The sequence below is a fragment of the Sylvia atricapilla genome, chromosome 2 (genome assembly GCF_009819655.1).
Source record: "Sylvia atricapilla isolate bSylAtr1 chromosome 2, bSylAtr1.pri, whole genome shotgun sequence".
Lineage (NCBI taxonomy): Eukaryota > Metazoa > Chordata > Aves > Passeriformes > Sylviidae > Sylvia > Sylvia atricapilla.
Window position 1 is genome coordinate 81,021,731 of NC_089141.1, and position 143,543 is coordinate 81,165,273.

The 143,543-nt window shown below is 39.2% G+C and overlaps 6 protein-coding genes and 1 long non-coding RNA gene across 10 annotated transcripts in view; 5 read left to right on the forward strand and 2 right to left on the reverse strand.

Annotated features, from left to right (window-relative positions):
- The first annotated feature begins 1,224 nt into the window (after window positions 1-1,224).
- On the forward strand, window positions 1,225-25,695 carry ASMTL (acetylserotonin O-methyltransferase like). 2 transcript variants are annotated; one of them, XM_066313538.1, is made up of 13 exons: window positions 1,225-1,343; window positions 2,349-2,480; window positions 4,204-4,251; window positions 4,877-4,941; window positions 5,920-5,981; window positions 7,955-8,063; window positions 11,565-11,991; window positions 14,372-14,534; window positions 16,314-16,498; window positions 18,182-18,311; window positions 19,424-19,567; window positions 20,072-20,194; window positions 25,363-25,695. In XM_066313538.1, exons 1-13 carry the CDS (start codon window positions 1,251-1,253, stop codon window positions 25,575-25,577), a joined length of 1,896 nt encoding a protein of 631 aa, XP_066169635.1. In that variant the 5' UTR covers window positions 1,225-1,250; the 3' UTR covers window positions 25,578-25,695. The 2 variants fall into 2 exon arrangements, with proteins under 2 accessions (XP_066169635.1, XP_066169634.1); XM_066313537.1 differs by lacking the exon at window positions 25,363-25,695 and adding an exon at window positions 22,267-23,291.
- A 3,737-nt stretch (window positions 25,696-29,432) lies between these two features.
- SLC25A6 (solute carrier family 25 member 6) lies at window positions 29,433-33,157 on the forward strand. The gene is made up of 4 exons (XM_066313546.1): window positions 29,433-29,609; window positions 30,772-31,258; window positions 31,958-32,098; window positions 32,511-33,157. Exons 1-4 carry the CDS (start codon window positions 29,499-29,501, stop codon window positions 32,666-32,668), a joined length of 897 nt encoding a protein of 298 aa, XP_066169643.1. The 5' UTR covers window positions 29,433-29,498; the 3' UTR covers window positions 32,669-33,157.
- Window positions 33,158-35,511: 2,354 nt separating this feature from the next.
- On the reverse strand, window positions 35,512-52,117 carry LOC136357900 (granulocyte-macrophage colony-stimulating factor receptor subunit alpha-like). 3 transcript variants are annotated; one of them, XM_066313540.1, is made up of 12 exons: window positions 51,950-52,117; window positions 47,351-47,468; window positions 47,040-47,179; window positions 45,977-46,097; window positions 44,543-44,672; window positions 44,264-44,439; window positions 42,785-42,924; window positions 41,040-41,072; window positions 39,982-40,111; window positions 39,272-39,365; window positions 38,584-38,659; window positions 35,512-35,896 (listed from the first exon to the last, which is right to left on the reverse strand). In XM_066313540.1, the coding sequence occupies exons 2-12, from the start codon at window positions 47,436-47,438 to the stop codon at window positions 35,834-35,836; spliced, it is 1,191 nt and encodes a 396-aa protein (XP_066169637.1). In that variant the 5' UTR covers window positions 47,439-47,468; window positions 51,950-52,117; the 3' UTR covers window positions 35,512-35,833. The 3 variants fall into 3 exon arrangements, with proteins under 3 accessions (XP_066169637.1, XP_066169636.1, XP_066169638.1); XM_066313539.1 differs by lacking the exon at window positions 51,950-52,117 and having other exon boundaries at window positions 47,351-47,889; XM_066313541.1 differs by lacking the exons at window positions 39,272-39,365; window positions 39,982-40,111; window positions 51,950-52,117 and having other exon boundaries at window positions 47,351-47,892.
- Window positions 52,118-55,294: 3,177 nt separating this feature from the next.
- Window positions 55,295-81,998, reverse strand: LOC136357894 (granulocyte-macrophage colony-stimulating factor receptor subunit alpha-like). The gene is made up of 14 exons (XM_066313531.1): window positions 81,924-81,998; window positions 77,140-77,269; window positions 76,872-77,047; window positions 75,977-76,116; window positions 75,314-75,352; window positions 74,419-74,560; window positions 65,192-65,321; window positions 64,913-65,088; window positions 63,406-63,545; window positions 59,494-59,532; window positions 58,343-58,472; window positions 57,075-57,171; window positions 56,497-56,578; window positions 55,295-55,739 (listed from the first exon to the last, which is right to left on the reverse strand). Exons 2-14 carry the CDS (start codon window positions 77,265-77,267, stop codon window positions 55,665-55,667), a joined length of 1,494 nt encoding a protein of 497 aa, XP_066169628.1. The 5' UTR covers window positions 77,268-77,269; window positions 81,924-81,998; the 3' UTR covers window positions 55,295-55,664.
- On the forward strand, window positions 77,122-78,285 carry LOC136357895 (uncharacterized). Its single transcript, XR_010742974.1, has 2 exons — window positions 77,122-77,159; window positions 78,064-78,285. It is a non-coding gene; the product is annotated as an uncharacterized lncRNA (long non-coding RNA).
- A 16,920-nt stretch (window positions 81,999-98,918) lies between the features above and the next one.
- Window positions 98,919-112,462, forward strand: LOC136357896 (interleukin-5 receptor subunit alpha-like). The gene is made up of 10 exons (XM_066313533.1): window positions 98,919-99,166; window positions 99,500-99,654; window positions 99,789-99,936; window positions 100,502-100,610; window positions 100,696-100,883; window positions 102,883-103,019; window positions 104,349-104,493; window positions 108,302-108,389; window positions 109,589-109,676; window positions 111,906-112,462. Exons 1-10 carry the CDS (start codon window positions 99,064-99,066, stop codon window positions 111,972-111,974), a joined length of 1,230 nt encoding a protein of 409 aa, XP_066169630.1. The 5' UTR covers window positions 98,919-99,063; the 3' UTR covers window positions 111,975-112,462.
- A 29,648-nt stretch (window positions 112,463-142,110) lies between these two features.
- Window positions 142,111-143,543, forward strand: part of CRLF2 (cytokine receptor like factor 2) — a 15,609-nt gene continuing 14,176 nt past the window's right edge. The window contains exon 1 of the mRNA XM_066313535.1: window positions 142,111-142,319. The gene's annotated coding sequence lies outside the window, so the exon portion shown is untranslated. The remainder of the gene's footprint in view (window positions 142,320-143,543) is intronic.

Genomic DNA, 143,543 nt, shown 5'->3' on the forward strand with positions numbered 1-143,543 from the left:
TTCTACTTTTTCACTTAAAAGGCCAAATAGGAGATATTTAAATTTTGATGAAAATGCTACAGGTGATGATGACAACAGTCACAGAATCATAGAATCATATTGATTGGAAGGGACCTCAAAGATTCTTCTGAATATCTAACTTAATCTTTCAGTTTGTACCCCTTACTTCTCACCCTATCACTTACATGCCCTTGTGAAAAGTCCCTCTCTAACCTCCCTGTTTTCACCCTTCAAGTTCTAAAAGGCTGTTATGAGGTCTCCATGAAACCTTCTCTTCTCCAGGCAGAACAGCCTCAACTTTTCCAGCCCATCTTCATAGTGGAGGTGCTCCAGCCCTCTGATTAACTTAATGGCCTCCTCTGGACTTGCACCAACACTTTCATGTCCTTCTTATGTTGGAGTTCCTTCTGAGCTAAGAAAAAGTGATAACACATCTTTTCCAAATACTTCATGCCAGCATTAGTGGAGCAGAAGGCATGGGATGTTAAACATGATGTGTGTCCTGTACTCACACTGGTGAGGCCACATCTCAAGTCCTGTGTCCAGTCCTGTGCCCTTCCATTCAGGAAGGACACTGAGGTGTTGGAGTGGATCCAGGTAAGGGCAATGCAGGTGGTGAAAGATCTGGAGCACAATTCCCAAGAGGAGCAAATGAGGGAGTTTGTTAAGCCTGGAAAAAAGCGAGGCTTAGGGGTGACCTTATCACTCTCTAGAACCACCTGAAAGGGGGCTGTAGCCAGGTGGGGGTCAGCCTCTTCTCCCAGGCAACCAGAGACAGGACGAGAGGAAACAGCCGCAAGCTGTGCCAGGGAAGGTTTAGATTGGACGCGGAGAAGAATTTCTTTACAGACGGGGTGATTGGATATTGGCATGGGCTGCCCAGGGAGGCGGTGCGGTCACAGTCCCTGGTTCGAGGGAAGGCTGGACGTGGCACTCAATGCCAGGGTCTACTGACACGGTGGCGTTCGGTTACGGATTGGACTCCATCTCAGGTGTCTTTTCCAATGTGACTGATCCTGCGTTTCCAGCCTGCCGTCAGCTGATGCGCAGGTGATGACCGGGACAGCCGCAGCCCTTCCCTCAGCGCCGAGCCGCTGTCCCCACAGGGGCCGCGCCGTGCCGCCAGGGCTGTGCCCCGCGGCTCTCCGCTCCCGGCCCGGCTCCGCCCCGCTGCCCGCCGCCACTTAAGGCCGCCGCCGCGGGCTCCCCGCCCCCGAGCAGCGCGGAGCGGAGGCTGGGCGCCGGCCGCCATGGTGCTGCACCCGGTGCTGGGGAAGCTGGTCAGAAAGCGGGTGGTGCTGGCCAGCGCCTCTCCGCGCCGGCAGGAGATCCTCACCAACGTGGTGAGTGCGGCCGGCGGCCGCTCGCCTCGCACGGGCCGGGGCCGCGGCAGCGGCGGCCTCAAGCGCCGGCCCGGGCCTGCGGGGCCCGCCCGCTCCATGACACCCGTGGGAGGGGAGCGGGGGAATAATAACACGTCTCCTTTCGGAAATGCACCAGTGCACAGCAAAGGCGGTCGTAACCTGTCATTCAGCCCGTACGGCCCCCGTGGAGGAGCGTGTCGGCCTCGCTGGGCGGGCTGCGGGAGGCTTTCAAATAGCGCTTGGGTGTTACCTATCCGACTTAGGTTGCTTAGTATTACCGTTCTTAATAATTCAATCGATAATTGAACTTAAGTGGAAGAAGTAACTTCAAAATACACATGTGTGGAGAAGCAACTCGGCGAGGTTCAGTCAAGTACTAAGTTATTAGAAACATATCATGCCTGCTGGGTGTAGTAAATATACACTGTAGTAAATATACACTGTACAAGTGTAACCTAGAGGCAGAAAGTTGGAAGAATAGTTTGGCATTGTTTGCTGAAACTAATCAGAAACTGTCTGGTTTTGTTTTCTGATTGTCATGTGTATAAGGACACTAAACGTGCAGTAAAGCTCCTGCAAGAATGTGCACTGCTGTTGCATGAGTAAAGTGCTATGGGTGGGTTCAATAAAAAAAAATCAGTAGTATAATCCTCTGTTTATGACGTGATAAGCTTATACGGTTAGTTTTTATACTAAAAGAATAATGAAATTATGAATGAGATTAGGTTCTAATAAATAATGGTAAAATTAAATATATACACCAATTTCAGAGTTCTGATTGTTTTGCTTTAGATTGCTTGCAGAGGGTACGTATGCACGAAACACGGATAGAAGCACTGAGTTGTTCGGGGGTTTTTTTCTGTGTATGTTGCGGGGGAGATGTGTTAAAGTGTAAAAAAGCAGGTGTCAAATTTGCTACTTGCTTAATATGCCTTGGGGGCAATAACGAGATCAGACTGACTGTGTCATTTTCCTGTGTTACAGGGCCTGCGGTTTGAGGTGGTTCCATCCTGGTTTAAGGAGACACTAGAAAAGTCATCTTTTGCAGCCCCTTATGAGTATGCTGTGGAAACAGCAAAACAGAAAGCTCTTGAAGTAGCAAACAGAATGCATGTAGTAAGTTACTATTACAGCAATAAGCTTTTTGCCTTTAGGTGGTGCATATTACTGTGATTTAATTTGCTTGCACTGCTTAAGTGATCCCCGAGTCCTTTTTCTCCACTGAAGGCTAGTGGATGTTTTCCTGTCATTTGTGAAAGATGTCTTGAAACTGCCTAATCAAAAGTCTCATGCCTGCAGTTCAGACCTCCACAAACTGAAGCAGCCTGCATCTTTTGTCAGCGTCATACCTGCTCTTGTGCAGGATATATATTCCAGTTTCTTTGAACAGTCAGGTGTAGGGTTGACTTCATTCCATGTATTTGTTGATTGTGGAGACAGACTTCAAGGAAAAGCACTGATGTGATTCTAGTGCTTTGCTGTAGTTTTCACTGAAAGAGTGACAAGCATAGTTCAGAAATTGTGAATATAGAGGTACTGGAGGAAAGCAGGAAAAAAAATTACTCTTCCTTTGTCCAGAATGTTTTAAAACAGAATTTGTCCATCTAATTTTAAGAAGGGAGAAGCTGACATGATTTCAGGTTCTGTTAAACAAGGCATCCATTTTGTATCCTAAATTTTATCAAAACTAGTGATGCAACTTACACTATCAGTGGTGTTTGACTTATGCCCTTGCCTGTGATCACTGTGTGAACACATAAGGCTCTTTGCCACCAGAACCTGTGTAAAAGTTGAGCTGATTAAATCTCACAAAATGGACCATAATAATTTCTTAATAATATAGCTCTGAAAGAGAGAGGGGTTTGTTGATCTTATTCTAGTGAGAGAAAAGGAATATTGAACACTTTTAAATGAACAGTATTGCCAGATGTGTCACCACTTTTCAGAGCAAATATTGCATGAACTCTAATGTAAATCGTTACCCAGGATTCTGTCAACTACTTTCCAGACAATAGTACAAGATAGGAGAGTGGATTTTAAACCCAACCTCACTAAATAACTTACTTTGGGCTTTCATTCCAAAACCCTGTGCTGGTGATAATGCTAGTTCAGTAGATTTCAAAATGTTTATTCATACAGGAATTAGTGGAACTAATTCTAGATGTTAAACAATTTTGAGCACATCAAGTCTTTGTCTAGAAGAATTGCCTCCCTATAAATGTTTTATTATAATAGTCACACTTACAGACAGGTTTCCTGTCATGTTGTGATAAGTAACAACAGTATACCTTACAATATGCAGGTAAATCAAAACTTAGCTATAAGGACAGATATAGTTTAAAGTCAAGAAAGGTTTACAAGGAATTTTTAAAGATCACTGCCTCTCATATTTAGAAAAATAGACTGTGTTCCCGTTTGAGAGAAGAACACGAAGTGTAGCTAAAAAAGGGGTTTTATTTTTTAGTAAAATCTTGCTTGGAAAAATGATCCTAGAGGGCTGTATTCTCTGGCTTCCAAACACTAGGCACTTCCTTTAAAGGAATTGTTTGCCACCTTGAAGACCAGATTGACTTTTCAGAATACACTTTATTTCCTAGATGCATTTATTCATCAATAAAATATTTGGGCAAATGTTTGGCTTGAGAATGGTGTGGTGTGCTCAAGCCTCACTTTTATGGTGATATAAATGTTTACTATTTTGTGGACAGTGGCTTGTTTTCAGGTCAGTGTGGAGCCCTGATTCTAAACCAGTAAGCTGCTATTTTCTTACCTTAATTCTTAAAAGATTGTGTTGTCTTTGCATCTTCTGACAAATGTCTTCTTTCTTATGCTTTTGCAGAAGCATCTGAGGACACCTGATGTTGTCATAGGAGCAGACACTATTGTGGTAAAAAGTCTTTAGTGATTTACCATTATTTTAATTTATAATACATGTAGAAAATACTTGTGTCTTTAGATTTAAGTTTGAAAGCTGCCTTCACTGTGAAGGCATATCTGCATTATGATACATCTTTTTGGGGTTTGTTGATGTGGCTTTTAGATTTTTTTCCCCAACAAGGTGATTTTTGAAATCTTGAGAGTGAGAAGCCTTGCTACTGGTTTTGGAGATATTAATACTGCCATAAATATTGCCTTGGATCCTCTAATATGTAATGGAAATTTGTTCTCAGGTGACTTACCTGTCAAAAGTCCAGCTCATGTGAGCTATTCAGTGTTGTGCCTTGTAGGAGGAGGTCACTTTACACCTGACATCTCCACAGAGGCAGTGAACTGTTAAGGACAGAAAAAATTGAATTATCCTTTTGTTTGAGAGGTGCAGCCATTGGAGGGCAGAGTGTGGCATCCATGTGCTTGGCACTAAATTACTTGTTCTACCAAAGTATCTGTGTTTGTTCTACTCAATAGACTAAGGTCAGAAGCCCTGGCTGAAATCATGATTTGAAAATACATTCTGACCTCGATTTCTAAAATGTGAGAAAAAGCAGCACACTCACACTGTCTTTCTCTTTTAGTCTGTGGATGAGCAGATCCTGGAGAAACCAGTTGATAAGCAAGATGCCTACAGGATGCTATCAAGGTCTGTAGTTTTAAGTAAATATCAAATTTGAAGATGCAATTTCTCCATTACTTAGATTCTGAAAAGTTTTCCACAGAAGGGATACATGCAAATTTTTTGAGGTTTTGTTTTGTCTGTTGTAAGCTTACTAGGTCAGCCTCTTAATTAAGGATATAAAATGCACTAAATATTAAGCTTTTTAGAACTCCAGGAAAAAAGGAGACAAGATGATGTATCTTTGCATCTATCCAAGGTGTCATGAAAATTTTCACACACTTTCATCTTACAATTTGGTGTGGAATCTTGTGGGGGACAGAGCATGTGAGATGCTTTTGATCGCATCCAAAAATATCTTGGCTAATCTTTTTGGGGCTATTCCTTAAACAGTCTCTTCAAAGAGTCTCAATCACTTGCTATTATACATGTGTTGCTTATGCAGCAGATAGTTAAGTCCTCAGAACTAGTTGGCCACAGCGTGGCACTCTGGAGCCACTACTAGAGAGAGCCAGGGGTAAGGGAATCTGGGCTCTTCTCTGCACTCTGGCTTGCCATGGGATCTCTGGGGCCAGTCTGGATGAAATGATACCACATGCTCTAGTTCCTTATTACATGTTTAGTTTGAGTTGCATCACCTAGCTGTTTATTGCCAGCTTTCAGTGGCCATAAGAGTATTTATGCCAACTGGCCTTTTCTAGTGCATTTGGAATAGTCACTTTCCTGATGTACAATGAATGAGCTGATACCATGGACTACTCTTATACAAGTGGTATTTTGGAGACTTGAGATGGCTGCAGCTTTTGACAGTGTTTTTTATGTGGTTAGTTTTTTTTTTTTGTTTTACCAATGTATTTTCATCAATACTGAAACAAAATTTACTTGTTTAGGATGCATGTCCCATCCGTTGAGTGAAATATTAATACAATGGTCTGCTTCTCAGGCTGTAGCAATATAATCATAATCATGGAGAATATTTCATAATGGACAGTTTTTCCCTGACAGGTTGAATGGGAAAGAGCACAGTGTTTTCACAGGGGTGGCTATTGTACACTGCCGCAGTAAAGGTATGTGTCATTCTATTATGACTCAATATTTGTATTAAAAATTGCTCTCATGATAGCTTGTACAAGTAAGGAAACAGGATGAAAATGTTTCCTATACAGTCTGAATTTGTTTTCTACTCAAGAACTACCTTATCAAAATATAAATTAAAGACTGCCCACAAAAGCCAGCCTTCTTCCTGTATTCAGTTTTCACACAGAAAGCAAAGTGACAAGGCACAATGGAGTTTATAAATACTGTCTCTGAAAGCTGTGAGACTAATTGAAAGGCCAGTGTAAGTTGTGGAATATTCTAAATTAAATTCAAGTAAGGTACTACAGACTGTGAGACTGAGAGCTGAATGTAATCCTTATCAACTTCACTCTATGTTATTCTTATAACAGTTGAGGCTTAATGCCTCAGACTGTTAAGAAGCTGTAGGGGAGCAATACACCAATATTCTTTATCACATAATTTATAGAGAAAGCAAGTGGTTTTTATGGAAACTGTACCATTAATATAATTTGAGGGGTGTTTGAAGGGCATTATGATAATTGTGCCAATAGTCTTTAGTTAGAGCTTTTGCAGACATTTTGCTGGGCATAGTCTTTCTTTACACAAATGAACAGTTTTTAATCTTTTCTGGAATGGTTGCTCTTAACTCTTGTAAAATGGAATTAAAGTTAGTGATGCAGTACTGGTCATATGCTAGTACAGTAGAGGGACAGCTGCTGCAAAAGAAATAAAACATGTAACCAAGGGGTTCCTGTGAGCAGCCCAGCAATGTAAATAATGCCTTTAACTGTTTACTCAAGGAAGAAAGTTAAGTGCACCCAACTGTAGTAGTGATGCCATCACACCACATCTCATTTGAAGTTTACAAATTTGAACTGCATCACAGTGAGATGAATAAAAATATACCTTTAGTCTGCAGGTTCCCCAAGAGATGCAATTGACAGAACAGTTTTGTAGAATATATTTTTATTTACAGTCTAAAATTGCAATATGTTTTTTAACTTGTTAAAGACGAAATTTTTATTTTTAGCTGACTAGTGTTTTTTATCAATACTGAAAGACATTGGTAATCTGTCTTCAAATGCACCAATTTTCTTATTTCATCTAGGTCATTAAATGTTTGGGTGTTTTGTTTTCACACTACCACCATTAGAAGAAGTTGGTTAGCATTCTTCCCTTGGTCTGTCTGTACTGTAGATACTTTTTACTCCTCCTCAAGCGTTTCCACTGCTACCAAAACTGTGGTAACAGGAGATGCTGACCTTGGTGTGTGTGTAGAAAAGACTAGAGAGAGCTAATAATCTGTAATGTGCACTCATTTGTGCAGTGCTGTTGCCTTTTGGAAAAGCTTCTGTCTGCAGTGACAGCAGGCTCACAGTGTACCACATGCAGCAGGGTCGATACTCAGGTGTGCAGCACTTTACTCCACCGTCCCTCAGCCACTTCCAGCTACAGAAGTCCAAAGTAATCTTGTCATCTCTTGAGAGATGATAGGGAGATGACAGTGATGGTTCCAGATGGGGCTGCTGGATACCCAAGTCTGAAGTGCACTTAGAGCTGCACCTACACACTTTTATGACAGCTGCATGTTGAACTCTGGTATGTTGTTAAGAGTTCTTTAACAACAGTCATAAAGTTGGAAGGGTAGCTGTAGCCTTCTTTGTACTCAGTGCTGGGTGTGTGTGCCAGCATCCATAAATAGCTTTGTGTGAGCATTGTTCATTTAAGAATATATTCCACACAGGAAGAGCAGTCTGTTAGCCCTAAGACAAGACTGCAGAGGTTGAAAATGCAAATTCTTACTGTTTTGATAAAGTTGAGTTCACTGTCCCTAAAGAACATCATTAGTCATTTCATACATCTATGAAATATTTATAATTTTTCTCAAGAAAAATTGGCAAATGATTAAGAAATACAATCTAGATGTTGTGCTTTCTAAACTACAATTCCTGTTTCTAATAAAGCCTTTTTCTTTCTGTAGACAATCAGCTAGAGATGGAAATCACTGATTTCTATGAAGAGACTAAAGTAAAATTTTCTGAGCTGTCAGAAGAGCTCTTATGGGACTACATTCACAGTGGTGAGCCAATGTAAGTAAGACCCTCATGTCACCACACAACACTTGAGGATAGGCTTTAGGGTACATTATTAAGCCAGTGTAAAACATTGTCCTGTGTTCTGTGAAATTTTCCTCTGTGTGTATGATAAATGATAGTATGGGTGAGGCAAGGTCACTATTCTTTTGTTCTTGTGTAAAGCTGCCATTTCTCTGGTGAGAGTGATCTACCTTTTTAGAACCCTAATGAATTTGAAAAGTGAAGACTTGAAGTACTCTGGATTAGAGCAGGCACTTGTGCAATATACAATTATCTTTCTGTTAGCACGGGCGTACGGGGATCTTCAATGCCCAAGACAATGCATAGTTCATTACAAACAGGTGAAGAGTTAGTGTTGGATAATCAGGGCACCATGGCACTGTATTGGAAGAAGGCTAGAACTCGGTGTGTTTCGTTTATCAAAATCACTGCTCTGATGCAAGGAACACCACTCAATTTTCACTTATCCTTGTGAAAAGTGAATACACAGTTTGTGTGTGGTGCTGTGTCACAATTCTCCTTCAGCTTATGTGTTTCTGCTACACTGGAAATACAGTTACTGGCCTATATAGGCAACATTTACAAAGACGGTATACCAGACAACAGTGGAAGAAATAGGATGAGAACAGTTACTAATTACTACTCCTAAGATGAAGTTCAATAGATTGCTAAAAATAAAAGTACTTATTTGGAGACAACAAGGGAAAGGAATTTGTCTTCCCTTTCTGTTAGCTGAAGCCACCTGAAGGCATAGTTAGCACTATGGACTGCATATCAGGCGATCCCATGTGAACTTTTGTCCCTGTAGCTTCAATTCTGACCATGTAAGAATATGAATTGTGGTGGTTTTTAAACTCATTTGTGCTATAAAACAATAAAGCCATGTTTTACTGGGGAAAGAGAAATACCAGTGTAGACTTGGTATATACTTCAATGCTTATGTGTAAATGAGGCATATTTTCGAACATGTAAGGTTCACAGCTTATTGAATAGACTGATGTTAAGTTAGATAATGTGGAGAGAATGTTCTGGCAAGACTACAGCTTGTAATAAATTTCTGTGTAGGTTTTTGGAAGGTGATTTTAACTATGCTAATTAGTATGATGTTTAGAGTTAGTGAGCCATAAAGTTGCAGTTTGAAGGAGTAATTACCATGGATTTTAGGAAGAATGTGAGGTTGAAAATTATTTTTGAATATTCCAATTATTTCTTCTGGAAGCAAATATGCTTTTAAGCGGTGCTTTGCTGAGCAAAATGGCTTGTGAGCAGTACTGGGTTCTGTTCATTCTGCTCAGGAGGGTGTGTGACATCAAGGTTTCTCAGGGACCAAAGGTTCAGAGAATGTATTTCATTGCTGTCTGAAGCAGAAGCCGATTGATCTTTTTTTATATAATCCCAAAGATAGGAAGCATTTGTTCTGACTTTGCAAAGGAACTACTAAACACAGTGTCCTGTAAATTTTGCAAAACAGTAAGGAGAAGTATCTCACAGTACTTAGTTTTGGTTTTTTTTTTGGTTCCCCCCTCCACATCCACTCATACAGGTTACATGTTTCTATGCATACAGGTTTTTCTAAACACTTTTGCAGTCAAGTGACCATTTCTTTTTTTGTTTTTTTGTTTTTGTTTTTTTTAAATCTCATATGGCAAAATAGTTTTCTGAAATAATACAAGAATTAATGATCACATGAAAAAATAAAAGAAAAATTACTGGTGCTTATTTGCTTTTTCTCCAAGAAGAAAATTGGCAAATAGTATTTAGGTCAATCATTGATGACAGAGACTAATACTAGAGATACACAGCTGACCTAAAGTATGGGTACAGAAGGAGGGGAAATTGCTGTCTCAAGGTACCACAGTAATCCCAACTTGTATAATTGAGTAGACTTAGTTTCCTCCAGCCTCTTGTACCCAACTTTTTATTCTTACAACTCCTAGCCTGAAAATCCTCTGTGGTTTTAGTAGCTCTCCTGTGATGGCAATGAGACCAAAGGACTACTCCAGTCTGGGAAGGAGCTGATGGCAGAGCCTAGAGCTCCATAGTTTCAGACTTTCCTGTGAAGTAATAAAATGTAGAATGTAAATGTTCTTTTCATTATCCAATCCCAGAACAAAGTGTTGTAGAAAAAGAAACGTGTGGCCAGTTCTGTAAATGTTCTTGCTGGGGGTATGATACCGCTGCTTTTGATGGTCGTAATGGTTTTTTTGCTTTCCTGTTAGCATTCATCAAAATGGCTGCAATTTCATTTAAAAATGAGAAGACAGATTAGTCAATATAATATTCCTAATTTAGTTGATGTAAGTTATAAAAGGAGAAATAATTTAACCAATGACAAAGTTACAAGTTAGTGATTACAATGCAAGATGAAAATAAAAGTCCTGCTCCACAGTTTATAGCAATTCAGAAAATCCTACTTGCTGGTATACTTATTCCTCTGTTTTAGAAGTGCTATTAGAAAGGGAATCCAGAAGTAAGTACTAAGAATGAAGAGCTGTTTCCAGTCAAATCTAAGGTTAAAAAACTTGCTAATTTTTGTGTAGTAACCTTTCTCAAGCAGTTTGCATAATTCCATGCTACCTTCAGTTAAAAGATCCAACACTGACTGACCTTTGGTTTCTAAGCTTGCTGACTTAGGTTTTCAGATTCTGCTGTTATTTAGGAAACATACTTTTAATTGCCTTGTTCCTTGTATGAAAACAGTAAAATTGTTGGGTCTACTGCAGCTTATCTGACTTGTGTTTATTTCCATTCCACTCTGTGGAATTTGCATAATTATGCCTAAAGACAAATCAGATTTCCATGGTTAGTTTCTGCGCAGGTTCATTCCTGTGCCAAATTACCAGTATTACCATGATATCTAGGAGCACAGTGTTGTGAACCACAACTCTATTCTATCTCAGATGGTAGCACAATACATGGATGGATAGAGTTAAATAGACTAGTGTTTGAATAGGTTGTTCTTTCCCAAAAAAGTCCTGTCTTCCCTATCCTCATTTTAGGTATTGCTATGACTGAGATCTGCAAGATGCGTTCTATAATCATTTGAGTTCTAAAAGGTCATCTTTGTTGAGCTCCTTTGGGACATAACATTCCTAAAGGCTTTTAAGCCTCTTACGGAATTGGGTGAGGATCAGTGTGCGTCTGGTGACCCAGTGGCAGCGTTGGTCTTGGTGACACTGTTAGCTTTTTGATAGCCACAACTTGGTTACAACACACTCTGATTGCAGTCACCTGCTGCTTAGGTGATTGTTGCACTTGCACTGTCTGAAGCATCAAGACCTTTGGCTACTCACCCTTAGTAGAAATACTGATCTTTTATATTTATCTTGTGATTTACAAATTGGAGTGTTGAGCCTACCTAGTAGATTTCATCTGCCTCTAACTTAAGTAGTCTTTATTCCAGCCTCTGAAGTACTGGTGGATTATTAGTGTTCTGTGATAACTCTACTCTTAACCTTAATTAGATCTATGTTGTTTTTGCTTTTTCTTCCCCAGGGACAAGGCTGGTGGATATGGTATCCAAGCCCTTGGTGGAATGTTAGTTGAGTATGTCCATGGAGACTTCTTGAATGTGGTGGGATTTCCTCTGAATCACTTCTGCAAGAAGCTAGCAGAACTGTACTATCCACCTTCTAAACATAATGTACAACATAAAAAGTATGACTCTATCCCTTCTGTGGACACTTTTGAGAACCTAAGTGATGGAGAAAGTGAATCTTCAAATTTCAAAGAGCACAAAGTTGCTAGTAAGTTGGACAGCAGTGAGATGGATTCCTCAGGAGCTGTTTACCCTTCTGGAAAGAGTTCTGCTATCAGAACAGGTTTTACAGTACCTTTGGAAGATCAGAATGGAGTGTCACAGAGTGCATCAAAACCTCCATCTAAAATTCTAGAGCTGATGGATGGTTTTAGAGCTTCAAAGGTAAGGGAAAGAAATAAAACTATTCATTACATTGTTGTCTGATACATTTGTTTCACTGGACTCCAGTATGTACCAGGTATTATGAAATACTTCAGCTGGCAAGGAATGTATTAATAATTAGTAAAAAAGGACCATGCATAGCTGGACATTTTAAGTACTCTCAGATTTTCTGCATAGTTCCAGTGTAGCAAAGACATCAGTGAAGAAGGGGAAGAAGAAATTACTAGTAATCACTCTAATAGATCACTGGTCTCCATCAAGTTACTTGTGTTTTAGGAAGAGGTGGGAAAAAAAGTGCTGAAGTGGCAGTGAAATGCAAACTTGTAACTAAAGATCCAGCAACTCTTAGGTGAATGGAGGGAGGCACGCCAGACAGTGTACAATAGTTTTGCTGAAACAGTGGAGAGTTGTTTTCAGCTGAGAAGGAAGACTGTAGCATGATCACATGGTATGGTTCTGTGGGCGTGCTGCTTGCAGGCATGCAAAGCTGTCCTGAGAGGTTTGGAATAAAGTGGCTTTGAGGCTGCTTTATTTGTGAACTTACAGTCTAGCCATAGGCAGTGAGGTTTTGAATGGGTAAGATGATGCTTAGCATTTCTTCAATTTAAGTGAAAATAAATATGGAGAATCATCAGCATGTGGTTGTACATTACTTATAGTGTTTACAGGGATGTGATGTTGAATAGTTTTGTGCAGTGAAAGACAGTGGAGGCTGGAAATTAAAAGAAAAGCTTTACTTTCCCACTATTCCAGTGTAAAGTCGTAGTATGAAGTACTGAATCACATGTTGAACTAGTGAGATTTTTTTTTCCCACTTCATGGATGTTTGTAAAATTAATTACCAGTAACACTGAACTGTGATGTGACAAAACTCATCATGTTTCCATTTCCACAAAAGCTCTCAAGTTTTTTTTTTTTTTTTTTTTTTTTTTTTCATTTTGATTCTTGAGTGTTGCTTCAAGAACTTTTTATAAAGCAGAGCAAAAGCTCCTGCAGGTGAAGATATTGCTGCCTATTTTCCTCTGAACTGCTCTATTGCAGAACAGGAGGTGATCAGGGTTAAATACTTGCAAGTTTAAAAACTTTCAAGTTTACTATGTTCCATATTTACATAGTCTGATCTGCACTCAGATTTTTGACATTTTTTTCTTCTTTAATTCCTTTTTTTATTTTTCTGAACTGAAAATTAATGAATGGGTAGGTCAGCCAAGTTTTCTGCCTTATCTTCTCACCTTCTTTTTCCTGTTCTAATATTTTCCAGTTGGTATCAGTCCAAAGACTGGGCAGGTCTCAGAAGCCATCTGGTTGGTAAACTAGATGTAATTGGCTCAGTATTGTGAAAGCCTGAATTATAATAAATCCTATTTCTTACTAGAATAACAAAGGAAACTGTATAAAGAGGTGAAGATGATAGAATATAGAGACACACAGTAGCAAGACCTACCTCTCAAAGTTAATCTCTTTTTCTCCCTTTGATTTTTATTAAGCAGAATGTCAAGGCTCTTCTTTCCTTGATAACTTTTAAATTCAAATTTCATTATAGTTGCTTGCAATTGTAAAGAAATGGATTCTGTGATAGCTGCATTTGCCTCCACTGTTGTGCTCTCCGTAAGTTCCTTGGTTTTAGGTGTTTTACCTGCTTCAGAACACAAACTGGAGAACTGCAAATTAATTTTGAATGGAGAGGTATATATTACCACCTCTCATTAACTTCACTCTGTGGTTTGGTTAGCATATCTTTGAAAAAGTTCAGCTAAGATTTTCAATTTAAGGCAGCCATTGCCTGTGGGCTTTTCTTCACCATCAGGCACTAGCTCTTCTCTTGTCCCCATTCCATGTGTACACATCCTGTTAAGGTGTGCCTGTAGTACTGTTATCCTATGAAGTTTTATTCTTTTTGTTCTTAATCTCTTTGGGGTTTTTCCTTAATTTAATAAAATAAAGACTTGTATTTTAGCAATTGAAGCTGTTATAACATCTTAGTGGAGGCTTTTAAGTTCCTTATGCTTTAGTTATATCAAATTTAATTTGATCTTTTGGTATGGGTTCATATTTTTAAGAATGTTCTGTAAGGTCAAAGAGTCATATAGATGGGGAAGTGCTAAATATCTCAATAAAGAAGTTTCATACAAAATTTGTAAGCTGCATTCCAGAGTACTCCCTTGTCTCCCAAACACTGTTAGTAAAAGTTCTGTCACTCAGCCAGGATACTGAAACCCTCTGAGAAGGAAGGGAGCAATTTTTAGGAGGTTTGTTAAATTGTGTTGAATAGTTTAACAGTAGTTGTGTGGGATAGTTCTAGGCAAACAATATCATTCTTTTGTTTTTTGATTGCAGTCTTTTAAACACAGCATGCTAACAGTTTCTTACCTACACACAGGCTCTGTTTGTAGCCTCTAAGCTGAAGATATTTGATCATCTGAAAGGTAAAGGTCCAATGAAGGCTGTGGATATTGCAAGTGATATTGGAACCTCTGTGTGTGGAACTGAAAGACTCCTTGATGCATGTGCTTCTCTTGGATTACTGGAGAAAACACCACAAGGTGATTAATTTATCCTCCCTGCAATGGCCTATGTTACTGAAAGACAGGCAGGACTAGAAGAGATGCTTTTAAGGTTGCAGGTCCTGACTTGATACTGTGGGTAACTTGGATTTGGGGCAGAGGGGAATGGATTGTTACTCCCTTGCTTTCATTATTAATAGCTGAAATTGTTTCATGTGGGGGAAGACTTTATGTAATGAACGCATTCAAGTCTCCTTTATGGAAACTTTAGATTGTTTTTGCTCTCTGGACACAATACTGACCAAATTTCTAAGAAAAGGTTGCATGAACAGTCCCAGGGAGCAGTGTAATAGCTCACATGTACTTGAGTCTTGAGTCACAACAACCCCATGCAGCACTACAAGCTAGGGGAAAAGTGGCTGGAAAGCTGCCCAGTGGAGAAGGACCTGGTGGTGTTCAAGAGCAGCTGAGCATGAGCCAGTGTGTGCCCAGGTAGCCAAGAAAGCAAATGGCATCCTGGCCTGTATCAGCAGTAGTGTGGCCAGCAAGACCAGTGACTGTGTCCCTGTGCTCAGCACTGGTGAGGTCACAGCTTGAATCCTGTGGTCAGTTCTGAGCCCCTCATGACAATAAAGACCCTGAGGGGCTGGAGCATGTCCAGAGAAGGGTAATGTAGCTGCTGAAGGGTCTGAAGTGCAGATACGATGGGGAGTGGCTGAGGGAGCTGGGGTTGTTAAACATGAAGGAAAGAAGGATCAGGAGAGACCTTACTGTTCTCTACAGCTACATGTAAGGATCTGGTAGCTGGGCAGCAGATGTTACTTTTTACAAGTAACAAACAGCAGGATAAGGGGAAACAGGCTCAAGGTATGCCAGGGGAGATTTAGATTGAATATCAGGAAAAAATCTTCCCTGAAAGGATTGCCAAGCATTGGAACAGGCTGCCCAGGGAGGTGGCTGAGTCACCATCCCTGGAGGTATTTAAAAGGTGTGTAGATGTGGTACTTGGGAACCTGGTTAAGTGGTGGACTTATCAGTGCTGGGCTAAAGGTTGTACTTGATAACCTTAGAAGGCTTTTCCATTGAAGTGATTCTATGTTTCTATGTAAAATGACTGTCAATTTCCATTTTCTGCTGCAGCAGTGCTGTCAAGTCTTCAGCAGAGGATCAGGTTTTTAATAGGGAGTGTTCTGCAATGTATCCTTCCTTGTGGACAACTTAAATTTTAGTGCTCATAACTGGAACAGTCCTTAAAGGTGTATGTAAATGAGGGAGTCAGTATTAGGATTAACATTTTTCAGTCCACACTGTGCTGTTCTAAGTTTCCATGTGCATCATTTACATAGTAAGACTTGAAATGGTTAGATAGGAAGAAAAGAAAATAAAGAAAGGGGTTCTTTTTAACTCTGTTAGAGGACATGACAAATGAAAAAGACCTAAAGAGAAAGCCTATTAGAGAAAGCTTGAATTCAGGGAAGAAGCAGCTATAATCTAAACAAAAATACAGTCAAGAATGAGGAACACGTAATACTGTCTCTTGAATATTAGGTATCTAACTAAGGTACCATGGTTAAAAAAAAAATAAATCAGTGTGTATCTATATTTCCCAGCATCTAAATTCTTTTTTGAAACTGAGTATTTTCTCCTTTAAGAATGACAATACTTTTGGAATTAATTACTTTTTGTGCAAATTTTTAGTAATAGATTGTAAGATCAGGATTTACTAGTTACTTGTGCAGGGAAACATGCCTTCAGATTTTAAACAACAGTTGCAAAGTACTGAAACAAAGCTGGTTACAACTGTGTTCTTCCCATAAGGTTACAGTAATACAGACTCAGCAAACACCTTCCTGACCTCAGATGGTAAATACTCACTTCACGGCTACATTATCCATTCTAATGATCACCTCTGGCCTCTCTTCACAAACTTGGAGTCTGCTGTCAAAGAAGGGAGCAGGCAAAATCATCGAGCCTTTGGAAAGAAAGCAGATGATCTATTTAAGGTATTTTAAACTCCTATTAATATCAAAACCAGCTGTGAGGAGCCCAGAACTGATCTAGGGGCAAATGGAGTCCGAGCTGTTTGAAGAAAATTTGTCAGTCTCAGAAAAGGTAGAAACTCGCCAGTCCCAGGCTTCTGTTCCCTTCAACTTGAGGTTGTGAAGTAGTGGTGCAATCATAGAATATACTGGAAATTTAGGTGCTGATAAAAACTCTTCAAAATTAAGTGTTGCCCATCCCACTGACACACTCTCAGAACAACTTCTGGATCTGCTTAATTTTTGTTTGTGTCCTTTTTATAACACCAGATAGTACCTTACCACATGTGTATTCTGTCCATATTGGATGCCAGTCAATTGATACTGATGTGCATCCAGTTTAGGCTGCGCTGTGTAGTTCAAGCTGGTTTGTGTTGATGCAGTGGAGAAGGGATCTAATCTCCTGTGAAGTTTTGTATAAGCTTCAAGCTGAAACCTATTAGTTGATAAAATTGTAATCCTTCTGCCACCTGTTTCCATCTGTGGCATTCCATTCCCAGTGCTAGCTAGACCAGATGGATGTAATCAGATGGAGACTGACTTAGGGTTGTTACTAGTCTAACTTGTCAATTACCTATTTGGTGAAGCAGGTTGAGAGCCATAAATATTTGTGCCTGTGTAAGCAGAGAGCTGGTAGTGTGAGTAGGAGAATGTCTTTGATAGCACTGCTGGCTTGAATTGTACTTCAGACTACATCCTGAGGTCCTTAATTTGTATTAAACTTCAAGATGGTGATGAAGGCAGTCTCCTGAAAGAGATCTACATCCCTCATGTATAGTCAATGGATTGAAATGAGGACTTCTGAAGACTTAAATGCTCTGCTAGCCTCATGTTAGTACTTAAATAACTGGAGGACAAAAAGGCCATTGGAAATCATTTGAAGGGTCTTTAAAGGAAGTTAAGATACTTTGCTTTAGGATAGCTGTTGCAGTAGATGCCTAAATTTATATACAAATTGAATGGTTTAATGTTTGTGAACTGGAGCTCATCCTTTGTTAAACATCTGGGTTATCAACTTTGCTTGTGTCCAGTTTGGACCTGGGCTCTGTATGTGTACAGGATGACATGTCTGAGCAGAACTTGTGGGGCTGCCTGTGGCACTGTGGACACCACAGCATAGTAGTCCAATACATGGTAGTTGCAAAGCCAGCCATAACTGGTGAAATCTGTATAAAAGTGAAATGTAAAGGAATTTGTGTGTCCTTGGAAAAGTAAGGGCATGAGGTTCTGCTCCAGAATGCTTGCTTCTTCCCTAATCAAAAAAAACCCAGAATGATCTTTAATGTTTCTGATTTATGGTATGATCCAATTATCTGGTTATTTTCCCTTCATGGCAGAATAAATGTTGGAGTGAAATGAAAGCAATTTGTGAGGATATCAAGAAGGAGCACAAGAATTTTTCTTTCAGTCTCTTGAATCTGTCCTTTCAAGATGTCTGTGTGATCAGAATTTTTGAGAGGATGCAAAAATCTGTTTTAATTACTACAGCAAAGGATTTGGATAAACAAATAGTCAGTGGCACTTTTAATGGACCTTTTCATTTGGGGACTTCTGATGTTTACTGCATTCACCTACTGCCTTGGTTGTATGTAGCTTTAATTAACTGATGATAATGTTTTAATTATGCTGCTTTTTCCCCCTTTTTAGGACTATTATCACAGCCAGGAGGTAAAGCAACGTTTTATGGCTGCCATGCACAGCATTGCTCACCTGACAGCGAGAGATGTGGCTACAGCGTTTGATCTTTCACAGTTTAAATCTGCTTGTGACTTAGGAGGTATTGCTTGTAATTGAACTCGTATACAAATTAAAGGAAAAAAGCTTGATTTCAGTTCTGCATTTTATTACCTAAAGGACATTTTAAATGTATACTTATTAAAAAATATAAAATGTCTTTTTTACTAGAACTGCAGCAATATTATCCATCATTTTTCTGATACTGTAATACTAAGATGAAAGAACAGTGCAGCTAATTGAAAACAGAGTTACCTAAATGTTATATTAATAGTTTAAGATAAGTGAATGTTTGTCTCAATCAGTTACACAATTCAAGGCAGAAAAGAAGATAAAAGTGGTTCAGATTATACAGCATTGGGCTGGGAGTGCCATTTTCAGCAGTGTTGTTGCTCTTCTTGGACACATCCAAGATTTTCAAAAGTAATGAAAGTTGTGAACTGCTACTGGGGTATCAAACTTGAAACACTGCACTGCTAAAACAAAAGCTTTGATTATTTTCTGGTGGGTTTGTATTGTGTATTGTTGTAGTTATATCTGAGATTTCCACCGAAATGTTAAAGACCAATGATATACCTGAAGAAACTCTGCTTTTTAGCATTCCTTTTTTTTACCCTGTTCTTGGAGATGCACAGAGCAAGTGTTATTACATAGGGAAAGATCCACCAAAGGAGGAATACTTTATTTAGTGCCTGGGGAGGTGGACAGCATCTCAGAGGAATTAACCCAATACTGGTACAACTGTTGCTACTTGTGCAGAGACTCCAAAACTTCACAGTCTTTATTATGCCGGAGAGTGTTTGTCAAATTTCATGTATCAGTGCTTTGTAAATGCTTAACAATTAGAGGTGTTCTTCAACAAGTAGAAGTCTTGGTCTTTTTACTTACATTTTGATACTCCCCAAAAAAACCCTGAGGTACTTATATCAAAGGTCACATTTGCAATTCTGTGTCAGTAAGGAGTTGTGCCTGCATTCCACAAGCTTTAAAACCTTGCTCTATCAACCAGGAAGTCCTGTTGCCCATGTTAGTTGTTGAGCTGTCTACCTCTGGTTCTGATTGGTTGTCTCTATTTTAATATTTTATACAGCCTTGTCTTTAAAAATGTTTGCAAATTCTGGAAGAAAATATTTGATTTCTTTAAACTTTTAACAGGTTGCACTGGAGCTCTGGCTCATGAATTAGTACAAGTATACCCAAATCTCAAGGTCACAGTGTTTGACCTTCCAGAAGTCATTGAAAACATCTCTTACTTTCAGCCTTCAGGACGGCACACTGCTGCAGTGACATTTGTGTCAGGTAAATGTAACACATGATCTTCTATCTGATTTCTGTTATCCTTGGGCACAGAACGAGCTGTTTTGCTGCTGCTCCAACCCCAGACACATCTTAGTACAGGGCAATGTAGGTTCACCCCTGCTAAATGGGGACATGGTATTTTTCAAGATTGTGGGGACAAAAAATGTTTGGAGAATGTGGCTCAAAAGGTATGAATTAGTAAGTTTTTGAATACCACTGGAAGCAGAGGCTGCATGTGCTTGTCTGAAGTATTTAATTTCTAGACAAGATCAGCATGGTGACTAAAAGGAACTTTGTCTCCTTTCTTGCTTTCAGTTTGCGCTCCATTTTTTTTGTTAGAGAATTCTTGTCTATGATCTGCTCTTTAACTACACTTTCCTTATCTGCAAATCAGGGCATGCCTGTACCTGTTCATTCTTGTTACTTCTGTACTCTCCTGAAGTGTACCTTGTTTTTGTATTATGTACTCTGTGGTTTCTGTAGGAATGTACTGTTTTCCAACAGGTGACTTCTTCAAGGATAATCTTCCAGAGGCAGATCTTTACGTCCTTTCACGTGTTCTTCATGACTGGCCTGATGAAAAGATACATGTGCTGTTAAGCAAGATATCAGCTGTTTGCAGACCAGGTATGTTTTTTTCATCTTGTGAGCTTAAAGGTGCATGTTAATGTACCTTTAATGAGCACTGACTAATGCTTTTCCAGTAAGAGCTTACAAATTTTTTGTTCAATCATAATAGCCTTTGCCTGAAGGTCTAGACTTGCATTATGACAACACTAAGAAAAGAAGGAAACAAAGCTGCAAACAGAAGTATATAATAAGCTTTTACTATAGTTGCAGGCTTCACATACAACTGTATCATATCCCCCTTCTCTGTCATGGCCAGTCTTTCTTACTAAGCCCTGTATCATCAATTAAGCATGTGCTTATTTCTATACATAAAATTAGCCCAACTAAAGTTTCTTTGGGGTAATCAAGAAGCAGCGGTTTGTTTTGCTGTTGTTTTACTGTCTCAGTAGTGTCCAGAGTATAGTAAACTGGCTGAAGTTCAGTTCTACTTAATGCACATATGCCATGAGAAATACACAACCTCTTTGACTTTCTACTGTATTTTAATCATTGAATTATCAGAGTATCCCAAGGTGGAAGTGACCCCTAAGGATCATCAAGTTTAACTCCTTGTTTCTTGAAGAACTAACTAAAACTAGTTCATATGACTTAAGAATGTCATCCTGATGGTCCTTGAACTCTGGCAGGTTTGGTGCTGTGACCATGTCTCTGGGGAGCCTGTTCCAGTGCCTGCCACCCTCTGGGTGAAGGACCTTTTCCAAATGTCTAATCTGAGCTTCCCCTGATGCTTCATTCCATTTCCTTGTGTCCTGTCACTGGTTCACCAGAGAGAAGAAATCAGCACCTTCCCCTCTACTGCTCCCTTTGAGGAAGTTGTGTACGGTGATGAAGTCACACCTCAGCTTTCTGTTCAGTCTGAACAGATCAGGGGACCTCAGCTGCACCTCATGGATCTTGCCCTCTTGGCCCTTCATCATTTTGGTCACATGCACTGAGGCACCCAAAACTGCACACAGAATCAAAGAATATGCTGGGTTGAAAGGGACCCATCAGGATCCTCAAGTCCAACCTCTAGCCCTATGCAGGACACCCCAAGGGTCACCCCATGTGCCTGAGAACTTTGTCCAAACACCCCTTGAACTCAGACAGTCCTGGTGCTGTGATCACTTCCCTGGAGAGCCTGTTCCAGTGCCCAGCCAAGTACCTGATACCCAAACTAAACCTCCCCTGACCCAGCTTCATGCTGTTTCCTTGAGTCCTGTCAATAGTGAAGAGATCAATACTTGAACCTCCATTACCCCTCCTGAGAATGTTGAAGACCACAATGATGTCTTCCCTCAGTCTCCTCCAGGCTAAACAAACCAAGTGACTTCAGCTGCTCCTTATAAGGCTTTTTCTTGAGACCCTTCACCTTCTTTGTGGCCCTCCTTTGGATGGTCTCTCTACTAGTCTAATATATATATTTATATTGTAATGCTCAAAATTGCACACGGTACTTCAAGGCAAGGCTGTACCAGCACAGAGCAGAGTGAGACAATCACCTGGGTAGTGATTTACTATCCTGTGCTTGGTGCACCCCAGAACATGGTTGTCCCTGTGGAGTGCCAGGGCATGCTGCTGACTCATATACAGGCAGTATTAAAGATCAAAGAAGAGAAAAAGTAGAAAAGCCTGACCACTGAGATCATCTGATTTCTTAATGCAACTCTATGTGTGAAGTTTGTTTCAGAGGAGAGGATGCAAAATAAGACCTAGCCCACAAACACTAACACTGATTATAAATTATAAAAAAATTTGGGGTGAATGTCTTAATCTTATGCGAGGTTTGGATTATGACAGATGCTTACAGGAGTTGTTTGGTTCAAATGAAAGCAAGGCTGAGTTTAAGAGCGTAGGCAGGAAGTGGTCTGAACTTCTGGAGACAATGCTCTAAACTCTCCCTTTTTTTTAACAATTAAATGGTAGTTTCCAGGAAGAGATCACTGAAAGTAAACGTCTTTCGCTGATTTCCACTGAAGACCATTAAAAAATCAGTCTGAGGGGTTCTCTAACTGTCTCTGAAAAAAAACTTTTAAATTGGAGCTAAAAATACTGACACGGAACCACTTCTGGTTGTTTTGGAAATGCAGGAAGTGCCTTGCTAGTGGCAGAAACTGTGCTCGATGAACAGAAGATGCACCCTCCTGTAGCTGTGCTGCAATCCCTCAGCATGACTGAAGGCAAGCAGAGAAGCGGCTCAGAATATAAACAGCTACTGGAGAAATATGGATTCACAGATGTACAAATTAAGATCACAGGGAACTTATTAGATGCCGTTCTGTGCTTCAAGAAGAGTCTGTCACTGTAGTGTGCCCGGAAGCAATCTGGGATGCTGAATTTTCACCCCCTTACGCAATATACCCATCATCAACCAGCTCATATTGGCAGTTGAGAACCATTTGGGCCCTTTATCTGAAGTACAGTTGTTACAGGCCTTGCATACAAGTTTGAGTGCAGCTTCTGCCAGAGTGAATTCTGGGCACTTTCAAAAGTGTCTGGGGCAGGCTGAAACTCCTGCATATGAAGTACCTTAATGCCCAGTTCTTCTACAGACTGTATTGAGCTTAGACATGCCATAGCTGTGTATAACATGTAAAGTTAAAACTGCAAGCTTGTACTGAGCTACATTAATGGCTTAGGTTTTTTTGGACCTTAAAATTAAAGAGAATTCTCCCTCTGCAGTGTATTCAGTGGTTACTACTAATTTTTATCAGAAATTAAAAATTAATATTGTACCATCTGCCTGAATTTGGGGATGTTAGTCCACTTTTTCACTGCTGTGTGGGACTTCACTCAAAAACATCTCATATATAGTCTTTTTAAGCACTTTTTCTACAAGCAAAAGTGAAACCAGAACAAACCTCATACATGTTCCTACAACAGCTGTAATGTCATGAGGAACTTCAGTCTCTGGCCTCCAGCCACAATATGTACCTGCACAGGGGGCAGCTGCGAACTGTTCATATTGCTTACTGTCACTTCAGGGGCTTTCTGAATATGGTTGAATGGCCATATATGCTTTCTGTCTCATTAATTGAGATGAGTTTTAGGATTTATGTATAAAACCTTGTATGAAAATTAAAAAATTAAAGTTTCTTCATGCATCAGTTTTTAATTGGAGAAGTGCATGCTCTATCCAGTCTCTTCATATAATTTGTCACTAATGTTTCCTCTCCTAATGTTTATTTCTTTCCTGATACTTCATTGATATTTATTTTTTTTTTCTTTTTAAAGTGTAGTGGAAGCCTCTCTGGAGATTAAAGTTACACTTTCAAACTAGTTTTCTTCTCTGTCATTTGTGAGCTTCTTGCCTGTCCCTTATACAGAGTAGTCCCCATAAACCAGTGTTCAAGAGGCTGTACCAATACTGAATCACCAACCTTAGCAAATTGGAGAGGGTTAATGAGGAGGATTAAGGATTGCATCCGCCTGGTTATTACTTAATCAGGAGTTACTTTGCTCCTTGACCAATGGGCAAAGAAAAAGTGCCATAGTGGCTACTCTCATCAGAAGAAACAGGCTTCCTACAGAGCATTTCAGGTGCACAAAATCAGGGAAATACAGACTTTATTACATTGGGGTTTTTTAATTCTTCAGAAGGTTTCTATGAATGGAATTTTGACTGATCTCATCTGTATAGACTTTTAAAATAGTTAAGGTCAAATATTCAACAAATGAATAAATCTAAAATGTTTCTTTTCCACAGTGACATGAAACTGGCTCTTAGCTTAACAGGTTTGTATGCTGAGAGAGACTTGTTCTGGCACTCAGATGTGCTTCATCTCATAGTTAGTAATGAAGTTCTTAATGCTGTTCCTTAAGCTGCTCTAAGCTGTTTGAGTCAGAAACAATCAAATCCTAAAGTGGGCACACCTGTAACTGTCACAGACTTCAAAACTGTGCCCCTAAGTCCTATGTCTCTGACTGTAGAATTTGAATAGAATGTGTTTGGCTACCACCCAGCCTTCATCTACTCTGGGATTAAGGCACAACACTAAGCATTAGTCCCTTGGGCATGGTGTCTGTGGTCATGCACCACATCTTTGCTCTCCAAGGGTAATTAAGTGTTGGAGCAGGTGGCCCAGGGTGGTTGTGAAATCTTTGTCCTTGGAGGCTTCCATGTGTGAAGCCAGCCCTGAAGAAGCTGAGCTAATTGCAAAGCTGCCCCGATCTGAGTTGGATGCTGGACTAGAGATCTCCTGTGGTCTGTTTCAGACTCAGCTGTTCTACAATCATTTAATACAGCTCAGTCACCTGAGGAATTATAAGCTCATCTTACTAATATACAAAATTAGTTTTTCAGTTGCTCTGAGTATCTTTTGCTGACTGGTAGAAGGAGTGGATTTAATAGTCAAACACTGAAAAGATTTTCTAAGCAATATGCATTACTGAGGAAATTGTTTCCTGACATGAAGAATGAGGAGGGTTAAGTTTTAAAACTTCTTGATGATTGTTGAACGACTGAGGTGTACAAGTTGGAATGGCTCTGATGAGATTGTCTTAAAGGTCAGAAAGATATGAATGTTAGGCTGCACTTAATAATCACTGTGGACTGCTATTTTGATCTGACTTGGTGTGAAGCCAAAAGGCAAGTATGTATAGCAGTGCTTTTGTCATTAGCCCTCTCTTGGCTTCCCTTTCCCCTCACAGGTCTGAATATGGAGAAGACTCTGTAAATAAGATAATTTAAGTTCAATTTCATCCTTAAGTCAGTCCCATCACAAAGAATTCAGGTCCTACAGTAATAATGTACAGGATGTATTGAACAGAAAAGAAATGCTGACTTTTCCTCTGCTTCTGTAATGCTTGCCATCCACTCTTCTCTCTGCTTGGCATCAGTTCAATATGAATGTGAAGCAGCAGAATATCCCAAAGAGATGCAACTCTATTCCTGTATTACTGTGTTCTATAGTCCTCATGCCAAGTCTACAGAAGTCATCCCCTTTTCCCCTGAAAACAGAGATGTGACTTGACTTATGAGTGTTTGATCACTCCATACTGTGAAAGGGAATTCTCTGGGATTTGTGAGAGGAGTGGATTATTCATTTAATAGTGGATTAGTCATTTAATAGCAAAGCAAATCCATAAATGATAAAGGAAATCACCCAGATCTTTTAGTTTGCACCCCTCTATATGGTAGCAGAATTTTTCTTGCCAGATAATGCATGCATTTGTTTGTAAATTAGGCTGTGCAATTTTGCTGGCTGAAATGGTGTTGGATGATGAAAAGAAGAACAGGAGCACAGCTCTGCTGCAATCTTTGAACATGCTTGTGCAGACAGAGGGAAAGGAGAGAAGTGGCTCTGAATATCAAGCCTTACTGGAACAACATGGATTCACAAATGTCAGAATCAGAATAACAGGAAATTTGTTAGACATCATTCTCTGTGTTAAAACCTAGAAAAATATATATTAATTAGTAGTCTGGATGTCTTGTGTTTGATGTTTTATGTAATGATGTAATTATGCAAATACATTCTCAACTTGCCATCAATACTATAAACAAGAAATGTAACAAATGTCACCTTTGTGGTGTTACTTTTAAAAGGAAGGAAGGATTGATTGCATTTATTTTAGTCTTCAGTAGAATGATGCCAAGAGATTCTGTGGCTGCACAACACGTGTAGGACACAAATGGTGTCATCAGCCCAATGGCAGTATTCACACTGCTGAGAAATCACTGTTTCTTCATGCTTAGTGCAATTAGAATAGGAGAGTTTTCAGACCAGCACTTTGCTTTGCCCCTATTCGAGGAGGTTAATGTTGGTATAATTTAAATCCTCCATTGCCATCCATTTTAATATCATTTTATTTTACACCCTCTACTGTAACTAAACACTCTCCAATCAAGTCTGGAAACTGCTGCTGCAATGGTGTAAGATTGGAAACAAGAACTGGAGCAGCAGCTTCCTGAGAGAGTCAAGACAGACTGCTCTGCTTTGAGAGGCTTCTGAAAAAAGGCAGTTATATAAAAACACATATAAACATAAAAACACAGTTATATAAAAAGTTTCCTCTGTGATTGTAATTTGAGATTAAATGTGAGGGCACTGAGTTTGTTTTAAGAACATCATCCTACACCTTTTTAGCCCTACTTAATTTGTGAGCTCTTATAAAAGTGGATAGCAGAATATGAGATAAGGAGGGGGAAAAAAGTTGCAGAAAAAGAAAAAAAAAAGCATGCTGATAGAGAGAAAACAATTTCCCCCAGTGATATGCAGGTGAGCTCCCAAGGTGAACAGAACATGACAACTACAAACTGAACAGTTTCCCATTACAAGTTATGTGCCTGTTACCTTCATTGTTCACATGGAGGATACTTGGGAGTCTTAGAATATAAAGTTCTTTTTAAATCAATAGAAAAGTTTATGGTGAAGAAAACCCTCAGTCTTGCAGACAATGTATTGTGCTAAGAGAGCATTAACATTGTTACAAGCTTTTACAAAAGGAAAAAATACCACGTGGTGTGTGCCTCCCTGAATGAATGTACCACAGGATTTCATAAATTATGTTCAAAATGTGGCCTTGTAACACCCTATGTGCATAACCCTCTGTGAGTACAGGAGTAACTTCAGACTATCTGTATTGTGATTTAGAAGAGCATACAATTTACTTTTAATCTTTTAGTGTGCAAAAGAAAAGTATAGTGACATATCTTAAACTAGAGCAGAGACAAAGGCTATGCCTGGCACATTTTCTTCTGACAACATGCCCTCTTGAGAGACATGCTCTCATTTTGAAATCCTACAGAGAACATACATGTGTAAGCAGTGGTTTCTGGCACCTCAGCAACTGCAACTTTGTGGTTCACCAGTCATCTGTTAAAAAAAAAAAAAAAAAGGTTTGGCCTTATTTACTTTGGTTGGAAACATCCACTAAAAGTGCATGTTGTGTACTAATGCCCTCCAGCTAGAAAAAATTCAATACTTTTAGAAAGAATAGGTATAATTTCAGACAGAAGTTTGACAGGTTCAAAATCTCAATTTCAGCATACAGTAAAATTAGCAAATGGAAACCAGGCCTATCTTGGTAGGGCCTGAGTCCCTGCCATGAGCGCTTGCTCTGACAGCCTGCAGAGGAGGTTTTCACAGTGTCTGACTTGGAGTGCTGGAAGAAGAAGCTGGAACCACCCTGTCCTATTGTCCCACATGAAACTGCAGCTAAGTCCTTTGGTGTTCCATTGTCTTGGATCAGTTCAGTGACATACAGAAAAGCCCAATTATTGTGACCTTTGGCACTGGCACTGCTAAGGAGGGGGTGGGAACAGAACTTGGGAACAAGGATATGCCATGGATCAGCATTACCCAGAGAGTGGTGAGAATGGAGCTAAACTGACGGGTGCCAGGACAGTGCCTGAAATGAGCTCCCTTCCACCTGATAGCTGCTGCTGCCCTGCGGGGACCCCATGCAGAAAGCTGTGTCTCCCTCCTAGACTGGCTTCCTGCAGTTGCCACAGAAGGAGCCTCCCAGTTCACTTGTGTTATAAATGATAAGAAGCCAATTCAAAATAACAGAATTTATTTAGTAAATTTCAAAAAAAAAAACAAAAGCCACAATAAAATTGGACAACATCGATCGAATGCTGGGTGTGCAGAGTGACAGTAACAACAGTACCATCCAACCTCGACCACACACACTGGGTCCCGGTGTAAGGTTTTTATACAGTTTATTTTCCCTAAGTCCATTGAAAGTCCAAATATTCATGTATCTCTTTATTTCCAAGCGAGGTCTTGAAAGGGGTTCCCATAAGTATGAAAAGACGATTCAGGAGTCTTCCCGGATCTCGTCTTTGGGGTGCTGATTTGATCATCCTCCGGATCCCCTATCAAGATTGATATCAGATGTTTAGCAGCTGTGAAGTGGAAGCCCATCATTGATGAATGGGCCATCTCCAGTCCGGCTATGTCATTTCTGTTGCAAATGTGGTTTCACAGCTTGCACCACAGGTCCTGGAATCTCGGAGATGCCTTGGAGTAGCTTTTTAATAGACCAAATCTTTGACACATGAATTTATCCACTACATTTACTACACTTGCTTTTGCTGCTCACGGACTCCTGGGCCCACAAACCCACACCCCAAAGCCAGTGCTCCACCAGCTCACACTCGGCTTCACAGAATCAGAACCACAGAATCAGTTATGTAGGAAAAGAAATCTCAGATCATCAGGTACAACCTCTGACCCAAAACCACATCAGCAGATCATGGCACTAAGTGCCTCTTCCACTTAGACACACCAAGGGACGTTTGTTCCACCACTTCCCTGGACAGTCCATTCCAGTGTCTCACCACCTGGTCTGTGAAAAAAATTCTCATAATGTTCAACCTAATCCTCGCATGGCACAGCTTAAGACTGTGTCCTCTTGTCCTGTCGCTGGTTGCCTGGGAGAAAAGGCCAACCCTCACCCGGCTACAGCCTCCTCTTGTGGTTGTGGAAAGTGGTAAGGTCACCCCTGAGCCCACTTTTCTCCAGGCTAAACAACCGCAGTTCACTCAGCCGCTCCCCACAGGATTGTGCTTCAGACCCTTCACCAGCTTCATTCCCTTTATTTGGATCCACTCCAACACCTCAATGTCCTGCCGGGATTAAAGGCCCAGAACTGGGCACAGAACTCGAGGAGTGGCCTCAGCAGTGCTTAGTGCAGCAGCAGGATTACTGCCCTGGTCCTCTTAGCCGGGATGCCATTGACTTTCCTGTCCACCTGGGCACACTCTGGCTCATTTTCCGATGCTGTCACCAGCACCAGCACCCCCTGTCCCTTTACGCGGGGCAGTTTTGCCGCCAGCTGCCTGCAGCGCTGCATGGGGTTGTTGTGACCCAAGTGCATTTGGCATTTGGTCTTGCTGAACCTCATACCACTAGAGCCCATGGATCCAGCCCGTCCAGATCGGTGTGCAGAGCCTGTGTGCCGGGAGCTGCGGGGACCCGCTGGGCTGTGCAGGCTGGTGCGGGCGCTACTGGCACCGGCAGAAAGCGATCGCGGAGAGCGCTTGGGAAGGCGAGTGTAGTGCGGACAATTGTGCGAGCAGCGGGCGGACCCGCAGGCTGCCCCGCGGGGGCCGGGCCGGGGCGGTGGCGGGGCCGGGCTGCTCCGGGTGACGCGGCGCTGCGACACTGGCGCCGCAGCGGGGCGGAGTGGGAGGGGAGGGAAGGGGGCGGGGCGTTTTGCCACAAGCCCCGCCTTTGGAGCAGGCTGGCCAATGAGGAGGCGGAGGGCGTGGCCGGCTCGGCCCGGCATTAAGCCCATGCGCGGGGGCTCTCCCGCCCTTTCGGCTTGAGCGGCAGCAGCGTTTCCCTCCCGGCAGCTCCGGCGCGGCGCGAACATGGCGGACCAGGCCATCTCCTTCCTCAAGGACTTTCTGGCGGGCGGCGTCGCCGCTGCCATCAGCAAGACCGCTGTGGCGCCCATCGAGCGGGTCAAGCTCTTGCTCCAGGTCAGCGGCACGGGCGAGAACGGGTAGCGCGGGCGGTGCCGGTCTCTGCCCCCGCGGGTGCCGGGCCGGGCGAGGACAGAGGGACGGACGGGGGTGGGGCGGGGGCCGTAGCCAGCGCGGGACAAAGGGCGCGAGCGAGGCGGCGGCCGGCGGGAAGGTCACGTGGGCGGCGGCGGGGAAGCCGAAGCCGGTTCCGCCATGCGGGGCGGGGAGGGGAGGGAGGGCCGGGCCGGGCCGAGGGGGGCGGCCGCCGCTGCTGTCACTTCCTGCCGCCCCCGCTCCCAGCGCCGAGGGCACGGCGGGGAGGGGAGGGCGGTCGCTCTCCGCCGCCATCTTGGCGACCTTCACGTGACTCGCGCCCTGGCCGCGATTGGGCCGCGGGCGGGGCGGGGTCGGGGCGCGGCCGGCGCGCGGGGCCCGGCGTGACCTGGTGGCGCCCCAAGGTGACTCGAGTGACCTTCGCGCCGGCCCCGGCCCCGCCGCGGGGCTGGCGCCTCATCGTCGCCCCCAGCTGCTGCTCCTCGGGCCGGCAGCTCTGTCGGCCCAACGCGGCTCTTCCAGGCGTCTCCCGCCCGCAGGCCCGTCTCTGTCAGTAAAGGCTCTCGCCTCTGTAGGCCCGATGTATTTGTCGTGATTTATTAGGCTTATACTTGCCCTTGTACCTCACAAAATCAGTTAGGTTCGAAAAGACCTCAGATCATGAACCCCACCCTAAGGCCGCCATTTAAACACAAGTGCCACGTCCAGTCTTGAACACCTCCAGGGACGCTCTCTTCACCACCTCCCTGGGCAGTCCATTCCAACGTCTAATGACTTTTTGTCCTAAGAAATTCCTCCTCTAATTCCCCCTAAACCTTCCTTGGCACAGCTTGAGGCTGTGTTCTCATTTCCTGTCACTAATTGTCTGGGAGGAGAGGCTGGCCCTCACCTTGCTAACAGTCTCCAGGTAGTTGCAGACGATTTTCTTACAGCTGTCGGTTCTTGTTTTGGCAAGTCCTGACTTTTAAGAAAGCTTGGAAGCAGTGTTTAGCTATTTTCTTGAAAATACCAACAATGGCCATTCATAATTAACAATTTTGTTTTATAGTAGAAGCAGGTTCAAGTCCCACTGCAGCACAGACCTGTCAAGGCAAGTGATCATTATTTATATTTTTATTTGCAGGTGCAACATGCAAGTAAACAGATTGCTGCTGATAAGCAGTACAAGGGGATCATCGATTGTGTAGTGCGTATTCCAAAGGAACAAGGAGTGCTGTCTTTCTGGCGAGGAAACTTGGCAAATGTCATCAGATACTTCCCAACTCAAGCTCTTAATTTTGCCTTCAAGGATAAGTATAAGCAGGTGTTTTTGGGAGGTGTAGACAAGCACACTCAGTTCTGGAGGTATTTTGCTGGTAACCTGGCATCTGGTGGCGCAGCTGGAGCCACTTCCCTCTGCTTTGTCTACCCCTTGGATTTTGCAAGAACCCGTTTGGCTGCTGATGTTGGAAAAGCTGGAGCAGACAGAGAATTCTCTGGTCTTGGGGACTGTCTAGTCAAAATCACCAAGTCTGATGGTGTGCGTGGCTTGTACCAAGGGTTCAATGTCTCTGTCCAAGGCATCATCATCTATAGAGCTGCCTACTTTGGGATCTATGATACAGCAAAAGGTAATATTTCAGAGGGGATCTGAAAAACCTGCTTTTAGACTTGTGTTGTCTGGGTTTGGATATGTGAAGGTGAAGGAGGATATCAGTGCCACATCCATGACACTGCTGTATAAAGTGAAAACTTGCGCATGTGTTGGTGGCAGTGGCCTCCTTGCAAATACTGGTTTTGTACTTTAACCAAGTTGCTCCTAAGGCCAGGAGAGTATGTTGGTGACCAGACACGGAGTAATTTCTTTTTTTTGTTCAGTGCATAGTGGAGTTGCACTGGAACAGTCCAAGTGTGTTTAGCAGAACAGGATTGTTCTTGTTCATTGCAAGTGCTTTTGCAAGGTAAATTTTAAGCTTGACATTTGGACAAATAAGCCATTGATACTAGTTTGTAGTGTGATAATATCCACAGGGACAGTGATTTAATTCAGTGACGTTTCTTTACTAAAAGCACAGTGAATAGTTAAGTCTTCTCATGCGAGTCTAAAAAGAATGCTTGTGCTTTAATGGTAACCTCTTTTGATTCCTGAGAGGAAAGTTTTCTAAATATGACTTCAGTATGTTTAAATGTGGTTTGCTGCAATTTTATTGCAAGTATAGATCGACAGTGTTTCATACTAGTTCATATAGTAAAATAGCTGTCATGCAGTGAGTGAACCAGAGGAGGATGTGGAAGGTAAAAAGCTCATTGCCTTTTTTGTTTTACTGCAGGCATGCTCCCGGATCCCAGAAATACTCACATTGTTATCAGCTGGATGATTGCCCAGACAGTGACTGCCGTGGCCGGCGTGGTCTCCTATCCCTTTGATACAGTGCGACGTAGAATGATGATGCAGTCAGGACGTAAAGGAGGTAGGCTGTAAATCCACGGAGCTGTTCATGCTGTTAAAACAGCTTCAACAAGATGGAGTTCTTGTTTGCTAATAGCCATTCTCAGAGTTACAGTTCATTGTTCCATAAATCTGGTTTATTAAATTGTACTCTAATGAGAAAACGCAGTAAGGCTCAAATTGAGATTGTCAGGATTTTATGCTGAGGACTTTTCATTTTGGAGCAGGATATTAAAAGAAATGGACTGCCTGTTTGTATTGTTAGATTAAACAGAGGTATTTTTAAAAAGGCATAATATTTTTAGTAAGTGTTGTGTTACAGTCATAAGTTGTGGTTTGGGACATCAGAAAGGAGTGAAGTGAAACAGGGCAGTTGTTAAAATTATCGGAGATAAAATAGGAATTAAAAATAACCCTTTGCTCTTTTCCTGCAGCTGATATCATGTACTCTGGAACAATTGACTGCTGGCGGAAGATTGCAAGGGATGAAGGAGGAAAGGCTTTCTTCAAGGGTGCATGGTCTAACGTTCTCAGAGGCATGGGGGGTGCTTTCGTGCTTGTGCTGTACGATGAATTCAAGAAAGTAATTTAAACAGCCTAAATAGAATTGGAAATCAAGTTGAGCAGATCATGTAGAATAACTACCATTATGGACCATTGACCTTCAAGAAATTCCTGTAAGTCTTATTTATCGGAGCCAGATGATACTTTTAGATGGGGCTAGAAACTGACATAGTTAACTGATCCACTTCTCTGTAACATGCATGAAGACACTGAATCTGGCAATTCAGTGTGGCAATTTTTCTTTACAGCAGTAAGGAGTGAGTGGTGTTGGTTCTGGGTCCAAAGTTGTTCAGTCCAGCTTAGGCAGAAAAAAATCATTTGCCTGTGGATCAGTCTTCAGTTTCAAGTCTTATCTTCTAGGACCATAAAATTGTATTTGAAAGCATTTGCTAACAAATCATGTTCTTTTCCACTTGTACTGAAGCACTATGTACCATTTTGCACAGCTGAACATCTAGCAACTTTGTTCTTAAATTGGGGCATTCTGCTGTAAAACAATAAACATACTTACTCGGTCTGTGTTGGAATCATTACATAAAAGCATTGGGAAAGCCTCTTGTATTTGAAAACTTGTTTCAGATAATGGGTCCTCTGATACTGTTACACTGCATTCTGTAACAAAATAAGCTTTTTTAAAAAAATTAAATGTGAGATCTTTAGAGAGATGGGGTGGGGAAGCATGGGTTATACTAACAGAAACCACTCCCATTCTATGTGCCCGATAGTGTATGATGGGCTGCTGCAAGAGGCTTTTTGCATGATTCTTAAAATTGATTTACAACTTCTGTAATTTAAAATTAAAGAGGGTGGGGGGGTGGGTTCAGTTGTAGTGCTAGGAAAACTCAAAAGTACCAAGGACTGTCAAAAAGTAATGCTCTTGCCCTTGGTAAAACAGCCTAAAATATTTTTTTTGTTAAATCAGTATGGAAAGCATCATGGCATTCATGCAAACACCCAGGAACCCAGTAAATGCCTTCAACTTCTGAGTGACTTGTGTATTGTATTGCTGCTGGTTGGAAATGCTGATCGTGCCATCCAAGATACTGTATGGCCTCGTCTGCAGCAGTGGTCAGTAGCTGTATGGATGGTTGAATTTTATCTGAAAAAAAGTTGCAGTCTAATAGGTGAAGTTGAAGGGGTGTGGGGGAGGGAATAATGTGTGTGCTTCTATGTAGCTGTAAAATAATAGATCAAAGTAGGTCAGCCTTCAGTATTAACTGATTTGATGTTTAGGGATGGTCAGAAGACCAGATTGAGTAATTTCTCATAACTGCTCTTTGAGATAATGTAATACCTATGTGCTGTTCTTCATAATGTATATAATCTTTTGTACTTTGTAATCTGCAAAGATGGTAGAGGGAGCAGTAGAGGAAAACAAGGTGTTAAACTTCATGTTTTAAGAACATTCCCTATATCTTGAAAAAGCAAAAGTGTGGTGTTGTATGACTCACTGAAGGCTGACTGAGCTGTCTTGAGTTCTTCTGTGTGCCTTCTGAGATTGCAGTTCAAGATTAAGTATTTAAATTACCTGCTTGGCTTTGGCTGGTTATTACCTTCCTCTCAAGCACACTTCACCTTTTTCCTTTCACTGTTGCACAAGCACTGCTTTCAACACAACATCTGTGCGTGAATGTAAGGACATTACTCAGCTACTTTGTACCCAGGCTAATGGCAAACTTCATGTACCTACTGCAAGTGGTTCTTACATCCTGTGTGGCAGTGGCAGCTCCCTGTGGTGCAGCCAGATCATTTGGCGTTAACCCTGCTAATCAATTTGCTGGGGAGCAGGGGTAGACATTTTGTCTATATAAATACATTAAATCAGGTTTCTTTCTGTATCAGTGCCTTGCAAGGGTAGAGATAATGATGGGATACCTCCCTGTGAGTGTATGGTGGCCTGAGCTTTGTGAGAGAAAACAGGCGTCATTACTTCAGCAGCCCCTGACAGGGACAGGACTTTGACACCCAGTCTCCCCTTCAGAACAAGGTTTAACCAAAAGAAATAGGAAAAGAAACAAATGCAAGTGTAGGCAATTAAGTGGAATTTCAATTTCCCTATGCTTTACATTCAATATGAACTAACTTGTGGTCAGGTTTGTTGGTTGTTTTTTTTGTTTGTTTGTTTTTTGTTTTTTTTTTTAGTATACGGCTTTCCTTAGTCATGCAGCAGCAATTTGCAATGTGTGGTGCAGTTTAGGGATGTAAGAGGCAAACAATAAATGAGACTTAAAAAAAAAAATGTTTTCTGTCTTATTGAAATTCTGAAGTTCATTCATTTTGAAAAGTATGGACAGGAAAACAATCCAGCATTTGTAAAAGAAAATACTGGCATCTAAAGCCTGTATTATTTTTAAAAGGCATTGGAAAGAGCATTTGCACCCTTTGAAGGAAGAAACTAAAATATATTTGTGAGGAAATTTTATAATTAAGATCTAGCTATTAAATGCTAGATTTTGTTTCATTTCTCCAATCCAATTTGTTGGATTTTTTGGAAGGCTTTAGATGCTATTTGTGTGAATTAAGTACCTACTAAACCTTCACAGGATCAGGTGTTGTAGAGGTCTATTTACAGTGGCAGTACTGAGCTCATGAAATGGCTGGCTGACAGACCAGTATTAATGGTTATAATTGACAAGTATGATTTTATTTTCGTTTTTGTCTTGCATAAGGTTGATTGCATATGTTGAGATAATTTAGTGTTACTGTTTGGAAGATCAAAGAGCAAATTAAAACACATTCTAAATAGCAGGTTTGTGCTTTACAAAATAACTGGGCATATAAAAATTACAGTTAAATTACTGTGGCACTATACAGCACACCTGTCAGCCCGCAGGAAATCATACTGAGATGAAAGAGGCTTCATAGCAATGATAACAAGAAGTAACAGCTTTATTCTGGATGAGAGGGCTTGTGTCACATTGTGAAGAACCTCTTAGTGGCATTTAAGCACTTCTTCAAAGTAGGTGCTTGCGGAAAAGCTTAGCTGCCAGGCGTTGCAGGGGTGAACAAGGAGAAAAGAACAAATTTCACTCATTTTTCTTCCGATTTTAATCTCCATTTTAAGTGGATTTTAAGGGGGCAAACAGTTTTATAGGTGATTATATTCTTTTATAGGCTGGTTTGAAGTACTTGTCAGCAGGATCCATAATTTTCTTTCATGTTGGGGAATCAGGTGTGGTTTTGGACAGTTGGATCATTCTTCAGTTCTAGTTATTTCCTCAGTATGACTTTTTGTTGGTAGATCTACATATTCTATCTAAAGAGAAAACCGAGTAAGCTACAAGTTGCTGTTGGTGTCATTCTGAACATTAGTTTCAGCAGTACTAAAGGTATCTCATCTTCGTCCTTTAATACTTAACAAATGATTGCAAAACAAGAGAAGGCAGTTTTAAGGACAGTTAAGGAATGTTTCGATATGTCTGATCAGTACTAGCTGTCAGCAGGAGGAAGAACAGAAGCTGATTTAGACACTGGACAACCTTAGCTGAGACAACAGAAGGAATTTATTCAGTCAGTATTGCCTGAATTTTCCATATGTAGGCATTGGCTAGGTGTGTATGCAGATAAAATATTTTGGTTGCTATCACAGATATTTACATTGGCTGACCTGGAGTTCTGGGAGAGTAGATGCTGCCAGGTAAGATTATAGTACTCAAAGAGTGCTTGGAGTTTAAAGTTTTGAGGGAAAATAAAAAAAAAAAACGAGGGATAGTACTGGTGGGGGCAAAAGACGAAAAAGCAAGCTTGCTGTCAAACTGAGGGTATGTTGCGAGCATCAAACCAGGGTATCCTGGGGACTTGTTTTCTAGGAGAGCTGAAGAATGAGTAAAGCACTGCAGGCCTTTGTGGTCACGGTGTTTTGGGCTACTTTACTGTTCTCCAAGGAAAAAGCACCAAAAGTGTGTCTTGCAAGTTCCTGGAATATATTTAACTCTGGGCAAGAGGCAATAAAACTCAGTAATGGTGAGGAAAGCATATAAGGAGATAATGACTAGAAAACCAATGGTCTGTAGTAAGAGGAGTAAAATAAAATGGATTAGAGGAGTGCAAACTGATGCACTGAATTATTTGGTAGGATCTTAAAGCAAATAAAATTGGCAATTCTTTAACAGGAGTGTTTTAAAGGTTGCAGTGCAGAAAATTAGGTTTTTTAAAATACTTTCCTGTGATTTGGGAAAAGTATTGTGTAGGCGAAAAGAATGAGAAAATATGAAAGGTCATTAAGTTAATACAGGAAAAACGAGGAAATGCAAGCTTGGAAAAGGGGTGATTAGCAAAGAATATTGCAGGTTTCAAAACAGTTCAAAAATCCATTAGCACTAAATGTCAGGGAGAGTGTTTGGTATTGAGTGGAGGAGAGCTTTCGAAAATGTACTTTTTGTACTTTGTTATTATTTGAATTTTGAAGAATTGCAACATTCAATCAGTGCTAAAGGTACTGAGTTTGGAGAGAAGAGTAAAGTAAAATTAGGTTTTAAGAGTAGTTGAAACTGTTTAAACGTGTCAGAATGGTATGAATTATTTTCACAGCACCAGTTGGCAAGTGTGAGGTAACATGAGGACTACACTTAACTCTGGCAACTGTTGCTGTTATCTTGCTCCCTGCATGGAAGTGCCTGTGCCGCAGTATACAGACCTCATCCACAGTTGCCTCTGGATTGTAGTGGAGTGTTTTGAGTGTGTTTGGTACAGGAATTTGGAAGACACTCAAGTTTGGGAAAAGCAGGCAATCGGTATGCAATTTTCCAAAAACTGCTTGTTATTTTCCTAGCTATTCTTATTTAATGGGATGGACTGTGGATTGCTGCTGCTCTGTAGCCTTAGCTGTGGCAGCCTGGTAGGAAGTGAGATACCATGACTTGAGGTGAATGAGGAAACCTGTCTAAGCCACATTCCTACCTACTTTCTATGAAAGCCAAAGGTGGTAGGACCAAAGACCAATTATTCAGAACAAGCTGGTATATAGATACCAAAACTAGAGAGTTTTAGTAGTCAGAGATTTGGGGATTCTTTGTAAACGATTGAAGGAAAATTTATGTGTCACTTTTGGAATCCTCATTGGAATGCATGGTGTTGCCCACTGAATTTTAGGCAATTAGTGATTAACCTGATTTACTGACTTCAAGTATGTCTTTGCTTTAGCCAGCTGAGAGAAAGCACCCCCTCACTATGCAATCACCATACAAATCACTGCTGAAATGGATGGATTTGAGAAGTGTGAATGGTTTGAAGCCTGGTTGTCATGATGTGTGCAGAAAGACAGAGGAGTTACTTGCTGTTGACAGTGTGCATGTGTGTAAGATACTGTAAACAGGAAAGCAATAAGAGTAAAAGGTAATAATTTTTAAAAGCATAAAACCAAGTTATTAAAAAGGCTTTTTAAAAGTAAGACTAAATAAACATGCAGAATAGGCTGCACAGGGATGCTGCAGTGTATTGGTCAAATACAATTTGCACAAAGCGCTGAAATTGTAAATCCTGTGCTGAAGCAAGAGGAAGGGTATTTTAACTGTTAAGTCTTTCCAGCCCTCTTGATTTGCACTAAGTGTGACAGGATTTTTACATGGGTACAGGTCAGGGTTATGGAATATATATTCACAATATATTATGACCACTGATGTTTGAAAATGCTAATGGAAAATTAATCTTCACTTAGGTTATTTTTAAAGTATGGACAGCAACCTTGCAAAGCTGGTACACACAGAAATTACGGGTCTCAGTAAAACTGAAAGCTGGTCTTAAAATACATCTGCATATACCTCAAGGACAATGTTTTGTTTTAGTGTTGGCATAGACCATTTCAGGTTTTAAAGCAGCATAGCTGGCATGACAGAAATTAGTTTTGGACCAAATGTTAACGCTTATTTTTAAAAGTCAGTTGAAGTCTTTGGCCTGTTGGGGTTTAAAGTTAACAAATTTGACTGAATTGAGAAGAAATCATACCTGGATATCTTCTTCAGACTTGAATTTGTCTCTTGGTTGTGGTATGGGAGGAAATATTTTCTCCAAACTGCAGTACCTTTGGGTAGAAAATAGGATGGTGGAGAAACTGAAAATACTGATAATATTACTTTCACGAACATTTTGTGTTGTAACTTAAGGATATTTTTTACTTTCAAGATTGAATATCTATTGCCCTGCAAATAAAATATTTTCAGTGAGGTAACTGGTGGGTAACTACTATTACATTTAGTATTTGGGTTATTAAGATTTATTTTGTAATTAGAATCACAGTAAAAATGCTAACAATAAATTTGAATAAATCACGTAACATAACTTTCACCACTGAATGTGAAGTTTTATCAAAATAACAATATGTTAATTTGGATTCCTTTTTGTGTGGTACTCTATATGGCCAGTGGCTTCAAAGCAACCTGGGTGTTTTAAAAGTAAGAACAAAAAGGCTTTTGTAGGATCTGGTAGAATCAATAACTTTAACATCCTTTCCGCCTTTTCCACTTAGTGATTTTCCATGCCAAAGGGCCATCCACAGCAATCCTGGTGGTAATAGTTCATGACAGTGATAATCAGATTATTTAAATTTGCAAGTAGGAAAGTGGGAGGTTGGAGGAATGTGCTTCATGTAGATAATGCTCTGCCAGTAGTGTCTACAGAAAAAAGGTTGATTTACCTTTTGAAAAGACAATACAGGAGAAGTGTAATTAAGGTTGTTCCAAGTGCAATCAGAAATAAAATCACGAAAATAAAGTAATCTTCTCCTTGACCTGTAACAGCCATGAGAGACAAATATTTTAGCATGGCAAAAGACTACCTTTGTGACTGTATGATGTAATGAATGTGAATTTCACTACATTTTTTTGAATGTCCTGAAGGACTTCAACCTGACTTCATCATAGAATTTTGTCCAAAAAATGCAGATAGATTTGATACATCTTAAACCTTTTCAAATATTTAAGATTTAGAAAATTAAAATTTTGATTTTTAATTCTGGAAAAAGAGAAGAATAAACAGTTACAGAACAACTAATAGAGCAAACTCAGTGGAAAGGGTGAGAAGAAAGATGCAGAAGGGAGGGGATGATATTCATGGTAAAAGCTTGACGAGAATTGAGAGGCAGCCTCATCACAGCAGACTGAAGAGTGGATCTGTCTCAGTCTGTTTCTATAGCCCTGGTACCTGAGTAACTGCTGCCTGCACAATGCCAGCTAATCAAGGGCTCTGCTGCCAGAGTATTGGAGCTACTCCTTCACCTTAATAAAATCCACCCAGTTCCTTCCATATAACTGGATAAAAATTGAGACTTTATTCATTTCTGTGACTGTGAGGAACAAAGGGAAGCAAACAAAGTAATATTGCAAGAAAAAAAAATCATAGTCTTACCAAACTCAATGGGTTTACTCCATTCCCCCCAGTTTGAGCTAACAAGACAGTTTTCTCCACGTGCTCTGATTTTCACAGTGTATCTTTTTTTCTCATTGTAATTTTGGAATTCATATCTGTCATTCCGTACCTAAAAGGAGAGTGATCTGCATTTCCCCTCATAGCTAAATACTAACAACATTTGTGGGTAAATTTCATGATACAGTTTCTATAAAAAAATAATATATATGATTTTTTTTTAGGTATGTACTGTCTTGCCAGCAAAACTCTCTGATTTTTGGAGGTTAAAATTCCTTGGAAGTTTCTTTTGTCTTTGATTTCTTTTATTGTGCTTTATGGACAATTTTTTTTTTTCTTTTTTCTTTTTCTTTTTTTCTTTTTTTTTTTTTTTTTGTGTGTGTGTGTGTGTGTATCCATGTTTGTGGACCCTAAAGAAATATGAAAGAAACAAAGCAGAATTTTGAGAAGTACTGTGTAAACTCCCCTTGTAACCTTCATGGGGATTAAACAGGCTTGGATAGTGCCTATCATTGCTAAAAAAGATTTAATATTCTGGAGACAATACAATAACAGATAGGTAACATTTGGCCTCATGATACTTTGTACAAAGTCTGGAATCTGTCAAGCACTTCCAAGGCTTAGAAAACCACTAATTTGGTCGAGAGAAGACTGACAATATTTATTAAATTCCCCAGGTTTTGAAGATTGTTGTACTCCCTTTGCCTAGTTGTCCTGAGCTATCAGTGGTATTATTCCAATGAGAAAGAGTGTTTCAGATTTTTAGTAAGCAAAATGTCACATCCATCAGGAATAAAATCATTTTGTGCAATAGATGCAATGTATGAAGTTTTGTGAAATGCATGGAAAATTTTGCCTACTCCATCCAAAAGGATGTATTATGTTTACACTTAAAGATCTCACAGGAACATATTTTTCTGAATTCTCATAGCTACATTGATACAAGAGCTGTTGTTCTACAAGTAAGTGTATTTTCTGTAATGGTATTTATGGGCTTAAGCAGGTAAAAGTGCAAATTTGTATGTGACAAGAGTACTTACCTTAGGAAGCTTTTTCTCTTCTTTGGGCTCATCCTGCAAAACAAAGAGAAATCTTCATTTTTATTGTTTTCTTTTCAATCAAATATTTCTCTATTTTGTTCTCATTTTCTTGCTTTTGAATATCATAAGTTATTTTAAACTGAAAAATCAATAGGATATTATTCTCCAGTAATGTCCCAGAATAACAGCATTTTATTCAAAGTTCTGTCTTCCTACATTTCCTTTTAGAAAAGGAAGGAAACATTAATTATTTATCAGTAGATGTGAGAAGCTGTATTTCCACTAAGGGTATTTTTATATACACTATGCATTCTCATCCATGTTCAAATCACACAAGCAATCCCATCATCCTACAAACATGGCAGATCTGGAAGCTGTGATTTCACAACAGATTTATAACTTGTGCATAAAATTGATGTGAATAGCAAATTTACCCTCCTTCCAATCAAAATCTCTGTTAGACTTATCTATGTTCAGGGGCTTTCTGTGAAGAGCTACTTACACGTCCTATGCAATCAATATTTAATTATCTGGAATCAAATATTGACCTGGATCATAGAACATAAAAAATTTGAAGAGAAGGATAGGTTCCAAAATGAGTGAACAAATCCATCAGCAGTCACTTTTAGCAATGATCTCTAAAATCATTGAAAAGCTGAGTTCCTGGAAACAACTGTCACATGTAATATCAGGATAGCCAGCATTATGGAAAAGTTAGAAAGGTATAACTGGAAGGAATGTCTCATTATAGAAAACACACCCAGAGTGTGTCTTGCACTATAAAGCAGACTAGGATTTTCCCATCACTCACTGTCAGCTGAGTGCTTTCAGTTTAGGGCATGATGGAAGTCATCAGCCTGTGCTGGGAATGAGCAGGGCGTAAATGAATTGCTTAAACTTTAGATGTGTAGTGCTGCTTTAGCTATCTTACCTCTGCTGGCCCCTCCTGAAAGGTGTGAGTTCTGTCTGACCTCTCTGAAGGTACTTCTGGTGCTTTCAGCACCTCAAGGGCTGTGAGGCACCTACTGCTCCACAGCAGGGAGCCCTGATGTGCACTGACCCCCAGGAGATATTCGTGCTCCTGTGCAAACACCTATATTATGGTGTCTCAGTCTAGGAGATGAATTTCCTACCCAAATGTAGAAATCTACACTGAACTTCACCCATTGTGACTGTGGCACAGGAAACAAGAGTTAAGATGTATTTCTTTCAAATAAACATTTTGACAATACTGCTATGTTGTGATCTGTATTGTTATGTAAAACTTTGTAAGTATTTCACACAAGATCTTACTGTCAAATTACACCAACCAGCTGGAAAGCTACATGTAACTGTAATCACTCCTTGTACCAACAGGTACCAAGGTAGATACTATTACTGCATGAAACATGAAAAAAATCCAGATAATCCAAACAGCCTGCAAGCCATTGTTCCTCTTTTTAATAAACAAATGAGATTTAATGATTTGTTGCTTTGTTGCAGCTGTATATGTTGAATCCTTAGCTGCCCTTTCCTGTAATGGTCTTGTGGCTGAGCAATTGCTGCCATGGTAAGCTTCTGAGCTGCAGAATTTCATGAGAGGTGAGATGTGAGACCAGCAAAACTGTAGCAGGAGGACGCCACAGCTTATGTGAGAAAAATTAGCAAATAAAGAAGTCAGAAATGTGTCAGAAATCTATAATGTGTATTATAGATATGCATGAGCATAGGTACAATACCAGAGGCAAGCCAAGAAATTTTTATACCTTATTTTGTATGTTAATTTCATACTGAAAACACTTTGCTTTTTTTTCTTGACTTCTAAGGGGTGGATGCCATGTAATAATGCAACTTGCTGAATCTCTGGTACAATTGGCAGTGACATTTAATGGAGCAGTGAGTATTTCTGGGGAAAAAAAATGGAATAATTAATATAGGCATGGTCAGTAAACAGATACAACTCAAGCGAAATGCATGTGAAGGTGAGGCAGCTGATGCACAGCTGTGTGCTGCTGGTGCTAACTAAAGTTATCTGGTAAACAGCAAGTAAAATACCTTAACAAAACCTGAGAATATATCACTGCAGTTTTTGGACATCTGAAGTAAATTAAGTTTGTGTAAAGAAAAGGTACGAAGGGTTTTATGTAATTCAGTAGTGCAATCAGCAGTGCTATTTTCTTCTACATCTGTTTTCCAGCCGCACATTGGCAATACAGGTTCAGTAGGGAAAACGAAGAAAATTTTTGTATGTGTGATATTATTCAGCATTCAAGGCATCTGAATTGGAGTGCCTATAATATAATTGACTCAGTGTGACCTGATTTTTCTTGGAGCTTAAACACCTAACTCACAGAGTTACATATTTAACTAACACAGTCCTAATTTGGAAGCTGAACCCTCACTCTGGCTTTAGGATGTGTAGCTCTTGTGGCTCTCAGAGAGGTGTGAGATTAAGGGATGGTAAAATAAGCCCTTAAGAAAGGTGGCCTTGAAAATCTAACCATTGTTTTTTATTTCTTGGAATCCATAACTATGCCTGATGCCTTGGGAAGGCTGACCTGGAACAGAGACTAGACAAAGCTAGAGATATTAGATAGAGATAGAGATATAAAGTAGATATTTATTAAAAGGCCTTTAAGGACACACCTTGGGCAATACAAGAGTCTGGCCAGGGCTACACCCAAGATGGACCCAAAATGGTCACAAACTGGACCACTGGTCACGAAGTCTCACACTTTTATAAGTTTTGGTCCACTTGCATATTGAGGTTTAATTGTCCAGTTACAGCTTCAGATCATGAAGTCCCATCCTTCTTGTTTTCTCTCTTCAGTCCACCGTTGTTTATGCTTTTGAGTCTGAAAACTTGTAGCAGTTGTCTTTGGTCTCCAGCAGGAAAAGGATTTGTTTTTTCTGCCTACTCTGAGAAGAGAGCTTACTAACGCTTAATATGAGTCTCAGGACTACACCCCTAGACATCACAGAATCTGAAAAACATGAAAGCTAAAACTTAAGGCATCATGTCCACACCTCTTCTCTCAACAGGTTTTTTAGTTTGCCTCTGCCTTTGCTTGTTTTAGTCAAGTTTTGGTCAAGCTATATTCTATCCTCTGTTGGAAACAAAGTTTGCCCTGCAGTGCAGGATTCTGCAACAGCTACAGACTTTGTTTTAATCTGTTTTTCAGAGAAAATTTCCCCCTTTCCTTATTTTATAAAACAGTAATGAAATAAAATATTCAATTACTTACCAATTTCATACAGGTCAATGTACTCATCATAGAACTGGATCAGGGAGTCTTTGCTAGACCCATTCACCAGGAAGTAAGCTTTTTCATGTCCTACGCTCACATTTTGGAAGATACATCCCATATTTCTGCCATTTTCAGCTTTAATGTAAAGCTCACATTCCATCTGATTGTCCTCTCTGCATACAGCAAAGTATTTTAGTTAAACGTGGACACTGTGATGTGTTGAATCAGAATTCAAACTTCAGAATCAGACTTCCCTGTCTCAAGCAGATTACTTACATTGACTTCTGCCAGTAGAGAAAATACTGTGTGTCTGCTGGAGCATCCCTCCCTGCCTGCCAAGTGCAGTTCATGAGGAAGATGTTATAAATCACACAGGAGAAGTTTTCAATGGCTGACCCATTCATGCCTGCAAGTACAGGAATATCCATGATGAGGAAAAATCCTGTGAACTCCTCCAAGCTGGAGGATCATGGCACACACGTAGATATGTTAGATACCTGCAAGCCCAGCTAGTTCTTGCTTGGGTTAGGAATGACAACTGAGAGAAAACTCTACTCTCACTCCACTTTAACTGTCTCTGAACTGTGAAATCTGTCAACAAGTGAAGCATTCCACATGTACATTGCCTTTTGACACCATCCATGCTGCTACAAGGAAATGTATTTATCCTTTTGCAATTAATGCCCAGGAATCTACTCCTGATGTGTTTACATGGAGGATTAAAAAAGCTAAGACTTTTAAAAGTAAGGTTGGACTTCTTCCTGCTCTCCAATCAAGCAGGCTCTTCCCTAGATCTTTCCACCTTCATGTGGGTGGCAGTGACTTTGTCTTCTGCTTTTCTGAAGCACATTGAAATGGAAACCTCATTTCTTTCGAAGGTCCCTCATGGCTGGGCTGCACAGGCATGCTCAGCCTCTTCCTCTCTTCTCCTTCAGCCAGTTTTCTGCTTCCTTTTGTTGTATGTCCTAAATTCAGTGAAAGTGTGGAGGCTTCCTCTGCTACAGACTCCAGCCCTCTCCAGTGCCCAGTAAAGAGGGCAACCTTACGGAAGAACATGGGAATCCTCTAGGGAAGCTGCACACTTGGAAGGTAGGGCCAGCTGGGGAGGAACATCAAAGTTTTCTGTGTCCTAGCTTGTATTTTGAGGGTCACCATGAGTGTTTCTTCTGTCAAATCTACAGGACCAGAAAAGCAGCAAGCATTTTCTCTGCTCAGGCATGAGAAAGGTGCCAAGGCATCACCTCTGTCATGTCTGTAAGTACCCCAGTTAGACACAGCTGCTGCAGCACTGGTGGCTGGGCAGTTTTAATGGAGAACTCTGACCTGAGAAGCAAGGGAAAAAATGGGTCACAACAAACTCACCAACAGCCCAGCAGAAAGGCATTCAATAAATAAGTACTAACATCCTATTTTGTAACAGCCAGAAGAGTTATTTGAATCCATCTTTAAACCACTTTAATTTATTGGCATTTTGGACCCTTAGTATAAAAGAGAACAGTGCAATCATGGTTATATTTGTAGTAATACATCTCTTGCAGAGTGATGGAGACATTTATTACAGAGCAAATAATTTTAACAGATCTGAAAAAAAAAGGGTTTTTAATAGAAAAGACAGCAGTTCCCTACTGTGTAAGTAATGGTTTTCTAAGGCAACGTTTACCTTTAAAAGACTGCAAATGTATAAAACTTTAGCCAGACCATATACATTACCTCCAGGGAGATAGGTGCATTGTTTTGAGATGTTTGTGTTTGGCACTTCAATGACAAAGGACACCCCTTTGTGCAGAGGTATGTATATTTCCACTGGAAAGCTGCATAGTGGACTATACGCCTGAAAAGAGAACACGTTGATATTTTATTTCTCTGCTTTTCCTCTTCTGATGTTAGGTGTGGCTGGCTATGGAAGTACAACCCGGGAATGTAGTTCCATGTATATATATGGTTTTGGCTCTCCTTTAGCACTCAAGGGTGATATAGAATGGAACTAGGAGATAGAAAACATGAGTACACAAAAAGCTTTGCAGCTCAGGAGCTAGATACTACACTAGTGTGCAACTATTTTAGGAGACTAATAGTAGGCCAGTGGCATAACAGAAGATGGCTAATACATAGCAAAGTTACCACAAAGGAATTTAATCAAAGGATTAAGCAAAATAAAAGTTTTCATCTGACCTGGCCTGGTCTATGGTGTTATACATATAATGTTCAATAAAGATGTGATGTATTTTGTACCATGTTTCTAAGGCACTTGCTTTGCTAGGCTAAATAAGCCATCTCTATCTCTGTTGAGCTTCCTATTTTCCTCTTTGGATAATGTGGGTTTATAACATTATCTGTGCTACAGGCATGATCTAGTTTTCTGGGAAACAAGTGAAGAACTTAAGATAACCATAATCCATGGCAGTGTTTCTGGGATTTTTTTGGGTGGTGTCTCTTTCTCTGTCTCCTTAAAGTCTCTAGAAATCTCACTTAATCTCATAGCCCCTGTTTTTCAGCAGCTACATCCTTACTCATGATTCAATATAGCTGCAGTTCAGGCTTATTATTTTCTTTCTACTTTGGTGTCAGAATTTCAACTCTTAGTATGAATTGGGTGCTCATCTCACAGCAAATGCACCCTGGCATTGCTGATGTCTTTCCACAGCCCCTAAGAGATCAAGCTGTGGACTGCAAACTGTTACATGTCAGATGTTATCTGTGACATTAATTTTTTTCAAAGTAAGTGAAATTGATAAAAGGTACCATTATTTATCCCAATGAATAGCAAGTTTACCTCTATTTCTGCATATTCCCCGTCCCCATCCATGATGATGCATGTGTACTCAGAGAAATTCCTGCTGCTCTCCCAGGATAGTTCTATTTTTCTTCTCCAGTCCACATTCACATTTGTAATAGGTGATTCCTGTGCATCTGCTGAAAGTGTTGCAGTGTAAGTTCAGTAAGGATATGCTATAGCTTTTGTTGAATGCAGGGGATAGTATCTGTCAGGCTTAAGATAGCAATTGCCAGTTTCATTGCAAGTATCTCTAACAAATGAAGAGTTAAACCTTGTTTCTCAGATTATATCTGCACAAACATACTTACACTCCTTACACTGGATGCCAGCATTCAAGGGATGAAATAGCATCATATACCACCAAATCATATAAGTGAGTCCAAGAGCATCAAACATATTTCCTTCTCTGGAAAGAGATAATGAAACCTTCAGAAAGAAAAAGGAAAAGAAAGGAAAATAAAATTTAAAAAAAAAAAAAAAAAAAAAGAAAGTAATGTTGAAATGCATTTTGGTTTTGCAAAACTTAATTTTTTTTTACCATATTCTTTCAAAAAGCTGGGCAGAGGGTGTGGTTCAGGATGTCTGGCAGGCACCTCTTCTTTAAAAGAACTGAATAGCCATGATACTGCCTTATAACAACATAGTTTGAGATAAAGAGGCCACAGACTCTCACGATGATAAATACACTCACTGTATTCAGTGCAGAGACCATGACTTAGAATTACTTTTCCCACGTATCTATCTTAACTATACCATCAGAAAGTCAGGTTTTCTTGCTTTCTGATCCTGTGAACATCACAATGCTGTGCTTTGTTTTAGTAGCTAGAGTGATGTTGGTAACACACCAGTGTTTTGGCTGTTGCTGAGCAGTGCTGGCACAGCACCAGGGTTGTTTCTCCAACCCCATCCCACCAAGTTGCAGAGGCCAGTGGGATGGGGATGAGCCAGAGGCTGGGAGGGAACATGGCCAGGACAGGTGATCCCAGTTGATAGGGATATCCCATATCATATGGCATCATGATCAGCAATAAAACCTGGGAGAAAGAAGGATTGGGGTGGGATGAGGCATTTCTTGCCCAGACATTTGACTTCCAAAGCAACTGCTATGTGTATGGCAGCCCCCTGTCCTATGGAGTGGCTGGATATTGTTTGCTGAGGGGAAGCAGAGAATAAGGAAGAGGGGGAGTGAGAGACCAGCTTGGTTACAGCTGGTGGCCAGCCAAGGTCAGGGCACCACAGTATTTTTTCCTGTTCCCTATCTCCACTTTTCAAACTTCATAACTCCTACTGTTCTTAGAGGTTTGCATCCATACAGAACAGTCTGCTTCAAATTTTTGCTTGCTCCAATGTCAGAAACCAAGGAGTCAGATGCTCCAGATCACTGTAGGCAGTTTAAATTACTTAGGAAGTGTGAGTACTTGCAAAGGGCGACTCCACATTCATTCATGTGGTATGGAGGAGTGAACAAAGCTAGTCAAACACTGGCATCAGCTCTTGTCAAACATTTCTCATCTTATGTACAATTCTTCTTTTTTTCCAGGAAGGTTAAAACTATTTAGAAAATATTTCTCTATTCCCAACCTTTTTTTTTTTTTTTTTTTTTTTTTCTACATGAAGAAGCAATTCTGGTTAAATATTTGTTTACTTTAGCATTGTCTAGCAGTGCAACTTTGTAGTAGCAATTTTCTTGATTACAGATAGTACTAAGGACAATTCTAAAACTGAATTAAATTCTTACAAACTCAGGAAAAAGAGAAAGGTAGGAATATTTTGTTAGTAGTCAGCCCTTCTATATTAATTTTTATAGTCATTTCAGAATGCTGATTTCAAACTGACTCCATTTGTGGTGAAAGCAAAAACCCACCCTGATGTTCCAAGCAAGTCATTCTGTAGTCTTGAACATTTTCAGAAGGCACGTTACATTTCCTGGAAATTGGCTTGATGTGACGTATCATGGTCCCCAGGATTCAAGCCAGGCCAGGTCACAGTGCTGGGGTTGCAACAGACTCTTCACTGTAACCTGCTTATCTCTTGCAGCATCCATATTTGTAAATTATCATACTACAGTAAGGATGTGGCCAAAGCTGCTAGGAAGTGATATAGAAGAATCTCAAGTACAAACAGTCTGGAGGACTGACCATGAAAGGCTCTGTGAGATTTTGGTCTCAATAGTTATTTCTGCTTTCCCATGCTCTCAGGGACCTCCCCCATGATGCAAATAAAAACCTCGAGACCTGTTGTCCTTCTAGTGATCCTCTTAGTAGTATTTTGTTCCATTTTGTTCACTCAATATTTTCCCCTTCCTTTCTTCATCTTCTGTTCCTTTCCTAGGTATAAGTTTTTCTATTCTTTGGCAACTGTCTGCTCACCTTTCCTTTATTTTCTTTGTTTCATTTTTCTTGAGATCTCCCTCTCTCTGTTCTGATTACTTCTGTGCTTTCAAAATCTCCCTCAACTTCCCTGCACACAACTGCAGCCCCATATTGCAAGTACCCTTCATGCGTTCTCCTGGAAATGCTCATCTGGGACACTGCCACAGGAATCATCCACAGCCCTGTCTGCTTGGAAAAAATATTTCCTGGAATCATTGTCTCCACACTCTACACATTACATTGAACATGCAGTGGGAATAGCAGGGCCTGTAAGCATTCACTTTCCTCATAAGAAATTATCATTCCAGCTGAACGCACCAACACATAGCCAGGTCCTCTGCTTTTTCTCTGCCTGCAGGCAGGATGAGCCATATGGGAGCTGTGATGAGCCCTAAACCATTTAACTGAGTAGTCCAGACCTTCTGAACAGTGGCCAAATAAGTGGCTCCAGCATTGTATTTTTAGGAATTTTCTGCCTCCAGGACCTCCACCCGCTCCCAGACCAGTCATCTTCAGACTGGTGTGCTAAAGCTCTTTCTGGTCTGAAGTCACCTCAGTATTGAAGGTGCCAGAAAGAACACTCATGTCAAAATGACTGTGAGTGTTATTTGGAAGATCAGACCAGAAAAACCGTACACAGTCTGTTGTAAGCAGTATTTCCTCATATTTCATCAAAATATAATTTATTAAGATGACAGTGCCCAAACTGGATGATATTTTATGCCTTGCTCATTTCCTCTTTCTCCCCTGGCCATCCTCAGAAGTGTGTGTCTATCCGGCTACATGGGGGAGGACCCTGGGGAGGTACTCAAGCACCTGGTTTCCAAACTCTTAGCTCACTCCCTAGCTCTCTCCAGGACAGTTTGTTATAAACTCGATCTATCCACCTTACCAATGTGTCAGAAGTAAAATACAGTCAAGTAGTCTGTAGTGGTTTCTACAGAAAGCATGCTCTAAATACTGACTTAAGCACTATCAGTTCTTACCCTCTTTGTCTACTGTCTTTGCTCTTAGGCTGTGAGTGCAGAATGCTACCAGAAAATGTCACCTGAGACTAGTGACTTACTTGCTTCAGTGTCTCTGGGAAAATTACTCCTCTCACTATGACACACTTCCAGAATGACACACTTCTAGAAATGTGGTTCCTTTGTATTTTACTCATATGGTAATGTGAGGATAAACTGATACATTGTCAAGACATGGAGAGTATCCTACACTGGCTAAGCCCTCCTCGAAGCATTGAAATAGTTACAGAAACCTTACAACACACACCAAGCAATGAAATATTACTATCAAATTGCTGCCTAAATACAACTATTACAGTTTTTAGATCAGTATTCTGCTTCCTGTAGATGATAAAAAACCAGGAGAAGTGGGTGATATGCAACTATTTCACATCAGAGGGACCTGGAGAACCTAGAGAAATGGAATGAAAGGAATGTTTTGGAATTAAGCAAAGGAAGGTGCTGAGTCCTGTGCTTGGGGAGGAACAACCCCTGGCACCAGCAGAGGCTGAGATCCACCTGGAAAGCAGTTTTGAAGAGACAGCACAGGTTGACCACAGGCCAACAATGTGCTCTTGCAGAAGAGAAGATCAAAGGTATCCTGGGCTGCATGAGGCAGAGTGCTGCCAGCAGGTCAAGGGAGGTATTCCTGGAGCACTGAGTTTTGCTCTGGGATCCCCAGAAAAAGAAAGATATGGAGCTATTGGAGGGGGTCGAGCAAAGATGATTAAGGGGTCTGACATATGAGAAGAGACAGAGGAATCTGGGATTGTTCATCTCAGAGAGATGAAGGCTCAGCAGGATTTTATCCATGTGTACAAATACCCAGCTATGGGGAATGAGAAAGAGCCAAGCTCTGCTTAGTGGTGACAAGAGACTGGACAAGAAGTAATAGACAAAAACTGAAATAATGGAAATTCAATTTGAACACAAGAAAACACCTTTTACTGTGAGGTAGTCAACTACTTGAACAGGTTTTCCAGGAAAGCTTTGAAATCTCCAGTGTTGGAGATACTGACTGGACAAAACCCTGAGCAATCTGCTATAGCTGACCCTGCTCTAAGCAAGACTTGGGATAGGACAATTTCCAGAAGTGCCTTCCAGCCTCAACCATCCCAGGATTTTGTGACTTACTTTTTTCCTCCCCAAGAAATAGAAATCTACATATTTCCACTTCGAGTAATTTATAGAAAGTATACAGAAAACAGCATTTCTTCCAGTTATTGAAAAATAGAGGTCAGATAAAAAATGTCAAATAGTGCAATATATAACACAGATATTTCATAATCTTCCTTGGATCTTGCAGAAATCTTTAGAAATTTTGTATATACACATTTCTACTTTTAATCAAATAGACAAAAGAATCCCCAAAATTTTCTCTAGAATTTCTTAAACTCAAAGAACATTAATCCAGATTTTTTACATGTGCAAGTATGACTGTACGTAACTTAATCCCTGGCAAATATTTTTTTATCTTGCAAAAAATCTTCTGTGGCACAAAAAAATCAACACACAACATTTAGAGACATACCTCCCCTTGAAAAAGCTCTTCTCTTTTATCTTGTTTGATTTTGATTCACAGCAACAAGGGCGCTTTTGGGGTGTAGTTATAGCCACATGCAGAAATCTCTGTGTGTTTTGCTCTCCCAGTTAGCTTTGTATTATTGCATGACAGTATCAAGTAACAAATGCTGCAAGTTAGAAAGCTGCTCACTTTATAATTTCCATTACTGCTTTTGAACTTCCTCAAGTTTTCTGATTGGCTGATATTAACAATTTTGCACGAAGAGATTATGCAACTAACTCTTCCTTCCTGTTATATCAGATGAACTCAGCATGAATAGTCACAATATGCAAACACCCTAGCCAAAAATACATAATTACTCAGCAGCATCACAGTACATCAACATGCTTATAGAAATATCACTTCTACAAATAAACAGATTTGCATAAATAATATGTTCTGGAAATAATAGCAGTGTTGTGTGACTAGTCCATGTTTAAAGTGATTACCTGTATATGTTGGTTATGGCCCCTGCACAATACCAGGTTCTCCTTTGAGGAGAATCAGTTTTTAGCAGGTAAACACAAACAGCCAAGAAAGTTCTATCTTGCATATTTGCTGTCAAAGAAATGCCAAGGAAAATACCAGACCCAAGTTTCTGAACTTTGTCACTGCCCAGCTATGGGTTATTTTTGTTTGCAGCATCTTAGGCTACAGCATCATGTTAAGTGAAAAGAAATTAAAAGAAAATGTGCAAAATGTTTACTGAATAACATAATGTCACCTTTGCAAAACTCTTTGCAACCAGTCATGTAAATAATCCATTTTGATTGCTTTAATTTCAGACTAAAAATCTTCAGCAATTTCAGATGTGACTCTGAGTGTTAGCCACTTCTCCATTTGTTTTACGTGACATCTGACATAGAGTTAGGTAATCTGCATGTGATAGTTTTTTTGGGTTTTATTTCTGTTGGGTGGTGGTTTTTTTTTCTTTTGGGGTGGTTTTTTTGTTTTTGTTTTTGTTTCTGTTTTTGTTTTTTTCTTTTTTGGGAGTTTTTTTGGTTTTTTTTTTTTTTTTTTGTTTTTTTTTTTTTTTTTTTTAATTTCTTGCTGTTCTCAGATGCTTTTAGCAAGCAGGATTTCAGTTAACCCCTAGCTTCCACTCCCAACACAGGCCCAGTAGCAGGAAGGTGAAGAATTCCCTAGGCTTCTAAGAAGTGAGGGAGAATCCTTAGTAGTTAATCTAAAAAACTATTAAAGGAAGTTCTTCATTGAAGGATAATTAATCCTGCTATCATTGAACCAAAATTGCAAGGTAGGGTTTTTGGGGGTTTTGGGTTGTTGTTTGTTTGTTTGTGGGTTTTTTTGGGATTTTGGTGTTGGTTTTTTTGGTTTGTTTTTGTTTGTTTGTTTGTTTGTTTGTTTGTTTGTTTGTTTGTTTGTTGGTTTGGTTTGGTTTGGTTTGGTTTGGTTTGGTTTTTTTGGTAGTGCATGTTCTCAGATCCACCAATAGCAAACTACGTCACAGAGTTCAAATTTTAAACGTGTTTGCTTTTCGGTCCACACTGCTCAGTCTTGCCCACATTTACCCAGTGATTCCCACTAGAAGGACATGTTAATATTATTTTCCTTTTCAAATCCTTGGGTGAAAAAAACTAGGTAAGTGAAATGAGTAACAGTTTAGTAACAGCATGTGTGAGGCATGGCTCATCTGCAGAATTTTGTCTCGAGAACCACATACTGGCATTGGCTCAGTCCATGTCAGCTTTTTCAGTACCTTGGGAACAGGACATGGATGTTTCATATCTTCTACTCACTAAAGGATTTAATTTACTTGTTCTATGTAACCTTAAAGAAGCACATCCAATACATGTGTAGTCCCAGTTCAGTGTGATCTGAAATTGTCTATTCATCAGATATGCCCTTCTTGGGTATCACCACCCACCTCAGTGACCACTGCTACCTTGAGTAACTTTTCTAAAGCATCGTCCTTCCACACATACTTGTGATGCAAAGCATGTGTCAGTGGGCCTCATTGATTTTGATGAGGAGATTTGTATGCTGTTGTGATGGCATGTCTCATGAGGTTCTAAGTGATGTGAGGGTGGTGTTACAGTATCACCTGGTCAGCACCTTCAGGCTGCCCAAACAGTGGCTGAATTAGTTTTGACTGATCCATTTGTAAGCCATATGAGGAGCAGCTCACCATCCCTGGAAGTCTTCAAGAAATGACTGGATGTGGCACTTAGTTACATGGCTTAGTTGAAAAGGTAGTGGTGTTAGGTCAAGGGTTGGACTCAACGCTTTTTGAGGTATTTTTCAACCTTAATCATTCTGTGATTCAATGATTCGGAACTATAACCTGGACTAACTTATCAGGTTTTTGCCTGTTCCACCTCTCCTGAATCTGATAAGTATGTTATCCTTCTCCAGGAGAAAGCAGGAAACATATGAGGAGCTTGTTTAGGTTCTATTTAACAAGACCTCAATGCCACCTCTTGAGTGTCTTGGTACTGTCTTTACTATACTTTACTCTTCCCTTCCTCACACTGAGCCACTGAATGGTTGTTCATAGCTCATGGCTAGGTTTTGGTGAACTGGAGCCAAACTGTGCCTCACTGGCATTTTTGCCCAAGAGGTGAGTTACTGTGCAAGGTTATATAAACCAGTGCAGTCTCTTACAACCCCATCACTCTTTTAGCAAGTTATTGTGAGAATTTCCACTCTGACTACTGCTGCATACTGAGAAAAATACAAAGATGGTTTACAAGTGTGTCCAGCATGAATCCAGCCTTTTTTAGAAATTTACTTTGTGGTTCTGACCTGCTGCAAAAATCTTTCCAGGTGAGTCTTTGACCAAAAGCTAATCATTAACTCTATCAAAAGCAGTAGGTGTGCCAAGAGCTGTTTGTGTTCAGCTACAGTATAAACTGGAGAAAGTACAGCACTGGAAGGCTCCCCAGCACTGGAACATGTCCAGGAACAACTGTTCCCAGCATTAGTTTGGCCCAGATTTACAAGTAATGTCCTGAACAACTCCTGGACATAGTCCAGATGTCAGCTCAGGTCAGGGCTAATTTCTAAAGGTAGTTTGCATGTGTCCACCTTATTTAGGGCTTTAAAAAAGCCTGTCTGGACTCTTATACATAAATTGGCCTGTGTGCAAGGAAATAGTCCCAGGAATGTTTAGTCTAATAATAAAACATCTAGTGTCATTATAAAACTAGTCTAAAAATCAAATAGCAATGTTTAAATGTTTAGTGCAAAAATCTGAGCAAACCTAGTTGTCCATGTGTACTTGAAGAGATCTAAAGAAACTTCTAGTATGAATTGACCCATTTTTGACAGTAGAACAATGGAATTCAGACATCAGAATTTTTAAAATTGTATTCATCTCAATTAATTATTAATCTTTTTAATTTGAGATAGAAAAACAATTATGTTTCCTTATGATTAAAAATGTAACTAAAACTTCTTGAATGAAACATTTCAATCATATTTACAAAAGAGAAAATATCCAATAAGGACAACTTATCCAAATAGTAAAAATCAGCCAAACCTAAAAGCAAATACTATGACATTTTAAAAGATTGCATGTGAGGTATTGCTCTCTCTCGGCTGCATTGCTGTTTTCTACAAGAGAAAGAAGAAAGTGAAGAAAGCCTATATATTATTCCAGACTTTCCACAGGAATATACAGTTGTCTAAGAAATGCACTTTCAGACTCCTCCATTTTTCTTGGTTATCTCACGGTTTCAGCAACTAAAACTATCTCTTCATTTTCAGACGTTATTGACTGAATTTTGCCATCCATCAGCTGAAAGAAAAATAAAAACTTCCATCAGTTTTATACACAATGTTAGGTTAGCCACTACTTATGCACAGTTCAGAGAGTATTTCACCTGTTTTTGCTGTGTGTGACCACCACAGTCTGTTCTGTTTCCTTATAAAACCCTATTTTGAACTGGTTTCTGTGTCACCTTCTTTCCCTCATGTGTAACTTGCTAATGGGTAAATAGATGAGGTGTGCACCTGGAGAGATTCAAAGGGACAGCCTGGAGGGGGGAACCTGGGAAGACACAGGGTTCAGACACTGGGATGAGGTGTGAGGAACTTTCTGGTGGTTGTAAATGAAGGGAGCCAGGAGGTATGCTAATCTCACTGGCAAATTCAGCCCTGCTCAGTTGGACAGTAGGACTGATGTCTAGGACCCTGTTGTAGAGGCTGGTAGAAGCAGCAGTGCTGGTTTTGTTTCTGGCTGCCTCACTGTGCTCTGTTGTGTCACTGTCCATGTCCTTGTGTTGGGAAAGTGAACAGCTCCTACCAATGGGAGCATCAGCCTGTGCACCCCTGAGGCTGGAATGGGAGAAACTCTCGTAGTTCTGGAAGAGCACTGCATTTGACTTCCCTTAAAAAACTCACCTGCTGATTTTCTTCTTTTTTTTTTTTTTTCTTCAGAATATGGCAAAGAGAAGAGTGATCCTCTGTAATAAGTTCCCTATCATTTAAAAATTTAGCCAGTAGAGTTTTCTATGTATTTCACACATTTAATATAAAAATAGAAGAGAACATACCTCTGGATTTGAATTAGCCAGTGTAAAAAAAGTAGGGTTTGGTCCTGGGATCTGTGGAAATGTTGCCTTCCAACAGCCAGTCCTGGAAATCAAAATGTATTGAATACAAAATTAAAATCGAATTGCTGTAATGTCACAACACCATTGCACCCTTGAACCAGCTCTTTTCTTCCTCTAAAGTATTAGAAGTGAACTGAAAAATATACATAATCTCAACACAGAATGAACATATATCATGAAAACATTAACAATTTGGACAGTAATAGATTCACTTTTGATTGAATATTTACTAGTAGTAAATTTCCTTCTTTGACAGAAAAAGAAATTTGTCCTGTTATGTCACTACAAACAGTGAAAAGTGGGAGTAAAAATTTTAACAAGTTGAGAGAACTGTATCTTCTCTAAATTACTGTATATTGCTATGCAAAGTGCATCATATAGCAGAATATACTTTTTCTTTCTGTTTCACATAGGTGGTTTATTTTAACATACGGAGACACCTCCACCTTATTTGTTTAAAAACTTTAGGTACTACACACACACAGAGAAAATAAAATAAATGCATAAATTAAGTTTACCTTTTACAGAAAAAAAAAGTGATGATTGCCATTAAGGGTGTCACAACTGCTACCCCAAGTAAAATCCATACTGAAGAAGATATCATTTCCTCACTTCCTGAAAGAGAAACATTCATAAATTAGTAGTACTACTAGTAGTAATATGAGGAATAAATCATAAAATTACAGAACATAGAATAGTTTGGATTGGAAGTGGCCTTTAGAGATCATCTAAGTCCAGCCACTCTGCCATAGGCAGGGATGCCTTCCACTGGAGGAGGTTGCCTAGAGCCCCAGCCTGGCTTTGAACACTTCTAGGGATGGGGCATCCACAACCTGTGCCAGTGCCTCATCATCCTCATAGTGAAGAATTTCCTCCTAAAATCTAACCTAAATCTACACTCTTTCAGTTTAAAGCCATTCCCCCTTGGACTATAACTACATTTCCTTGCACAATGTCCCTCTCCAGATCTCTTGTAGCCCCTTTAGGAACTGGATGGGTGCAACAGGTTGTCTCTGGAGTCTCCTTTCCAGGTAGAACAACCCAAATTTTCTCAGCCCTCTGATCCTTCTTGTGACCCTCCTCTGGACTCACTCCAGCAGGTTCATGGCCTTCTTGTGCTGGGCCCCCAGAGCTGGGTGCAGCACTCCTGCTGGGGTCTCAGCAGAGCAGAGGGGCACATCCCCTCCCTGGCCCTGCTGCTTTTGGTGCAGCCCAGGACACGTTTGGCTTCCTGGGCTGTGAGTGCCCATGGCTGGGTCATGTCCAGCCTATCATCCACCAGCTTCCCTAAATCCTTTTTAGTAAAGCTACTGTCAATTCCTTCATCCCCCAGACTCTATTGATACCAGCAGTTGCCCTGATCCTGGTGCAGCACCTTGAACTCAGTCTTGTTGAACTTCCTGCTGTGTCAAACCTCTGCTGTGGTGACTGACTGTGGTGAATGCCAGTCTGAAAAGTTTCGTTTGGTATAAAAATGAATTCTGTAATTTACCACTTTAGCAGAAGTGTCTGATAGGAAGAATTAACACTGATCTTATTTGTCCACCCCCTGCAGCAAACAGGAGCTCACTACAGCTGCAAGGATGTAATTTTTAATATTATTTCCAGTGTTAGAATGCTAAGAAATCGATTAAGTCTCTTCCTAAGTCCTTCCTCTGTAGTGTGGTGTGAAGCAAAACGTTTGCCAATCCTTTGTACATCTTTGTGTCCGTAGGTGTGTGACAATGGGTGAGTGGACAGGACGTTGCTGGGGGAAGAGTAGCCTAGGGCATGGATTTGTTCTTACCAAACTCAACAGGTGCACTCCATTCCCCCCAGGCTGGGTTCACAAGGCAGGCACTGCCAGCTGCTCTCATTTTCAAGACATACTTCTTTCTTGTATTGGATCTTAGAAATATGTTACTATTTCCCCCCTCCTAAAAAAAAAAAAAAACAAAAACAAAAAACAAACAAACAAAAAAAACCCACCCCAAAACAAAGTTGCTTTTCTTTGTTTCATGCCCATGTTGACAATAAGCATGTGCCATTTACCAGTGAAATATTTAGGAGGCTATGAAAGCATTGCTTATTAAAGAAGATTGCTGTTACAGAGAAAATAATTATTATTATTATTTGTACAATATATATGCAAATATGTATCTCAAAAATAACGTGACAGTCATTAAACTTTTTTACATTTAGAAACATTTCATCTTTTACACTATAAAAGTATAACCTGTGGTTTCTTATGATATGGTTTGATTTATTGCTGATTTCCTTAAGCACAGAGAGAGCTGGAAAATCATCTTGAACCATTTTATTTTAGTACTGCTAGAACTGAGTGATTTGAGGAATATTGTGTCTGTGCACCTGCCTCAGTCTCTGCATTATGAATTTTCAGAAAAAGCATAACTTTCCATCCAAATCTGTAAAATAAGTAGATGACTGCAACACTTAGTGTTACCAGAATTTACTGCCATACTCCTGCTCTTGGAGACTTCTGCACAGAGGTGGGATGTGCAAACTGCACTGATTAAAGGAGGTGCAGCATACCTGGATGACAGCCTCCATCCCAAAAGGGCTTTTGTGGTCTATGCTTTTCAAAAACAAAATTGAATTCCTAGGAGATACTTCATCTTTTCTCTGTTGTCTGTAATATGTAACTTTAACATCTGTTCCAAATATTTGAGAAGGAGAGTGGACAATATAATGAAAACCGGGAGATTTTTCAAAATACTTATAGAAAAACAATAAAGTTCTGCCCCTGAATGTATAATAAATTACATATTCCCTGATGATTTAGCAGTTTGACACGTTCATCAAATCCATAAATAAAGTTCCCATAAATTATAGGACACTGAGCATATATTGATTTAAAGGTATGTGCATACTATTTACTTTTCACAGTTGACAATGAAATGAACATGTATTGCTGTTTAATAGAACAAACAGACTCACTTGTATGGAAGTATATATGGGCTTTCCTTTAGGATTATCCTGTAAATTGAAAGAAAAAGAAAAGTAACTAACTTCATTTTTATCATTGCTTGTTTTACATTTCAATAATAATTATTTTTTGTCTACTGTCCCATTTTTCTGCATTCTCTTTCCTATGTGCTTCGTGGTTTGTTTGGAAAAACTAGTGATTTATCTAACATTTAGCATCTAATAGCTAATTCATCTGTAATGCCAAGTTCACATAGTAATTAATTCTGCTATGGAAAGATATTTGTTTTCCTTGTCTTCCCAGTTGAAATACAAATTTTATTTCAGACTGAAATACAAAGCAAACCAGACCTAAATGGAAACTCTAAGTTTGTTCTTACAGACACCAGGAAAAAAAAAAAGATTAAAAAAATCAGTGAAATAAACTTTTTTGTTTATCTAATATTTTAATATTACAATAAATGTCAATGTATTTAATCACAAGTATTATGTAAATATTATTTTGTTTTCCTTTAGATGAAAATATTTGGGACTGGCATGGATTCACAGATATTTTAGGTTGCCCTCCAGTACATTTTTGATAGACTAAAATTTTCTCATCTTATTAGAATAGCCATCAAAACTACCACATAATGTACTGACCACACACAACTAATGACTGAAGACTATATCACCTCCATTAGGCAGCTAATTATGTATTTCTGTAATTATTTTGCAAAACATCGCTTTTAGAATAAAACTCATTTAATCCAGATTTATTTTTTCAAATAATTGCATGCATGCTCATGTGGCATCTGAACATGAGGCTGTTCTGCCTGGAAAAGAAAAGGCTCTGGGGAGAGCTTACAGCACCTTCCAGCACCTACAAAGTCCTACAGGAAGGCTGGAAAGGGATTTTTCACAAAGATATGTACTCATAACACATGGGGGATGGCTTTAAGATGAAGAAGGGTAGGCTTAGATTAGATATTAGGAAGAAATTCTTTACTGTGCTGGTGCTGAGGCACTGGAACAGACTGTGCAGAGAAGCTGTAGATGTCCCATCTCTGGAAGTGTTCAAGGCCAGGCTGGATGGGGCTCTGCATAACCTGGTCTAGTGAAAGGTGCCCCTGCCACAGCAAGGGGAATGAATTAGATGGTTTTTGAGGTCACTTCCAACCCAAAGCATTCTAAGATTTTATAAAGCAAGCTGCTGTCCAGGATCTGCAGTCAACCTAAATTGCACAGTCAAGCACAGGGATCAATCTAGGAGAAATACCTGGCCAACTGAACCCCTTGTTCTTCCTTATAAGTGCAGGGGTAACCTGGAAGTTTTCAAGAGTGATTACAGAGCACAGGGGGGATGGTGAAGGGCAGGACGTCCAGCTGGTGTCCCCTCAGGCCTCCCAGTCAGAGGCTTGAGCAGAATTGCAGCCATCCAGTAACTGCGGTCACAGGCAGGGTTTTGTCTTCTGTGATCTTGGGATCCTTTTTGATAAAGAGGGGCTACTGGGCAGGTATGGGATACATCTCACCAAGGAGGGTGATTGCACCCTCACAAACAAGTTTGGACAACCGGGCCGTCTACTGTGTATGAAGGAGTGTCTTGTATGCACAGAGCTCTGTCTTGGGATAAATAATGAACCAGTAAGAGAACTAGTGTGTAGGCATCAGAGGACAGACCAGCACAGTTGTTAATGTACTAGGTGCTTGTTCCAGAGCTTATGATCTAGAAAGCAGATTAGACCCTCTACAGGAAACCTCATGGTCACAGGCCTTGGTACTCGTGGGAAAGTACCCTTAAGGGCCAAGTTACTGGTTGATCTACAAGGACAACCTCCTCAGAGCACAAGAATTATAGAATCATAGAATTGTTTAGCTTGAAAAAGACCCTTAAGATCATTGAGTAAAACCATTAACCCAGCACTGCCAAGTTCACAACTAAGCCACATCTGCAAGTGCCATGTTGCAGGGTTAAATGTGTAAGAATGAGAAGGAGATGGTGATGGAGGTACAGCAATAACCCACATATTGCCTATAAAGAAACCCTTTATGTTTTATTAAGACTGCTATTCTACATTGCAATAGATTGTAAGTTATGTTGTCTTTGGCTGGATCTTCCCAAAACTTGTGTATTATGTATTAAAAAATTATACAAAAGGCAGAAAAAGGGATTTGGGAGGAATACAAAGACATCACCTGCACATAGAGGAATGAAGTCAGTAAAGACAGAGCTTAGATGCAGTCAAGACTAGTGAGGGAGGTGAATACAAGATAGTTTTTTGATGGGTTCACTGGCAACAAGAGAGGTTAAGAAGAAAGCAGGCCTGTTGCTTACTGAATTGGGTGAAACTTGTGACAAAGGACATAAGGGAGGTAGAGGTGCTTGGTGCCTTTTAAGCTCAGTTTCCCCTGCTAAGTTTTGCCTTTGGTTTTCTCAGATACCCTGATCTATAAAGCCTTAACAAAAAGCATCACCTGAAGAAGAAACATATTTTCAAACATGAAAAAATGTGATTGAAATTATGTTACTCATGGTGTTATCATTTTTTCAGTTTTTTTGTTTACTTCCAATGCAAGAACCTTCAATCATGAAAATAAAGTTTAAAGGCTGACTGTAATACAACATTTGTTGGTCATAATGTATTGGTAAAACCCCACAAGTTTAGATCTATCAGTGATAAAGCAATAAATTTGGCAGAAGAAATTTTTCTGGGTAAATCTTCCAAAGATATGATTATAGTTGTATCTTATAAATGTCATAGGAACCTACCCAGCTCAACTGCTGAAATATCTGCTGTACCTTGACATAATTAGCTAGGTGAAAACTACTAATGATTATGAAAAAACTAGAAAAATTCAGACAAGGTGTAAATTAAGTATAATTTATAAAATTATTATTACACATATTAAAAGTTATTAAAAAATATGTATTGATTTACTGCAATAGACTTTTATTCCAGTGTCACACAGAGTTTTCAGTGAGATTTCTTTGTTACAATAGCCAAGTGATTCGGAGAAGTGAAGCTGTTTCATAGCAATTAGTCGGTCTTGCAAAAAGACTCATCTGTGAAACAGTAACCCAAACCCAGACTATGAAATTCCAAATTTCAGAAACCTAGGGAATGCCTTCAATCAGCGACTAAGTAATGGCCAATCTGGTTGTACGGCAATAAGATTTTTCCTTTGTAGTCTCTGTCTGCCACCCTGTGGCCCTTTGATGCAATTCTGCCGCAGTAGTTTACATCCACTCTTGCAGTGGAACACAGCGATCTCATTCCTTCCTTACTGCTGCCAAAAGAACTCGTAAAGTCAAGGTCATCCCCCCACTAATCCGTCATTAATCACACTGCCTTTCTGCTTTCTCTCACATTTATTTTCCTTTTATTTGCCATTATAAACCTTCAACTTTTGGACTAAGATATGTTATGCTTATGTTTGGGTAAGCTATTTGCTTTTCATACATGGAGAAATTTAATTCACTTCTATTAGCTCAAAACTGTTAAGTGAATGCATATTTCTCTTTTCACTCTTTGAAGCCCGGCTCTACCCTTCCACAGAGATCCAGTTTCCACGGGAAAGACTCCAATCCAGGGCAACTCCAACAAGTTTTAGTGAAAGAAGTGCCTTTTCTAAGTGCTGTCACAGATGAAGCTGCAATGTGTTTGAATCTTGTTTAACCATGCTTCTCCTCCGGGACTGTCCCAGACATCCAATGTATCTCCGGCAGTATCTTACTCAAGGGAGCAGGGATTTAAAAAAGTAAAAATGGGGCAGTATGGCACAGCAGGATTAGGCAGGGACCTGAAAAGTGCAGTCATAAAGGAACAAGGTGCTATATATGGGGAAGGCTACATCATAGAAAAGACACTTAATTTCTTTCCACTCATATGTATTGGTAAATGCAAATATATTAATGTCAAATGTAAGTGAAGACATTCTTACCTTATACTTTATGTTAATTTCATACTTAAAACACATGTCTTTTTTAGAATGACTTATTTGGGGTTGTTGCCATTGAATTATGCAATCATTTTTAATCTCATCACAGTTAACTGTGATATTTGATGGAGGCATGAGCTTTTCTGAAATGATATAACCAAGAATTCAAATAAATAAAATCACTTGACCTCTTTTTGATTTGATGAAAGAGAGTGAAATTGTAACATCTATATGAAGAAAGATACTCACCTGTATCCATTTCTCTTATGACTATTAGAAATAGTTGAAAGACCAAATTTTTCTTAATCATGTACACAGGACCACAAAATAAAAAAAGGAATTAAGACGGGGAACATGACATAGGAGCATACAAAGAAATAATCGCCTCCATTTACTTTTCTAGAGGAATAAACTAGAACACTGCCTTCTTCTTAAGAGAACGTTTATTATTGCAGCTGTATTAGCTGCTGCTATCCCTAAAGTAAAATAAGAAATTCAAAGGTCTTTTTTTCTCTAAGCCTACTCACAATGCTTCTGTGACATGACAGTGTTGCCTTCAACCTTGTGAGCTATGCAGTTTATTCCCTCCTTGCAAAAGAAATAACCATACAAATTTAAGCCACTCCATTTTTAATAGTCTAGCCAACTTCTTGTATTGCCTTTCACTTCACAGATGTAAGCAAAAATATGAGGACCGCTATATTTTGATCATTGCCAATGACTTGATTATAGGAACAGCAAAAGACAGTCAGTCATGGCAGAAAGGGTGACAAAAGGCTGACAGAGGAAAGTTTAATATCAGCTACACTACTACTTTACATCAGCCTTTAGGGACAGGCCTGGGCTATGAACAGTGGTCTTGTTTGTGAAGGGCTACTTGGTCACAGAATAATCTTGTTTTATCTGCCATGAGTGATGACATCACAGCTCAATTTCTTCTTCTACAACAAAGCCCTTTTTTTCAATATTTTTAGCACAATACCAGAATCAGTGTGACATTTCCAGTGGGAATTTGCCACAGTAAAATCACTGCACAGGATGCTTTCAAGTATAGCACCACACGGGTAAGGTATGTTGTACGTGTGTTAATTCATTCACTGCAGGGTATGGTGTCCTGTATGCCAGCCCCACTGGCCATGAAAAGCAGAAATCAGTGCTCAGATAAATTTCTAAAAAGTCTCTTTTCTCCTCTATTAAAAGGTATTTGGCCATCACTGCAAGGGCAGCAGGGGAAAGTACAATTTCTTAAGTCTTGTGGACCTTGCTTGAGAAAAACCTAAAACCCATAAGGGCACATTGCTAAAGAGTCTGAGAGATGATGCAGATGTGGAGCCTTCCTGTTTAATTCCCCTCTTTGTCTTTTGCTTGGGGAATAGGTTTTCTTGACAAAGCCAGTGTCTCTTATTGTCAAATGTAGGTGACACAGGGTACATGGTTCTTTCCCACACATAAATGACCTACTATTTTCATACACTAATTAAAATAAAGCTGAAATAAATTATTTACTTACCAATTTTATACAGGTCAACGTACTCATCATAGAACTGGATCAGGGAGTCTTTGCTAGACCCATTCACCAGGAAGTAAGCTTTTTCATGTCCTACGCTCACATTTTGGAAGATACATCCCATATTTCTGCCATTTTCAGCTTTAACGTAAAGCTCACATTCCATCTGATTGTCCTCTCTGCATACAGAAAAGTATTTTAGTTAAACGTGGACACTGTGATGTGTTGAATCAGAATTCAAACTTCAGAATCAGACTTCCCTGTCTCAAGCAGATTACTTACATTGACTTCTGCCAGTAGAGAAAATACTGTGTGTCTGCTGGAGCATCCCTCCCTGCCTGCCAAGTGCAGTTCATGAGGAAGATGTTATAAATCACACAGGAGAAGTTTTCAATGGCTGACCCATTCATGCCTGCAAGTACAGGAATATCCATGATGAGGAAAAATCCTGTGACTCCTCCAAGCTGGAGGATCACGGCATACACTCAGGAATTTTAGACTCCTCCTGGTTATTGCTTGGGTTGAGAACAACTTATTTATTTTGTTTCCTAACACTGAAAAATATTTTCCCTGATGGATTCAATGAAGAATTTTTTATGGATAAATCCTCCAAAGATGTAATTATAGCTGCAACAAAACAATTTATGTGGGGGAAAAAAAAAAAAAAAAAAAAAGCTGCAAGAAGAAAATATCAAAATAGGTCACCAGTGATATCCATCAACTCAAGTTACCCAATGTTGAATATGGTAAGTTTGCTGATGGTGTTAGTTCATGTGCTTTCAAGGATGTAGATCAGATACAAGGCAGAAAACCTTTACTGTGAGGGCAGCGAGGCAATGGAACAGGTTGCCCACAGCAGCTTGGATGCACCATCCTGGCCAGTATTCGAGGCTGGGTTTGTTGGGGCATTGAGCAACCAGGTGTACTAGAACGTGTCCCTGGAGGAGTTGGAACAAAGTGATCCTCAAGGTCCTCTCCAACCCAAATCATTCTGTGAATATGATTCTATGATTGAGGAATACGCTCTCACTTCCAAAAATTCAGTAGCAAACCCAGTAAAAAATCAAATTTTTGTCTAGGATCTTTTTTTAGTATGAAGCAGGTACTTTATTTGTAAAAATACTTCATTCAATTCAGTTCCATGTATTCCTCTGACAGCTTCCTAGATTTTGTCTGTGACATCCAGACACCCCTCCAGCCTTGGACTTCCTAGAGACTCAGTAAATACCTCAGCAAACAAAACAGTTGGAAAGAAATGATGGACCTACCTTTTATTTCAAAATGTCTTTACCTCGTTTATCTTTCTATTATAGTCTTCAGGTTCAGAGAAGATGGAAAGACCATATTTTAAAAGGCGGTATAACTATGGAAAAGGGCTGTTACCCTTGCTGCTTGTGTTTTGGGGAACCATCTTGCCATCGGAAGTGTTGCAAAATAAATGTTCATCACTTCCGCCCTGATTCATAGCAAATTTTGTAATTGCCCAAATTGGGATTTTTTAAAAAGTGAACAAGAAGTTGGCTGGTTAAATTTCCCCTTTTGTTTCACCCGAGTATGCTGGTGTTTGGGAATCCAGAAAGTACATACAAATATTTACTTTTACAGGTATTTCTCTCTAGCTCTAAACAATACTGAGAAGTACAAAGCATCTCTCCCTACAAGCCATCGCTGGGGGATGGAAGATGGGGGTTCTCCATCGAGGGCATCAGGGTAAGGCCTGGCATTCCTAGCCCAGACCAGGGCAGCCCCAACCCTGACCACCAAGCACCTCCTTGGGGAGTGGGGTGGGTCATGGGCCCGAGGGTGGGCCCAGCTTGGCAGGGCTATGGGAAACTGGAGACTGGCCCTGCCCTGGTGTCACTGGGCAGGGGCTGATGGATCCAGGGATAGCCAGGTCTGTGGGGCTTCTCAGGGAAATGACAATGTAAACTGTAGTGTTCTTTAAGCAGATTGAAAAAGGGGATTTCAAATCTTGGATATGATGTCTTCAGATAAGACACATCACTATCAAAAAGTGTGATGTGGGTTTGTCTTCAATCCATTTCTCTCAATGTGAAAATAGCCAAACTACAAACCACCACTAAAACAGAAAACAATTGCAGGCAGTAAGCATCAAATTACAAATAGCTACTCCAGGCCCTGCTATTGAGCAATTGTTACCTTCTTGGGTCACAGCTGTTCATTTTATAAAGAAGAGGGTTATTATAAACATTATAAAACATCAAAAGCTTCTTTATAACCTGAAAGGCTTTGTTTCACTGAAGGCAATGTAATTTGCTTAACATGGAGATTTAAAATCCATGTAAAGTAATTTCACTTTTTCACATTGAAATTGAAGCATCACTAAAAAATATGACATTTTTCAAACACCAAAATATGTCAACATTTCCTTCTTAAAAGCACACAGATCCTCTCTGCTTGGAGTCAAAAACTTGTGGGAAAGAACAGTCCAAGTACTTCTCTAACACTCCCATTTCTTGGCTATTGTATAGGGAAAAATTCACCTGCTGCCCAACAGTCTGCCAGGAATCACCTTGATCAAAATCCTGACGTAATTTCAACCCTATAGCTTCTATATTGACATACTGAACGATTTAACCATATGAACAGTAGTTCTTATATATCAGCCATTCATAGATAACTAGGATATAGTTATGCCCAAGAAAGGAAGCCTAAGGTAGCACAGTGCTACCTTTCCTTGGAGATAGAGGGTTTACCTTCTAGAGACCCAGAAATACCTGGGCTCATGAGCATTTCTCTTTCCTGCATCTGGCTGGAGCGTGATTGATGACTGATGAGCTAGAAGTGGACAGTGATATTCTGGGTTCATTATCTCGTTGACTGTAAATATTAGTTATACTAAATAGTTGCTGAGGCAAACCAACACCACAAAGTGCATATCTGGCATGTTTTCTTCTCCTCAACAGGAGTAGTATAAAATGAACAGGTGAAGTGAAGGAAGTCTACTCACCATATTGGAAATTTTTGACTACAAAACTATTTTCTACCAAAAAAAATCCCCCCCCCCCCCAAAAAACCATCAAAACCCCCCCAAACCCCCCCCCCCCCCCAAACCAAAACAAAAAACTACCACCAAAACACCTACCTCACTTCCGCTCACAAGCACTACTAAAGGCATAGAACAAAAGGAGGCACGAAAAAAGAAACACTGTAGTAAGTGGCACACTATGGTTGTGTTCATGCATTTAATCACATCTCTTAATAACTTGGTATTTACTGAGGAGATGAACAACTCACTTTGAGCATCCAGAACTTCAAAAACTCCAGGCACCCATAGAATCAATAACCATGAGAAAGTCAACAGAACCTTGCCTGGTCTTTTCTGGTTTCAGAAGTAAAGATCTAGGGCAATGTTGGCTCTATAAGGACCAATTAATGGATATTCACACTCTTCATAAGCTAATAAAGAAAGAAATGTGACAAAATTTTTCTGAAGCATATCTGTGAGACAAAGAGTGGGAATGACAAGCACATATATATAGGTGGATATTCTACCAAAAAGCAGATTTAGTCAAGTAAGCAGCTCATTTTTTAAAGAATCACTATGACTACCTCTGTCCTGCTACAGAGGTCAGTAGACAAAGCAAACAAAAGCTTGAACATCAGGTCTGAGCACAGAGAGTTATTCAGAGGTAAAAGCAGTCCATTTTCACAAGTTTCACTGTACTTCCAAATTAAATAAGTGCCATACATAACCATGTACATATTTTTTTGAACACTGACTGTGCTGTAAAGAGAGAAGAATAGACTTCTGATTACAAAGAATGTAAAACCCCACGGTTTATTTGGTTCTCATCTTTGGAAGAAAGCACTCTTTTGTGGTGGTAACATACTGCATTTCACAGAGAAGGGTAGTGACCAGTACCCAAGTACTAAAATCAGAGCCATAAGAAATGTCATAGAGAGTCAAATGGTGTCACAGTTGAGTGCTTCAATACAACTTCAGAAGGCTTCAAGCATCAGCATCATGTTATGTAGAAGTCTTTCATATCTTTTATATGTAGCAATCCTATGGGCAGCTCCCCACAGCTCTGGCTCTTTCCATCTTCTCTCTTCTGCAGTTCTAGCTCACTCCTAACCCTGTCTGTCCCTTGTACAGTGGCTTACCTTGTCTGTCCCTCACACATCCTCCTGTCCCTTCCTTCTCACAGCACAGCCAGAAAACTCCAACTGACTCTCTATATACTACCTCACTGTTTTATCCCACCCAGCTGTGAGGGCAAGGCTGTTCCCATTCTTTGGTAATTGACACAGCTGCAATATATCGGAGGCAAGATGGCTTTTAACATTATCTCTGTCTTCCCACAAAATGGGACTCTGGAAAATGAAGGAAATCAGAATTCTCATTTGCCCGCTTTTCCATGCTCCTGATCTGAAGATCTCTTGAGCCTTCAGAGAAGGCAGCAGGGAAGCAGTGTGTTTTTGCATGCTCTCTCAGATTGTGTATCTCTAAAACACAATGAGGAAGAGTGGAGTTTGAGGTTTTTGGCTATTTTGTTTATAAACTGGAATTACTACAGCAGAACAATCCAAACAGCCCAGAAGGACAGTGGTGTTTTTGCAGAAAAGGGAACTGTTCTACCCAGGGGATTTCTTTTCTTGTCTATATTTAGGCGAACTCCTTACCTAAGGTTCTAAAAAATGCAAACAAATTAAACACATTTTAAAGACTCCCAAGCAAAGAGGGTGCCACTGAGGATGCTACCAAAGTCTGTCATCTTTCAGAGACCAGAAAACTTGAGTGGCCTTGCTATGACCCAGGATTTGGAAGCAAAAGAAGAGAAGAAAGAGAAAGATAAAGAGGAAGAGAAAGAGAAAATAGAATAAAGGAGAGAAAAGAAACTTGGGCAGACACACTAGGGCTATTTACACACTTTTGGCTCTACAGGGAGCGAAGTCATTGCAGAAACAGTTTCACACCCAACATTTCTTAAAAATCACAAAAACTTGAAGAATAATTTATTGCTCCAAGAAAAACCAGAGTGTTCATAAGGACTGTCTGGTGTTTTGCTGTACTGGTGTGTTGCAGGTTTTGCATATGCCACAAAAATACAAATGGTAGACAAGGCCCTTAATTTTTTCCTTGAGCAAGAACTTTCTAGTTTTTAACATAGAGCAGAGCAATAGCCATAGGAGACCAGAATAAATAACTTCTTCCTGTGAGCATCCAAGGCACTTAGTTAAAAGATTCTAAACCCTGACCATCCTTTCCCACTGATTTTGGGGTCTTTGCCCAGGGATGGAAAAGTGACATCTTAGTCCCACACCTACTACCACCTCCACTGTTTCATGGATACAATTTATTGTTTTTTTCATTCATGTGCTGGTAGTGAACTAGTTTTCTTAATGACTTTTCTGTCTCAACAGTTTTCACAGTGAAAGCAGTGGGGATGTAAGGGGTGCACCATTGGCCATGATCAGCTCTGTGCAAAGCAGGATGGAGAGGATCCAGTAGACTGTGTCTGTTTAATTGTCCTTTGATTATTACAGTGAGTGTTTGCTTTAGTTTTCCCATTTAATGCAGGTGCTTTTATCTTTTGGCAATTATAACTTAAGTAGAAGAATCCCTCTCTGGTTCTGTTTTAAAAAGACAATAAAAATAATTTTTTATTGAAAGCTCATTTAGAAACACAGAACAATAGAAAAAATTAGTTCCAAAGTTGGTCTCTTGACAGTAACCTAGTCTAGTGGAATTTTATCACTGGAAGTACTTTATTTTCCATTATAGGATTTCAGCTACTTGAGATGACCTTAACCATCTTGAGATTTGATGGAATCACAGAATCATAGTATACCCTGAGTTGGAAATGACCCACAAGGATCATTGGGTTCAACTCTTGGCTGTGCACAGGACAGCCCCAAGGGTAACACCATGTGCCTGAGAGCATTGTTCAAATGCTTCTTGGACTTTGTCAGGCTGGTGCTGTGACCACTTCCCTGGTGAGCCTGTCCCAGCTCCCAACCACCCTCTGGGTGAGGAACATTTTCCTAATACTCAATATAAGCCTCTCCCAGCACAGCTTCAGGCCATTCCCTTGGGTCCTGTCACTGGTCACCAAAAAGGAGAGATCAGTGCCTCCCCTTCTGCTTTCCCTCACAAGGAAGTTGTTGACTGCAATGAGTTTTCTCCTCAGTCTTCTCCAGGCCAAACAGACCAAATGACCTCAACTGCTTCTCATACAGCTTCTCCTTAAGGTCCTTTACCATCTTTGTAGCCCTTCTTTGGACCCTCTAAAAAGGCTTTATATCTTTGTTTTGTTGTAGAACTCAAACCTGCCCCCAGCACTGGAGGTGAGGCTGCCCCAGCCCAGAGCAGAGCAGGACAATCCCCTCCCTTGCCCCGCTGGTGCTGCTGTGCCTGATGCCCCCCAGGACAGGGCTGGCCCTCCTGGCTGCCAGGGCACTGCTGACTCATGTTCAATTTCATGCAAATGGAAGGTCAAAATTTATTGATTAGCCCCCAAATTAAGGGTTATCTCTCATACTTCCTTATTAATTGTAGGATTCTGGCTGTTACACTTCTGCTTCATCCAGGTGTTATAAAAGCACAAAACTGGCATGTACCATTTGCAATTAATAAGTGGCAGGCTTCTGTTGGATAGTTCAAATGCTCAATTTCCCACATTTTCCAATCAATACATATATACATGTCCATCCGCTACTTGTTAGCAATCATATATTAAATAATTTTTTGATCTAACACAGATAGGAAGGGATAGGAGAAAACAGACAGGAGAAAAATGAGAGGCAACAAATAGACTTATGGGAAAATTGTATCCTGAACTCTTTACCAGTACTCACTTTGTATGAGCAAGTGATCTTTCTTAAGAGCCTTGGTCTTGGCTGGCCTTCATACAGCGGGCTTTCATACAGATGTCAGTTTTATTCCTGATCACAATCTCAGTATGGCTGTACCTTTCTCGAGACACTAAACCAATGGAGATGCAGAATAAACCTCTTAAGTTTGGTTGTTCTTATTTATTCTCTTGCATGGTGTTGAAAAACAGGAAAACAGTAAAAGCAATACTGAAATATATTTTTCTGAAATGCTGCAATATTCATCATAATAAAAATCCAGAAACAGTCCAAGCTAACTGTTTGTAGAAAATGCAACCAAACACAAAGAGGCTTTTAGAGATAAGATCTTGGGGAATTGTCTCCACAGTCAATGAATGCTCGTCTCCCTGCTTCCAGGAGTGAGAGGTAATGAAAAAGCTCTTAATTTTTGCCTGCAAGGTATATATGTTTGGAAAAAATCAAGTTGCTCATTTCACTTGCATTCCATTACTTCTTCAATATCTATTATTTTTTCAGTTTCTTGTTCTTTTAATAGCTTCATATATTCTGCCTGTTAAAGGAAGAATATAGCATTTTGTTAGTGTTTCATGCATAAGATTAGTCTCAAGGTCCTGATTGGTGAATCTCCTGTCATTCAGATTTGTTATTTAAAACCTGTAGCAGGACTCTGTCTATTAGAATCTAGATCTAGATCTTCCCTCCATATAGCTCCCAAAGAGAAACAAAGACTTTCCAACTAAAAAGCTGGAAAATCCATCTTTAAAAGCATAGAAAAGTTAACATGATGAAGGAAGAGAAAAAAGAAAAGGATTTATAAAGGCTCGCCAGTAATTCAGTGTGTCTCTGCAGACAAATTTTGTCTTCCAGACCTGCCTGCAGCCAACCTAAAGACTTTGCATATTGCAGGAAACTGCAACATGCTCTCTAGTAGGGCAGTTCCTGCAGTGTTTGTCTGTTTGTGCCTGCTCGTGGGTCATTCCAGGGTTCCACATCAGTTAGCACCTCTCAACAGGCTGCTCTATTTTCTTGCTTACCTGAGAGACTTTTACCGCCTTATCCTTGCCAAATACCAATATGGTAAAGCTACTGCAGATTCTTTGTCCCTTCTCTCCTGGCCTGACTCTGCATTATTATTGTGCTGAGAAACTTACCCTCAGCATCATTTTAGTGATAGCATATGGTTTATAGGGAGAGCAGGGTGAAACTGTATTTTCTCCAATGCTCCAAGTAGATGGATGACAATTATTTCTTAATGGAAAAGGTAAAACAGACAAGTTATTTGCACGTGGACTTTCTCTGTCCGTATCCCAAGAACAAGAAAAAGAAAGAAAATTGATTGTTGCTTGTGTACGTCTTTCTGACAGTTAAGTCATACTTTTGAGATTAAATTTTTACATATCAGGCAAATGGAAAGAAAACATACCTGGAAGTCCATTAGAGAGTGTTCATGAAATGGGTCTCTTGGCTGTGGAATTGTTGCAGATGTTTTTTTCAAATAAGCCCTTCTAAAGTGACAAAAAAGGTTTGGTGAAGAAAAGCCAGTTTGCAGACACACAAACACATATTATATAATAATGCTCCTGAGGTACCATTTTATTTCTTAAGACTTAAGTAGTATTCTTCTAATTCAAAGGTAGCTAAAAGTTACATAAGCTAAATACAATATTATAATTTTATTGTTCAGAATTTGGATGACAATAATGTACTTTATGACTTACTTAGGCCTCATAAGAAGTTGTTTTTTTAAGTTTGTGAAAAGGAAATGTCAAAACATGGAAAAAATTTCATGTACCACCCATCTACATTGCAGGGTCTGACAGCAGGAAAGAGGTACTGATAGAAGGCCTTGTCCCAGTATTGGAAAACACCGTGTTATATTAATCAAGCGGATAAAAAAGTTGGGAATCAGAAGTATAAAGTACACTTGAAGAACATCCAGCAGATGATTCTTAGTATAGCTCAGTGTTAATTTTCTCCCTCCCTTGTCTCCTTTAAAAAGAAGCCAGAAATTTTCTGTTGAGGGAAGAAGTGTTATTTCAACTACAGAATAAAAATTTGCGCACGAAATAAGACTTACATTGTCATGCAGAGGAGAAGTGCGAGACCTGCTGCCAGCCCTGGTATCACAAACAGCATATATGATGACGTGGATGTAAGTTGTTGTGCTCCTGAAAACCAAGCAGCCATCACAGTGTTGGTTGGCATCACAGGACACGAATGATTGCACAGCTATGTTCAATCTGCTTTGTATCAGGGTGTCATACACTGTGTGAAGGGATGACTTCTTTAGCTCAGCACCTCACTGCTCTGCAGTGTGCAAAGGAATAGAATGGCTGAACAGTATGTGGACTGCCCCCAGGAACTTGATACCTGAGGAAGTGAGTCCAACAGAGTATTTAAATACCAAAGGTGGCAGAGAGCAGCAGCAGGAAAAAGGAGATTATAAAGTCAGGATAAAGATGGAAGAAGTAAAACAACTGGCAACAGACCTCAAAAGGGTATGTTTCATTCACTATCCCTGTGCAAGAAGAATTGTCTCCCAAGAATGATTGGAGTACTCCCTAATATTAAGAGACACGGCAATTCTTCGACTCTCTTTGTCCTAACAAATTAGGACATCTGTATGAAGTAAAAAATGAGGCAGACAGGCAATAAATGAACAAGGTTAAGGAAGGGATTTTTATCCTTACCAAACTCCACAGGTGCACTCCACTCTCCCCAGTGTGCGCTTACGTAACAAAAGCCCCCATCTGTTGCTCTGATTTTGACGCTGTACCTTTTTTCTGGGCTGAAGCTTTCATATTCATAGGAGTTATTTCCAATGATTGCTTCCTAAATGCAAAATAAGTAGAATGAGAATTTTGGTATTATTTTTACATAATTATGATAAAATTTTATGTTTTACACTTATATATTCCTTCTGTGGACAGACGAGAGTGAAATAATAAGTCGAAAAATATCCCTTAGTAAGGTAGACTGATCTTAGTTCCTCTTGTTTGAATATTTTTATTATTGGGTAATATGAAGATGAAATATGCTGTATGCTTCCCTGGCTCCTTAGACTCTGCTAAGCTATGGGACTTTAGGAAAAAAATATCTTTAAAGATCTAGCACTTCATTACAGTGGATATTTTCAAAACTGAAGTAGAGTTTGATAGCCAGATTATACAGAAGTAAGAAATTGATTTTTTTCTGCCATCTTTATATTGGCTTAATCTTTGAGGTAATATTTTCTTGCCTCTTACATCTCAATCATTTCCAGAGAGTATTAAAAAAGAAAAAATTATCCACATTCTTTGTGTTACACAGAATCCCAATCCATATTTTTATATATATATGAATCTGCTAGGAAGTAAAAAATAATGTAAAATGGAAGATTTTGTGAAGTTAAATAAAAATCCGCACGTGTTTTTGTACCAAATTTCATAAACAACGGTTCAAAACTTCAGATTTAAAAAACTTACCAATAATGAGCATGTGTAATACATTGAAACAGGTAGTGTGAAACCAAATCAATTTGGTTGGAGGACATAGATACAGAAGAAATTTCAATATAGCATAAGTGTTGTGTTAATGCAGACTTACTGTTTTAGATGCAGTTTTGTTGTTTTTCTCAGTATCAGCCTAGCAACAAGAGAAAATTTTAATTTTCAGCATTATTCTTTTTGTTACTATACAATAAAGGGTCTTCTCTCATGAATGTTTGATTTTCAGAAAGAAAAAGTTTATGTAATATTTTAAATGCTTTATTTTTAAACTCTGAAATTTAAGCTGTCCTTCCACTAAGTGGTTTTTCCTCTCCAGTGATGATCTGAAATATTGTACCATTTAAATTTGATTGCAGAATTGAGTATCAAAGCAAAAAAAAAAAAAAAAAAAAAAAAAAAGAAGGCAAGAAGGCTCAGATTGACAAAATGTTTACATTTTAATTGTTTAAACAAAGTATCTAAAATTTACAAATAAACTTGGACATTGTTTTTTCCATTTTTTTCCCCTATGTATCTTTTGCATTTTTAAACATTTAATCCAGCTTAGTTATGTCTCCTGTTTTGGGGGCTTTTTTAGATTTTTTTACTATCAGAAAAACAAACTCACAAATATTTTGAACTTCATTTTTGAGGGATGTTATATTACTTTCCATATTCGTCCCAGCTTTCAAAAGGAGGGGATGAGAACAGGGTACCAGTTGTGTGGTGTTATGTGTGGAAATAGAGACAAAGTGCTATTAAATGTCATAATTATTCTTACCTTGTTTTCTATGACAATTTCATATTTGAAACAACTTTCGTCTTTCACGTGACTTGTGCGAGGTGGTTCCCACCGAATACTACATCTATGAGAAGCTTCTGTACAGTTCACTGAGACATTTAATGGAGGGGTGAGTTTTTCTACAATAATATAATCAGAAATACTATTGATTAGTAACAGCTCTCTTCACTCAGCCATTTTAAAAATACAAGTAGATGTTCAAGCAACTGATCTAAAAAGATGTAGTTCTAGTTTAGCAGAATTTCTATATCGTCCTCGTATTCTGGAGCAGGTCTCCCTAATTTAACATTTCAGTTGAGGAGCCTGGACCACCAGCTGCAACAGTAAAGAAAACTAAAACCACAAGCCATTTATTACATTTTACTGAATTCAGCATATGGTTTATGCAGGTTTGGTTTTAGTTCTTGAATTTAAGGATTTTTTTAAAATACTGTATTCAAATTAAACAGATTTTTTTTTTTTTTATTAACGTTCTTCCATTTTTAAAAAATGGAAGTTTTTGCTCACAGCATTAAGGTAACTGTTTATTTTCATTATGTAGATGAACAGCATTACAAGATAATAAGACCAACATCTAGATAGACCCACTCAGGAATCCTCAGCTAGTTAATTCTAAAAGACGTCACCTTTCTCTCAGAGAATAAGTATTTGACTGAAACGTTCAAAATTTTCTGACCTATGATTCCAGATTATTTCTGTACTCATTAGTTTTTGTCCATTCTTATACTTAAAGACAAAGAAAGAGGGAAAAAAAAAAAAAACCCAAACCTATAATGGGGATCAATATTTTTTTAATATATACTTTTTTTCCCAGGGATGAATTCTTCATTCTTTTAACATATAACTGGAAATTAAATCAACAAAAAATGCTTACCAATTTCATATAAAAATGTCTTCTTCACATATGACGGAATGCTTTGTCCGCTTCTGGACCCATTCACCAGGAAATAAGCATAGTTATTATCTATTGTCACATTTTGAAATCGACACCCCGTGTGCCTTCCACAGTCATCTTTGATGTAATTTTGGCATTCTGTGATGTCTTCTTCCCTTTGCATGAAATATTGTATCAATATAAACTTGGCAATATCACATGTCCAACCACAAATCAAAATCCCCAGTATTCAAGCAGACCTACTTACTTTGAAGGCCTCCAGTACAGGTAATATTGGGTATCTTCTGTAGCAGTCCTGCCCACATGCCAGGTACAGTTCATGAAGGAAACATTAAATATGACACAGACAAAATTCTCAATGTCTGTCCCATTCATGCCTGCAAACACAGAAGGAATATTCCATGTCCACTCTGCAGAAAGACTGAATAACTGGTGAAATAACCTATCTTTGCAAGCTCATTTAGCAATTTTTCAGCTACCTGCTTCGTAAATCCAACCATATATTTTTTTGGTCATGTAGTTTTGGCCTTACTTGAAGATGGCAAAGATTTTATTTGTGCTGGGCCAGGAGGACTATATATCATTGATCCAGAAGTCATAGATGTGACTGGGATTTAGCTGAGTCTTTAATCAACTCAAGCATAGGGATTTAAAGGAAGTCACTAACAGAGACTGTCACTGTGTTGTCCATTGTTCAGCTCCCCTGTTTAGCTGAGGTCCGGTCTATGGTGCAATGTAATTCTACAACCATGAGCAGGGTGGCAAAGTTCTCTCTGCTGTGCTTAAGTGTTCTGACCCTTGGTTATAAAGCGCTAATAATTTAAATAAGATATCCACCCTTTTTTCTCTGTGACAGCTGGCTAGTTACAATCTAACCCAGAGTCTGCTTCCCGAAGCTAATCCCTGGATAAGTGTTGCAATTTAGAAGAGAGAATTATATATTTTTCAATTAGGAATTGAAACTGGCTGTTAATCTCTTCCAGTACTTTGAATTCAAGGATAGGGGGAACCTTATTAGCATCAAGCTTGATAGAAACAGGTCTGAACATCTGTACAATTAGTGTAAAATCAAGATAAAGCTGAAGCAGAAATTTATAGCTTGCTTAAGTTAAATCATGAGCTGTACTCACAACCTGAATGAATTCCTTGTGTGTTTCTCCCCTACCAAAAGGTGAGATCGGCAACAAGAAATGATGAACATTCAGTACCTCAACAGCTGTCATTGTGAATTGAAGGACTGGGCCACAGTTTTCCAAGACTAATCCAGCCACAACTCATTGAGTTTAAGCACCACACACACAATCTTTGCACGTACCTCTCTAGTTAGCTAGCCCTAAAACTCCATATCTGATTCTTACATCTTTGGAAATAAAGAGGAATTTTTAAAAAGAAAGTTGCCAAACTACTCCTGGATTTCTGGAAATCTTTCTCTCTTCCAAGAGGAAGGTTGAAACTTTTTCAAGAGCTTGGTTCAGCAGTATTTCCTTCAATGGCAGTGTTGGCCTAAGCATGCCCTGTCCTTTCCCATCCTTCATTGATCCCTCCTAATCCCATCCTGCCCTCCTGTCTGTGCTAATGCGACTTCTTGTGGGGCCCTAGAGTGAGTAGTTTTGAACAAGTGATCATCATTACAACTAATGCTCCTCTCTGAAGTTTTTTTCTTTTTGGTGTGGTTTCTTTATTTTCCCATCCTCTATCAGAAATAGTGGAACAAGCTATTAGTGGAACAATATTAGTGGCTAATAGTAGAACACTGAGATGACAGTGTGGGCTAGCAAGTAAGAGAAGAGCTGTCTAAGCTGTTTCTGCAGCTGTAATAAATACTGACCCATACTTAGTCACTGGAGGTATCAAAACTCTCAACATAGAGTTGTTTACATCCAATTTATGTGTAAGTTTATATATATTGAACAAACTACTTTGGAGAGTTCAGTGATTATGGTACTGTGATGAGGTGATGGAGAGCTTGGGTCAGCTCTCTGGTCTGCCACAGATTGACTTTACAACCCAGGGCCAACCAAGTCTGTGCACTTCACTTCCTCATTTACAAAACAGAGAAATTGTCCTCCCATTAAGAAATTGCTGGGTAAATGCAGCAGTCTAAAGTATGATCACAGGTGCTGTGCAAGGGTCTTAGAGCAATGCTTGTACTCAAGCCTTTAGCAATGCTGTAAATATAAAGGAAAATGGGTTATTCTGATTTTAAATCAGTTCACAACCTGGTTCTTGCATGGGCCAACAAGCAGTTAAAGTGTTCAACAACCAAGGAAATATCCAGGCATATCCTGTAAATACATATGAGTCTCTATACCTGTTGCTGATTGGACCTTTTTTCCAAGGTCTTAGGGCATTTATTTTTCATTTTTTAAAATTCATATTTCTGTGGTTATGCCAAAGAAAATCTAGCAAAGTATATAAATACTACCACCTTTTCTGTAAGGTTTATTTTTGAGCCTACTCTCTTCATCTAACACTGTCAGCATTACCTTTTTATTTTTAGCAACACCTGGAATAGACCTGGGTCTTCATGAGACTTTTATCTCACATTATTTCAAAGAGATATTGATATTTTTATGCCTCCAGTTTATACCGAGGGCTAGCTAAATTTTTCTAGTGTCTTTTTGCTTAAGCAGTACTATTTGAAATTCCCCATATTTGTCACTTACATATATTTGTTTCCTTAAAAAATTTAGGACCATATTCCTATTATTCTTTTCTGTGAGCTGTGATGCAAAAGCCAGTAAAGTTTCTCTGTATTATACTCCTCCTTCTGAACTGCCTCCTGTATTATTTGATGATGATATTAAAATACATATGCAAATTAATATCATCTGAAGCATCCTTCATTTCAGACATGAATAACTTATTTTCACATATTTTGCTATCTTTACATATATTTGAAATGTTTCACATTCTTTTCATAAAAGAAATAAGATACTTAACTGAGATGTGACAGTTATGACTGCATGCAACTGCATAACAATCCACTGTTTCAAGTACACAGAGTGTTTCTATTTATTTGTGTGTTTGTTTTACTTATGTCTGTTTTGTCAACTTAGATTATCTCCATCTCTTGGGCAGATATCAGAAACAATGTAGGCACCTTAGCTGCAGAAAATATCAGATAGAAGAACATTTGGCTCTGCAATCATTTGTGGTTACCAGCATTACTAGCAGGGAAGGATGGGATCTCACCTTTGGGTCTTAAGCCCAAGAGAATTTTTATTTTTATTCAATGATTCTTTCATTAAAAAATGCATAAACTGTTGACTCTTAGACATAATTGACCAGATGCTTTATAAAAGATGTTAAGCATTATACTTGATATTGGAAAAACAAATTAAAAATTTTAAAAAAGCAATTAAATTACTTAAACCTTTCAACCTAACTCTGAAGATTCTGTTAGGTGTGAGGTGGAGTTTGTCTTACCTAAAATTACTGAAAAGCTGTATAGATGCTCATAGAGCAACCAGTAATTCTATACTGCCTTAATACAGCATGAAAAAAAATTGAAACAGCTGCTTTAGATACAGTTTATTCAATCTAGTCTAGGACAAAAATGAATGAAGGCTTCACTATATTTAGTTTTTTGCCATTCACCAAGAATATACCCCTCTAATTCCGAGCTATCCACTTTTCTCAGATAAATCCTAGAGGATTTGTTCCTTTCCTTTTTTACATCATCTGGAATTCACATGTAATAACTAAACAAAAATACTGAGACTATTATTTTCTCAATTGAAAATTTATTATTGAAAATGTCTTTTTTCCCCTCATTCTTATAGATGTGGAAGTACTATGTGCTGCTTCTCTCTGGAAAAACAGTTGCAGTAGAAGAACAGTACTATTTTCGCCAGAGATGTTTCAAACTTCCTTCCACATCTCAAATAGCCCCTATGCAGATTATTGATGAAAATCTTTAGGAAAATTAAAGTATTTCTGTGTGAAGTTGTTTCCTTCCTATACAGCAGTTTATAAAGTTTCTATGAAAACTGGTTCCTGCTAGACACTGTACTACAGCACCAGTTATTTCTTAAAACCTGGACCCGAATATCCTCCCACAGGGGATAGTCATGTTAGGAATTCAGAAGCTGAAATGTTACTGCAGTGTTTAATCTCATCTAGGCTGACTGGAGAGGTGATTAGACAAGAACAAAAACTTTCCAGTAACCTGCTGATTATGAGTAATGCATAACCATATATTTTATCATATTTTAATCCCACTATGATTTTTATAGCAAATAAAAAGGAAGGCTTGTAACTGAAAAAAAAAAAACCCAAAACTTATACTTTGTTTTTAATATGACTATTTTTTAAGGGAAAGTCTGTGTTGAGTATAGTACATTAAACTAGACCTCTTACACTCATTTCCCAGCTTTGCCTCTGAAAGATTTTGAAAGACATTCTTGTCAGTTGGAAAGTATGAAATAAAATTACTGCTTCTATGTTGGATAGGCTATAAAGGTAGAATTATGCCTACATTCCTGCAGCCTTTGCAGGGAATTGTGCATATGAAATATGTACAGTATAAAAATTGTGAAAGAGAAAGGACACTGAAATAATTCTATTCTACTGGTACCTAAATGCAGTACTCCTAAAATCTTCACTCAATTTAGTGATTTTACGCTATGGATGCAACAACCTAAACTCCAAACATTCCCAATTTGACTGTTTTCAAGAGGAAGTGACACAGCCTCTCTAAATCTGTAATTCAGGTTTAACTTAAACAAAATATTGCTATGTGGATGACGCCAGTAACACTGAAAACTCTGCAAATTTTTAACATACAATTATATAATTATTTTCAGATTGTAGAAAAAATATGCCATCAAAAATATTGGCTAAGACATTCATGAGAGAAAAGCAGACATTTGCTATCAGGTAGTGTCTATCCACCCCTCACGGTTATTTTAACATTAAAACTAGCAGAAATGACAAAACTCAGTGTTTCTTTGCCTACCTTCTTTGGAGTAAAATAAAAGTGAAATAGAGAAGAAAATAGAAAAGAAAAACAGACAAAATTAAACCTACCTGCTCCTTGAAAACTTGTTTCCCTGTGGTGCTTACAGTAATGGAGAACAAAAAGAATAGAAACTATGGCTTTGCCTTGGTATATTTTTGCATGGTTTGACAACGTGATTTCACTGCCTCATTTCCCTTATCCTTTACTTCCGTTACGTCATAGGGAGAAGCAGAGTCACTCCCCGTCTTGGGAGACAAACAGGTCAAAATGGAGGGATACCCTCTTCATTACTTGATTCACACAATTTTCAGTCATTTTTGTCACACATTCTCCATATAGATGTTTGTACAGGGCACCACCTGAAATGTTGATGAACATGGGTCTTCCTTCTGGCTCAGGTGTAGGTCAGGTATCATTGCTTCAAGCCATGCCACTGTTTTCTTCTTATTGCCTAGGGATGCTGCCCTGTACAGGAGTATCAGCCCACTGCTCTGGTCTGCAGAAGAGCTGCTCCCAGCTTTGCACTAGCCAGCCTCATTCCCTGTAGGTGGGTAACAAACCATGTCACCAGTCTCAACAACCTTCCTGCTTTGTGTACACATTTTTCTGGGTTGGGTGAATTCAATGCACAGATAAGGAAAAGTATCTGTATGTATGAAAAGTCCTGAGCATACCAAATCAATAGTATGTCACTTGTCTGTGCTGGTGTCCTGGAACTGAGAAGCATAGAACCTGCCTTTTCATGTAGTCCATCGTACAGTCCGAGTACTGAGCCCCCAGTCTTCTTCATCTTTAAATATTTTTAACAGGAAAATGAAGTCATTAAAGTGGACAACAACATTTAAATCTGATTATTTATAATGTTCAGTGAGTGTACCACTCTTTGGTATTATATCTCACTGGAAGAGGGGTAAATCATATGAAATCTTTCCTCCCTCTTTTTGTCTGTATCTTGTACATCTTCATTCCCATCAGTCTTTGTTCTTGTTGCTCTTCTGGGCAGAGGAGGAATAGGTAGGGGATGGTTCTGGAGATATTTCCTCTTCTTTAGGTCTCAATTCCTCAATTATTTCACGGAGTAAGCAGCAGGACACTATCATGTACCCTGCTATGACATTTCGTTTCAGGACCTGCAGAAGTAAGGGCTTCTGATTGCTGCTCTGTAGAGGAATTGAAAGAGGTCTGCTGGAGGACTGCAATAATGCCGAAACTCTTGCAACTACTCAGTTTCTGTAATTCTTGAAACTGGACTCCATGCTGTTCTCAGAACAGAAATATTCTTGGAACCCTGAGTCCCAGAACTAGAGAAGTTGGGTAATGGTATAACTGCCACTGTGAGTTAGGTTAATGGAAAATCAGCTGGAATAAAAGTCAAAATTAATATTCAAGTAATTTTTTAAATAAAATTTTTCATATAGATTGGAAAAGTTGGCCTCTTCAATATTTATCAATACAGAGTAAACAATATTCTATCAGTTTCAGTATAGGCAACTTAATTTATTGTATGGAATTGCAATTAATTGCAAAGAAACAAAGTCCTGTAAACAGGACTTGATGTTTACACCTAAGATCACCTCTGTAGTAGATTTGGGGTACTACACAAGTATCCCATCTTGTCAATTAAGAGTTTCATAATCAGTATTTGACCTAGACATGGATGATTTCACCAAGCCATACAACCTGATGATGAAGTTCTCCTTACCTTCTCTGCAGTCTGAAGAATGATTTGATTTGGTTTGATTTGCCTAATGAAAGGGAGGGGAATTGCATGGCAGAATAGTCTAATGGCATCCTTTTCAAGACCAGTACATTTTACCATAGTCCTTTTGGGTCAATCTCCACCAATCAATCAATTCTTAAAACCCGAATAATTGTACAACTTTTATATTAATAGCTTTGTAGCTTTTTATTTTAAACATAGGAATTCTACAATTTGCATTTAGTCCTCTTCATAGCTAAAACCAAGAGTGAATATTGCAGTTAGAGTAATGAAGAGGTTAATAATCAAAAGAGAATCTTTCACTCATTTCTGGTTTTTTTTTTTTTGCTCTGGTTTAATCTGTTTTAAACCAGTCACCTTTTATGTGAGGTGACAAGAAACAGGAAGGAAAGTGTAAGCAGAAGTTTGCCAGGTATGAATTTGTCTGTAAGGGGGCAGAGCTCCAAACACAGGATGTCTCAGTATAGGGCTATCCAACAGGTACACTTGGCAGTTCTGTCCTGGATATTACAATACCTGAAAGCTGAATTAAGGCTCAGGTCCTCATGTTAGTGTAGGAAACACATAATCAAAGAATGACTACATGTGGTGCTTTATTGAAGAGCTCTGGGAGTCGGGATACAGATCCAAATCCAACTCCGACAAGGACTCAAAAATAATACACTTTTATACCCACTTCATTATACAACTCTGTGTTAATTATTAAGCCTCCATTGTTCTACTGTATACAACCAAGCATGAATTTTGGCAAGTATCTTTCCTTGTCATTCTCATGATTCTGGTTTAAGATAATAATCATATTCAGCTACCAACAAACGTTACAATTATGTAATCTATCATATGATGATTAGGTACAGTTTCACCCGACCTAGTAAAGAATACCTATCTTTATTTCTAAGGCCTATGTGTCTAATTACAAATCATTCTCATCCCCTCTCTCCCCTGGTTTATTACCTAGGCAAAGTCATACTTGATTTGGTTAAAACCATAGCATGAAAATAACATCCTGGTATGAGAATAACATCCTGGTTGCAGTGAAGCTAATGTTCTGTTCCTGGCTTTGCAGCCTCAGAAATAATTTTTAATTTTAACCCTATACTATCACTCACTGTTTGGTGAAGAAATATCCAGACATCTGTTTCAGTTTACAAGTATTTATTTTCCTCCTTATTTCCTTTACTTTCATGATCTAGCTTGTTTGTACCTGATCCTGGGCTACCATCATGTGGCCACTTTGAGAATCTTCCCAAGTAACAGAAACAAAGGCTGATTACTCACTGGACCTGAAAAGCAGCAAGGCATTGCCTGCACACAAGATGAGGGCCACTTGGAGATTTCTGAGGGCATAATTTTGCCTCTTAATGGCACTCAGTCATCCCTTGTTTAGACATTCTGTTCTTTGGTTTGTGTCTGTTTTGTTCTGCTTTAATTCCCACCTGCAAATACTGAAAAAACAGACCCTAATTTCAGAAACAAAATTTTTCTATAAGTAGTAGCCTTGGGTCACTCCATGTATTAAACTCTAAAACACATTTCTACCCACACATTTCAAACTCAGTTTCAAATCATCCCCGTGTAAATCCCTTCTGTAAGTCCTCTTATATGGTCCTTCTCAACAGCCTTACCTCTAGGTTAGAGAGACATCATTTCGATAGATGGATGGTTAAATGGCTGGATGGGCTCATCCAAAAACTTAGAGTCAGTGCCTCAATGCCCAAGTGGGAATCAGTAACAAGTGGTGTCCCACAAAGGTCCATGCTTGGTTGAGCACTATTTTACCTCCTCAGCAGTGCCATGGCCATTGGGATCAAGGTCACTCTTCAGTGAGTTTGTGGATGACACCAGGCTGAGTGGTGGAGTTGTTGCATTAGAGGGAGGGGATGTCACAGAGGGAGGCTTGAGCCTTGACAGCCTTCAGGCTTGACAGGCTTGAGGAATGGGCTCATGTAAACTTCATGGAATTAACAAGGTCCTGCTCCTGGGTTGGGGCAATCCTCAGTCTCTCTGAACAGGTTGCTCAGAGGATTTGTGGATGCTCCTTCACTGGAAGTGTTCAAGATCAGGTTGGGGGGCAGGGTTGGACTAGACAATGTTTGAATACCCCTTCTAATCCAAAGCATTCTTTGATTTTGGTATTCTATAAAATATGACTGCAGTAAACACTCTCCAATGCTCATGCATCTGAGCAATTATTTCAGACTGTGACTCAGACACGGAAACACTGTTTCTAGATATTTGCAGTTGTCAGGGTAGGAATAGAAATCTCCAGGTCACACAAGATTATACTGTGAAGGAAAATTTTACACCAAGTAAAGGTGCTTATACTAGACTTATTTTTATTCATGCAATGATAGAAATAGTAATTTAAAAGAAACTACATGGTTAATATATTCACTGCAGAACCAAACTGGTTTGTTTGTCAGAACACTTTATCAGGCAACAATCCATATTGGAGTTGGAGTCTACCACTGAAACGAATCCCCCGCAGCCCTCCCCGGGGCTAGCTCAATTTCTTGGGAAGCTTTGGGGGAATATTTCAGGGATAGGGCAAAAGATCCAAAAGAGGCTCTTACCCCCAGGGTTGATCCAAGACGTTTATTCCAGGAGGGGAAACGAAGGAAGGAGGCCCAGAGGGCAAGGGAGGTCCAGGAGGAGGGAAGGAGGGCTGGAGCCTTGGAGAGCCGGAGGGCAAGACGAAGAAAAAGGGGAGGACAGGCCCTTATCAAGGTTTCTGTCCAGGGGGGATGGCTGGATCTCAGCCAATTAAGTCAAGAAAGGAAGGAAGGGTAAAACTACAGGCTTCAGGGGTCCTGGGGAAAAAACATTCCCCAGAGAAATACAACATACCACAATTTGAAACTTAAATCCAGCCTCCTGCCAAAGTGGACATCTATTGCGGTGTTAACATTTCACCTTAGCCTTTTTCTCAACGTACAACAAATTGTTTAAAATGCAGAAAACTGGAAATAGTTTTGATAAGGACAGTTGGGCAGAACATCAGTTTCCTCATTTGATAAGGATCATAGAACAGAACAACGTCCCACTCTTATCAAGACAGTAGAACAGAACAACAGAGCCTTGAAGAAAGAGATAAAAGATGTAACTTAGGCAGACAGAAATCGTGCAAAATACAGGCAGGATGCCAGCTCAGCTCTGTAAGGCTGACAAAGCAGAATTTATGCAGAGCAATGATATTGTCCTTACTCAAGTGTGGGGATGGAGGAACAGCCACCTGAAAAGGACATTGGGCATTGAAGACAGAGCCCAAAGAATCACATAAAGGCTTCCAATAAGGGGTGTGATTATGTAAAATAAAACCAAGGAGGTGGGGATATCTAATGCATATGTAATCAGTGTGTATGATAGAAACTCTCTTCACCTGATGCTCAGCACACTTGATTAGAGGAAATACACTCAGGTGACCAGCATGCTGCAATAAAGAATGCCTGCTTTCTAATACTCAAAACTGTGCTAGAAGGTTTCTATCCACCTGATTTCCGTATCAGATTAGATAAAGGCTTTTAGCTATAGATAATAATTTATTTTATTTTAATATTTAGTATTTTTTCCAGAATTAAAGCTCCATACAGTAGATGTTAAACTTCAAAGACTTCAAAGATGGGATCGATTTCTAAAGTGTAGATTAAAACTGTGTATTATACTCACCTATAATTTAGTTTTGTGATTCCATGCTAATTTTGAATTCTGTGAACAGAAATTAATTTTTTCTGGGTGAAAATGAACAGGGTGAGGAGGGTACTGTAATGACAGAAAATATTGAAATTTCTTTATTACAGAATTTTTTTGCCTTTCAATTTGCAGTGACTTTTACCTGATTATTCCTAGAAAGGTGATATGAGTCAGTCTGAAATTGTGGTTCTACAGCATGTAAGTACTTGCATTTATTTCCCACTCAGTATTGTACTCCCTCTCACAGTGAATTGTGCTGAAGTCACTTCCAGTTTAGGCTACTCTGAGTTTTGTGTAAGAAAATGTTAATGAATTAAATCAATTGTGTTCTTCCTCTGCCTTTCTGTATTTCACAGAAGACCTGAGCTTCTCATATCTTAATAGTGAAGTTTTGCATTTGAGCTATTATATTCTTAGATGTACCTCGTTCACTGATTCATTGTTGAAGTTTTTGAGACACACTATCCAAGCAAATTTTACTTTTTCTTTTTTTTTCCAAGTCTTTTTAACAACTATTTGCCCTGCATTTTTCAAGTTGTAATTTTTCCTATGAGATGTTTAGAAAAGATACAGTGCTTTTAAAACCCTAAATGTTGAATAGCTCTTAGTATGTTTTTCACCCATATTAAGGGCAGTCACTTTATTAAAGCAACTCTGGTTTTAGAGGTAAAGGAAGCAGAAAAGATCCAAAGTCTAACTGTAGTCCATCTTTGCTGCTTTGACATGATCTTTTCAGGTTTAGCAGCCTTCTTTAATAACCTGTTGACCACAAATTTTCCTGATTTGGCTAATCCTTTAGTTCAAAGGACATGTCCAACACTCAGCCATGTAATCATAGGTCTGGTCTAAGAGGAGATGATCAGCATTATTATTTCACCCCACAGAAGGGATGGCTTTGAGAGAAAAACACCTTTTTCGCAATTTCTACCGAAGGTATGGGTAAATCTATGTGAGGTAAGGCAATGGCTTTAAATTGAAAGATTGTTGATTTAGATTGTATATATCTGAAGAAATTCTTTCCTGAGAGGGTGGTGAACTCTTTCCTGAGGTGGTGGAACAGGTTGTCCACAGAGGCTGTGGACTCACCACTCCTGGAAGTGCTCAAGGCCAGTTCAGTTGGAGCTTGGAGCAACCTGGTCTAGGGCAAGGTGTCCCTGCCCATAGCAGGGGGTTGGAATGAGATGATCTTTGAAGTCTTTTCCAACCCAAACCATTCTGTGTTGCTATAGTTCCTCAGAAACAAAACCTTATCAAACTAAGTAACAATGTTTTAAAAGGAAGATAAACATTTGGCCACACACACTCATCAGATAAAAATGAAGTGGAAGTGGCTAAATTAGTGTGACTCAGCAGAAATGTAGGGAACAGGTTAAAAGAGTGATGACAATCTGAATCAGCTGGGCTGACGTGCAAAACCTCTTACATCAATAGAGCTGCTGGGACTACTTGCATGATTAAGTGCACCGGTAAGGGTTGAGAAAATAAAGTCAAGTCAGTCACTGAAAGGGCAGAGATCTGCCTGATTCACTAGTTAGCTGATCTGATTGCTCACAGGGACGTGAGTAAGCTGATCCACGAGAAAAGGGAAGTAACACTGGACAGAATGAGGGACAGGATTTGGATATGTTAAGGCACGCTTGACCCATAGTGGAAGCTAGAGTTTTGAGAAATCACCTCAGAATGAAGAGTATGTCTCATTGGGACTCCCCAGAAGACTAAATGGGGAATTATAAAAGCTTCACAGTTGAAATAGCATCATAGAGGGTTGCATCCTCTCATCTTCTCCATCAGAAAAGCATGTGTCCTTCTTGGGGCACTGAAAACCATGGATGGATTGAAACTGCTGTGAACCTCTGCCAAAGGTAAGTCCTAACAACATTCCTTTTAAAATGTTTGGAAAATTCACTCCATTCTCTCAAGTTCCCAGAGGCAGGAACCCTCCCTCCCTCCTCTCTGCTGGAGCAGCCTTCCTCTGACAGATTTAAACACAGCTTCTCCTCCACCTTAACTTTTTTTTATGAATCTTCAAGCAAGTTATATTTTAGTCACAAAAATCAAGTACTCTCCACTGGGATACTGAAAAATAACTCCACTCTGCACTCTCATATTATTTTCAAGCAAAGGTGCAGATTTCAGATGGCTCTTGTTACAAATCTCTAAAATTTAGAATAAAACAGATTTATTAACTATCTAGCACATTAGGATTTTATCAAAATATTAAATATTTCCTGGATTTTTTTTTTTAAACTGATGAAAACCAGTAGTCTCTGTAGATAAGTCAATCCTTTGGCTGAGAAATTTGGTTTGCTTTGGATTGCTGTTACAACCCACCCCAGAAGCTGAGGGTAAGCCAGGTTCTTGTCAATATATCTCTTTGGGACAGATTAGAGTGAAATGAGACTGATTGATAAGTGAATACAAGTATAAAACAATATAAATTATAAATATAAATACAATGAACTAAATATAAACATGTAGGGTTTATTTTAGAAAAATTTGGTTGCAATGGAAAGTAGGTATGTATGTGTTTTGGTTATTATCCATGGTAATACAATAGCATAAAATAACACTTAAGAAAATGTATAAGGGAAAAGAAAGAAAGGATAAGAGTAGAAAGATATATTTGGGACCTGTGGATCCCAAAACAAGGCTTGATTGTTGCAATTTTGATATCCCTGATACCTATTGGTCAAAGTGATGGTCATAGTCTTGAACTATCGGGGAAACCCAAAAACCACAAAGCTCAATGGATTAATTAATATGCACCTCAGGCTCTCTGGGAATACTGAGACACCACCCATTGGGCAGGGAGTCTTACACTGTCTGATGCCAGACTGTGGATCATGGAGCAGTAAGGGATCTTTGATAGTTTATGACACCTTCTAAGACATTTCAGCTGCCTCTTTCTTCACCGTAGTTGAGCCAATTATTCATCAGAAGGGATGAATATCTTCAGGCCACAACTGAATGCCTCAGCCCTGGTAAGGAGTTTTCATCCCTGAGTCATTTGTGTAAGGGAGGACACATGACATGGCAAAAGTACTATCCCACCTCACATGATCTGCTTCTTCATAGGCCCCTTCCCTTACCTTGCTCAAACTGCAGCTTGTAGCCTCTGTAGCACCCTCTCTGCCCCTGGATGATTACTTTGAGCATGGTCAGTAAATCATCTGAAGTTTCTGCAAATGGCCAGTTGTTTTGAGTCATTAACCATTTTAACATTCCAGTCTCTCACAATTGCCTTTCAGTGGGCTTTTTATCTCAGGGTATTGACCCTGGGCACAGGCTGAGATACCACAAGACCCCAATGGAAAAAACTGTATTAATGAATTCCCCGTTAGTAATAAGCAGTTTGAACAAGCACAATTATCAATACTGGCCAATAATTAGGACTGATAGAGTGCCTAGTAAATGTCCCTACAAATGTATCTTTCTCTAATACAGAATGAATTTCTGGGTATCTCTCTGGGTGAAGTGACCAAGGGCAATTATTTTCTTAGACGGTTCTGTTGTAAAGAAGCTGACATGTTTTGAAACTGTGAGCAAAGCTGTTCCACAAACAAGCAGTTTCTTTTCTTTCTCTAGGCAGATAGATGGAAATTTTCCCTCTGCCTCTGATGAATTTTATATCACCAGACTGTTTGGCTGAGAGTCAGTTTTCTTTCAACTGAGTGTTAAAAGCTGCTCTTCACTATTGTACTCTTGGGCAGATGGAGTTTGGTAGGGAGGAGCATTACAAGTGTAAGAAAATTTTTCCTTGAATGATGGCTATAGCAGGTGGAGAGACTTTTTTATTCTCCCTATTTGGTTCCATAATGAACTCTGACATACTCGTCTCCACTGAGAATGTCATCTTCACAAATATGTTGTCATATTTGGTTAGGCCATGAGCACCCTATACAAGCACTAGAAGATTCCTTATTTAATATCAGAAATCTAGACAGGAAGCAGATTTTTATTAACTCCTTGTAAATCAACAGACACATTGCCAGTGCCAGTCCTAGTTCTTGATAGTGGCATTATGATAACTAGGACATGAAGCTTAAAAGAATTATAAGGAGTGTTTTTGAGAACCTGAAAGGTTTTCTGCATACCAACAGGGGAGGAAAATAGGATTAATAATTTTAAAGGTCATTCTTATATTAATTGAATAAAAGCAGCATGGAGATAATTTAAAAATGCTCCATGAAGGGAGTAGAATGGACAAAATATTTCTTGTTTAGAGTCTTGTGTTTTTTAAAATCTGCTGGGTTTTAAATGTTTTATTCTAACAGAGGGAGCAGACATTAACAATTCTGCTGTCAGCACTTGAATATCTATCAGAAATAGTTGCACAAATAATCAGGTGATGATATATATGTTCTGAAGTGCCTAGGAATTTTTTCTCTATTAGCCTATGTTTCAGCAGTTCTCTAGAAATAATACAGAAGGATCTCTTCCTAGAAATATTCGTGATGCATAGCTATTGTTTTAATGATAAAAGATAAATCATTCTTTCAAGCCTTACTTTCTCAGGCTGCTTGTAGTCACAACTATTCCGATGTATCAGTAGTCTGACAATCACCCCAGAGAAAATTTGTGTGCATAATGAGATACCAGCTTCTGACCAGTGTTAGGAGGTGGTTTTTTTTTTTTTTTTTTTTTTTTTTTTTTTTTTTTTTTTTTTTTTTTTTTTATGTAGATCATTAATTTTAAAATGGAAATGACAGAATAGTAGCAATTAGCTGTTTCAGCTATATCTGGTCTGGTTTGGAAAACTTGTAAAATCTCTGTGTACCTCAGCTCCTCACCCAGGAAAGATTAGGGATCTGTTTTCATGTATCCACGCCCTCCTCTATCTCTTCAATTAAAGCCAGTGCCTATCCTAAAGCAGGTGTTAAATGGGTCTCATTTAGTGTAATGGTTTAGTAATCACAACACTAACAGCACTATGCTTATATTTGAAGCCTTTCACTGATTCCTCTTTATTAGCTAAGGCCAAGCATGACTCTCCTTTACTGGACCCTTTCTCACCCCTGATGCAAAGTCACCATGCCCTACAGTGTACCCCAAACCTGCACATTGCTATCTCATAAATCTCTGCCTGTAGGATTTGAGAGAAACATTGTATCTAAGGCTGACTTTCACTGTAAACAGCTGGCTATTTGTTGCAGATTAATTTTCAGAAAGCAAAGAGGTGTCTCCTCCAGGAGATCTCTTCGCAAGCCTTGCATTGGTGTATGTACCTAAAAAAAAGTACAAAAGTATTACAAAATTATCCATGACAAAAGAAATGTTACATTTTGAGACCTCAGGGGCAGAGTAGAAGGCTGCTTAGGCAACTGCCATCCCTATTATATGAAACAGAAACATGAGATCAGATTTAAAACAGAACTAAGAGACCCAGATGGTGGAAGTGTAGTCACTGCAGTAGAAAGCTGTGATTTCAAAATTCCCTTCTGTTAACAAGCATGTATCACTTTCAGGACACTCCCTTCACCTTATTGCTATCCTTTAAGCCTGCCTCACTTCTTTGCAGTGAAACATATCGCTAACAGTCCAAAATTCCAAAACTTCATTTTCATTTCAGTACAAAGCGAAAGATGAGTTTTCCTCTCTTCCTCTCTTGGTGTAAACAGAGGTGGAACCCAAGGGCACCCCAAATATCCCCAGCGTGTGACTGCAAACACTAGCTGTGTTGGCACAACAAACAGGACTGCAGAGACTGTGAGAAGAACTGTGACTGTTCTATAGTCACATGCATGGGACTTCACTGCCTCCACACAGGAATCAGAGAGAGAAACGGCTGTCAAGTACTAAATGCTGCTTAGAGCACAGGCTTTATGCAGAGTGAGCAGTCTGCTTTCCACAGGCACCTAAATCCTGGTAATGTGACTGCACAGTGCACTGGCTTGATGGATATTTTTAATTACATGGCTCGCTGTTTTGATCAGCCCAATTCCACATGTGGTTCCAGTGTATGGCTTTGATGGACTGAAACTGTAATGTGTCTCAGTGTGAGAGTCTATTAAGGATGGAAAAAAAGTGTTGAATTCCTACTATTCCTGCTTCCTTGATTAAATTAACAACATACAAAATTTTAAAAAATAATACAAAATATTTAATTATTTAAAAATTTTAAGAGAACTCCAGGAAATGTGTGTAAAGTAATTAACTTCTTTTCTCTGAAGTCAGTAATGGCAGCAAGTTATGGTGTAACAGAAGAGGAAGAAACATGCTGCAATTGTTGAGGAGTTACTGTTAACTCAAAGTACAAATGACACCTTAACCAGACAAAATTTATTCTTCTAGTAAATGGAAGACACAAGGAAAAATGAAGTTTTCTACATTTTTAAAATTGAGTACTGGGCTTGTGGTCAGGCTTGCCACTCTTACCATTGGATTTGAGATTCCAAGTCACACTGTTCACACTTAAATAAAACATACTTCTAAATATAGTCATAGTTCTCCAGAAGCATTTACCTTCCTTTATCTTAGTTCATCACTAGAAAAATATGGGTTTTGTACATCCCCACCATAAGATCATGTGTGATTAACACCAGAACAAGGAAGCAATTGGATTCAAGCACTTGAGGTAAAGGCTGGTTTTTTTAGCCTTACTTTGAATAATTCTATTATCTAGCTTTAACAAAAGAAACAAAACAAAGCAAACAAACAAGATTACCTTATTGAATCTATGTATCAGGAAAATCTAGATATGAGTCAGTCAGAGTAATCACTGTCAAAAATATTTTATTGAAAGAAAAAGGCAAAAGACAAAGCAGCTGTTTTTAGGACTTTACTATTAACAAGCCAAAACATTCCACTGAGCTTCTCTATGACATTTCTATAGCTAGATTTTTTGTTTGTTTGTTTGTCTGTATTTCTTTTTGAAACACGTATTTTTAACACATATACTGAAAGAATAAAACTATATCCATACATAACTCTGCCTGTGATGAGAGTGAAGATCTTTAGGTTTCTAGCACTTGACTGAATAAGTATCGAAGCTGTTTTATAGGAGTCTTCCTTTTTCAGAATTTCTCTGCTGTGTTTCTAGTATCTAAAGATGGGGAAAAGCAAAGAAGAGCCAGTTTATATGCTATGGAAAGGATCACAGTAGCTAGAAAATTATAAAAACTGTATTACTTGATCTCTTCAGCCCTTTGTAGAAAGAATTGTGAAATATATTTTCCAAATTTGGCATTTTTTGAAAAGGCATTAAATAATGCAGTCTTAACACCTTGAGCTCATTTTTGCACCAAAACTCAGGGTCAGACCCCTAGTGAATAAGTTTTTTAATGTGAACAATGAAGCATATCTATTCCAAGCCAAAATACTGAAACAAACCTCACCCCTCCCCCCCCCCCAAAAAAAACCCAAAACAAAAAAAAACACCAAAAAAACCCAAAACAAAACAAAAAAAAAACCACAAAAAAACCCCCACAAACAACAAAAACAAAACAAACAAACAAACAAAAAAACCCCAAAAAATTTTATCCATTATTGCCCCTCCAAATCCAGCTTAACATGGAAAGCTGGAATGCAAAATATCAGTATGTATGAATAAAGTGGTTAATTTCAAACCCACTTATAATTAAGTCAGTCAACTACCCCCAGAATGACAGTCATGAGTTGTCAGTGTGTCTTGCAAGTGCATTTGTGATAACTAGATATTAACTTACTTTACAAATCAAACCTGTTAAAAGGACAATTTCAGATAGTAGGCTGGGCAAACCTTCAGATGTGAAGAGTTAAACAGTCAATCCTACCTGTTCAAAATGCAAGATTTATGTGTTCTTTGTCCTTATTAGTTCTGTGACTTACTCTTTTTAATTTGGTGCACACCAAAAGATACATATTAGCCACTACAAACCAGAAGAACAATGGCAAGTAGGGTAGAATCTTTGTGGGATTTTAATTTCATAGGTCACACTTGAAATGTGTGATTTAATTTCTTCTTTAATCTGACTTCTTCTTAAGAGATAAAAATTCATTACAACATGTAAAAAGTTTTGGAACCTTTCTCTTCCATATACAAAAAGGAAAAAATAGTAACAGCTCTGGCTTCTAAGACAGTCATGCAGAGATAAGTATCTTAAGAGATCCAAAGACCTTAGGTAAGGTTCCAGTCAGTGTTTGCTTATTCAGAGGTGTGCTTCAGCCCCTCAGTGGGAAGTGGCCCTGCAGTGGGCTTTTTTGAGGGAGTGCTTTGTGAAAAGGGAAGTCTCTTGAATCAATTTCTCATTGTAGTCTTAAATCAAGACATTCTCCAGTGCTGCTTTGTCCCACTTCGCAGCCCAAACTATGCATAGGTATCCAGGGTTTAATAAGCATTAAAATTAAGGTAAGTTCTGAAAAAAAGAATGTAAATGGTACTCTTATTTTGACTTTTCAGCTACCAAGAGATTCAAATTTTATTTGACCTATATTGCTTATTTCTTAATTCGCTGATCAATTTCTACATTTTCTACTATTAAATATGGGATGAGGGGTGAGAAGTGTTGAAAAGTGTGATGTGACAACCTCCAGTGAAGTCTAAGTTTTAGGTAGTCTTAATCAGACAGTCTCAGTGATTCTCTTCATCTAAAACTGTGCTTTAGAACAGTGAATAAAATATTTCATTCTTTAATGGTTGAATTTACTTTCCAAATTTGACATAATATAATTTTCAAGACCAACTGAAACTGTCTTTTTTGACAATTTTACTATTTGTTTTTCAAAAAAAATATATGTATAAAAACCTTATTTCTTAAAAATTAAGTTTTGTGTTTAGGAGGATATAATACTCAGCCCCAGAAACATTTCAAAAATGGCTTTATTCAAACACATGTATAGTATGGATTTAAAATTAAATAGTTTATTTTCCTGCCACTTGAAGTAACAGCTCTTAAGTTTTACGAAACTTGTTTTAGCTATTTTCATTTTTCTTTCTCTGTCCACTTCTCGAATTCACCAGGTGGGCTTGGTATAAACAACCTCTGCAGCTGCAGTGGTGGATGGGCTGACAGCTCCTGTCAGTTCTCTTCCTTTTGTCTTACTCCAACAACCCACTGCTGTAAATCAGACATTGCTGGGCACCAACCAACAGTTATTAGATGTAGTTGAAACTCAGAAATTAAAGACAGGGCATAAATGAAATAAAAGATGTGGTAAAATATGTATAATATTTTTAAAAATCATTTTTAACCCCCATTTTTGACAGGCAGGACAATGCTTGGAAAGGATTTGGAGGGTTTTTTGTTTGTTTGTGGGGTTTTTTTGTTTGTGGCATTATGGTTATTTTTTAGATGATTTAGATTGTTGAGATAATTTCTACCCCACTAGATTAACTGGACTGTTGGCAAGTATATTTGGCCAGTATGCATTTTTTCAGAGACAAAAGATCCAGAAAGTCCTACTAGAAAAAAATGATCAGGCAATGAATTTTATTTTGCACATCATTGATTGAATTTCAGCACCATATGCTGACTCAAACCTCTTTGTAGCACAGGATGAGGAATGCAAAGTCCATCTGTATGTGTCTGAGAAGAAATGTTCTGTCTTTCAGCTCATCTATACCAGCATAAATGAAAATACGTCTTTTTTGACAAGTCGTAATTCAAAAGCTTTTTATGTATGGACAGGTTTTGTTCCCCCTGGTCACTCTGGGTGTAATTATGCTGCAGTGCTTTCACTTTACTGTTTTTTTTGTGGACTAATTAATTGTATATAAACATAAGAAATACCCAGTGGGGTCAGCCCAGCTGTCCTTCTGCTGCTCTGCCTGCAGCAGTGAGAACAGGAGATGTTACTCAGAAATAATCCACAACTCTGGCCACCTCCTGCAGCTCGTTCCCTAAGTATTCCCCCAGCACCTACAGCTGCTGACTTAGTGATGTGAGCTTGTGCATCCATCTCTGATACTTTTTCGTAGCTTTCCATGTACCTGTATTCCATGTATTTTCCTGGTCCTGTTTGCAGCCTGCTCACCCTGTCCACCATCCCAGCACTGGCGGGAGGTGCATGTGCCCGTTGCACACTGAGTGGAGAAGTGCCTCTCAGTCCTGTACAAAAGGTACTCCTAGGAGCAACTCACCTCGGGGAAACAGCACTGCTCTCACCTGAAATGTCTTTCTTTGACTCAGGTTGGTTGGCTTTTTTCTAAGCTTGTTCAGACTTTAAAAATCTTCCTTGTCTGTCCCTGTGTGTCCTCTCTCCAACTAAATGCATTTATATTGCTGCACAAATTACGTCTATTTTTGTTTCTAACACCAAAAGTTGTTGCTACTGTAAGATTTATTTTGTTCCTTTTCCTGTTCCACATCCCCTTTTGACTTGTGTTTTCCAAAAAAATCATGTTAATACTAGCCACAAGTATTTTAACTGGCTCAGTGTTTTCCATCCTCATTTTTCCCTTTCTGCTAATTTAAATAAAGTACTTACATTTCCTAGGACTGTTTTTGATTGCACCATTCCATGGAGAAGGATGAACCACTATGTGTTGAATAGCAAACCATCAAAACTTCCTTGTTTTTTATTTTATGTTTTCCCTGACTTTTTTCTCTTGTCACACACTATACTGATCTGGAGCACAATTAATGACATAGCTCACCCCTTCCCTCTCCAGACAATTAGAATTGGCTTCTTATCTGGGCATGCCAAGCAGAATTTACTCTTTTTTTGGCTGGCCATGTGCATAGTGTGACTGGCATACTATAGCTGCTGGTGGTGCTAGAGCTGAGATCACTCCAGAATGACATAGACAGTGAAACCTCTGCTTTACAGCATTTTGCTATGATTTTTTCATAGTGCTTGATAAACAAGGGCAGCATTCCTTAAGTGGTCTCTTTTTCACTGCACTGTGATAAAATAGCATTATAAATTAATCTGTATATGTATGTAATTTAAAGTATATGTGTATTTCTTTTTTCCAGGAAACCTCACTGCAGATTTTTTTGATGTGCTGAACATTCACACATTTTCGTCTACATGACCAGTGCCACTTATTAGCCAATGTATTGTGTATTTTGATATGGCTCCAGGTGCTGCTCCCTGGATACAGTATGTCTGAGAATTTAAAAGCAAAACCAGAGACAAGATAAATTAGTTATTAAGTGAATGTCTCTGAACACAGAGGCATATGAACACAGAAGGGAACAAATGTTATTTTATATTTTATAAAGCAGCCTCTGAATGAGACCCTTCAGAGAAATAGCAATGCTGTTTTGCTAAAACCAACTTTGGTCAGTCTGAATCTGTTTGCTCACTGTATTCCAAATTTAGCAAACACCTGAAATTTTCTTGCTGATACAAATGGCAAGATTCATCTCTTCTTATGGATCATATCCTCCTAAACCAGGTAACCCAAGTCACAGTCTAGAAATTACAGTTCCTTATGGTCACAAGAGGCCAGACAGCATATACAAGTAGAGATACTAGGCATAAATCTAGTCATGGTAATGTCAGGTGGGCCCTACCTAAACCACCTGCAGTATCACTAGTGTTGTATCTGTGGTGTTAGCTTGCAATCAAAGCTGTGCTGTCACTCAAAACCAGTGATCTGTGGCACATGCTCTCTCTAGCCCTGGCACCAAGTTAAAGAGTGGGCTCGAATACAAACAGCCTGGGAACAGCAGGCACCAGTCAACATAACCTGTCAAACATATGTCATTTCATATTTACTTTTTGTACTTTAGACACATTTTAAGCATCTATGTGACCCTTTCCTAATATTTCACAGATGCAAAATGAAAACATCGTGTTCTAACTACTTTTTCAACCAAACTTGGAACTAAAGAGTCTCAGCTTCCTCTGACCTGTGGCCCAAAACATTTGCTATGGCACGTGTCACAGTCATTCCTGTCCTGCTGATATTAAGCTTTTTCCAGCATATGGCACTGTTTTCCACAATTCTGGCAAGTGGACTGGAAGACATAAAGGGTAAGTAAAATATTAACAGTTCATCCTATGTTTACCATCTCATATGTCTAATCTGAACTTGTCAAACCACTTTCTACAGCCCATAGAGAATAACAGAGACCTGCAGTAGGAGAAGTGTCCAAGACAGGCAAAAGTGAATCAGTTAATTTTGAGAGCTGCAAAAAGTAGCATAATTTCCACTGCTGAAAGTCATATTCAGCAAAGCTCAGAAATTCTCGCTCCATGCAAGAACAGATGTCCTGGTAGAGCTACTGGGCATGCAAGCCTTGCTGAGGGACAAGTCTTTTATGTACACAGTGGAGGATCCTCTATGTAATATCATTTTAATTGCAGATGCACTTAGGCTCCATAATGTTCTGCAGACCACCAAGAATGATTCAAGAGTTATTTTGTCCTGGAACAATAACCTGACAGAAGAAGAAACCAAGAAATACACTGTGAAGTATATTTTGATTTATAAGTTCTTCAATACCACCAAGGAAAGAAAAGTAAGTTCTTCAGAGGTTGCACATGGTATAAAGTGAAATAATATATTGTATCATTCAGTACATGAGTTTGAATAATTTCTCTTTCAATACTTAGAACTGTCTGCCTTCATGGAATTTCTTCTTCTTCCTCTTAGGAAAGGCTTCAGGAGAAGGAAAAGATAATACATCTTAGATTACACTCTGGTTTTAATGCTAAAGTTAAGACACAACTTTTTGCAAAAGAAACAGAAGACATAATTAAAGAGAGTGACTGGACAGAATTTACTTACAAGGCACCTCCAGGTCAGGTATTTCCTACTTGTTGTTAGGGCATCCAAGCATTTATGAAAATATCCTGTCTCACTAGGAGAATTTCTGAAATCTCATTATTATCTTCTGCTCTTTTTTTTTTTTTTTTTTTTGTACATATATGCTAAAAATATGGTTCATAATACCTTGAAATATTGCATAGTTCTTTGCTTTATTAGATGCGTTCAGATTCAAAAAACTCCAGTCTTCTGAGCAAGATGTCAGTATGACCCAAACACTCTTCATTTTCCCTAAAACTCGTCACACGAAGATTATGAAGATTGCTTCCTGTATCGCTCAATTTCAGCAATTCTTAAAAGAGTAGAGATTTTAATTTATTTTTAAGTGGATTAGTAAAGCTTTGGTGTTAGTAGCAGATGCTCTCTCCAGTTTTCACTGTCTAAAAAGCAAAAAGACCTATTTTTTCTCACACACTACTTCTTCATGCTTCTAGAAATAAGCCAATATAATGGGTTTGTAAAGGCAACTATCATGTTGTTATTAGGAAATCAATGTAAAATAAACACAACTCTGTCTTTTTACCATTTATTTGTTGCAGTCTACATTCAGAATCTTTCGTGCATCATATATAACATTTCTTTTTTCAATTGCACCTGGGATATCAAAGCAGAAGCTCCTGAAGATATCCAGATTTTTGCCTCATACAGGTAAGGATGTTTAGCAAAATGACTATGAAACCATGATTTTGGGCCGAAGTCTTTGATTTAAAAAACTAGTATTTCCTTCTCACAGACATGTAGGAAAAGATTTTTCATGCCAGCAATATATAAAAAATGCAAGGAAGAAAAATATTGGATGCTTTATGAAAGAAATACATTTCCAACCATCAAGGAAAATAAATTTAAATATAACTGTGAGACATTTGAGAAGTAGTTCAAGAGAACTGTCTTATTACAAAGCTTTCACACCTCAGACAATAGGTAAGTATTGTCTATTGTTTTATTTTATGAAAAGTTTATTTATTGGTTACTTGAAGGGAAGTAAAAAAGGAAATAGGTGTTACAAAGTCATAATATTAATTCTAACTCTTTAGGCATTTATCTCAGTGTGAATGTTACACAAAGATTTAACAAAATGGATTTGGGATGAAGGTTTTTTAATTTTTTTGTCTGATTTAATAACATTGTTTATCTATAATTTTAATTAAAAGAAAAGATAAGGTAATGTGAGAAAACAATATTTAAAAGCATTATACCCTTGTTTCTCCATTTTTCTTTCTTTTCTATCCATTTTTTATAGTGCTGAGCAAGTATGATTAAGAAAAGGAGTATAAATAGCCACAAGTCTCATTTATAACCTGAATTTAAGAATATGAATGTTCTCAAACATTAGTCGAATTTTAATTTATTTTTAAGTTAAAAATATCTTGGCAGTTATTTTTAATTATCAACAGTTTTGAATGATCATATAAAATTACTTTTCCTAACTTCTCTGGGAAGTTTGAATTAATCTCATGGGTAAGGAGTTCACCTGAATTTCAGCAAAGATTGCAGATTCAAATGCCTTTTAAGTCATTAACATGTTGATCATCTTCCACACCTGTAACCTGGGAATCAGTCATAGCTCATGGGACAACAAAAAAATTTATTCTGAGTTAGATCTCATCTAACTTTTTCTAAGACATTAGAATTGTTTGCTTTACACTGCAAACAGAGCCAGCTAAAATCTGACATATGACAAAAGGATGAAAAGAAACTGCTGCTTACTCTTGACATCCTTACAGAAGGGAGAATGGCCTGGCAGCAGTATTTCTGAACCCAAACAAAGAAACTCCTGCTTCTCACTCTTCTCATGGCTCATGACTTCAAGGCTCATGGTGTGCTCCCACTCTCAAAGGCTGCTAGACCAAGCAGAGCAGCTTCATGCACCAGTTGTGCTGCCACTCACCCTCTCTGCCTCTCCCTGGCTTTTCTCACTGGTGCCACATTGCAGATCTGTTATCCCCAGACCTCACTGACCTGTCTGCAGACACTTGCCATGCACTTCTGCCTCTGCTGGGAGGGCTTTTTCAGAAAATTCCTGCTGCAGCTCTTCCTTTCATAGAAATGCAGTCTTGAGAAGGACTGAGAATGTGTGGGTATGGAGCACACACTCCGGATAAATGCCCTAACACTTGCCATGCTAAAAAACAACTGTAAACGTGCTTATATTAATCTGAGGCTGAAATCCTAGGGACCCAAATGTCCCTTGCTTCCAATCCTGTACTTTCTCCATAGCAAGAGCTTGCTTGCTCCTTTACAGGAAAGAGAAAGAGAGATATTTCTTAAGTATCTGCAGAAATCTTCATGTACTGAATCAGGCAAATTCCCTGGGCAACAGGTTGTTCTGAGAAATTGTGGATATCCCACCCCTGGAAGGGATGTCTGTTCAGTTTTGATGGAGATTTGAGCAACCTGGTCTAGTGGCAGGCAGCCTTGCCCATGGCAGGAGATTTGGAACTAGATGGTCGTTAAGGTCCCTCACAACCCAAACCCTTCTAAGATTCTGTGAAGACTTTCTAAGTGCCCCTTCTGTAATCTCTCTGTGAGATGAAATTCCTTTTTTTTTTTTTTTTTTTTTTTTTTAAGTAATAATACCACACTTGTAGGTAGACAAAACACATGTATCCTACATGACATGGAGCCAGTAGCAGACTCAAGGTCTCCAGAGAGGGCCACCTTCTCCTGCCCACTCTTTTCACCTTTCCTAGAAAGATGTGTGAAAAACCCCAACTTAGTCCCTTTATTTTGAGACACTTACTGAAGAGCAACTTCAAAGAAAATGTGTCACTCACCAGAATGTCTCCTTTGGGTGTGGCAAACTCCAAAACACTCAGCTGTGTATTTTAAGGACTAATGTACTTTCATTTGTTTTACCTCAGTTTAAATATGAGAAAGAGCATGAGGTACAGAAGGTCACTCTGTGCTCTTTATTTTTCAGAGAAGCTGAACCCTCCTATCAACATCTCAGTTTCCCTGGAAAACAGAAGTATTAAAATTCACTGGAAACCTCCACCTACTATTGGTTCAGCAAGGGAAAAGTGTTTTTTGTACCAAGTGAAAATAACAGATCACAAGGTAATCAGTTTCCCTGGTAGTACTTAGTCTTAGTCTGTATAACATAACTTCCATAAAAACAAGGTATCCCTCGAAATTAACAGAATTTAATCTCAGACAAACTTTAAAGTAATCCCATTGTCTTTCATGAATAATCAAACTTGTCTTTCTGGTAAAAATGAAAAATCAATACATTTTATGAAATCTTTCAGAGTCAGGCTAGCATTGAAGTGAATTGGAAGTTATTGTCTTTTATACTAAATTGAATTGTACATTAGTATCACATAGACTGTATTTACTGTTTTGTTATAGCAAAAGAAGTATTGTCTGAAAGCTAGAAAAGGTTGTCAAGCACCATGGGAAACAAGATTAGAATTTGAAATGTTGGTTAAGTCTGAAATCAACAAGGCAAAACTCAGTAATAAGGAAAAAACCTACGATTAGAAAATACAGGTCCAATATGTCAACACAAAATAAGGAATTAAAATACAGGAGTCAACACAAAAGAAAAAATGTCCGTGGATTACATTGAACCACAAACTGAGTCAATCGTTCTGTATTCTTAGGCAAAGGTCAAATGTTATTCGAGTGTATATGACTACATGTATGTGTGACCAGCATGCCACAATTAAGATGCCGGTTGTGACTAATTTGCCTGTCTAGATGCTGAGTCTTACCTCAAGTTTCATACTGTGCTTTGGGAACCACAAAATATTAATAGACAGCAGAACTGGAAAAGTCCTAAAGGGAAGAGAAAGAAGTGATGTGGTGCACAACATTGTTTATTTACAGAAGTTTGCTTCAGTATTTAAAAGTGGTGGATGATTTTAGAGATTCCTCTGCTTTAAACTCCATCACTCCATGTTTGGGCTTGATTTTTTGAACTGATGTGCTTTTTTTCATAGGCACAATTAAAGATGTTTCATGATGGTCATAAAAATAGTGGACATCCTTCAGCTGAAAAACCCAAGATTTTATTCTACCAGAGAAGCAAGTGTAGCACACGACCCACACCAAAATCTTGAAACTTGCAATTCTATAGTTACTGTGTTTTATCTGTATGTGGTGTGATAAAAAATGAAAGGGGAATCAGTGTTTTCAAATTCCTAATGTCCCACCATAAACGATATCTCCTTCCATCTTACAGTTCCAGTCTCTCTTCATGTTTAGTTCTGAGTTTTCACACAAATCAGATGAGTGTCAATTTGAATCCGGACATAAGAACTTGTTCTGAAAATCTTTTTCTATGAGTTACAGATGTAAATAATAGTATTTGACATCCCTAGTTTAGATCTGTTTGAATTGCAATGCAAAATATTTTAAAATAATCCCCTAAATCTCTCTTGATAGATTGTAAATGTCTCTGCAGAGAACTATAAGTATCCATTTCGTAAGCCAGCAAAAAAATGTGCAGCACAAGTGAGGGTAAAGAAGGAGGTTTGCATAGCAAACAAGCTCTGGAGTGAATGGAGTGAACCAGTATTTATTCATGATGGTAAGTTTTGTACTTACTACTCATAACTGTTATCATGTGTTATGTCATTACCAATCAATATATTTACTTCATTATTGCCTCTCTTCTTCTCCAGGCTGTTATTGGGTTGTAATTGTACCTAGGAGTCCATGGCACACACCAGGCTCACAGGGTCTGCTGCAGGGAAGGAGAGTCCCTAGTCTGAGTTCTGATCATTACAGAGCTTCTGTCCTGAGTTAAGTTACACCTGACTCTTGACAGCCTTTAGGAAATAATAATGGTCAGCAGCTGGCAAGGTCCTAACCCCACCATCCCTCCACCCTGCTGCCTTGCCCTGCAAAGGACAGCACACACATTGCTAAAAATACTTTCAACTAAAGTTAGTAATCCAATAAATCCATAAAAGTCATAACATTCATCAAAACACATAGTCTTTAATGACTGAGTTCAGTATGTCCCTTATTACGCTAATGGAATAATTTCTTATCACAGAGATAGGAAATGGTTTAGCTCTTGCTTAAGTACATGTGCTCTGGCCCCAACAGTTCACTTGAGCACAAAGTAAACAAGAGCCTTGCAATACTTTTTCTTCAACCTCTATTAAGAAAACACCTAGAATAGATGTGTTTACAAGGGAAACTTGTGCTTTCCATGATGAGAAAAACGCCTTCACATGCAGAAGCCTCCTGAAATCAGGTTAGACAGAGAGAAAGTAGCACAATGGTATGATGCTGTATTTATAGCAAGAAACTTGTGTCTGTGTGCCGACATGCAAAAAAAAGTACAGTACTATGGGTATTAAAACAAAACTAGAAGATAAGTATCATTATTTAATGCAACAGACTGTATTTTGGAATATGTCCTTTTGATCTTTGAGCTTCAAATACATATTTATCTGAAGACAGGAAATGTCAGGCGAGACATTATTCTTTTTGAAATGGATTGAATGTAAACTCAGTTATAGAGTTTACTGGATACTGGCTGCCTACTCTATCAGACACCTCTTTGTATCCCACTGGTCTGCTGAAACATTTTTTGACCTAAATTCATTAATTTAATTTCAATAGCATTCCACTTGTGAAATATCTGGAGAGAGAAACCTAATTGCCTTCATATTCATTGTGGTGAAGGAAATAATTTTTCAGGCCACAAGAGTCGTGAATTACTCTTTTGAGACTCCCAATTCTTCTCAGTAAAGACAGAGTCTAGGACCAGTGCATGACCTAGGAGGAGTCTGCCTGGTTTGTCTGCCTGGCTTGTCTGCCTGGCATCAGGCCAGACACATGTGATGTGTAGATAGGGGAAAGTAGAAGAGGTCTTCTGGGTGGAGACATGTAGATTTACTTGCCCCCTGCCAGCCTTTCATCAGAAGAAGGAAATGGATTTGAGCAGTCATCCATTCCGGTTCCAGTCTACCAAACCTTGCTTTCAGCATCTGCCAGTCTCCTTTAGCTGATTTTCAACACTGCTGCTTTCCCAGATTCCTCTACAGGTTTTGCTGAGGTTCAGTAATCACAGCATGTTTCCCCCTCTTCAGAAAAGTTTATGATGGACAAGACTGCCATGGCACATAAGCTATAATATCTGCATGTGTTCAGTGCAGTGTGATTTACCCTGGAGTGTGCTGCACATGTGGTGCAGCAATGCCCCTCCTTCCTACTCAGGAAGGATCAGGGGTTTTTATAAAATGGATCTATGAATATATTCCATTGGAGGGTTAGGTGCTCAGCCAAATCTCTTTAAATACCTCCTTTGATGCTGACACAAAGTTTTATGTCCATTTTATTCTGTATTCTGTGGAAATTATTCTATCTGCTTTTAAGTGGGAACATGTATAAATGGACATTATGCAAGTAACCTGAAAAGTAAAACACCTATTCAATAATTTTTTTAGAAATGTGTCAATTTTTCTGGTGTTACAGGATCTCCTTCCGCTGAAGTCTTGTAGAAGCATGACTTGCTTTCTGCTTGCTTCTCCATTACATTCTACCGTTTCATCTAGAAGATGTGCAACATTTCTTTAAGAATGCATTTTAAAAAGGCATTTTAGCCTTCATTTAAAAAAAGCTGAAACATCAAAATGAAATAACATAATTCAAAACATAACTAAAATATTTGTTCTGAAATGTTCCTTTGACATGAAAAGAATTTGCTAATTTTCTCATGAGGAAAACATTAATTCTCCTTTGGAATTAGCATATGCCTTTGAAAAAACCCCTCACAATTTAACCTGAACTGTGCTGTTTAGTATAGAAACTTTCTGCTAAAAAAAGAAATGTTTAATCAGCTTTATTCATATGCAGAAACTTGAAATAATTGGTCTAATTTTTAGAGATGATGAGCATTCATAGATCACTTTGAAGTTTGTAGTAATTCAGAAGTGTTCTGCATTTTTGCAAACCAAGCCACTTGCTTTGGTTTCAAAGTTCTGTTATTTCTGTCAAACTTAAAGCATTTGCATCGGAAAAAAAAAAAAAAACCCACCATGAAACAGTCTACCCAAAAGAATATATGTGTTTCTTCTTGCTGCTTTCCAAAATGCAAGAAGAAAGCAGGAGAAGCAAACCTCTTTGTGGTTCAGCTGACGATAAGAACAGGGCTTCCTCTTCTCCTGGGTGTGTGCACGATTTAGGGTTAGCGGAATGATGCAGAGAAATTACCACAAACTAAAAAAAATTCTACTACACAGTCCAGAGGTTGTTCAGAATAAGTTTTCTGAGCCCTCAACTCGGAGCAAGAAGAAAAAAATTTCCTTTCAATCTTAAAGTGAATAAAGAGTAGTTTTGTACTTAAAAGAAGGTAAGACATATTCTTGTAAGTTCTGCTCTCAAGTTTCTGAGTTTTTTCTTGCTTTCATATGACAATTGTGGAAATGAATGGGTTCAAACTCAGAACTTTTGTTCCATTCTTTTATACTTTGATTTTTAATCAGATCCTAAAACCACTGTTTAACTGGCCTCAGACCATAAATGTTTTAAGAGCTGTCCTTGCCTGTCTTACTTCAAAGTACTTAGTAAAAACCAATCCAAACTAGTTGAGGTTCTAAAGGTAGATATTAAACAAACAAAAAAAAATTCCCAGAAAAAACATTTCTGAGTTAACCAAATCATTGCTATTTTGGTATTTTGGGTCTTTTGGAAGAAGAAATGCAAGGTACAGAGCAGTAGTATTTGTTCAACAGTATAAATATGTATTGATGCCATTTCTTTAGGACTATGTCAAAGCAGAGTTAAAAAGGTAAGTATAATAGAAACCAAATGCTGCTTCTTGAATCAAAGAGAGTATTTTGTTTGACAAAATGTTTTTATTTTCATTTTGCCTTGAATCAGTTACAGCTGAGAAGTGCTGAGGAGGCAGGAACAGGGGACTTATGGTGTGTGGAGATGGGAGGTAGCAGCAGTAGGAACTCAGGGGCAGACGGAACAGCAACAGAAGTACCAATAGCAGATGAACAGAGGGTTTGATATCCAGAAGAATCAAGGCTGTGTATAAATATGCAGTGGCAGGACAGGCCATGCCCAGGATATGAGAGTAGAATTCCAGGAAAAGGAGGGAATGAGACGAAGAAAGAGGAAGTGCTGGACAAAGACAGCAGCAAGGCTGTGGGCTAAAAGGAGGAAGCGGAGGAAGGAACAGTCCTGAAGTCAGAAGCCCTTTACCCTAAAAAATCTACAGGAAATGTTTCTTTAAATCTGTGACAGTTCAGGAATAGAGAAATATTTATGAGTCCATATGTAATTCAGCCATTTATTAACTGCCCTAGCATCTTGCATATAATTAACATTACTTTTCCCTCTTCTATGTTTCTCTTTTTTTTTTTTTTTTTAAGAAAAAACAGTGGATATCCTGCTGCTAAGCCTCACATTGTTTTGTCCTCTGGTTTTCCTTGGAGGTTTGATGATATATGCATGTAGAAGGTAGTGTACATTTCTGGATGGTTGTATAAATTTCTGGTGTAAGAGGGGTCAGGATGAGAGTAAACCATACAACGGATAGAAGTCAAACACAGATTTTCTCAGATAAATTAAGCTTACAACAAGCAGTTAACTGCGCATTTCCAACTATTGTTCTAACAAAGCAGCGCTTGATATTATTACCTAGTGTTAGACACTGAGAGTTATAATTCTTCTTCTCTCACAGCTCCTACCACAGTCCCCTGCAGATCCAGTCTCACACCTTACTCTCTGATGTCTTTCTGCCACTATAAATGACATTTTTTAATCTTACTCTGACAGCTGCCTCTCTGTCCTCAGTGTGACTTTATCCCATGCTTTCACAGGTTCTGCATTCAAGGCCATCTATACTAATAGTGCCAGAGATTAACTGCATGTCATGCTGTCCAATTTCATTTCATAATCCATGGGTGTTACGAAAACAGTCTTTCACTCTAAGATGGAGATGATATGAAAATCTTATTATTAAGAAATAAATAAAAAAAAGGAAGTCAGGGTGATAGAATGAATTTCCTTTGCTGTACTATTAGTAGCATTAGTAGAGCAAAGTAACAACAGTGGCCCTACACCCAGCAATAGTTAATGCTGCTAACTCTCTCTATGGCGCTACTTTTCCGCCTGGCAACGTAGCTTTCCTACTGACAGCTGCCTATGGCAGCAAAGGCTTTCTTGAACTGAGAAACAAACCTGTCCAGGATAGGATAATAACTCAAGATACCTTAATATTTGGAAGGTGCAGTATGTACATGGAGCCTCTATTAAAGGTAAACTTATTATTTGATTAAAGACTAATCATTATTCATGATTTGTACAAAAGAAGTTATCAAATTTCTATTATAGAAAGAACACATAGGATTATTTTTTTAAGCAACAGACACAGTTCTCACTTTGCTTGGAAACCGTATTTGTGTAGAAATTATAAGAGTTTTATATCTATCCAGTTCTTTAAAAACTCTTGGAGGTTAGAAACAGTCAGGCTAAAGAAGAGCTGGGAAAATGTTGATAAAAGTGTCTAGAGTGAAAAGAAAGAAAAAGAAATGTTTAAATGGTTTAGAGAAATAGTAGACGCCTGTCTTGGAACTGGAATATACATTAGAAAGCATTAATGTCTGATCTGTTCCTGCAGACAAGAATAGTTGCGTGCCTGTATCACTGTCTTGCAGGTATAGATGCCTGGAAGTTATAACCACGCCTGTTCCACATCCTTCAGATAATATCAAAACATGGTTAGCAGATGAGACTCACCACCAGGTAGGGTGGCTGTCTTTTTTCTCCCACCACATTGACACGCATGATATCACTTGCAGTTGGAAACGTACAACATTGAATTTGGAACATAAAAAAACCAAAAAAAAAAAAAAAAAAAAAAAAAAGGGCGGGGGGGGGAAAAGATTTGTACAGCATTTGTAGTGAAGCCAGAAGAGAACAGAAGGCTTGTGGAGATTACAGGACAATTATGTCAATAGACAGGATGGAGAAAATCCTCAGGGGACTAAAAGGTGCTCCAAGGTGGTTCAGCATATCCACATTCAGTGGGTCAACATTCCAAGGAGTGATCACCCTGAGACCCTGTAGAATAGCCTGTTATGGGATGTTATACATGTAGTAAGCATGTGGGCCAGTTAACAAGGGAATTTTTTGTGGCGATCTGCAAGCCATTGGCTATGCAGCAGTAACTATGCACAACCTCATAGCAGGAAGGAGGAGGCTGCACAATGCATGCAATATAACCTACCCCAGCTGTGCCCCTGCCTCAGGACAAAGCCATATGAAGAAGTGTTTACTTTGGAAGAGCTGATGTGCTATAAATTCAGATGCTTGCTTATCTCTTATGCCAGATTACAAGTCTTTAGTCAACTCGGCAAAACAAAGACTAAACATTTACATTATTTTTGTGACTGTCATTAATGGAGCTCCTTGGCTTGCACGTTCAGTGTTTCTTATTGCTGTCATTGTGTGAGTTGCAAGAAAAAATGTACTAGTCAGGCAGTAGTTTAGATCTGTGTAATTCCAGAGAAACTACACAGTGAGCTGTGAACTAGAAGGCACAGTAAAATTGGTTTTTATCCGGTTACGCAATACATGAGGAGAAGATACAGATTATGTGCCCAAACTGCCCAAATTATGGGGTTCTTTTTTGTGGTAAACACCATTGAAATAGAAAACTGTAATGAGGATTTCCTCTGCTCTGTGTGCTCAAGATATTTGTTCAGAGCCTCTGCAGGATTTCTGTTAATTCTACTCTATCCTGCAATATTATTGTACAAACACTGCAATATCAAAATATCTTCTAGTAGTGCATTCAGCAATTTAACTAATAATTCCCAGTGTGTTCCCTTATGCTGTTTACTTTCCCAGGAGAAAGATGTATGCCTTCCAATATTGTGATCTGGGGGTTTTTTTAATAATATATCTATGTGATTCCAAACTCTGACAGAAACCACAAATCCTCTCAATCCAGGAATCATAATTTGAATAGTGAGGCAAGAAGAATAGGTTCTTTTGTTTAATTTTATCTTCTCCAAACAAATTTATGGGGAAAATTACATGTATATTCTATATAATCAAATGACAAATTAAAAGACTGAAGTGTTTTGAATTTGCACCTGCAGTTTGTCCCACAAGCCTTGGGCTAGCTCCAAGAGCAGACTGTGCTCCGCTTCTTCACTACACTCATCTTCTCAGAAAAGCTCAAGAGCTCCAGAACTGGCCTGAGGCCAAGTCTCTTATTCTCAAGATTCAGAATAATTTCTATTACGCTTCTAGTCAATGTAATTTGACCAAATTTGACGCTAAAGGTGTCATTTTGACCCTGAGCTCAGCTGATTAAAGAGTATATTTATCACCTCTTCTGTGCAAAAGTCTTTCTCACCCGTTTTTTATCAGTAATTGTAAGCAAATTAACTGATAATACCCATTATGGCTGTGAATATGGGCTGGCAGAATACAGAATAATCACCATCAGGTTTATATTCTGCATCTCCCTTCACATTAGAGCTGTGTAAACTGCGATGTAGGAGTCTTTGTATTCAATATATCTTCACCACAAAACATATATTTAATGTTAGTGACAGAGAAAGAAGTGGTTTCTGACCCCAAACTATTACAAACACTGAATAAACGTTTGATAGAAGACTTCAGCATGGCTGGATAGTTACTGTCTACCTGATAGCAACAAATTACTGAGACAACACTGTGAACTTTTGATTCAGGTGGTTGTTGATGGCACAATGGTCATATCATCCTGGAGAGTGCCAAGCAATAAAATTAAGGCTCAGAACAACCAAGCAAATTTTCCTGTGAGCAACTTGTAGATTGAGAAAATAATTATGATAATCTTTGTATTCCAGTTGCAACAGAGTAAGTAATCTGTACCAATCCCAGATATAGGCTAAATAAGTTGACTGCTTGTAAAAATATGTAGAATTTTTAATACCAATGAATGCAGATTTTGTGCATGATGTATTTTTTATCCAACAGCAACACATGTCAATGCAAATGGAGATGCACTCAGAGACTTCTGGGAACACCAGAAGACAACAGAGATGAGAACATTCAACTACAGAAATGTCTGAAGAAATTCATGTTAGAAGATCTACAGAGATGATAGCCTTTTTTATATGCACGCAAGTGTACGTTTCCATGACGTGGACAATATTCTAACATCAAAGAACAGCTAATATGGAAGTCTTTCTGAGCCAAATAACTTGAAGTACTTTGTGCTCTGACAAACATGTGACTTAAAACTCGCTTTGGATGACAAACACAAAGCAGTATCTTGCAGCTTGAGTCTAAAAACCTGATCTTCAGCCCAGTAAAATTAGAGCACCTCAGAAAATATGAGCTAATATTGAGGTCCACTTGGGTTAAAATGAAATTAGAGTTAGTGCTTCATAATGCTACAACAGCTTCCAAGTACTGTCTGAGAGACCAAGACCTTTTGAAGACTGGCTATTAGCTATTCAACGTCTGATTGAAGTGGTCATGAGAAATGATGGAAGCAGTAAATGTTTCTGGAAACAGCAAGAGAATCTCACAAGAATCTAAAACTCAAACCCACCCACCCCCCCCAAAACCAACCTTTTCTGAGTCACTGCATTGTGACGTCAATCAGAAAGAAAAGATATGTGTGAAGACAAGGTCTTTCAATGTTATGGACTTGGCAGTTAGTAAAATAAGTAAAACAAGAGAACTTCAGACCAGGTAAAGAAAATAGTTTTCTGCTCTCTTGTAATTGTGTAACTAAGTTTAACTCAGAGAAGTTAAAGTTCAGAACTGACCAATTTTTGCTATTTATTTTTTCCTGTCCTTTTAAAGAACCTTTGCTACTGATTCCATGAGGTGATGAGCTATGCTAGTCCATTTTCAGGTATACAATCAAGACAGATTATTCTTACTATTAGTTGGGACAGTATTTATTTGACCAGAAGAGAATGAATTGATTTTGCAAGGAAGACATTTCTTTTTTGAAGGTGGGAAATATGGACAATGATGGACACAATTTTCTGGAAGACTTGGAGGATACCTATAAATTACTTACTTTCATTACTGGTAATATTTTTCCATGTCATAAAAATATTTATTGCAAGAAAAACTATATAAAATTTTTGTGCTTTTGAAACATGAAGTTTCTAAGATACACTTTGGTGCTGCGCCTTGATTCATCTAAATGTGCTTTTTGTTTTGGTAAAAAGGTCCACAATGGAGAAGACTGCACTATTTCTCCTTTATTTTTAATGGCTTGTGACAAGTGAAAAGCTCAATCTAGAAATGTCTGAACAACAAAAGGACTAAAAATTACTTTTTTTGCTGTAAGATCAGGTTAATGACCTCAAAAAGAACAATCAGCTATAGTAGGTAATGTTGCATTTCCTCTTGCATTGTACTTTTCACAGAAGGTAAAGGTTGCCTTACCTTTGAACATCAGTGCTCTCCCCTCCACACCTGTCAGTCTGATGCCCACACAAATCATCAGGCAGAAGATAAATTGTACATATCAGGTACTGAGTCAAGTTTCAGTGAGACGACTCCTGTAATATCTCCCTTATCTTGAGGGCTAGGAGGAAAACCCTCAGTCAATGTAATAACTTTTCTTTTGAATGATCTGATACCATCTCTGTGGGTAGACAATACAATTTATCCCACTGTCCAATGTTTAGACCTGTTTTCTCAGGAAGAGGAGGAAGAATTCCTACTTTCTGATAGAAATCATTACAGTTGGCATTTAGAAAGCATCATGAACTTATAGATTCCTTTTTTGGTGAGGATATAGAATGGATAAAATGCAAAATCACAATACAAGTGATGTAAGAGGGGTAAAGAGGGGTAGAGGAGAACTACACTGGCCACTCACATCTGGAGCACAGACTTCACAGAGTGAAATCAGGCCATAGTGAATATTATATTGTTCCTTAATATATATATATATATATATATATTATATAGTTTTGGCTCGCAGTGCTTGAAGCCCTAAAGCAATGCCAGAATTTAAAATAAGGCAGAGAACATACAGATTAAAGGAATTTTATTATTTTATCTGAAAATAGAAGAATTACATACAATTCTTTCAGATTAAAATTGCTTTTCTTACAACAGGCCTTGTTCAATACACAGAGCTTGCCCACATGAACATGACAGCCTCCAGAGACACATCACATAAAACACTATGATAATATCAGTTGTATTGAAAATCAATCCTAAAGTGAAAATCTGATAAAACAAAATCCAGTATCTGGAGCCTTCCAAGAAATATTTGACCGATATATTCACAAAATGGTATAACTTTTCCTCAAAATAAAATATTATTCTAAACCTATCCAACACCTCTTCTCCAATAGTGGATTAATCTGCAATACATACAAAAAGAAAGGTAACGATCTGAGAGCAAAATTATACTATGCTCAGAGTGACCTTAAACACCTCAGTCTATACAAAATACTCAGCAAGTTTGCTGATGACACCAAGAGAAGTGGCATGGCAGTGACATCTGAGGGACAGGATGTCATCCAGAAGGACTTGGTGGACCTCTAGGACTTGGCCCATGGGAATGTCATAAGGCTTAAGAAGGCCAAATAGAGCATGCTACACCTGGGTCAGGGCAACCCCTGTATCAACACAGGCTGGGGAATGAACAGACAGAGAGCAGACCTGCTGAGAAGGGCTTGGGCATGCTGGTGGATGAGAGGATGAGAGGCTGGATGTGATCCATCAATGTGCACTTACAGCCCAGAAAGACAAACAGGTGCTGAGCTGCATCCAAACCAGTGTGGACAGCAGGGCACGGGATGTGATTTCTCCCCCTCTACTCCATTCCTGTACGACTCTCTCTACCTGAAGTCCTGTGTCCACTGCTGGAGTCCTCAGCACAGGAAAGACACAGACCTGTTGGAGCAGGCCCAGAGGAGAGCCATCAAAGGATCAGGGAGGGAGCTGAAGAACCTCTCCTAAGACAAGCTGAGAGGGTTTGAGTTCTTCAGCCTGGAGAAGTGATGATTTCAGGGCACTTTCCAATACCAAATGCGGCTGACCAGAGAGCTGAGGAGGGACTTTTTACAGGAACATGTAGTGGTAGGACAAGGGAGAATGGATGCAGATTTAGATTAGCTATTAGGAAGACATTTTTTACTGTGACCACAGCAGGGCAGTTGAACAGGTTGCCAAGAGATGTTGCTGATGCCTCATCTGCAGTGGTGTTCAGGTCCAGGTGGGGTGGGGCTTTGACTAACCTGATCTAGTGGAATGTGTCCTCATCCATGCTGGGGGGTTGGAAGTAGATAGTCTTTAAGGGGCCCTTCCAATCCAAATGATTCTAAGATTTTCTGAAAATCCTACTCGGCTTGGCTTGCTTTCTCCTGTCAGTGAAGCTCTTGCCTTTACCTTACTGGTGAATGACACTCCTGTGTATAAGATTTCACCAGATACTGAAGTGTGGCCTGATGAGACACTGGGCAGTGCATTGCACATAGATAGCTCTTCATCTCCATTTATGTGTGCACAGAGTCAAAATCCCTTTGCTGAGGTCATAAAACCCGGTGATATGTCACGGCTGTCTGGTTTTATGCTTTCAATTCCATGTCCTCATTTCAGTCATGTACAGATAGCCCACAGGAACTCAAGGCTAAGAGCATTATTTAGCGTTTGTGTTTCTTCCTGAACATCAGTGACTATGTAGATATCAGACATACCTTACTGAAGTTCCTGAAGGAAAATTAGCCCCTTCTTTTTGCTTTTAAAGAAGAATAGTTTCAAGAGGATGACGGGAGTCAGCAAAGCAACCTTCAGCCTTGGGACAAAACATGAAGTCTGGTCTGGTTGCCCAACACTGCTACCTGCTGTACAAACAACCTATTTCCAGTCAGAAATGTTCCTCAGGTTTTCAAATTGGTTTAATTTGGAGCAAGTCTGTTGCTTTAACAGCACTGAGAAAATCAAAGAAATACACCTCCTGCTCTAACATGAAGACTTGGCCTTTATTAGGGACAAGAAACACTGCAAAGATACAAGACTCTAGTTTTTCCATTCTCAAGTTTGGATATCTAATCAAACAGAACTGGCCAAAGCACCGGGATATTGAGAGATCTTCAGCAATCTCAGTCTAGAACAGGTGTCCAAGACAGGGTGACCACCTCTTTGTTACTAAACACTAGATGATCGGACTCAGAGTACATGCCCATATACGCTTGACCTAGTTACTCCGCCTTTCTCTGCCCTAGTGAAAGGAGATATTTTAGAAGGGCTTGGCAGTTATAGCCTTTGCATTTGGGAGTATTCCCAGCACCATTAAAGATGTCATAGTTCATATCTCATAATGTTTCAGATGAACATTATTAAGCCAACAATAGCAGTTTTGATCAGAAACACCCTTGTTCAAGAGCAAGGGCAGAGAAACTTGGGCCAGAGTGTTTAGGCTGAAGCCTGGGTTCACAGTTTTATTCTTATCCCTATCAAGTAGAGAAGCTGGAGGATGCAATACTCAAATGTAGAGCATAGCAATGTGTGGGTGTATGTATGTGGATACATACATACATACATTCCTTGGCCATACAAGGAAATCCTATTTGTATGAAAAATGGAACCAGTATTCCTCAGGGCTAAGTGTACAGTGCATGTGGTGTTCTTAGCATACTGCCTGTATTTCTCCATTGCAGATGTGCAAGTTATTTGCTGGCATTTGATTAGCCAGTGCCAGCTGACTGATACAACTTGATCTACTTATATTGAAAGGAACCAGATGGCTCCTACAAAGTAACTTTAAAGATAAAGGTGACATTGGGAGATAAAAACACTTTGGAGACTGATGCAGCACAGGGTTGTGCTTAGAGTTATATTACTGCATCTCGTCAGAATATATACATCAGCCTATTTTTGGTAATCTCAGAAAAAATTCCAGATCACAGCTTTGAACGTGAATTGCATATAAAGCTTGTCATCATGATCTGGCTCTCCTGAAACCTGGTAGGTGATCAAACCCCTACTTGTTGGATAAATAGTTAGAGAATATAATTTTGGTATTTAGTTCACAAAGACACTTGGAGTGACACAGAACCAGCAAAACAATTGACATCTTTGAGTAAAAACTACCATAACTTTACTTAACTTTCTTCTTAATATTCTCTAATTTTGTAAAAGTTTCTACAGAAACCACAATCATATGTATCTAGCTCCAGTGAAACCAAAACATGCAAGGATTAAAAAATACGAAGTGTAATAGATAGGCAAAGCAAGACATTAACAAAGAAAGAAAGAATAGATGGAAGTTGGCGGGAAGAATGAAAATTAGTTTTCCAGACTGTACAGCACTATTATTATGTTTTCATTAACTCACAAAATTAGTTTGGATTCAGCAAGCTGCCACTTCGAATTCATAAAGATGAAAAGTAACTGCATTTTAAAGCTTGTTTTGGCTTCTGACTGTCATTTGGTTTTTTAACCAATGACAAAAATGAGAAATAGGGTGATTATGTAAATATTCTGGACCACAATACCTAACAAATATTCATTTCACCCTTGATTTTGTGCAAAAGGCTTCTATGCGAGGAAACCTTTCTCCAGTTTTTAAACTACTTGCTACAGGATATTGAAAATGTGCATAAGCTCAAAAGGAAACTTGACAAAACCATGAAAAAATATCTATAAAAGACTTGTTAGATACAATGTCAACTCCTCTGACTAGTGGCTATTTGTTCAAAAATTGCAAGACAAGGAGAATACTGCTGTTCTCTTGTTGCTTTTCTCCCAGGCTCCTGCTACAGGCACTACTTGAGAGAAAATGGACCACTGGTCAAGGTCAGATGTATTTTTGGAGCAACTGGAGGAATGGTGGAGGCATTGTGTGTATTTCCAGACTGAGGGATTAGTGAGCTCACTGCTAATGCTGAAACCAAGTGTGCAACCTCTGTTTTCAGGAGAATGGCAAAACTTGCCACTCAGCTAACTCTAAACCCAAGAAACAGCAGAACCCTGTGGCTTCATAAAATCTTCCCGTTCATCTCCCCTGATGAACTTCATCTTCCAGGCAGACTTTATTTGCCCATACTTCCAGTGATAGTTTGGCAAGGGTCTTTATCCACTTGCATAATTTCAGTAGCATCTTGATTCACAAGGTGTTTTTTTAAAGAGAAAAAATGTTTTATTTCAAACACACAGGATGGGAAGGCTTTATTCCTGATCTTTTTTGGACATTTAATAAAAAGAAATAGTGATGTATATATCACAGCCTGTTTCAACATCTGGCAACAATAGAAAGAGATGGACACAAGCAAAATTGTGCCCACTTCCTGCAGGCTGGGGAGAATTTACAGTAATATATACTCATTATATTAATATAGTCAGCTTTGATTCATTGTAAACCTGCCCTACTTGACTGAAGAGTCTGGAAAGTATGAGGTCTTCAGGGTTATATAGAAATTTTAAGTTATTTGCATCCTTACATCTTTGATTTTTTTTTTTTTTTGTGAAAACCAGTAAAAAAATAAAATAACAGAATTCCTGTCTCATATGTAACACATATTTTGTGTTCCTTGAAATTGAAGACGGTGTCTGTTATAGGAAAGGGCTGTGCTTGGTGAGACGGCTAGTGCTAGTAATTTGAACCAAGAGGCTTCAAGATAACTTGTTTGAGTATATTTTCTTGTTCATCTCATTCCCTATTTCTATGCCAGGGACTTGTAATAAAAGTGTTGCTGAAACCACTTTTCTGCAGTGGAATGTAGGGCACTGGTGGGGTTTGTGGGAACACAGAGTTGCCAGGGCCACCCCACTAGTGAATGATACATTGCTTCCCTCCCAGTTCTAGAGAAATGGGTTAGATGTACCAGTACAGGAAGATCTGGGGTAGAGACAGCACATTTAAGATGATTAAATTAGTGGAAACATGATGATTATCAGACCATGGTGATTGTTGACTTAGTAAGGCAGTATGTCATGTGGCCTCTTTAAATACTGCTTTTCTGGGACATCTCAGCCCTTGATTTGGAGCAATGTTGATGAGGTGGTACTTTGAAACAAATGGGAGCTGTTCTTGCTAGAAAGAACCCTTTTTGGTTGATTTGATTTTGTTCTTTTGCGCGTGTGTGTGCGTACGTTTCTTTCCTTTTTAAAGTGCGACTGGATTTTAAACACTAGGTGTCAGTCAGTCACCTCGCAAAGGCGTCCTCTCAAGAACGAGCACATTTGTGTTTGGCAGCAAAAACTTTTAGAGATAAGGTACAACAATATACACATTAAATAACTATTACAATCATGCAAAGACAGGTGAGTAAATTATTCCATAGAGCTGTTTAGCAGCCACATCCCAGAGCCTGGAAATGTTGAGAAAACCCTTTTGTAGAAAGAGCTTTGCAGAGTTGCCGTGAGTATTCTCACTGTCATGATAAAATGTTGGTTAATCTGTTGTCTAATGCTACAGATGACAAATAAATTCCTCTTCCTTTCACCCATTCTACTTCAGCTCCTGTACCACCTCTAAAAAAATTATGTTTCAAAAGAAAGCACACCCATCTTGACCAGTGGATGTTGCTTCCTACAGGGCATCATTGACATTTACAAACTCATGCCTGCAACAAAGTTGTTGGGACAGACCAGGGCTTTTAAGGAAAAATGTCCATGTTGACAATAGTTAGAGTATTGCTCCTTTTGCCAGTTCTCCAAACATGACATTTTCACAGCATCAAGCTGTAGCAAGAGCCACGGGACTTAATAGATCAGGCCTCTCGGGCACCTCCACACTGAGGATCTCCAGTTTTGTGGCTCTGGTACCTCAAGAGACGCTGGGAGCAGAGCTGTCCCTGTAGATATACAAGAGGAGCTGTTTGCTGGAGCCCTGCTGTGTGACCACAGACACCACAGACACCACAGACACTCCGCCTCAGGCCCGAGCCCCGCGCCCTGAGGCAGCCGCAGCGCGGAGCCCCGCCCCCGCCGGCCGCCGCGCAGGCGCAGCAGCGTTTCCCGCCGCCGTCAGCCGCGGGGCGCTCTGTGCAGAGGCGGCCTGCAGGGGGCGCCGCGGCCCGGAGCGGGCGGTCAGGGCACGGCAGCTCGCCCCGGCAAGGCGAGCGGGTAGGGCTGAGGGTTTTTACTTTTAGTTTGCAGTTCTGTTGGTTAGTTGTGTTTTGGGGTTTTGTTTGTTTGTTTGTTTGTCTTAGTAATGGTTTCTACACGATCCAGAACTGCAAGTTAGTGGAAATGTATGTAGCCAGGTAGTATCCTCCAAGACCGATGTGTCTGTCCAGACCTCCTCCTGTGAGGACTGTTTAAGCTTATCGGTGGCATCACGGGCAGTTGCAGAAGAAATCTACATGTGTGTGAACAAGTGAATGATCTTTTGTTGGTGGCTCAGCTTAGGGAGGAAGTTGATAGAGTCAGGAGCATTAGGGAGAGCGAAAGGGAAAGAGAATTGGTGTAACTCTGCCCTCCTGTTCTTGAGAGGGGCCCACCAAGAGTCAAAGGACTCCCATGCCTCCCTCTGTCAGGCAATAGGAGGACAGCTGGTCGATGAAGGGGAGTGGAAATGGGTTCCTACTCCATGGAAAGTAGGAGTAGGTAATGGAAATTTCCCCCAACCCCCAGCACCTACCCAGGTGCCACTTCAGAATAGGTACGAGGCCCTGGATCTAGAGGGTCAGTTTGATGATGCAGAATAAATTGATCTGCCCACTGAGCCTCCCAGATATGCCTCATCAGTCAGACAGATTGCTACTTCTAACATTAAAAAGAAAAGAAGGGTAGTCATCATGGATGACTCCCTTCTGAGGGGAACAGAGGGCCCCATAGGTCAACCAGAGCCAGCCCACAGGGGGGTCTGCTGCCTCCCTGGGACTTGGATATGGGATATTACTGAAAGACTTCCTGGGGTGATTCAGCTCTCTGATTACTACCCATGGCTGATAGGGAGGAGATTGAAAATAGAAGTGCTAAGGCAATAAAAAAGGGACTTTAGGGCATTGGGTCGAGTGGTTGATAGGGCAGGAGTACAGGTAGTGTTCTGTTCAATCCCTTCTGTGGCAGAAAAGTGTGATGAAAAGGAACTGGAAAACTCACACTTTCAACAAGTGGCTCAAGGGTTGGTGTCATCAGCAGAATTTTGGGTTCTTTGATTATGGGGCAACTCTTTCAGCACCTGGCCTCTTGGAACCGGATGGGTTTAATTTCTTTGGAAAGGGTAGTAGGTTTTTAGCTTCCGAACTCGCAGAACTTACTGAGAGGGCTTTAAACTAGTTTCAGAGGGGGAAGGGGATGGACTGCCTGGGGGCAGGCCCAAGGGTGTTAAGCCTAAGTTAGGGGTGAGGTCATTAACCCAACTGAGGTGCATGTATACTAATGCATGCAGCACAGATAATAAATAAGCAGGAAGAGCTTGAAGCTGTGGTGCAACAGCAGAACTATGACATAGTTGCTGTCACAGAAATACGGTGGAACGACACACGTGGCCGGAGTGCTGTGCTAGATGCCTACAAGCTCTTCAAAAGAGACAGGAAACGGAGAGAGAAGGGATGGAGGGGTGGCCTTTTATATTAGGAGGGCTTTTGATGCCATAAATATGTGATGATGATGAAGTTGCTAGTGATGAAGCTAGTGATGATGAAGTTGAATGCCTATGGGTAGGAATTAAGGAGAAGGCCAATAAGGCTGACATCCTGTCAGTTGTCTGTTACCGTCTGTTATTGTCCACCCAACCAGGAAGAAGAGTTGGATAACCTATTCTATGAGCAGCTGGAAAGTGTTTCAAGAACACCAGCTCTTGTTCTCGTAGGTGACTTTAACCTACCAGACATCTGCTGGGAACTTAATACAGCAGAAAGGAGGCAGTCCAGGAAGTTCTTAGAATATATTGAAAACAACTTCTTGCTGCAGCTGGTGAATGAGCCCACCAGTGGTAGGGCTATGTTAGACCTGTTGTTTACAAATAGAGATAGGCTGGTAGGAAATGTGGTAGTTGGAGTTCGCTTAGGGGATAGTGATCATGAAATTGTAGAGTTCTCAATATTTGGTGAAGTTAGGAGCAGTATCAACAAGACTTTTATATATTGGACTTTTGGAGGGCAGATTTTGACCTATTCAGGAGGCTTGTCCAGAGAGTTCCTTGCAAAATAGTTTTTAAAAACAAAGGAGTCCAGGAAAGGTGGGCATGCTTCAAAACAGATCTTGAGGGCACAGGAACAGGCTGTCGTTGTGTGCCGAAAGACAAGTTGACAAGGCGAATGTCCAGGCTGGATAGGTAACAAGATTTTGAAAGAACTTAGGAATAAAAAAAGGATCATCTCTGGAAGGAGAGTCAGGTTTCTCAAAAAGCATTTAGGGGGGTTACTAGGGCATTTAGGAAGAAAATTAGGAAGGGCAAAGCTCCATTTGAACTTAATTTGGCAACTTCTGTTAAGGATAATAAAAAAATCCTTTATAAATATATTAATATTAAAACGAAGGATGAGACCAACCTTTGTTATCTACTGGATACAGGAGGGAACTTAGTAACTGCAGATGAGAAGGCAGAAGTGCTTAATGCTTTTTTTGTTTCAGTCTTTAGTGGGAAAATGGCTTGTCCTCAGGATAATTGTCATACTGCATTGGTGGACAGTGTCAGGGAACAGAGTGGTCCTCCTGTTATCCAGGAGGAGGCAGTCAGAGAAATGTTGAGCTGCTTGAATGTGTACAAATCTATGGGCCCAGATGGGATCCACCCCAGGGTGAGGAGGGAATGCTGGCAGATGAGCATGTGAAGCTGTTCTCCATCATTTACCAACAGTCCTGGCTTACTGATGAGGTTCTGGATGATTGGAAACTGGCCAGTGGGATTCCTATTCATAAAAAGGTTAGAAAGGAGAATCTCGGTAATTATAGGCCAGTTAGCTTGATCTCAGTACCAGGTAAGATAATGGAGCAGTTTATATTGAGAGATATTATGCAGCACTTACAGGATGGCCAGATCCTTATCAGACCCAGCCAGCACAGATTTAGGAGGGGTAGGTTGTGTTTGACCAGCCTGGTCTCCTTTTACAACCATCCCATTTGGTGGATGCAGGGAATGCTGTGGATGTTGTCTATTTGGACTCCAGCAAGGCCTTTGACAGTGTCTCCCACAGCACACCTCTGGAAAAGCTGACAGCCCATGGCTTAGACTGGAGCACTCTTTGCTGGGTTAGGAACTGGCTGCATGGCCAGGCCCAGAGAGTGGTGGGGAATGGTGCTGCATCCAGCTGGGGACCAGGCACCAGTGGTGTCCCTCAGGAGTCTGTGCTGGGGCCAGTTTTTAATGTTTTTATTGATGACATGGATGAGGCTATTGAATCTTTCATTAGTAAATTTGCAGATGACACTAAACTGAGAGTGTGTGTAGATCTGTTGGAAGGTAGGAGGGCTCTGCAGAGAGATCTGGAATGGTTGGATGGATGGACAGAGTCTAAGAAGATGAAGTTTAATGAGTCCAAGTGTTGAGTCCTGCACTTTGGCCTCAATAACCCCCTGCAGTGTTACAGCCTGGGCATGGTGTGACTGGACAGTGCCCAGACAGAAAGGGACCTGGGGGTTCTGGTCGATAACCAACTGAACATGAGCCAGCAATGTGCCCAGGTGGCCAAGAAGACCAAGGGCATCCTGGCCTGGATCAGGAATGGTGTGTCCAGCAGGAGCAGGGAGGTCATTCTTCCCCTGTACCGAGCACTGCTGAGGCCACACCTGGAGTGCTGTGTCCAGCTCTGGGCCCTCAGTTTGGGAAGGACGTTGAGATGCTTGAGGGCGTCCAGAGGAGGCAACAAGGCTAATGAGGGGCTTGGAGCACAAGCCCTGTGACTAATGCCTGAGGGAGCTGGGGATGTTTAGCCTGGAGAAGAGAAGACTCAGAGGTGACTTTGTCACTCTCTACAGCTTTCTGAAAGGTGGCTGTAGTCAGGTGAGGGTTGGTCTCTTTCTTCAGGCAGCAACTGACAGAAAAAGAAGACACAGTCTTCAGCTGCACCAAGGGAAATACAGGCTAGATATCAGGAAAAAGTTTTTTACAGAAAGGGTAGTAAAGTATTGGAATGGTCTGCCTGGGGAGGTGGTGGATTCACCATCTCTGGATGTGTTTAAGAAAAGACTAGATGTGGCAATTGGTGCCATGGTTTAGTTGAGGTTAGGGTTGGGTTGGACTGGATGATCCTGGAGGTCTCTTCCAACCTAATGATTCTGATACCTCTGCTGTGTGACTTGGGCACACGGCTTTCCCTTTGGATTGCAGCATGGACCTGTCCCAAATGCTCACAGCTCCACTAGATGTCAGGACACATTTATCCTCTGGGTCATTTAAACAGTTTCTCCAATTCGACTTTGTATGTATTGAGGTGTTTTACTAATCTCTTCAGCTACAATTTGATTCAGTAATCTCAATAGCCCTCCAAAAATGTATTATCTATTCCTGAAACACATTCAGACTGTCTTTCTTTCCTGGAATTATGTGTGTTATTTCAAATTCTGAACTATTAAGACAATGCCACTGTATAGCTTGAATGGAAACTTACTCTAGAGTGCATGAAAAATGTATTTTACAATTATGATCTTTATTCTTTTACACATATGTTTAAAATTGCTGCATCTCTGCTGTGAGGCTCTGAGGAGAAATGTCTTTTATGATCTGCTGATTCCATAAAATACATTTTTTTTTCACTCAACCTGTGATATCCTAGGTTGCTAGGTTTATACTGCTCTTGACTATCTGATCCCAGAGTACTAAAAATTGGATTAGTCTAGCTCTCTCTCTCCATGTGTCAGTCCACAGATTCAAGGACCACTGAGGGCATTACACTAGAGAAGACAGGTAACCACTGCCATGCTAAAAGAATGGAGCTGGATTTTTCAGTGCACTGTATTTTGTGAGAGAATATATCCATGTGCAGGGCTCTCCCATGAAAGCAGTTGCCTTTCAACCCACTCTTCACTCATCCTGACTGAGCACAGGTCACTGCAGAAGGCGAGGGGACTGGAGAGCCAGCCTCTTTGATGTCTAAATCATCACTGGTTGGGTCTTCTTTATTTTATTTAGTTTGTTTGATCTCACATGAGGCTTTAGTTATTTCTTTTTTCCTGGTGAAAGAAAGAAACAACAATGAATGAGTTCCTCATCTGTGTGCTTCTCTTCTTACTGTGATCACTTTCTTGTTCCCTTTACTTCAGGATATTTTGCAGCTGCACATCATCATGATGGCCATGGCGGCTCTTCAAATCAATGAAAATTAGACATGTTTGTATGATAGTTTTCTATCAAGACAACAGCTGCCCTGTGTGGAGTGACAAGCAAACACCTACAGCCAGATTCATTCCACTTAAGGTGCATCTTTTAGAAAAAAAGAACACCCCCATATCCCATGGAGAAAGACAAGCACCACCAAAGGAGGGCTCATGTCACATGAGGATGCGTGCTTACTTCTACTTTTCTCCCTGGATTTGCAAGACCTCCCTCTTGCTCCCACTCTTACTGCAAGAGCTCCAGTTCAGCACATGAACTTTGTTGAAAATAAATAAGGAGGAAGCACTAGTTACTATATCAAACAGCATAAATAGAAAACATAGTTAAAGTGTAGAAAATACAAAGATGGAGGAAACGTTACAGTGATGAGGAAGAAAATGGCTCTCAAGTGCCCTCTTTCTTCAGACCTGTCTTCTTACCATATATATCCACTAGTTTTCAAGTTCTGTTATTTTTATAATTCTTTTGTGAACTTGCAAGACTGATAACCATCATCAAAAATGTCCTCCTGAGTGCTTGAAATGGTCATTTAGGACTCTGTCTGAAGTCAGTCCATGAAAGTGGATGAATTTTGAACTCATTTTCTGCTTGAAGCCTAAGACTGAGCTAGTGTCACAAATGTTGTCATTGCCCCACCTGGAACCAGAGCATGTGCTACTATGCTGATTTGATCTATGAGATGCAGTCATAAACAAAAATTGTATCCTTCCAAGTTATCATGTGGATCTTTTGTTCCAAAACAGCTATGCAAAGCTCAAATTGAGCAAAAGAGCTCTACTGTAACAAAAGGACTCTGCATTCTTTGCCTGTTGGGACCCTTTGATGGCTATGAAGGTTTAATGAGTTTGCCAGTCACAGAATCTGCCATATTGCTGCATGACTACTTCTTTAATGTTTGTGAACACCGAGTATTTATCTTTTACTTTTAGTCAAACTGTAGCTGAATCAGGTGAGTAAGATTAAGTAAAAAGAGGTGACTAAGAGACATAGGTCTGTATACACACACAGCAGGATCAATCCAACTTTGTTTACCTAATAAATCAAGCTCAAAAAGTTCTTGAAGACACACTATTCTGAAAAACGAAATGATCGAAATACTAAACACATGCATATGATCTGTCTTGTAAATAGGTTGGTTATATTTATTTAACTCAAATCAGTCTCATGCATACTAAACAATCTTTGGCTAATGAGCTGATTGGTATGTTTCATACTTCATAGCTTTGAAGACTAAATTTTATTTTTGTAATCAGTAGAGAATAAAAGAATTCACTGATTTTTTTTTTTCTCTGTATAAGGTCTTTCCTTAAGTGACAGTGAGTGAAAGGGCTCTGAAAAACAAAATCAGTTGTTTTACAAGGCATCTAAAATCAGGAAATTGTCAAGGAAACCAAATGAGATAAGCACTGAGCTGCTTGGAAATAACATGGGTTTGTTAAATATCTGCTTTAAAAGCATGTAACTCATTACTGTGATTGCACACATCCTGAAGTTCTGTTCAGCTCTGTCATTAAAATATAATTTTTCCACTTGTGCTGAATGCAAATCAAACAATTATGAAATCTTTATGAGGGCACACCAACCTTGCTCTCGTAGAAATTGGTAGCAAAGTTCTCACTGAGTATATGGAATTTCTTTTTTCCATTGAAACACTGGGAAGTGCATGTAGTTCTTGCAGAAAGTCTGGCTGTTCAGTGCAGCAAGGTAAAAACCAGTATCAGAGTCCAGTCTCGTCCACAGCAGGGAGAGGTAGGTGCCACCTGAGCATGACATCAGAATGAAGATACATTTTTCTTGGCTTAAAAAGCCAGTATAATTGTGCAAGTGGGAACTATTTCAAAACAAATCTGAGGTTTTTGAAACAAGTGAAATTTAAATAATGCAGAATCACATAGTAGAAAACATGTAAGTATATTAGTTTTGGTTATCTGGTTGTCTGAGTTTGAGCTTTGTTTTTTTGTTTCTTTTTTTCTGTTTTCTTGCTTCTTTTTTTCCAAAGCCAGATGATACGTGATATAAAGCAGCAATTTGATTTGTTGAATCTTAACACAAACATCCTGTCAAGACAAACTGATGATCTATTTGCCTTGTTCTGATGTAGTTGTATGAGTACACTTTATTTTCTAGTTCTGAAGAATTCTTGGAATTACTGAGGTAAAAAAGAGCAAACCAGAATATATTGTAATAACATTGTAAAACCTCATGGTGTAACAATGGCTCAGAAACTGCCTGCAGTTTTGTTTGTCTGGTCTAGAAGCATAAAATGCATCCAGAAAAGTGAAAGGCAACAGAAGTAAAAGGTATGAAGCAGCTCTCACCTGAGAAAGAATTATGTGGCCTAGGATCCTTTTGGCTGGAACAGAATAAGCGGGAGGATGGCCATACTGGTTATAAACTAAACAACTGGCTCCCAGCTAAGCAGATCAGATACTTCTCTTCCAACAGCTTGCATTTTTAAGCATCAAAAACCTTTTCCAAGGAGTGCTATGAATGTTGATGAATGTGGGTTCAGAAGGTGATTCAAAAATCTCATAGAGTAAGCCCTAATTCACCAACAACTGTCAAACACACTTCTGTAACCTGACAAGCCACTGAGCTACTGTCCTGTTTTTGGCTGGGATAGACTTATTTTTCTTCTTAGCCAACCAGAGGGGAGGAGGTTGCGTGCTACAATTCTTACATCTTTCCTTTGGCCTTCCCAGGTATGCCAGGCGGAGGATCAGTTGGTTCAGCAGTGCCAGATGTCCTCCTCACCTGAACTCAGACCTCAGCTCTCCTTGCAGCATAAGGTGGGTTTCTTTAATCAGCGAAAAAGTGATGAAAATATTGTCTTTCATGGTTTCGTGGCTGATAACTAAAGGATAGGGAGAAAACCAGAGAAATTCCGCTTCTCAGGCTGTCACCAAAGGACACAATTTACACCAAGGTAAAGTAAGACAAAACCGAAGCAATTCCATTATAGTATTGTGTTCCACTCATGCAGAAGAGCAAGGAATCAATACCTGTGCTGAAACACACTGAGCATTCAGCCTGAACCTTCCTTCTCTGTGAGCTTTGGTCCTCGTCACATAAGTGAACCAAGAAAGCCTCTGTTCTGAAAGCCACTCAGATAAAGCAACATAAATGGATTTATATGGGAGAGGGGCAGAGGAGCAGCAGAGGTGAGAAGGCTGTATTTATTGCTTCTAAATCTCTTAAAGACAGAATTTTGAAGTGCTTCTTAGCTAGCTTTAGAAGTGCTTTTAATTGGCAATGCAAACTGTTGACATGTGACATTCCAACCTTTTGTGAGTGTGTGATCCCAGGAAGCCCTTTTTAGTTAGAATCTCCACAGCTAGTTTTTATGACTACTCCACATCACTGAAACACCTTCTACAGTAAGGGACTGGGATTGAGCAGAGTTGGGTCAAACAGTATTTCCTTGTAATTATCCATGGATTCATTAAATTCCCTCTAGCTGAATGGGTTTCAGAAAGGAAAATCATGGAATAGAACTGTCTAATTTTGAAATATCACGGTGGCATAGGAACTACTTTGCTTCCTTTCATGTATGCAGGGAACTCTGTCAGACCCAAACACCAAATCAAAAGAGTAAATTTTTGGGAAAAGCAGATACAAATTTTCAGCCTGATTTTCAATACCGGTATCACATTTTAAACAGAAGTAAATAGAAAATATAGTCTTGAAAATATGTTCTTTAACAAAAGCAGAATCCTTCTTTCCAGATCCAAAAAATATGATCTTCCCATGAGCCCTCTACTTGCCCTTTCCAGATTTCCTTCTAAAAAAATATTAAGTGGAAAAAAAAAAACCCTTAAGTACATGTTCTTCCTCTTTAGATCTAATTTGATATAGACTGCCATCCTCCATTCTCCATATGCCTGCTGGTCATGGCCATAAGAAAGTTAATATTGTTACCAGAAATGAGCTCAACCTAACTCAAAACATGTGTTTGTCTGTACAAGAGCATTTAGAAATCTTTGCTTATATTTCCCCATCCTCAACTTTTCTATGGTTTATTTGAAAACAACATTTGAAATACAATTATATTTGCTACAATTCTGAGAAGGGCCCTTGCTTCCTTTTTAAAACAGCTCAAAGAGAAAATAAAATGGGGGCTGATGAGAAAAAACCCCAAGCTTCTACTAGTCTAAAAGACTGTAGAGACTGGCTTTCTCCTTCCTTCTTTAAGCAGATTTACCCATTTAAGAATATTGTTTTGTGCTCATTTCCAGTTAGTTTTCTACTGAAGGTTCTTCTCAGCAGTTACTAGACACTGAAGCTGGATCAGAGGATAGCAAAGCAAGAAAATTTCCAGGCTGAAGAGTCCTCCTCCAGCCTCCCCAAAAGAGGCATTTGTGAAAAAATTGACAGACTCTACCTAGACACAGTGGCCTAAGATATCACCTTGCTTGGAGTATTTTTCTATCCTTGCTCTTCTAGATTCAGGCAATCTTCAGTGCAGTCAGTCATTAAAAGGCACAAGAACATTTTGTTGTTATTATTAGTTCAGATAACAAAAGATGAACCATGGACCTCATTCCTGGATGCAAACTTATCTTCCCTGAAGGTAGGGGATTGCAAGATCTCCAGAGAGACGGATGGCATCTCCATCCTCTTTACTGTAGGATCACCTATGGAGTATATAAATAGTTCACTTGACTCCTGCCTCCACAGCTGAGCCACTCTTCCCTCCAGACCTGCTTTAAATCTTCAATGCTACTTGGAGCACAAATAACCTGAGTAACCCAACAAGTACCTTCTGAAATTCGAGATTCTGATACAATTTTTCAGAACTAGAGGCAAATTGGGACCTGAGGGAGTAGAAACATATTTAGCTAGCTGATGATGAGCAGCCATTTGTTCAGCGCCAGGGAGTATCATTAAATGTCCACTTATCACCTTGCTTTCTTTGTCTCTACAAAGTCTTCCAGTTGCAAAGAACCCAAACTCTCCCCAGGCCATTATATCCCATTCTGTTACATTGGACTAAGATAATGGTAGGCAGGATGGAAAACTCTCCCAAAGAGTCCAGAACCATCTGTTGAGTATTGAGACAGAATAATTTTTAGGGGACCCCAAACTTTGGATGAATATGACATGGGACTTCTTAGATAGTCTGGGTGGGTAGATGTGAGGATTTTTCTCTATACTAGAAATTCACCTCTATTCAACACAAGAAAGAAAACAAAGAAACAAAATTTTATTAAATGAAACACATACATAAAAATTTGTAATTAAACCCATAGTCATAAAATACAAATATTGAATTCCAGTATAGGTTTAAAAAATACATAGGATTACTAGGTAATCCACTCTTCATGACAATGCATGAAAAAATATGTATAAAAAAATGTTCTGGTGTTGAATTTTCGTAATAGATTTTATCTTCTGAAAAAGTTGCATTTTGTTACCATGGGCTGAAAAAAAGGGAAACAGTTCAGGTTACAGTTGGTTGAAATTTCTTAGTTCAAAATATAAACCAGAGGTAAGATGGAATGCACAAAGTTAACTTTCTTTTCCAATCTTTTGTTCATAAACTTTTACATATATGGGTTCACTTGAGAACAGATGAAAGAAGTTGTAAAATACCACAAGACTGACATGAATCAGCATAATCCTACATCAGCCAGTAGTATGTAAAATAGAAGTCTAGGGGTTTTGAAACCTCATGACACTGAGATGTATTTCACTAAAAATTTCAGTTGTTTCTGGTCTATTACACTAAATTGTACTTTCTAGAAATATAAAGCTAATCAAAATATATGACATAGATAAAAACAGCACCAATCATAGCTCTTCAAAAAGCGAGACACAGATTTTTACATGCTATTCTTGCATATTTTTATGAAGGCAGCACTTCTGGGTGAACATAGATGCCTGAACTTCTCCAGTCAAAACCTAGACTGGAAAAACTGCCAAAAGACAAACCCAAACACTATATACTTTATATACACACTTACCAGAGTGGCATTTTACAAGTGTTCAGAAAGTTTGCCTGAAATCAGATATTTCTGATTTGCAATATTCTGTCTTTGTGAAAGCCACAACAATGCAAAGCACTTAAAAAAAAAGAAAAAAAAAAAAAGTTGATTTCATCATTTTTCTAGAAGAAAAGTAAAAAAATAGCAGTTACCCATCAAAAAATTTTTGTCCTATTTCCATTTTTAACAGAAGAGTTTTATACTAAAAATCTTTTAAGTCTATGCAGGAATATGTACTGACAAGAAGTTTGTCCGGAAAGGGAAACTCACAGACCTAGGAAAAAATCACAGAGAAGCTTTTACCCACTGAAATCTTTTACAAACTTGAAGTGGACACAGGAATACTGAAGCTTCACAGAGGCTGCAAACAATTGCTGAGAGTTTAATGTAAGTAGGTTCATCAAACTGCTGTAGTAAACAGACAGGAGGAAATGATAAGGTCTTAAATCTTGCCACACAGAGAGGGAACTGATGTTAAATATGAACTTGAATGAATAAAATTGACTCTTGGAGAAACTCGAACCAGATGATTAGCATTTTCTGAACCAGTTGTAAGACAGGGTGACTTCTTTGCATACAAATGAAATTAGAATTTACATTGATCAGACCCAGCATATTTTCCTTGGAGGACAGGAGAAGGGAGGTGAAGAGAAAGAAAAGGGGATGATAGGAAGTTTTCAGATTTTGTTTTGGTTTGCTTTGTTTTGTTTAAAAGAGAGAACTAGATTGTTTCCACATCCTTGCAAGCCCACCAGTATTAAAAATATAATTATGCAACATGAACCTCTGGTGCTAAAATGCTGGAGTTTATGGTGTCAACACCAGGGGCCAAAAGAAGGACAGTATAGGTGATATACTTCAGGTTTCCACTGAGCTTTCCATGGAGGCTAAAGGGTTGATCCCAAATCCATACACTATGTTAGATATTCCAGAGACTTGGGTTTTGCCAACATATTCTCTTGCTTTCACAAACACAAAAAAACCAGTACCTTAAATAATTCAGATATAATCTGGACCTCCAGGCAATTTCCTAAATACTTGGTTTATCCTCATGACTGACACACATAGTCTTACACATGCAAACAGCTCAATTGAGAGGAATGATATATCCTCAGTGGGGAAAAAACAAATTTGTGATATTGGGTCTGGAAGAAATATTTTGCCAGTTCTGTGGCCTTCATTTGAGGGTTCTTTAAAGAGTTCTAAATTATTGACTTTATAATTTGGAATAGATATAAATGCTTGTAAAATATCTTGTTTGTAATTTGCAAAGAATGTGAAACACTAATTTTAAAAAATTATCTAGAAATAGGTTATAAAGTATAAAATAAGTTTTTCTGAATTTTCTTTTTATATTGATATCTTTGTACTGTAATAATCAACACCTAATCTGAATTACTACACAAAAAAACCCCAAAACCCCAAAAACCACCCAAAACAAACAAACAAACCAAAACAACAACAACAACAACAACAAAAAAAACCCTAAAAAACCCCCACCCCCAGGAGCAATTAAATACAAGCTTTTTCTTTTCAACTTGACAAGTGCATATTTGGGCTACGTTTGCAATAAATTTTATGAGATAATTGAGTTTTTAGATATGCATGACATGTTGACATTTTGAGACTTGGAAATCACCAGTGCATCTATCTGGATCAGCCAATGGCCAAAGCACTCAGAAAGACTCTGGATGATCCAGGAGTTGTCACCACTCTGTGAGTGATGTTGTGGGGTTGTCTGACAGCACATCTCAGACTGGGCATAGAAATGGCAATTTAAAGATGCCAAACATCCAAAGGTAAAAAGCATCAGTCATTGCTCTGGCTAAAAAATTGGTTGTAGGGTGTTGGTTTTTCACTCCCTCCTCTGCTGGGCAGTATGTGGGACTGTTTTAATGTCCCAGTGGTGCAACCACTGTTCAGTAGAAAATTAAAAGTTTTTCACAGATAACTCTGCTTGCACAAGATTTGCTTGAAAATTTCAGGAGTGCCAAGGTAATCAGAATAGCCATTCATACACTTAGCTGGGCACTGTGTCTATAATTTTACTGAGCTTATTTATTTTCTAAATCACTTTGGGGCATAGGCTGGTATGAATGCAAGAAATTCATATAATGAAACTAGAATTTTATGCCTAGGAAAAATGCCAAGATTCATAACCATTCCCTTAGCTAAATTCTACTTTGCCTGATTTTCTGAATTAAGTGGTGATAATTTTGTGCCTAATATGCATTCCTAGTTAACATGCTTGTCTCCATAAATTCTGTAATTGCTTATTTAAACAAGGCAACAGGCATATTACACATAATTGGCATGCACAATTACCTCATTTGCATCAGCAGTCACTGTAATTTCATGTCAAACCGATTATGCATGAAATCATGAGTATATTTGGAAGACATTTGAAACTCAAATGCAAAACAGAGGTACAACATAAGTTTCTAAATCAATAATCTTTTTCTTTCACCTTTAAAAAGGGCTTTATTTTTCCCGCGGTGCTATTCTGCATTGTTGTGCATTTACTTCTGTTTGTCTATTTATTTTTGCTTTCATTAGCTCACTGTCCTGTAATCAGTTCCATAGAAGGTTGTTAATTATTCCCATGAATAATTCCTGCAGTCCTCCTGTGTCAACTAAATGGTGCTTGTGTGTTCAAAGAAGCCTAGCATTTGCAATAAGCAAAGGCTTCTGTGTTTTCATCCAGGCATGGCTACCTTCTGCAGAAGAAAGTTTTCTCTAAACAGAGTTGATATTTTTGAGGACTATGTATTTGGCCCTCCCAGCTACTGACATTCTTATTTCTATCTCTTTTAATAAAAACTATTTAAATCTGTTATTGCCAGTACATTTAAATTTTTTCATTTTATGAATTCAGAACTCTGGAGAAGTTAACAGTTTTAACTTTTGAAGGCTTTCCAGGTGGTAATTTAAATGCTTTAAAATTTAATATGTATAAGTTTGAATATTTTTTATGTATTAATTTTGTTTGCTAATTAAACATATACAATAAAATTTTAAAAAGAGATTGAACCCCTTATTGATGAAATGAGTTAAAGGAAGCTGTGCTTCATTTCATTCTGAAATAAAATACAGGACAAAACCAGAGCACTGGAGTAATTTAATAAGGTGAAATACAGATAACTGGCTTTGCTGGTGTTGATAAAAAGGGAAAGATGGAGCTGATTCTGCTCTTTCAATGCCTGTGCCCGGCTGTATCACACTTCTCAGCTCAGCTCTGCATGAAATCATATGCTAAAAAATTATCTAGTTTTTAACTTTTTGCTACTCAAGCATTCAAAGCCATCCTATTTCCCTGTATTCCCCAGAGCATCCACACTTGACATGCATGAAGTTGCTACTCATTAGTCCAACATCTTAAGTAGTGACAGCACAGTATTAACTTAAGTAGATCCTATGTTCTCTTGAGGAGTTTGTGAGGACTTTGTCCCCACACAGTTCATCCCCATTCTCACACTCAAAAATGAGTGTTCACATGGCTGTGTCCTCCCGTGGAAAAGGCTGAGTTTGAAGCCTGAGTGCAGAGCTGGAGCTGTCACCCTTGCAGAACTGCTCCTGACCCCACACTGGTTGTGGTCCCAAGGACCACTGGACAGAGGCTGTGTCAGTGGACAGCACTGCCTCCCTGAGACCTCTCCTGGCAGTCACGATTCTTGTCAGCTAATGTTCACATCTGGTCACACCCAAGAAAAATATACAGGTTTGGGTGCAATCTGTGATGCTTATGGTATAAAGCCCATCATCTGAAGGCACTTGAGCGTAGATGGTGACTCCACCTGCTATGAGAGTTTTTTTCACTTGCTGTGTGTGTATAATTTACAAATGTCAACCAACACATTTGGTTGTGTTCAACACTCCCACATCACAAATGGGAGTGAGCCAGGAAGGCAAATGAACTGCCATATTAGACTTTCAGGACAGCAGAGGGTATTAATGATGCAATATTCTGAGGGGTGTGCTGAAATCACTTTTGAAATCTGATTTCCTTGGATCCAGAAAAATGAACTATAAGTGTCTGATTCATCCCAGGGTAAAATAATAAAATTCATGAGTATGTTCATATGTCTACATAGCAATAATCTGTCATGGAATATGGTTACACATGTATTTATGCATCTATTTATGTAGAAGCTATGCATACAGATGTGTTTGTGGGTGCACACACAGACACACATAATCAAGAACATAAAAACACTTGGAAAGAACTCAGTCTCAGAACTGAGTTCAGGAAAGAATCAGTAAGATCTAAGGATAACCAGCCCCTGAGCTGAAAGACAAAAACGGGGCACAGAATGGGGTCCCCATAATCCAGCAGGAAGTGGTCAGTAGGAATACAGCCCAAAGCCAAGTGACATAGTTGGTTTGTTTTCCCTCTTCTGTTGTCTGCAAGACACAAGTAACTTTATTATGTGTGTTTGCAAATGAAAAACTGGCTTGATCTTGATACAATGTGGAAAGACAGGTGTGTAGTTTCAGGATGCCTTAAAAGGTCCTAATTTTAACATATAGTGGACAAATTCTTGGGTACATTATTAAGAACTGGTCATTTCATGTTTCTTTTGTGAGTATTAGAAAACCTCACTTTTGATATTTTCGTTAATTTATATCAAACCTGGCCAATTTTCTGTAATTCTCATTTATTAAAGCCCCACTGAGACTCATCAGAGTCCAAGCCTGCTTGCATTTATCTTGCCAGGTGCTGGAGGCTTTCCCAGCTATTGCTCGTTGTTGGAAGATGTGATTTCCCTTGATCCCCCCAGCATCGACAGCTCTCACACCAGCCTGCTGCTATAGAAGAAGCTCTGCTCCTTCCTGGGCAGCCTCAAGCAATGCTTCATAGAGCTGGACACTTGCTAGGGTGCCTTGACTGCTCGTTTTAAGAATCATAGCAGACTTTCATGAGAAGTTCTTGCTGTTAGTCAGATCTAAACCACCCTTTGTAAAACACAGGGTAAGTTAAAGTGGAAATATGCCTGTTCTGGAAGGCACATTCAAGACAGTTAGTGCTAAAATGATTGGGTGAAGAAGTGAAGAAAATAAACAGCACAATCTTCCTAGAGCAAGAACAAAACTTGAAGGCCTTGTTTCTCTTTTCCGATGGCATGCTGTAGGTGTCTCCTTGATCTGCAAGGTCAGGGATCTCTGCTCCCTGCTTGCTGCTCAGTGCAGATAAAAATCTTCAGAGCAAACCCATTCTAGATAAACTTTAACAGCTAATCTGTAGCTCTTCTTAGGGTCCTCCAACATTTAGTACCATTAAAAAGCCGTTCCCACGCCTTATACTCTGGCAAAATCTATTAGTCTTCAGCACCCTGGAAAATTAAGGATTGTTGCCACCTGTAGCAAATGCTTCTTGTGCAGCGCCTTGCACTATTTGCACAAAAGGATCTGTTTGTATTTCCTTGATTCAATCAGGGGTACAAATCCACCACTGTGACTGAGGTGTATATTTTTCCTGAGAGCAACACCAGCATAAGGAAATTCTATTCCCTGCATATTTCTCCTTCATGGTTCCTTGCTCTCATATTCTGATTCCTGCACTGCCCTGTGACTGGTCTAAAATATTTGCTGATTTTTATCTAAATTAATTCAGTACCTGATTTCAAGGTCAAGGGAACACTGTTCAAAATATCTTTGATTTTGTCATATTTTGTGCAAGAATTAAACTGAAGAACACTAAGATATATTTGAACAGTGATTACAGTCTGGAATATATTTAGGACAGTGCCAACAACAGTGGTGGAATGTGGAAGTTTTTAGGAGTATAAAGTTCATGAGAGATTTAATCTGTTATGAAAATGAAAATTAACTGTTCAGTACATCACAGGTTCACAGAGCTCAGTTCCAACTACCAGCTATGCGCATCTTTCTGTGACTGAATTTAGGTGTTAGAGGTGAAAAGCAATGATTCTCAGTCAAAGTCCATGTGGGATAAGAATTGTAATATGAGAGAGGAAATAAAAATTCTCAATAAGAAGATACCAACAGAGATCAGGTCCAGTTCAAAAATTAAAATCCTATGTTTCCAAAATTCCTTCTGAGTAGTTTCAGAAAAATGGAGATTTTTAGTATGTTGTAATTTTTGGGCAGCTTTTTCTTACCTAAAAAATATAGAAGTCGATGTAATAAACTGTGTGAGGAATAAAATGAGTATGGTACTTGCATCTTTCAAAACAAATACCTGGGACAAGGATTAAAATGCTTTTTTTCACAGATAACAATCTGCAGTCATTTCAGTACATCCTGAGATTATTGACTACTCAGTCTAGCATTATTTCCCGCTGTTATGTTATTTTTTTTTAAAAAAAGAAAATGTTTTCTTCCAGATGCCACAAGTTTTTTGCTGTTAAGCTGAGCACAGGCACTAAATGTGGAAAGCATTTAGCCTATTTCAACACACCCTCCACCTGGCAAGCTTCTGAAACACCAACATCTCAGCAATGGGTAAAATCTGGTAATGTTTGGCTTTTTCAAGGCAATGTCAGTGCATGTTGAAATGAACGTCTCACTGAAAGGCTATGAGCATTGGTTTGCTGGTGCTGTAGCTTGCATGACTCTAGTCATACAAGAGGCTGCAGGAACAGCCTGTGACTTGCCTTTTTCCAATGAATATCCCAAACAGCTGTAAACAACGAAATAGATCTACTTCAATAACCTGACTCACAGTGTTAAATTCTGCACTCAACAGCAGAAAAATGCAACTGCATTTAGTCATAATATATGAAAGTAAGTGTATTCATAAGAAACTAAAAGTAATGTGGAAAAAATCATTCTTAATGTCCTTATCTTACTTTCTGTATCCCCTATGTAACTGCTTGTGCAAGGTGCTCTCTGGAAGAGCTCTTAAACTGAATCCTTATCTCCTCCCCATCACTGTCTGCAGCAGTTGGGGGAAGAGGGGGAGGGAACCAGGGCACATTTAATGAAGTTTCCTGACCCTGTGGGACTCACCAGTGTGTGCAGGAGCCTTCAACACCTTCAGAAAACACAAGCATGAAATCAGTGCTTGCCTGGTGCCCCATCTTTTTTGTGCTTAGAGATGGTGTACATGTTGCAGGCAAAACCCTTTTGGCTGTTGCCTGCTTTCTTTGCAGTCTTATCCCTCACATATCACCCTTGGGGACAGTATCTGTTCTTTACAAACACAGAAGAAAATCAAGATCAAATCTTACTCTTTTCCTCTCATACCATTTCTAACGTCTCTAACTTTCACTGGAGTCAGTTTCACACGAGCTTGCTACATGAGAACAGAACACCCCTGTGGACTCCAGGACCTGAAAAGGTGACAGTGATAGTCATGAATCTCTTCAATAGACAGGTCAGTGCATAGTGTGGGGGACATTTTCAGAAAAAATGCTATTTCTCTCAGGATTTGAAAGGCAGGCCAGGATTTCCACAGTGCAGCCCCCGTTGGTAAGTAACTTATGGGAGAGCCTATGATCCACTTTTGAAATGGTTATTTAACCATCAGATTCTCTCCATTCATGCTGTGATTTCTAAGAGGTGTTTCACCACTTTACCTTGCATGTTTTGTTGGATGTATTCCAAAGGAGTTCAAACTCAGAAAGATTAAATAATGCCCAGACATATTTCCGGTGTGGTCTCCTGCCCACTGCACTCAGCAAGTGAGGACTGTGGACAAGTGAGATGCACAGGATGAAATAGCTTTATGGTGGGAGAAGAAAAGATTACTGGTTTTATACCGGCTCCATTAACTGTTCTTTCTTTTTAGCAATGGAAATACCACTGACTAGTTTGAAGTTTCATGTTGTCTCCTGTTTTACCTTTTATTTAAGTGTGAGAAGGTACCTAGATAGAAGGATGTACTTTAGTAAAATATGTTTTCTTCCAGAATATATTCCAAAATTAATATTTTAGTTTTGTCTTCCCCCGTGTAATCTAGCATAGTTTCCTACCTATTACAGCTTATATATTCTTTGATCAGTCAGAACTTTATCCCACATATATGTTCACTATTAGTTCCCATTGCATCCCTTTCAGCATCTTTACCATTTTAGGGAACATTAATAAAACCCCTAACTTGCAATGCAACTGTTCCAGTAGAACAGGAGCCCCACCTTTTACCTGGAAAGGCCAAGGGCAGATGTTTTGGGTGTTTGGAAAATGAATATGCCAGATTTTGGAAATCTCAAAAATAGGTCAAAATACTCCATCATGGCAGATGGAAACAGCAGATTTCTTCAAAGGAGAATAACTAAAACTCACAGAAATTATATTTAGCCTCTAATCTTTCCTAGCATTACAGGACTTCATAATTGTAATACTGCAATTATGTAATTACACTGCCTTATTTATTACTAATGTATATTAAGGTATATTAAATCATGATAATCCTAATCTTACATAGTCTTAAGGATTGTGCAATCAAAAGGTCTTCATAAATTTACTTGTACAGATCAACTCTGTCATCTACAGACTGTTTTATAAACTGTATAGTAAAATTTACTTTGGCCATTTTGACTCTTAATTGAAGAACTCAGCATGTGACATTGATATAAAGAGATGGGGAAAGAGAATAGAAGTGTAAATGACTTTCCATTTGATGCAAAATACTCCCAAAATTGAGGATGCATCCCTGAATTTATAATTTTATTATTTTCTTCCCCAGAAAAAAAACCCCACAACTTGAAGAACAAAAATGTATTACTTATTACAAATGTTTTTAAGGATATGCACAGCAAGGATAAAATTTAACAAAACAATATAGGAAAAAATGAAACATGCACCATTAACTGGAATAATGAAAGACTTTTTCTAAATGAAACAAGTAATCCTATCCAATAAACAGATTGTTGTATACTACCTATTAATTTTTTCAATTATATGTCAGTGCTATATAATTTCAACTATTCATTATTAGTGTTGTGAGAGGTCCTCCCTCGCTTGTTTCTGATTTTTAAAAATATGTTTAACTTCAGCCAGCAGATTTCTTTTTTTATCTTTTAAGTTCAGAGTTGACATTGAGAAATATTTCTTTACTGAGAGGGAAATCAAACACTTAAAAAACTCTTCCTGCAAAGAGTTGGCCAATGCCCCAAGACTGTCAGTGTTTAAGAGGCATTTGGACAATCCTGTTATTACCAGGCTTTAATTTCTGGTGGGCCCTGAAGTGGTCAGGTAGTCAAATTGGATGGTCATTCTAACTAGGTAGGTCCCTTCCAACTAAAATATATTCTATTCTGTTCTATTCTATTGATGCCTTGGGTCTATTTTTTAAAGACTGCCTTTTTTAGTTGATAATGGGACATTTATGTTAATACATTTTTTTCTTTTGTAATGGCCAAGCATGCTTATTCTTTTAGGTAAGGATTTGAAATCTACATAGGAGCAGTTAATGTTAGTATCAGATATTAACAAAGAGAAGAACTTCCATTGTGTTGACAAAGGTCCTTCACAGCATGGGCTTCATTCATCAACAGGTCATGTCTTCCTTAGTTTTCCTTTTAATGTTTACACACTTGTGCATCCTTTCTTGTTGCCTTTCACATCGCTTAACAAATTCAACTCCATGCTGGCCTTGATTTCTCTAACCCTGTCCCTGAAAGATCAACCAGATTCCACCTCGTGTGTGGAATCCATTTCACATCTGATTTTAGGTAGGAGCTCCTTGCTCATCCATGCAGTCCGCCTGCCACCTTCGCTTGGCTTTTCCCCTTCACTTCTTTCCTGTCATTCATAAAAAAGATTAGGAAATGCCAAGCCATGATGACAGAAGGACAGGCCACCAAGTGACACTTTTTGAAGTGATTGTATAAGAATGTGAATTTTAGAAGTTCCAGGAACACTTAAAGATTGCTCCCCCAGGCTTTTCCCATGCGTAGATATGTCCAAAGCGTACAGTAGAGATCTTTACACATGCTCTTTGCAGCACTTTAAAACAGGGAATAAGGTTCTCCTGATGACACTGTCTCAAGTTGACTAATTTGTCATGGAGTGATAAGACTCACTATTTTATATAAATGATTCGCCATTCCCTTTGTCCCACTCACTCAAAGCACACTGAAATCACATCCTGTTAATGCTAAAAATTAAAAAGGGTCATTTCTGCAAAAAGAGATAATCTTGCTATTTTTCAGGGCTTTATGTGTAGGCTGTGAGCAATGCCGTGAATAAGTAACAATAAATGAAAATTACAGTTTGTTGTTTTGGCTCTAAATGAAGAAAAACCTTAACTGGGACAATTTACTTTGCTGAACTACATAGTGATCCAAGACTCATTTAACACCACCAATGAAATAATAGAAGGGGGATTAAAGAAGAGAGGAAGGAAACTGATGAAAGTTAGCAAGGGTGCTGGAAGTTGCAGCTGGCAAGTACAGCCACCCAAGAGCTGCTGCTGTGGGTAGAGGAGCTGGCAGAAGGCCAAGATCTGTTGTGCTGTTTGATCCAAAATGAAAAATGAAGTTGAAAGGGCTTCTTTCAATTTGCTTGCACTGCTTGAATTGTTCTCATCCTCTGTGTGTCTTGCTAAGAATTTTTTCTTTCAGCAATCAGCGCTAGAAGCCCTTGCTGCTGTTTTTCAGTTCACCTTCACAATTTGTTTTCCCTATTCTTGCATGAAGTTGCAGAATGAATCTTGTTTTCTCAGGCCAAACAATCCAACACTGCACTGTGTGTGAGCACTGAAACTGGGCCACATTGTGACAGTGCTCTGTCCTTGTCCTCTTGAGAGCAATGACCCAGAGGACATGGGCAAGTTAATCAAGCACACTCCTGAAGGCAAGCAGAAAAAGTCCTCCAGGAGAACAGATCCTATGGTATCACTCTCAGCTTTTCAGTTCATGTACTAGGGTCATGAAAATAATCAAACTAGATAATCAGAGCTGGCTTCCAGTAAGCAGAACTTAAGGCAGATGATTGGGCCAGTATCTGCCTGCATGGGGGCAAGGTGGGAGGTGCCAAAGCCCTACATCCCTCTAGTGCCAAATCTGATATTTCTCTCAGCAGTAGCAAAAATAGCTCAACAGTTCATCAGCTTAATACAAGCAGTTTTTTTCACATAGATGTCATTTTTATTCCCCAGGACCTCAGCCATTGATTTTGATTCCAAAGTAGTAAAAAGAGAGGTTTTGTTTGACCTCTGTATACATGAAAGAAGACAAGACTGGTGAGAGGGATAATTACTTGTGGTGCCAACACACATGGTATAAGGAAAAGGTGAGTGAAAATGTTGTGTTATTTTTTGAGAATTAGACCTTGTTTTAGATGTAGTGTCTCAATATCAAAATAATTATAATCCAGAAGTTATTTTAGATATCTTTGTTGATTTCCTCTATCCCTTACCTCCTAACAATGAACTGCCTTAGAAGCTCTGCAGTCCAGTGTATTTTACCTCTGTTAAAAGCAGAAAGGGATAGATTTGGCTCCATCACACTTATATGTTCTCTAATGACAGATAAGACTCATTTCTTGGAAGAAAAATGTGTTTTGAACCCAAATGGGAACATGTGGGAGTTACCATGTCCTAGGGAACCAGAGGATTTTGGACCTTTGCTTTTGTTTATCTCGCTGAGTTTTGCAATGCTGTGGAAACCATGAGTGGATATTAGCTTTCCATTAACTATCACATACAACCTAGTTTAGTATTTGACTTTTGTGTTGCTTTTTTACTTTAGTTCCAGGAATTAATGGCTCCCTGGAGGAAGTTGGTCAAAGTATGGACCAGACAGTTAACAGAAATTGTATGTATGTCAGACAGTCATGCTGGGGTTTCCAAGAATTACTGAGATTTGAATGGGTCTTCTTGGGAGACACAGACTTTGATGATGTAACTAAGGTGAAAAAGGTCTCATTGCTGTTGAGTTGAAATAGTGCTGTTGGGGTAAAAAAGACAGTGAACATTTTAGATAGGGATCTAAGTGGAATGAAAACAAGCCTAAAAAAAAATCATGGCATCACTTCTGAGTTTATTCCCAGCCCACCTAGTACCAGGCATGGCAGACAAGCTTCTACTCTTGAGAAATTTGCAGCAAAATGTAGTTCAGGGGTCTCAGGCAGCATGGTGTGTGTGCCCAGGGCATTTCACATGCACCATGACTGACTTGATCATCTGACCAAGAGAGCCCCAGCGTGAGAAGAAGGTTACTGTACATTTTCTGATGCAAGCACAGAAAAAGCTCAAGATCAGACAGGAAAAAATTTTCAAATTGAGGACTGTCTGAATGGCAGATCTAGTTGGAGGCCTGTCACTAGTGGTGTCCCCCAAGATTCAATACTAGGCCAAATGTTGTTTAACTAATTTATCAATGACTTGGATGAAGGGGCAGAGTATCTCCTCAACGAGTTTGCTAATGACACAAAGCCGGGAGGAGTGGGCGATACCCCAGAGATCTGTGCAGCCCTTCAGAAGGACCTCGACGCCTTGAAGAGAGGGTCAGAGAG

Coding starts and splice junctions, on each gene's coding strand:
- ASMTL (XM_066313537.1), top strand. CDS start 1,251: ATGGTGCTGCACCCGGTGCTGGGGAAGCTGGTCAGAAAGCGGGTGGTG. Junction 14,535..16,313: donor ACTGGAGAAAACACCACAAG/GTGATTAATTTA, acceptor TCTTCCCATAAG/GTTACAGTAATACAGACTCA. Junction 20,195..22,266: donor ATCAGCTGTTTGCAGACCAG/GTATGTTTTTTT, acceptor TTGGAAATGCAG/GAAGTGCCTTGCTAGTGGCA.
- SLC25A6 (XM_066313546.1), top strand. CDS start 29,499: ATGGCGGACCAGGCCATCTCCTTCCTCAAGGACTTTCTGGCGGGCGGC. Junction 31,259..31,957: donor GATCTATGATACAGCAAAAG/GTAATATTTCAG, acceptor GTTTTACTGCAG/GCATGCTCCCGGATCCCAGA. Junction 32,099..32,510: donor GCAGTCAGGACGTAAAGGAG/GTAGGCTGTAAA, acceptor CTTTTCCTGCAG/CTGATATCATGTACTCTGGA.
- LOC136357900 (XM_066313539.1), bottom strand. CDS start 47,549: ATGCATTTCAACATTACTTTCTTTTTTTTTTTTTTTTTTTTTAAATTT. Junction 44,440..44,542: donor CTCTACTGGCAGAAGTCAAT/GTAAGTAATCTG, acceptor TGCTGTATGCAG/AGAGGACAATCAGATGGAAT. Junction 40,112..41,039: donor AAGAGAAAAAGCTTCCTAAG/GTAAGTACTCTT, acceptor CTCTCCTTTTAG/GTACGGAATGACAGATATGA.
- LOC136357894 (XM_066313531.1), bottom strand. CDS start 77,267: ATGAATGGGACAGACATTGAGAATTTTGTCTGTGTCATATTTAATGTT. Junction 75,353..75,976: donor AAATTGTCATAGAAAACAAG/GTAAGAATAATT, acceptor TCTTGTTGCTAG/GCTGATACTGAGAAAAACAA. Junction 74,561..75,313: donor ACAAAACTGCATCTAAAACA/GTAAGTCTGCAT, acceptor TTTTGCATTTAG/GAAGCAATCATTGGAAATAA.
- LOC136357896 (XM_066313533.1), top strand. CDS start 99,064: ATGGCACGTGTCACAGTCATTCCTGTCCTGCTGATATTAAGCTTTTTC. Junction 99,655..99,788: donor ATACCACCAAGGAAAGAAAA/GTAAGTTCTTCA, acceptor TCTTCCTCTTAG/GAAAGGCTTCAGGAGAAGGA. Junction 109,677..111,905: donor CAGATGAGACTCACCACCAG/GTAGGGTGGCTG, acceptor TTTATCCAACAG/CAACACATGTCAATGCAAAT.